At 33.0% G+C, this 139017-nt stretch overlaps 9 protein-coding genes across 10 annotated transcripts; 6 read left to right on the forward strand and 3 right to left on the reverse strand.

Annotated features, from left to right (window-relative positions):
* Positions 1–9562: 9562 nt before the first annotated feature.
* LOC139485847 (uncharacterized) lies at positions 9563–24778 on the forward strand. Its single transcript, XM_071270487.1, has 3 exons — positions 9563–10093; positions 22822–23040; positions 24117–24778. Exons 1-3 carry the CDS (start codon positions 9694–9696, stop codon positions 24728–24730), a joined length of 1233 nt encoding a protein of 410 aa, XP_071126588.1. The 5' UTR covers positions 9563–9693; the 3' UTR covers positions 24731–24778.
* A 3505-nt stretch (positions 24779–28283) lies between these two features.
* On the reverse strand, positions 28284–43136 carry LOC139485848 (leucine-rich repeat-containing protein 74B-like). Of its 2 annotated transcripts, XM_071270488.1 has the most exons (12): positions 43003–43136; positions 41415–41593; positions 40634–40741; positions 40307–40397; positions 39465–39514; positions 39032–39113; positions 38331–38416; positions 36934–37128; positions 35844–35939; positions 34554–34823; positions 30610–30695; positions 28284–28720 (listed from the first exon to the last, which is right to left on the reverse strand). In XM_071270488.1, exons 1-12 carry the CDS (start codon positions 43133–43135, stop codon positions 28504–28506), a joined length of 1593 nt encoding a protein of 530 aa, XP_071126589.1. In that variant the 5' UTR covers position 43136; the 3' UTR covers positions 28284–28503. The 2 variants fall into 2 exon arrangements, with proteins under 2 accessions (XP_071126589.1, XP_071126590.1); XM_071270489.1 differs by lacking the exon at positions 40634–40741 and having other exon boundaries at positions 28436–28720.
* A 13928-nt stretch (positions 43137–57064) lies between these two features.
* LOC139485849 (heat shock protein 70 B2-like) lies at positions 57065–59521 on the forward strand. Its single transcript, XM_071270490.1, has one exon. It carries the CDS (start codon positions 57448–57450, stop codon positions 59347–59349), a length of 1902 nt encoding a protein of 633 aa, XP_071126591.1. The 5' UTR covers positions 57065–57447; the 3' UTR covers positions 59350–59521.
* Positions 59522–66063: 6542 nt separating this feature from the next.
* Positions 66064–79509, forward strand: LOC139485850 (dynein axonemal assembly factor 6-like). Its single transcript, XM_071270491.1, has 7 exons — positions 66064–66178; positions 69359–69502; positions 70503–70578; positions 73074–73173; positions 74059–74155; positions 75225–75310; positions 78061–79509. Exons 2-7 carry the CDS (start codon positions 69404–69406, stop codon positions 78185–78187), a joined length of 585 nt encoding a protein of 194 aa, XP_071126592.1. The 5' UTR covers positions 66064–66178; positions 69359–69403; the 3' UTR covers positions 78188–79509.
* Positions 79510–82461: 2952 nt separating this feature from the next.
* On the forward strand, positions 82462–84463 carry LOC139487039 (uncharacterized protein PF3D7_1120000-like). Its single transcript, XM_071272056.1, has 2 exons — positions 82462–82536; positions 83548–84463. The coding sequence occupies exon 2, from the start codon at positions 83552–83554 to the stop codon at positions 84398–84400; it is 849 nt and encodes a 282-aa protein (XP_071128157.1). The 5' UTR covers positions 82462–82536; positions 83548–83551; the 3' UTR covers positions 84401–84463.
* A 1963-nt stretch (positions 84464–86426) lies between these two features.
* On the forward strand, positions 86427–93819 carry LOC139485852 (periostin-like). The gene is made up of 6 exons (XM_071270492.1): positions 86427–86604; positions 88553–88764; positions 89953–90148; positions 91792–91890; positions 92828–92941; positions 93692–93819. Exons 1-6 carry the CDS (start codon positions 86448–86450, stop codon positions 93790–93792), a joined length of 879 nt encoding a protein of 292 aa, XP_071126593.1. The 5' UTR covers positions 86427–86447; the 3' UTR covers positions 93793–93819.
* A 3287-nt stretch (positions 93820–97106) lies between these two features.
* Positions 97107–103837, reverse strand: LOC139485853 (transforming growth factor-beta-induced protein ig-h3-like). Its single transcript, XM_071270493.1, has 6 exons — positions 103644–103837; positions 101884–102101; positions 101497–101686; positions 100883–100978; positions 98350–98463; positions 97107–97266 (listed from the first exon to the last, which is right to left on the reverse strand). Exons 1-6 carry the CDS (start codon positions 103804–103806, stop codon positions 97136–97138), a joined length of 912 nt encoding a protein of 303 aa, XP_071126594.1. The 5' UTR covers positions 103807–103837; the 3' UTR covers positions 97107–97135.
* A 5056-nt stretch (positions 103838–108893) lies between these two features.
* On the reverse strand, positions 108894–115062 carry LOC139487040 (transforming growth factor-beta-induced protein ig-h3-like). Its single transcript, XM_071272057.1, has 6 exons — positions 114850–115062; positions 113658–113875; positions 111997–112186; positions 110953–111051; positions 110644–110757; positions 108894–109146 (listed from the first exon to the last, which is right to left on the reverse strand). The coding sequence occupies exons 1-6, from the start codon at positions 115034–115036 to the stop codon at positions 108971–108973; spliced, it is 984 nt and encodes a 327-aa protein (XP_071128158.1). The 5' UTR covers positions 115037–115062; the 3' UTR covers positions 108894–108970.
* A 6794-nt stretch (positions 115063–121856) lies between these two features.
* LOC139485854 (periostin-like) lies at positions 121857–129562 on the forward strand. Its single transcript, XM_071270494.1, has 6 exons — positions 121857–122099; positions 123502–123710; positions 125932–126127; positions 126535–126636; positions 127918–128031; positions 129405–129562. The coding sequence occupies exons 1-6, from the start codon at positions 121955–121957 to the stop codon at positions 129530–129532; spliced, it is 894 nt and encodes a 297-aa protein (XP_071126595.1). The 5' UTR covers positions 121857–121954; the 3' UTR covers positions 129533–129562.
* Positions 129563–139017: the final 9455 nt, after the last annotated feature.

The following is a 139017-nucleotide window of genomic DNA, read 5'->3' on the forward strand; positions in this document are numbered from 1 at the left end:
CATCTAAATTTGTGTATGAATGAGTTTGCATTCCGTTTCTGAGATTGAAAATAAAATGCAATTATAACGTTTTGTTTTATTCAATTGCCGTATCCTTGTTATTCAAAAAACAAAAAAACTTAAAAATAAACTTAAGTATATCTAGGGTTTTTAGATAAAGAACAAAATGTTATCCTTGTGTATTAAACTAACAGATGTAATTTGTTTTTCAATGAGACACAATCAACCAGAGATGAACACAACTAAAACAAACACTGTACATCCTTTGATAATTTGTAAACTAATATTATTTAGAGACCTTTCATATATTTAAGGATGACCTCAAATAAAGTAATGTATTTTTATTAAACTCTAAGATATGTATTTTTATTAAACTCTAAGAGATATGTAATATAAGGGTACCCATTGGTATTCTCTTCTGCTATATTTATATTGATTATCCCGGATTCTGACTGCCATCTGTGGTTATCTCCTTCCCTTTGACATAACGTGTATATCGATAAATAATATACATCTGAATTTTTTTTTAGTTTGTTCTTGTTTTAAATGAATTGTTTATCTGATTATCAGTTTGATTGTAATTTATATTTACCACAGGTCTTTAACTTTAGAAGGATCTCCTTTTTGGTTTCACTTTTGATTGATATCTCTCATATGACTAAGATTGATCTGCCTACCTTTTTGCAAATAACTCTTGATATCTGCAATTTGAAAACATTTGCAAGTGTAAAGGTACATTTTTATCACTAACATATCATATTATATATTATAAAATTTATATTAAAAAAAAGTTTGAATATGCAATAATTGATTCATGTTTATTAAGTAAAACACACAATAGTTACCTTGTTTATTTAAGAACATTTTACATTATTTTTAAAATAATGTGGGACAATCAGAACTTTTCATGCTGGACAATCAGAACTGTAAATTTTTAAAAGTGGGACAATCGGGAATTAACCAGTCCCGCACGTGGCAGGTTGGACTACAATTTGATTGACAATATAAAAAAGAAGATGTGGTATTATTGCCAATGAGACAACTATCCACAAAAGACCAATATGACACAAAATGACAAATGTTTGTCAGCTTTCCTCTTATTCCTTACGAAGGTCGTATTGAATCTCTGTGGGCATTCTGCCTTAAATAAATAACAAATTTTACAACAAAGGTTGCAGAGTCAGACGTATGATAATAGTACATAATGAGGATAAGTTACGATAATTTGTTCTACTAAAATGTCACCATTCATAACTAATAATATCTTTACAGATACTGCATCAATAAAATGTCTTAGACAACTTTTTTCCCATATCAAACGTATTTCGTAAATAAAACAAAACATACATATTATACTGCAAATGTCTGCACCTGCCCTAAGTCAGGAATCTAACGTACAGTAGTTGTCGTCTGTGTACGTGTGTAATTTATACGAGTTTCTCGTTTCACGTTTTTATATAGATAAGACCGGTGGATGTGAAGTTAGCAGCCGGTTCGTTATTGGATATTCAATATCCAACAGGCTGTTAGCAGTCGGTTGAATATTCAGATTAATTTTAAAATTATAAAAAAAAAAATATTTGATCAAATTAAAAGCATGATTTTTATAGTTGAAAGGAGCGAAAAGATACATAGGAAATCGTCTTATGATCCCATCAAGTCTTTAACTCTCGAAAATAGACCGTTATCAATGCTTAAGTAAGTAGCATATTTGTCTTTATGATACAACGGTTTTTATCAATAAAACGACGCCAAAAATATAATAATTCTTAAATCAAAAACAAAAACAAAAACAAAAACAAAAACCGATCATTCTAGAAACATATAGAACTATAAACAGAAATAAATATGTAAACAGAGTCTATCGTTTAGTTGAATTTTATGAACATTGACAAACCAGGGGGGTCTCACCCTCATTTAAGCGATCTCAGGTAGATTTTCACTATAAATTTTGAATATCAAACTGGCACTTTGGGCGCTCCGTATACATGGAAGTCAGGAAGTGTACCCAAACTCCTTTTAGTCACGTTTGTATCTACCTATTAAGTAAATGTCTGATTAATATTAGAAAGATTAGAGATCAGGGGGCTTTCACCATTGCCCTTTGTCCTTTGTTCTAAAATTTTCACAATTTTAAGCTAAAAAATGACAATCTAAGCCCTCCGTAGATATCGAAGATGACATTATTGTAGGAATCTTTTTGATACATCCTTTTATATATATACAGAGTCTATGATTAAGTTGAATTCTAGGACATTGAAAGACCAGGGGGGGTCTCATCCTCATTTAAGCGGTCTCAGGTAGGTTTTCACTATAAATTTTAAATATCAACATGGCATGTGGGCGCTCCATATACATGGAAGACAGGAAGTATACCCAAATACATTTTAGTCACGTTTGTATCTATCTATTAACTAAATGTCTGCATAATATTACAAAGATTGAGAGATCAGGGGGCTTACATACCGTTGCCCTGTGCCCTTTGTCCTAAAATTTTGACAATTGTAAGCTAAAAAGTGACAATCAAAGCCTTCCGTAAATATCGAAGATGACATTATTCTGAGAAATCGTTCTGTTGATACCTTTTATATATACAACGTCTATGATTTAGTTGAATTTTATGGACATTGAAAGACTAGGGGGCGTCTCATCCTCATTTAAGTGGTCTCAGGTAGAATTTCTCTCTAAATTTTGAATATCAACATTGCACTTTGGGCGCTCCGCATACATGGAAGACAGGAAGTGTACCCTAATTCATTTTAGTCACGTTTGTATCTATCTATTAAGTAAATGTCTGCATAATATTAGAAAGATTAAGACATTAGGGGGCTCACACCATTGCCCTGTGCCCTTTGTCCTAAAATTTTGACAATTTTAAGCTAAAAAGTGACAATCAAAGCCCTCCGTAGATATCGAAGATGACATTATTCTGAGAAATCGTTCTAATACAACCTTTATATATACAGAGTCTATGGTTAAGTTGAACTGTTATGGACATTTAAAGACCAGGGGGTCTTATCCACCGCTCAGTGGTCTCAGGTATATTTTCTCTCTAACTTTTTAATATCCACCTGGCACTTTGGGCGCTCCGTATACATGGAAGACAGGAATTCCGTATATATGTAAGACAGGAAGTGTACCCTAATTCCTTTTAGTAACGTGTGTATCTACCTATTACCCAAATGTCTGCATAATATTAGAAAGATTGAGAGATAAGGGGGCTCTCGCCATTGCCCTGTGCGCTTTGTTCTAAAATTTTGACAATTTTAAGCTTTAAAGCCCTTCGTAGATTTCTTAGATGACATTATTCTGGGAAATCCTTCTGATGCAACCTTTAAATATACAGGGTCTATGATTAAGTTGAATTTAATGGACATTAAAAGACCAGGGGGTCTCATCCTCATTTAAGCGGTTTCAGGTACATTTTCACTATAAATTTTGAATATCCAACTGGCACTTAGGGCGCTCCGTAAACATGGAAGACAGGAAGTGTACCCAAATTCATTTTTATAACGTTTGTATCTACCTATTAACTAAATGTCTGCATAATATTAGAAAGATTGCGAGATAAGGGTCTCTCTACATTGCCCTGTGCCCTTTGTCCTAAAGTTTTGACAATTTTAAGCTAAAAAGTGACAATCAAAGCCGTCCGTAGATATCGAAGATGACATTAATCTGGAAAATTCTTCTGATGAAACCTTTATATATACAGAGTCTATGATTTGGTTGAATTTATGAACATTGAAAGACAAGGGGGTCTCATTCTCATTTAAGGGGTACGGTTTCAGGTAGATTTTCTCTCTAAATTGTGAATATCCAACTAGCACTTTGGGCGTTCCGTATACATGGAAGACAGGAAGTGTATCCAAATTCCTTTTAGTAACGTTTGTATCTACCTATTAACTAAATGTCTGCATAAAATTAGAAAGATTGAGAGATAATGGTCTCTACCCATTGTCCTGTGCCCTTGTCCTAAAGTTTTGACAATTTTAAGCTAAAAAGTGACAATCTAAGCCCTCCGTAGATATCGAAGATGACATTATTCTGAGAAATCGTTCTAATACAACCTTTATATATACAGAGTCTATGATTAAGTTGAACTGTTATGGACATTTAAAGACCAGACGGTCTTATCCACCGCTCAGTGAATTAGATTATAGATTCTCTACTAAAGAAATATTTGAATCAGTATCTAAACTCAAAAGTGGTAAAGCCTCGATCAGGTCTGGATGGTATACCTAACGAGATGCTAAAGGCAGGAAGTTTAGTTCTAAATCCTTTAATTCAGAAACTGTTTAATCATGTTTTTTCATCTGGTATTTATCCAATGCAATGGTCATCGGTCTATTTATCTGCTGTTTTTAAGTCTGGTGATCCAAGTAAGCCAGATAATTATCGTGGCATTGCCATTAACTCTTGTGTAGTGGTAAATTGTTTAACTCTGTTTTGAATAACAGACTAGATAAATTTTTGGTAAAAGAATCAGTGATTAATCCATGTCAAATTGGATTTTCAAAAAAATGTAGACCATCTGATCATGTTTTTGTTTTAAAAACCATTATCGATAAATATATTTATAAGTAAAAAGGGTAAACTATTTGCCTGTTTTGTAGATTTTAAACAGGCTTTTGATAAAGTGATCCATGAGGGTATCAGATATAAGCTTTTAACAAACAATATTACTGGAAAGTTTTATTCTATCATTAAAGATATGTATAATAGAAGTGACCTCTGTGTTAAAATTGATAATGAAATGACTGACACTCCATGTTTTAAATCATTTATAGGGGTTAGACAAGGTGATGTTTTAAGCCCAAATATTTTTAAAATATTTATCAATGATCTACCTGACAAGGTTTTATCTTGTCCTGATCCAGTGAATATTAATAACCGTAGAGTAGATTGTCTTATGTATGCTGATGATGTAGTTATTTTTTAGAAACACAGGAAGGCTTGCAAAAGAGAATTAATATGTTACATGAATATTGTTTAGAATGGTGTTTTGATGTAAATTTAAAAAAGACAAAAAGTATAATTTTTAACAAGCCAGGAAAATTTTTAAAATGCTGTTTACATTTTGGAGGTAAAGAGATTGAAAGTGCAAAATTATATAGATATCTTGGAATCACATTTACTCCTAGTGGTATATTTAAGCAGTGTAAAGATGAATTATACAACAAATCTTTAAAAGCTTGTTTTAAGCTACAGAGATGCTTGTCATCATCTAACCCTAGTATTGCCACTTTTTTACATCTTTATGCATGATCATACAATTAAACCCATACTATTATATGGCAGTGAAATGTGGGTAATGTTTAGAACGGATTCAGCTGCTTGTAAAAAAGATAATGATTATATATTAGAAAAGTCTTTGGTCAGGATTCTTCTGAAAAAGCTCATACCAAATTTATGAAATATATTCTTGGTGTAAACAGAAAGTCAAGAAATATTGCTGTAATGTCAGAGCTTGGTAGATTTCCTATGTATTTTACTATAATTTTATCAATGTTAAAATATTGTCATAGACTGGAACAGTTGAAAGAAGGATTACTTTTTGATGCATTTATATGTTGTAAACAGTTACATAGCTCTAATGTAAATACATGGTATTCTAGTATAGATTATATTCACAGAGAGATTGAATTACCAAATTTTGACCAATCAATTGGTTCTTTATGTCAGTATGTTAAAAATAAACTATGTAAAAGTTATTTCACATTTTGGAATAAACTTAAGTATCAAAAAATTAACTCCCAAAAAGGGAAGCTTGGTACTTATTTTTCTATAAAAAATTGTTTTAAAAAAGAAAAATATTTAGAATTGCAGGACTTCAAAAAAAGACAGTCAATTTGTAAATTAAGAATAAGTGCTCACTCTTTAAAAATTGAGACAGACAGATATTCAAAAAAGCATATAGAAAGATCTCAGCGTCTTTGTTCTAATTGCTCACTTGGTAAAGTTGAAGATGAGCTTCATTTCTTATTAGAATGCCCTCTTTATGATATTCAAAGGGACGATTTTTTTAAAGACATTTCTAACAATTGTTGTAATTTTATAAATTTAAATAAATCTTCTAAATTTTTATGGCTCTTGACCCAAGAAAATGTTACTCTTATGGAAAAACTGGGCTGTTATATTTGTGACTGTTTTGAATTAAGGAGATCAGGTATGAACACTGACACTAAGTCAAGTAAATAATTTGAGAATAAATACATATACATGTATAATGACTTTAATGTAATTTTATTATTCTTTTATTCACAATATATACAATGTATGTGGTTTTTAGCTTGATTCTGACCAATGCTTATATTCCAAATATATATATGTATATGCCTCTATTGTTGTTGTTACCAATTATGTAAATCAATTGTATCTGATTTTATGCCCTTTATGGGCCCTGTAATTTGGGAAATAAAAATATTCTATTCTATTCTATTCTATTCTATTATCTTTAATCATAATTTGTGAAATCATTTCCGATTATAATATATTTATTTGGTTTTTCTTGCTCACTTATCTAGCTTATTGTTTATTGGCTATTGTCTATAGATACAAATACACTATTATTAGTCCATATAGTACTAGCAAGGATTTGTAGTAAAATCCTTGGTATTATCATTTTATCTTTTTATTATTTACAATTCATATTTTAACCTTTCCGGAAAGATTCATGTCAATAGAAACTTGGCTATCATCGCAATGAAATTTTCCTGGTGTAAAAATTCAAACAACATAATCTGTAATATTTTTTTGTCGTCTGGATAGAAATTTGCTTTACTTCTTCTTTTCTTCGTAAATTCCTCCGCAACGGAGCACCCGTGTCGCACGGTAGTAAAATATAGTTCTTATATTTTTATACTAAAAGAGGTGTAGGTAAGGGATATATTTACAGGCCATTATTTATCTTTTTAGTAAACTTTAAAACACTAAAAAAACAAAACATTTGCTATGTTACAGCTTTTACATTAATGCTAGCAAGACAAATCTTTGTTTGGCTTGCTTGCTTTGTTTGTATCAGTGTTTGCTCAAGCATGGTAATTAAGATAGGCGGGGCTTCATCTTGTATACATCATACTTAGATTTTATTGGACGTTATGTCCGAGGTTAAGGACACTTAATTTTAAAACATCACATGACAAATATTCTCACATGTTTTCTCACCTGTAAAAATACAATAATTTGTCAATGAAAGAAAAATATGAACTTTTTTCTTGTATATGAGGCTGAGAAACTGGCCTTCAACATTAATTGACCTAATATTGTTTTTATAACATATCAATCTATTAGTTCAGTCAGTTATTTCCATGTCTGTCCTTCGATTATGCAACTGGAGAAAATATTCCAAGAAATGGGAAACAATTGTATCGAAGAGAAAATCGAGTGCACCTTTTTTTATGTTAGGGTGTGTTTGAGATGAATATTTTGTCTTGAAAATAAAAAAAACAAGAGTATTTGATACATCATCTCGCTTCAGACTCTATCATTTTATATAGCAAAGCTACAAGTGACTTTATAACATAAAAAAATCACAGTACTAAAAGATGAAATATAGGGGTCCAGTGAAATACCTATCCAATGGATCACAAAATCAGAGTAGGTGTGTTCGAATAGCTATTTTACTAAAAGTGCTTGACGACAGTCTTTAAGTTGGATCTCTGAAAAAAAAATTGTCTTCCGTTTCTACGATTGTGAAAATGAACTGGCGAAATAGGAAGATAATTTCGACGAAGTAGAATCCTGTCTGTATTGTATATTTACAGGTAAGGAAACATGTGAGAATACGTGTCATGTGATGTTTTAAAATTTAGTGTCCTTAACCTCCAACATAACGTCCAATAAAATTTAAGAATGATGTATACAAGCTGAAGCCCCGCTTATCTTAATTACTATGCTTGAGCAAATATTGATACAAACAAAGCAAGCAAGCCAAACAAAGATTTGTCTTGCTAGCATTAATGTAAAAGCTGTAAAAAAGTTTTAAAAAGGATGTTGATAAAAAACAAGATTAAAATTAAGTACGATTGGTGCTCAAGAATTTACAGTGATAATGTTTACATCAGTTTAAATAATTGCATTAATTACATGTATATGGTAACTCATAAAATTTAAAAGTGATTTATTTGGCTAAATCCTTAAAAATTGTTACGAATGGTTGTAAAAGAAAATAAAAAAATAATGATAAAAGCTTCCACAGGTTTGTTCTTGATATATGTAACAGTGTCCTTAATCTGTGGTCCTTATCAAGCCTTATATGATCTGATTTAAAATTTTAATAATCAAATTCATTAAAATTTAAAATATCAAATTTTAGATAAAAAATTTACAACCATTAGAGTTTGTGTCCATTGGGTGATTATCACTTTATAAAGTCTTAATCCTTTTTTGTAGCAGTATTCTGTTTGTATGTAGTCCATAGCATAGATCTCTGCTAATATTTTCAATTTGCACAGTTGTCTCTGGGCTAAAGTCCATTTCTTTGGCTACTGTTGTGCAGTCTATAATTATTTGAATTATCAAGGACTGGTTCCCTTTGAAAGTAACATTCCATTTGTTATCTCCAACAGACTGTATGATGATTTTTTTTAAATCCTGGAAAATGTTTTGCCGTTTATCGTGCAGAGCTGGGCACTTGAGTAGGAAGTGTTCTAATGTTTCTGTTTCCAGCCGACACAGAGTACAATGTGCTTTTTCTTGTTCCCTTTTGAATTTTTGCATGTCACATTCTAAAAGGTATGTACCGGTTAGTAATCTGGCTTTGATTTGTGCCTTTTTTACCTCATATGTGACTGGTGGTAGAGAGTTCCATACTGGGTGAGTCTGGTGTATTTTGAGTTCTGTTGTATTGCAAAATTTCAAAGTGGATGTTACCTTCATTTCAGTTTGTAGCTACTTGTCCATTTATCGGCTATGGCTAACGTTATATTAATTTGTTTTTTCCATTGAAATTTTGTTGGAAGTCTTTCTTTCAGCTCATGAATTGGTGTTAAGCTGTAGTGTTGATAGATTTCTTGCACCCATGGAAAGAAACTTTCTGGGTTTTCTGAGTTGACAATCAGTTGTCTTTCCATTAGATTCCTTAGTTTGGTGTTTTCACTTGCTAGGATAGAATGTAGCAGGCTAAGTTGTCTCTTGTGAAGTTCTGCTTCAATTGGTATTGCGCCAATAACATATATACAGCAGCTGTTGAAGTTCTTATTGGAAGGGATTGGAAGCATCTGATAGTTTTGATGTGGAATTGCCTTAATTCTCCTATTTGTGTCAAATTCAGAGGCAGTAAGTCAAGTCCGTATAGCAGTCTTGGAAGTACGTAAGCTTGATAGATCTTGTAAGATGTTTTGGGGTTAAGACCTCGTTTTCCATTTAGTCCCACTGGAATTAGAGAATACAGAGTCTTTCTTGCAATACTTAAATGTTCTTGTATATTTATTCTTGATACACAACCACAAAAGGTACGATCCTAATTTTTGGGACGAGACAATCAGTTAGAGTAACCGGAAGTATATTGATGAATACCAAAACCAAACATCATTCGTTTCCCTCCCTTACTTACATTTCCCTGCCAAAAAATCCTCGAAAGCTGAACCTCGAGGATAATTTAGTGATCCCTCAACTAATGAACTTCAAGTTTATTTATAGCAGTTGCTGAATTAGCTGATATTTTTTTGTGACAGTTCGCTCAAACATTCAAAAATGTCGTCAGAAGGAGCGCACACGAGTGTAAAACGACAAAAGACATACGACTATGGGTCATTCTTCAAAGATTTTTTAAAAAAGGAAATTGAAAAAGATTTATTGGAAGAGGCATACATTTCGCTATGTCGTGGGTCGTCAGATATGGTATTGTGTACATTAGAAATACTGCAGACGAATGCCCTTCTGAGTGAGGAATTTTCGCGTGCATCTTGTGAGGTGCAAATGTATGAAAAACACAGGACATATGCAAAACCTCTTGCCCGCATATATGCAGCTGGGTCAATTTTTCAAAATGGAATTTTTATTTTGAAGAAATTCCTTGATCCGCACCCACAGGTCCCAGAAGATGAGAAACAAATAGAAGCTTTAAAAAAATTGCTCAATTATCTTCTCAAGGGTAAGGCTTATGTACAACTGAGACTACTATAACTGTGTTATAGTAGTCTCAGTGTACAATTAGTACATCTTGGAAGGCTATATTAAAGTTTTGCTTTGACACCTTCCTAGAAAAAATATATAGCCTTTCAAGAGTCATAACTATTTGGACTAGTACAATGATGTAAGAGGGTTGGTCCTAATTCAAAGAGTATGTTGCCTACTTTTGAAAGAAATGCTATATAGTTGTATAATAAAGTTATTCACATATTATCATGATTTTCATGTCAGATTTCATCTAAATGGTCAATATTAAAGAAGGCATGCCATTAAAGAAAACATATATTTTCGAAATTCATGAAGAATACATGGTACATGTACATGATGATGTGCATGTTTAAGGCCACACCAATTTAATTCCTTGTTCGACAGACCCACCTGCACCTATTTTTTTCAAAACAGAATTTTTTTATTGTTTTTATATTCCCGCTTTCCACATCAGGAAATGTAATCATGTCCATTTCCCGCACCGTTTTTTTGTAAATCTTATAAAAAGTTATTTATACTCGTTTTTATAATCACAGTCTAACCTATATATAATGATTTTAAACATATAAGCACCCCATTACACTGTAAATATCTGAAATAATATTTGATTTAGGATGTGATACACGTGTATCTGAAGACTTAAATGTTACAAGAGCGCAATTATTCGTAATGCATTTTCCATAGGGTACCACTAGTGTTCCATATTTTTTTTCTCGAAGCCAAAACAAACTAGGGAAAAACGGGTAGCAGTTCCTGTTACTAGAAATGCCAGTGTTGCATTACAACTAAAAAAATATATAGGGTCATGCGGCTCAAATTGACTTAAACATGTTAATGGTTAAAATGCAGTCAAAAAAATCGCCTACTTTTTTCGCTTAATGAAAAAGGCATATTTTTAATGGGTCTGACGTACAGAAATGGAAGATATTTTCTATACTTCATAAAATGTGAATATGATTTTCAGCAATTTTTAAACCTTATTGGATAAGCTTTCGATTAAATATAATTCCAATCATGTACCAACCAATCAGAAGCCGTATAGGATTCTATTCTGAGTACCATCTTGGGGTAAAAAACTTGCCGGTAAAATGTAAACAAATAATTGCGCTCTTGTACCCTTTGAAAAGTGGGAGTGCACCGATATAAATATATAACGGGAAAATACCAGTCAAAACAAAACGTTGGTTTCCTTCCCCTTACTTACATGTACATGTACATGTATATTCCCTTTCAAAAAATGTTCGTTGTAAGAAGAAACGTAATAAAACTGCGGAAACAAATGCCTTCAACTGCAAATTAATTGTATGCTGGCGATACGAAACTAATCCATACACGCTGCATGTGTAAACAGTATGCACATGTCTTGATTGATTCAAGGGCCTGTCGTTCAGCAGTTACAATGTAGATATCGTTTGTTGATGTTCATAAACAATATTTGGTATTGTCAGTCAGAGCTCAGAAATAAACAAGTCTGAATCTGCTTTTGACTCATAGAGGTCTACATTTGTAAGTTTTAGGATTTGTCTCCCTTTAATCCAAGGCAAAATACGACTTTAATAAGTCAAATATTGTTTAGCAAGAAAAAATTCACCAGAATCAAAAAGTTGCAAATATCGACTCCTACAAGTCAAATGAAGTTATCAAAATTGGTTAACTTCAAGACCCACGCAGGACCATAATTTGCTATTGGGCTCGTTTCCTATAACGATAGAAAAGTGATAAAAATGTGTATTACTGTAAGAAAAGTTGTAACTACATCTAAAGATGCCTTTATTTTTATCAACATACAAGTGTATATGCTACTCTTCCCTAGAAAAAAATTGAAATTAACAAATTTCAAAGATTGTACGACCGTATTTTTGTGTCGTTTCTCGCGTTACTTTTCGCTTCCGAAGTGCATAACGCTGACTGATTTATAGATAATCGTCACCAGCAAATTCGTAACTTTTGCTTTCAAATAATAAAGAACATCGACCAATAAGAATAGTCAGAAGAAAATGCCGAGAACTATAAGTATTTCTGTAGCAGGTGTAAGAACACTAGCGTTACTTTGGTTTCCTATTTCGTAACGCAAATTTTAGATGATGTAATCTGCTTTGTTGTAATAGAATTCTTTATAACAATATGCAAATATGAACTCTCGCGAGATGTTCAAACAGGTAAATCAGAGATGATTTACATTCTAGTTTTGTTCTTCGTAATAATTAAGTTAGAAAATGACGTTAGTCGTTATGCTTTACATTTCACACGAAACAGAAGTCCAGTTATTTCCTTTTTAGCTCACCTGGCCTAAAAGGCCATGTGAGCTTTTCTCATCACTTGGCGTCCGTCGTCGTCGTCGTCGTCGTCGTTAACAATTTTTCAAACATCTTCTCCTCTGAAACCATTGAATGGATTTGAATGAAACTTAAAATGATTGTTCCTTAGATTATCCTGCACAAAGTGTGTGCTTCGATTTTTGATCCGTCAAAAAACATGGCCGCCGTTACTTAAAATAGAACATAGAGGTCAAATGCAGTTTTTGGCTTATATCTCAAAAAGGAAGCATTTAGAGCAAATCTGACATGGGGGTAAAAATGTTCATTAGGTCAAGATCTATCAGCCCTGAAATTTTCAGACGAATCAAACAAACCATTGTTGGGTTGCTGCCACTTAATTGGTAATTTTAAGGAAATTTTGCAGTTTTTAGTCATTATCTTGAATATCATTATAGATAAAGATAAACTGTAAACAGCAAAAATGATCAGCAAAGTAAGATCTACAAATAGGTTAATATGACCAAAATTGTCAATTGACCCCTTAAGGGGTAAATGTCCTTTAATGACAATTTTTCACAATTTGTTCATCATATTTGCTAACTTTAAAAAATCTTCTCCTCTGAAACTACTGAATGGATTTGGATGAAACTTAGCATGATAGTTCCTTAGATTATCCTGCACAAAGTGTGTGCTTCGATTTTTGATCCGTCAAAAAACATGGCCGCCCTTACTTTAAATAGAACATAGGGGTCAAATGCAGTTTTTGGCTTATATCTCAAAAACTAAAGCATTTAGAGCAAATCTGACATGGGGTAAAAATGTTCATTAGGTCAAGATCTATCAGCCCTGAAATTTTCAGACGAATCAAACAAACCATTGTTGGGTTGCTGCCACTTAATTGGTAATTTTAAGGAAATTTTGCAGTTTTTGGTCATTATCTTGAATATCATTATAGATAAAGATAAACTGTAAACAGCAAAAATGATCAGCAAAGTAAGATCTACAAATAGGTTAATATGACCAAAATTGTCAATTGACCCCTTAAGGGGTTATTGTCCTTTAATGACAATTTTTTCACAATTTGTTCATCATATTTGCTAACTTTAAAAAATCTTCTCCTCTGAAACTACTGAATGGATTTGGATGAAACTTAGCATGATAGTTCCTTAGATTATCCTGCACAAAGTGTGTGCTTCGATTTTTGATCCGTCAAAAAACATGGCCGCCCTTACTTTAAATAGAACATAGGGGTAAGTTTTTGTGTTTTGGTCTGTTTTTCTTATACATGTACTATATGCAATAGGTCTACTAAAATTGGTGTATAGAATGATTGTAAGGTGTACATGTCTAGCTGACAGGTGTCATCTAACCTTGACCTCATTTTCATAATTCAGTGGTCAAAGTTAACTTTTTTAGTTTTGGTCTATTTTTTTAATACTTTATGCATTAGGTCAACTATATTTGGTGTATGAAAATATTTTATGATCTATATGTCGGTTACGCAGGTTTTATTTGAACTTGACCTCATTTTCACAGTCCATTGCTAAGTTTTAAGTGTTTGTGTTTTGGTCTCATTTTCTTTATTTATAAACAGTAAGTCATATATATTTGTAATATTGAAGAATTGTTAGCTGTACATGTTTGCCTGGCATGGTTCAATATGTTCAATAAGGCATTGTTTACCAGGTGAGCGATTCAGGCTCTTGAGAGCCTCTTGTTTTTATTAGCTCACCTGGCCTAAAAGGCCATGTGAGCTTTTCTCATCACTTGGCGTCCGTCGTCGTCGACGTCGTCTTCGTCGTCGTCGTCTGTCGTCGTTAACAATTTTTCAAACATCTTCTCCTCTGAAACTACTGAATGGATTTGAATGAAGCTTAACATGATTGTTCCTTAGTATATCCTGCACACAATGTGCGCTTCGATTTTTGATCCGTCAAAAAACATGGCCGCCATTACTTAAAATAGAACATAGGGGTCAAATGCAGTTTTTGGCTTATATCTCAAAAACGAAAGCATTTAGAGCAAATCTGACATGGGGTAAAAATGTTCATCAGGTCAAGATCTATCAGCCCTGAAATTTTCAGATGAATCAAACAAACCATTGTTGGGTTGCTGCCACTTAATTGGTAATTTTAAGGAAATTTTGCAGTTTTTGGTCATTATCTTGAATATTATTATAGATAAAGATAAACTGTAAACAGCAAAAAAGATCAGCAAAGTAAGATCTACAAATAAGTTAATATGACCAAAATTGTCAATTGACCCCTTGAGGGGTTATTGTCCTTTAATGACAATTTTTCACAATTTGTTCATCATATTTGCTAACTTTAAAAAATCTTCTCCTCTGAAACTACTTAATGGATTTGGTTAAAACTTAGCATGGTTGTTCCTTAGATTATCCTGCACAAAGTGTGTGCTTTGATTTTTGATCCGTCAAAAAACATGGCCGCCGTTACTTAAAATAGAACATAGGGGTCAAATGCAGTTTTTGGCTTATATCTCAAAAACGAAAGCATTAAGAGCAAATCTGACATGGAGTAAAAATGTTCATTAGGTCAATATCTATCAGCCCTGAAATTTTCAGATGAATCAAACATCCAATTGTTGGGTTGCTGCCACTTAATTGGTAATTTTAAGGAAATTTTGCAGTTTTTGGTCATTATCTTGAATATCATTATAGATAAAGATAAACTGTTAACAGCAAAAAAGATCAGCAAAGTAAGATCTACAAATAAGTTAATATGACCAAAATTGTCAATTGACCCCTTAAGGGGTTATTGTCCTTTAATGACAATTTTTCACAATTTGTTCATCATATTTGCTAACTTTAAAAAATCTTCTCCTCTGAAACTACTGAATGGATTTGGTTAAAACTTAGCAGGGTTGTTCCTTAGGTTATCTAGCACAAAGTGTGTGCTTTGATTTTTGATCCGTCAAAAAACATGGCCGCCGTTACTTGAAATAGAACATAGGGGTCAAATGCAGTTTTTGGCTTATATCTCAAAAACGAAAGCATTAAGAGCAAATCTGACATGGAGTAAAAATGTTCATTAGGTCAATATCTATCAGCCCTGAAATTTTCAGATGAATCAAACATCCAATTGTTGGGTTGCTGCCACTTAATTGGTAATTTTAAGGAAATTTTGCAGTTTTTGGTCATTATCTTGAATATTATTATAGGTAAAGATAAACTGTTAACAGCAAAAAAGATCAGCAAAGTAAGATCTACAAATAAGTTAATATGACCAAAATTGTCAATTGACCCCTTAAGGGGTTATTGTCCTTTAATGACAATTTTTCACAATTTGTTCATCATATTTGCTAACTTTAAAAAATCTTCTCCTCTGAAACTACTTAATGGATTTGGTTAAAACTTAGCATGGTTGTTCCTTAGATTATCCTGCACAAAGTGTGTGCTTTGATTTTTGATCCGTCAAAAAACATGGCCGCCGTTACTTAAAATAGAACATAGGGGTCAAATGCAGTTTTTGGCTTATATCTCAAAAACGAAAGCATTAAGAGCAAATCTGACATGGAGTAAAAATGTTCATTAGGTCAATATCTATCAGCCCTGAAATTTTCAGATGAATCAAACATCCAATTGTTGGGTTGCTGCCACTTAATTGGTAATTTTAAGGAAATTTTGCAGTTTTTGGTCATTATCTTGAATATTATTATAGATAAAGATAAACTGTAAACAGCAAATATGATCAGCAAAGTAAGATCTACAAATAAGTCAATATGACCAAAATTGTCAATTGACCTCTTTAGGAGTTATTGCCCTTTAAAGACTTTTTTCACAATTTGTTCATCATGTTGACTTACTTTAAAAAAATCTTCTCTTATGAAACTGCTGTATCAATTTCAGCCAAACTTAAGCTAAATGAGTTTCAGAGTTTCAGAGTATCTAGTATAAATTTTATATTTCATTTCCTTGTATGTCAAGAAACATAGCTCCTATGGCTAAAATAGAACATAGGAGAAAATGATTTTTTTTTGCTTTTGAAGAAAATAGGACGATTCAAAGAACATTTAAATAAATTGAAAAGCCAAAATAATCATTGATGAGAGATTAAACCAAAAAAATTCAGGTGAGCGATTCAGGCTCTTGAGAGCCTCTTGTTAAAATTGTTTTTGTGTGAAGTTCTAATCATTTCCGGTCATACGTGAAACATGTGATCACGCCCTTACGGCAGAATATATTAAATACTAGGTCTAAACATTGTTTTTGTTTCCAACGGGATGTTAGCAAACATGATCCATAGACTTGTTTCGTCTTGTTTAAAAAAGGAAAATACAATTTTCAAAGAGATTGCGCCGGGGGTCTATTATTTTTCCTATGTGCATAATGTTACATACGATCTTGTGTGAAAATAAATGCCCAATGACTTGAAAAAATCAATTTCAGATTTGACAGACGTTATAACACACTTCGTTTCCGGATAACGATGTAAAGGGTCCTTGGAAAATTCAATCGACATTACGTCTCTTATCATTGTGCCGATGCTTGTTGGATTTATTTTACTTCAGCAGTAAATATTACTGGATATTTTAGGTGAATAAAGATAATTTAATAATAAATACATGTTAAAATACTCTTACACTTGGAATGTACAAAGTTGGTATCTTTATAAGTGTCACAATTTTTAATTATTTTTTTTTTATTCATGTTCTGCAAACACTTTTCAGAAATGCAATAAACTTGTCGAAGGAGAAGTAAACTTTTACCATGCATGACTTGAAAGGAAGTACTTTATTGATTTAACCCACTAAAGTAGGTTAAAATGTGGAAACCATGTAGATGGTGTACAGGTCACAAATATCACATGGTGCCTATTTTAAAGATTTTAATTACAAGTTAAAAGTTTTTTTCTTTACTGGATTTAAAGAATTTTACATTGCCAATGATTTAGAATAAATTGTATATAACTGGAATTTCAAAACCAAATATAAATACATTGTTTTTGGCTAAAACATCAAGATACAACAATTATGGTATCCTGTATCAATGAAGAAAATATGGAAATTTCTGAATAAATTGTACTAATTGTTTTCAAAACAAGCACATATTTAGGAGTTTTATAATACTGTTACATTTAAGATGGATTTTAAGAAAAAGTATACTGTTTTTTAAGCAGATTTTGCAATAAAATAAAACTAAATAATTGCTTTCGGTTTCTTATGGTTTCCTGTCGCGTTTAAAAAAATCTTTAATTTAACATTGAAAATAGATTTTAAATATTAACATGAAGCAAGTAACACTAGTAATGGTGTTCATTTATGTCTTTTGAAATATATTGTGCAAAATAAAGAAAATAAAGATTGGTTTCCTGTTTGGTTTTCTGTCACGTAAGCGGTGAATCAAAATGTATTAATTTTTTCTTGAAAAATTTAATTGTTCCATTAATACTATTCCAACACCAACACAACCCACAGAATAAAAGTTAAAGTTTTAGAACTTATAAAAAAGGATACAAAAAGAAACCAAAGGCCGAATACCAAATTATGGTCCATATTTATGAAGAGGTCAGGCATCTAAATCAAACAATGACAACGTTAACATTGAAAGACAATGCTTTGTCTTCTAGAGAAAATTATGAATGAGAGTCTAAAAAATCGGAGATAATGTTAATTAACCTTACAATGCAACCACCTGGAACCACACTTAATGAGGTAAAAGAGGGGGGCAAGGGGTTTAACTGTTATGTTGTTATGGGACAATTTAATTCTTTGTTATCTGTTATTTTGAAAATATATTTGCTGTTAGCTGTTATTGTCTTATTCTTTGTTAGCTGTTATTGGGCTTTTAGTTTTTTTGTTATCTGTTATTGTGATAATGTATTTTCTGATTCTTTTCTGTTAACTGTTATTGAAAATTGGAATGTTAGCATTTTTTTTTTTGACAGTCAATATTCGGTATAAATTGAAGATCATTGGACATTGGGGTCTTCCACTACTAATATGTTTGTCTCGTATTCAGAGAAGGATTCCATTAACATATACCCATCACAGAAGTGAAGTCCAGGACAATTTAAGTATATCTTATGATTATCCTTTGTAATAAATTCCATTTTCTTATGAATGTGTATTTAGAATGATCTTAATTTTTTGTATGAGAATAATGTTCCTTGTTTCCCCTACGAACATATTAAATTAAAACAATTCTTAATATGACAAAAAGGAAAACATATGGCCAGGAATATCTGACAAGGATCTCAATTAAGGACTAGGTCCTAACAACCACTTAACCTTTTATATAACATGGTACATAAACTCAGCTCTGTGATTCTTTTCAAAGCAGAACCAAATGCATTGTACAATGAAAGTTCCAACCATGTACTTGCGTCCGAAGCTGCACATAACTCATTACAAACAAAGATTTATTTCGTTTCAAACCCTTGTTTCCCTACTAAACTATGTATTCTATTTACTAGTACACTTGGTACAATCAAAAACCTGATAAAAAATTATACAAATAAGGCCTTTGAAAAAGTGGAATAAATTGCTTTTGGAGTGTCAAAATTCGTTCGAAGTACTTGATAAATTGCATGCTTATAATTGGTGCTTTTGATTTTTCTACCCTATATACCACTTTGCCTCATAGTCTTATTAAGAAAAAATCATGCACCTCATTAGATGGTCATTTAGAAAAAGTCAGAATATTCAAACTCTTTTAGGTCATTTTTTTTTTATTAGCAACAAAGGGAGCTTCAGTCAATATATATAAACAGTACACCAACGTTTCATGAGAACTGCTGAAAGCATTTTTGAGTTATTTTTGAAAACCAGAAAATACCACCTTTTTCTAATGAATAAAATCCCTTAACTCAATAACATAAAATCTAAAATTAATAAAAATCGAAAGGGAGTTTACAACAATAGATATGAACATTTCAGCAAAGTTTCATGAGAACTGCTGAAAACATTTTTGTGTTAATGTCTGAAAACTGGAAAATCCCCCCTTTTTAATTAATAAAACCTGTTAACTCGGAAACGTAAAATCTAAAATTTATAAAAATTGAAAGTGACCTCATGTTAATAGATATAAACAACTCACCAAAATTTCTTGCTTTGTGAAAGCATTTTTAAAATATTATCAGAAAACTGAAAAAAAACACCAATTTTATTGAATAAAAACCCATTACCCAGAAACTTAAAATCTAAAACTTATAAAAAAAAAAAAGCAAAAAAGGGAGCTCACGTCAATAGATATAAACAATTTCCCAAAGTTTAATGCAAATTGGTTAAAGAGTTTTTGAGTTAATGTCCGACATGTTGACAACAGAGGGACAACTGTATACCATAATACGTTCCGTTAACGAGCGTATAAAAAATATTATAATATATTGAGTTGTAATTTAAACACATTCTAGATACATAAATTAATACTAAAAACATAGTCATAGAAAATGGAATGCATTACAAAGGATTATATCCGTAATAAGAAATACTGATTTGTCAAAGACCATATTATTTTAATATTTCATTTACTGTTATCTGTTTTTGTCCATTTTAATTCCTTGTTATCTGTTATGAGCCAAATCAATTTGCTGTTTTGTTGTTATTGGGACCCCCCCTTGCCCCCCCTCGTAAAACATCTGTGTTTAGTAAGCATGTTCAATTAGATAATTAAATATAGATAGCTCAAGTCCTTGTGAACATGGTGAACTCTCAGGCAGGTTTTTGCTGTCATAGGTGGTGTACTTTGGACACCAAGTAAAATTAAGTTTTTTCATCAACATAAATAGACCTAAACAAGTCTGTCATTTTCTGACTTAGATAAGTCTAAAATTGAAAACACATTTTTATAATAAACTTTATACATGTTTTGACTTCTTTAAGTCAAAAACAGAAACCGACTTGTTTATGTCTGAGCTCTGAATGATTGTCCTGTTTGTATATATAAATTAGATCGTTGGTTTTCCTGTTCGAATTGTGTACACTTATAATTTTGGGGTAACTTATATCTTGCTGTTTGGTCTGGGTCAAAGCCCTGTGTTAAAGGTACTATGACTTGTTTTTGGTATCATCAGGTTGGGAACAATCCTCCCTCAGACAGGGTACATATGGGATCATTATACTGTTGTAAAAAAAATACCAAGGATTTGTATAGTGCTTCTATACAAATCATTTGAAAATTCGAATTTATTACTTAAAAGAGGAGAAATACATCATATTTTAAACAACTAGAGGGGTCCACTTGTTTTAAATAATATTAAACAAAATGTGTTAATATGGCTAAGGTCCAGGAATATCACAAAATTCTTAGACATGTTTTTACCATTTATTACCAGATAGATATATAGTTCTTTGGGAAAATATGAGCCCTTTTGTACTACATTCTGGAGGTAACATTTGTAAAGTTTACCTGAAACTCATTGACATGTAAAGTCTAGTGTTCCTACCGTTTAAGGTAAAGCTGTACATGTACTTAAAAGTGTTATTTACCAAAAAATACATTATAACTTATATTGACCCCTCATAAAAGGACGGGGTACTTATAAAATTGTTCTTAACGTGATTATGACTTGGATGAAGAATTGTCTCATTAATTGGCACACATACATATATAGCAATTCTAATTATTCAATTATTTGTTGGTGAACAGGGGAAAATACTTCATATATTAAAGAAAAGTCAAAGTACAAGTGATATAAATCAAGTTTTAATATTGTCAAAACCTACTGTTTTATGTTTGCAAAAAAAATTATAATCGCTCGCCTTTACCTTTCAAGCTTCGCCTCAAAAATTTGCAAATTAAATATTTTTTTATTCAAATTTTCAAATCGCTCGCTCACCCCAATTTTTGGACAGTCCAAAAATCCATAGAACAAGAAATTAAATTGGTGTGGCCATGATCTTAAAAAGTTTATGGCTCGTTTTATTAAAGTAGTAAGTCGGCTTGGAATGAGTATAATTTATGAACACAACGATCATCATTATCATTACAATGTACAAACATTTGACAAACTCTTAAGTCTTATAAAAAGATTTTTTTTTCATAGCTGTCAGCTATGCGGTATGGGCTTTACTCATTGTTGAAGGCCGTACGGTGACCTATAGTTGTTAATGTCTGTGTCATTTTGGTCTTTTATGGATAGCTTTCTCATTGGCAATCATGGTATGATACATTGTACCATATTTTCTTTTTTATATAATCAATCTTCTTTGATCTTAAGTTCATTTTTAAAAATCTATATACATGTATAATAAACTATTTTATACATGTGCTCTTTAAATTAAAAGTTTTAAAACTTCTCATGCTTTTGGAAATACATGTAACAATGTGTAACTGGCATGACTGGTGTGTTATGTGAAGATCTAATTGTTTCTTGTGTGTGTCATGTGTGTGATGATTGTTTTTCTATTGTTTAAATTTATCAAACAAACTTATACATGTACATGTAATACTCTATTTAAATAGAAATCCTTAAAAATAAACTAAAACTCAGAGCGAATAGATCCATGAAAAACAGGTATAACATGTATTAGGGCGAACAAGTACTACGGCAAATGCAAATCAGGGTGAATGGGCCTGGATTTGTTCCAAACCTTCCCCTTAAACCTGGGACATTGCTGCACGTGTAATACAAGTTTTTATACCTACAAATGTATGCATTTTCAATGAATCTCATCGCAATGTTTGAAATAATACAATGTAGTATAAAAAAATCACTTTAAAAAATTATATGAATATACATTGTACATGTACATTCACACCTTTTACAAGTATGGTCTTGCGCATGTTGAGAAAGGATGATAGTCTGTCAGAAGGGGACGCTAAATGGCTGACCCATGTTAAGAGAGAGCCACATCTCTTGCACTTACAAAAAATTGTTTATTTCAAAAAAGAGAAGGCTAATGCTGCTACAAGGCAGCACTCGCAAGTGGAAAGGGACTACTATATAAGTCATTGTAAGTTGCAATAACTTGTTTCCCAATCCATTATAAATAAATGTGTATAAACCACATTTTTTTCTACGTGTTATATTTATGAACATGATGATCATGATGATATGGGGTACAAATGTATTTATTACATTGGTTGCAATGAATTACATTGATTTCCCAGTTAAATAAAAACCGATAATTTCACGTGTCATACAACAATAGGCATGGTCAAGACGTCAATAAACATGATAAAGGCAGATCAAAACAAATTTTGAATGCGTAGAAAAAAAAGATATAGTTCCTTTGATGTTTTACATTAATTTCTTAAAAAAAAAAGCCATTTGCAATGTAATAAAAAGAATAACTAATTAAAGAATTCAAATATCGAAAATATTCAACTCGTTACCGAACAAAACTGATAATTAACTCATGCGCTACGCACATTCGTGAATTAATGTGTTGTTCGGTCACTCGTTGAATATTTTTCTCTATTTGAATTCTTCGATTAGTTATTCTATAAATATTTTTACATTTGTGTGTAATTCTTTTACAGATCATGATATTGCATTAGAGGAAAGTGGAACTTGTGATGACGCAGAGTGGGCAGTTATTGTAGCACTGCATTTGTTATCACCTCTGACTGTAGATGGAAGCTACAAAATTGATGATTCCTATGATAATCTAAGATTCCAACCAAATTCATTAAGTTGTCCATGTAAAACAGGGGAACATGATGAAAGTGTAGATGGAGATTTTGATGATACATCATTTGGTAAGATATATATAATAAGGGGATGAAGTCCCCATAACAGTAGAAAAATCAATGAAAAAAAAATTTCATTGTATTAATGAACTCAAAATCGTTAACTTTTGTCACTTTTTTTAATTCCTGCATTTGCGCAGATATCTACTTCCTTCTTCCAGCCTTGTTTGTCATGAGACTGTGAGTGAAATGTATATTTTATTAGTCCAGTAAAATATAGGAAGGAACACAATAACAATTTCATTTTTAATTATTCTTTGGCATGAAAAAACATTACCTGATGGTAGCTTTTCTTTTTGTTTAAATTGAATATGACGTCATAACTAAAATAACCTCACAACTCAAATCCCTAACAACAGAACCACAATTAGAAACGTTACAGTATTTCGGTTTCTTTTTAAACAGATTTTGAAGTAAAAACATGTTTGAATTAAAAAAAAAAATTATACAGACTTCGTCCCCTTTCACAGGTAATGTCTGCCTCATATTAGTATTGGCTTTATCATATATATACATTGCATTGATACATACAGCTAAACCCTGTCCTACTTAGATTTATTTTTTAAATATATGGGGAAGAGGATCATTCTAAACATTTGCTGGATAAAATAGAATGCAGCTCATTTTCATTTTCAGCTAAAAAAAATATTTAAATGTAACAAACATCTAGGTAAAATTACATTAATGTATGTACATGTACATGATTTAATTATTAGAATGTGAATGTTACACAATTATAAACAGGAGTGTGTCCCTGGTATACAGATGCCCAATCCGCACTATCATTCTCTATGTTCAGTGGACCGTGAAAATGGGATAAAACTTCTAATTTGGCATTAAAATTGGTAAGATCATATTATAAAAAACATGTGTACTAAGTTTGAAGTTCATTGAACTTCAACATCATCAAAAACTACCAAGACCAAAAACTATAACCTGAAGAGGGACAGATGGACAAACAGACACCCAGACCAGAAAACATAATGCCCATAAATGGGGCATAAAAATAACATTTTGCAATGCATATCACCATTTTATAGATATATATATAAAAGATAATGCAAATTTTAAATTTTATTTTATAGGTTGGATTGATGGGTGGCATGGAAAATCTGATATATTGATAAACAATGTTTCCGTGCATTTGGCTAATGTTGAAGATGATAGTTTTAAAGTTGGTTCATCGGCTGTATCCTCATCAGAGTTCACTCCAGAAGCAAAGACATCTTATCATCAGGAACAGGTTTTAGCTCAATCAATTGTTTTCTCATTTCTCCAACGCAAGGAAAATAGAAATAATCTCAAACATTTGGTTCCTACTATTGGGATCTCAAAGAAGAAGATCGTCATTTATTTTTATGATAGCGAAGAGGATGTGCTCCTTGGAACAACTGAATTAGATTTGTTTGGATATAAGTCAACGATATGTTATGATACTATAGTAATTTTGTGGCTGACCTTGAATTATGATATCTTTTGTACGGGAATCACAGATTCAATGAAAAATTGTAAAGCAGAATTTTTTACCAGAGTTGGTAGTTTTCTAGAAAATTATCGAAATGATGTCACTAGAAATTTGCCAAAAGGAGAATATTTATATCAGGATGAAACTGGATGGACTAAAAGTGGCGCTGTTGAAGAGAAAATCTCTATCAATACAGATAATGAAGACTTTGGAATCAGAATGAAAAGTTTATAAATAGATTCAGATTTATCATGTTTATATATTTTCAGTTTAGAACATGATACTAAGGGACGACATCAAAAGATCAATGTAAGATAAAAAACTTAATTCAAATAGTTTGGGGGTGGGGGGTTGAACTGCTGCAAGATTTGGTTATCCAACATTGATTTTTACATATATCCATATGGGTCAATCAATTTTTCCTAAATTAAGTTAATAGGGGGGTAGGGGGGTCAGTGAAAAAACTATTTGAATTAAGTTTTTTATCCTTCATTGAACTTTTGATGTCGTCCCTAAGTTGCTCCAACAAAGGAAAACTTGAAGGCTGGATTTAATTTTTAGTAACCTAGAATAATACTGTTATTTTTGTTCAAAGTTCAAGGGATTGGAGGGGAGGTCCTATTTTTTTTATATTTTGGGTGGTCAGGTTAAAAAATTAATTGTCTCACTCCATATATTTGCTTTCCCTTCCGGAATAGCCCTTGCTGAATTTTGAATAGGTAAATGATGTTATATAATACATAAAACAGTCAGGAAAAATACTTGTACAACATCTTCAATTACTTTTTTTTCACAATGCCATCAAGCATGTCTAGTAAATTCCCTTTCATTATTAAATCCAAGGATTTGTATAGTAAGACAAATCCTTGTTAAATCTAAAAAATGTTGATTATCTGACAGCATGACCAGAGATTTGGATTATTTATTTTGGAATAGAAAAAAGAACAGAGTTGTCTCCCATTCTTGTATATCAATTTTTTTATACAGGTTTAGAAAACATAAGTTTTTAAATGAAAATGTCTTTGACAAAACTGATTTTTATTTGCAACTACAATTTATTTTTGACAAAAACCCACAATAACATGAACATCATGAACAATATGTTACTACAGATTCATTAAGATGTTTTATCTCATGTATCTATGTCATGAAGGTTCATATCTCATGTTTATTAAGTGTACATATATGCATGCATGTATTATCATGTCATGTTTGTATAATCAAAATGTATTAATTTACATTAAATTTGTTTAAAATATATATATCATTTATACTGTACATGTGCTTCATTTAAGGTTGATGTTGAAGACAGTCAACTTGAAGTTGAAATCCAATCAAGTTGAAACTAAGTACACATGTTCCCTATGACATGCTCTTTCTTATACCAATCCCATAATAAAGTGTTTACCCCAATTTCAAGGTTCAATGAACATAGAAAACAATTTCAAGGTCCAATGAGCATAGAAAATAATAGTTTGAGTGGGGCATCCATGTACTATGGACACATTCTTGTTGTTTTATATATCTCAAAAACTAAAGTTAACCAATAAGAGCAAACTTGACTGGGATACAAAGGGGGAGAATTACATGTATTAACTGGTGAAGGTTCTTCTCTTCAGTTGTTTTTTCTGAAAAATCAGTCAACACATTACCATTGAATATATAAATATAAGAATATGTGGTATGTTTGCCAATGAAACGATTATCCTCCAAAGTTCAAATGAAGTTGATGTATAAAGCAATTTTAGGCAACCCTACAGAAAGGGCTTGTCTTTTTGTTGTTAGGATGTACACATACCCATCCACGTCCACTTGTATTTTTGTCCATCTGATGAGTTAACATGGTTAAGCCTTTATCAACTGATTTTTATAGTTTGTTCTTACATTGTCTTATGTTGTACTGTTATACCACTGTCCCAGGTAAGTGGGAGGGTTGGGATCCTACTAACATGTTTAACCCTGCCACATTCTGTACATTTATGTATGTGCCTGTCCCAAGTCAGGAGCCTGTAATTTAGTGGTTGTCGTTTGTTTATATGTTTCATATTTGTTTTTCGTTCAATTTTTGTACATAAATTAGGCCGTTAGTTTTCTTGTTTGAATTGTTTTACATTGTCATTTCACGGCCTTTTATAGTTGACTATGCGGTATGGGCTTTGCTCATTGTTGAAAGTCGTACCGTGACCTATAGTTGTTAATTTCTGTGTTATTTTGGTCTCTTTATGAGAGTTGTCTCATTGACAATCATACCACATCCTTTTTTTTTATATTAAGTCAGTATATATCCTTTGTATGAGTTACTGTTATTGAGAGTAAATTTATTATGCTTTTTCTAGAAAATATTGCAAATAGAAACAAACTGTGAACAGCAAACTTGTTCAGTACTATTTACAAGATTTACATGTAAGTCAGTGTTGGAAATCATCAGTTGCTCCCTCGTAGTATTTTTTTGTAATTATTTTATATTTGATGATGAAACATGTGAAATTACATACTACAGTCATAGTAGTCATGGCAGTTATGTCCTTAAAACTTGTTTGTCTCACCTGTGATGAAAATTTACCAAAAGCAAAACATAGGACATGTAGGAAATAGCTTTTCTGGCGAACGCAGTGGCGTCAACTTGTACAATTGTTAAGTTTTCTGCTTAAGTTAATTTGTGAGTAACTACTTATGATAGATCATTGATACACATTTGCATTACAATCATTTCAAACCAGCTTGACAATTGTAATAATTTCAAATCAATTAAATTGTGGTCATAGTTATTTGAGTCTTGAAATGAGTTATTTCCCTTGGATGATGAATTTGTTATCTATAGAAAATAATTTTAAACAAATGTTGTAGAAACTATATTTTCAATAAGCCAATTACCCACTAGTGACCAAATAACTTAAATGTAAGCATACAACTTAGTATGGGTACGACCTGCACCAAATTAGCAAAACCCATTCTGTATGGTAAGCTTTATATAAGGGAGCTACCATTTGATTTTTATGGGGGGGGGGGGGGGGGCTAGGATGAAATTTGAAAAAATAGGCAGGACAGGAATTTTGATTTAAAAAAAAGGCAGGATGAGACACTTGCAAAAAAAAAAAAGTCAGGATGACAATTTAGGTAAAAAAAAAGTCAGGATAAACTAAAAAAAAAAAAAGGCAGGATAAACTAAAAAAAAAAAGGCAGGACAGAATAGAGTGAAAAATAAAAAGGCAGGACTAGAAAAAAATGCAGGACAAAATTTTTCATCCTAGCCCCCCCCCCCCATAAAAATCAAATGGTAGCTCCCTAAGTTTGGACATGGCAAAGATAATTAATTCAAACAAGAAAACCATTAACCTGATGTATGTACAAAACAATAAAACAATAGGATAGTCAACAACCAACCACTACCACTGATTTCATAACAAATAAACGATTTGACACTGGCACTTATAAAATGTGAAGGGATTCAATCATTAACCCAATAGTCCTGTTACAGCACAACAAAAGAATAACGTATAAGAATCAGGTCAAAAAAGCTTGATTCATCTGATCGACACAAACCACAAAAACAAAATAGTCAGGTTTTTTTTTAGCTATTAGACTTGTTTCTGATATATAATTTAGAAACTATGAAATATATTAAAGGTGTACCAGAAATCGCACTGAATTATTCATTCGATACCAGGTTAGCGATATATGCCCCTTCTAGCCGCTGATTGTATATTTATCCAAGAAATGTATTTGATTACATATTTGACGTCATATTTTACAAAAGTATAGTCAGACTACATAAAGAAAAGACGAGTTTAGTTTTTTTTTTTTTTTTTTTATATGTAAGTGTTGTTGACAGGGAAATTGTTAATCATCCTTTCTAAAATAATAGTCTTGCGGCATCCTAGATTTCTTTTTCAACACCTTATATAGGTTTCTTCCCACCTGCATACTAGTAGTAGAGTCGTGGTGATGCGTTGGTCTTATTATCTAGTATTTCAGACTGAGACACTTAAAGATTGGTTAGATGTATCTTAACGCATGACTGGAGAAATGGATGGCTCTCTTGACTGAATTGGCGGAAGTAGTTGTTTTGGTTCTTGTATCTTCAACTGAAATGTCATTGGATCGATGTGTGCTCTAGTGAACGACCTTGAGTATTTGTTGTATTCTCGTTTAATCTGTTGACGAGAAGAACGAGCGAAATCTCGGGACATTTTTCTTATTCTTCTGTCTCCTTCCAAAAATTCTCTGAAATAAGAACAAACGTACAACATGTTGTTTACAAATATATATATACTTAAAATACAAAACTCGATCCTAACTGAAGTAGAGACATGTGTATATATGTCTCTGACTGAAGCTAGTGTTGTTGTTTTTTGTGATAAATAAAATTAAAGGACAATGCAAATAATTAATCGAACAAAGACAGACAAGATGATATTTAAAAAAAACAGTGGACAAGACATTCAATATTACAAAACACACTTACACAAAAATCAAAAGATTTAATTTCACCAGGTTCATATATGCATTAAGCAGAGAAAATCCAGGTTTATCTGAAAATTTTGAGAAAAACCTGGATTTTCTAGAAAAGAAAAAAAATCCGAGATAATCCCGGTTTATCTGAGATTATGCAAAATAGTGAGATAATCCTATATACATTTGTAGCTACAGTGGCGGATCCAAAGGGGGGGGGGGGGGGGGGGTTCCGGGGGTGCGCACCCCCCCTTTATTTTTGCCGATCAATGCATTTGTATCGGGACATATGTTTTGCACCCCCCCTTTGTCCTGGGTTAGCACCCCCCCCCTTTCGAAAATTCCTGCATCCGCCCCTGAGCTAGTTTCCAGCTTAATGCATATATGTCTCTGATCTCACTTGGGATGTAACTAGTATGATGATTCATTTATGTAACTATGTACACGTTTTCACTTGTTTTTGTATTCTACCGTTAATTTGAACATTTATATGATTTAGTAGTCTTTCCATAAATTTTCCACCTCCATAGCATAGGGCCTGTGATGATTTGTTCTGCATGATTTGACATTTTACTGTTTTGATTCGAGCGTGATCGCCTAGTATTATATATAGGCGAAAAACACTATTCACATATATTAAATAGCATAATAAAATATAAGAGGAGATTTTTTTTGGTGAAATACATCTATTGAGATTGTATATTTTACAGATGATATCGGATATGTTCCTTATGTCGCAACTACAATACCCTCCCCTTTTCACGAATGTGACCTACCCTATTAGACTACTTACCGGATTTGTAATACCTTAAGCAACACGACGGGTGTCACATGTGGAGCAGTATCTGCTTACCCTTCCGGAGCACCTGAGATCACCCCCATTTTTTGAAGGGGTTCGTGTTGCTAAGTCCTTAGTTTTCTATGTTGTGTATTCTGTACTATCATTTGCCTGTATGTCTTTTTATTTTTAGCCATGGCGTTGTCAGTTTATTTTCAATCTACGAGTTTGACTATCCCTCTGATATCTTTCGCCCCTCGTTTATTTCCCAAAACATTCCGATGTCACCATTTAAACCTTTTTATAGCTGAATATGCCGTATGTGTTTTATTCATCGTTGAAGGCCTTAATGTGACCTATAGTTGTTAATTTCTGTGTCATTTTGGTCTCTTTTGTATAAGTGTCTTTTGCAATACCGCGTCTTCATATTTTTATACTTATAATCGAAAATTAACCTATGCATTTAAAAACTATAATATTAATTGAGTCTCTTATACATATTTACGAAAATCATGACCCTTTTTAATTTTGAGGGGGTGGTATTCTCAGGGTTGCCGCAAACTGTATTGGTATATTCACCTTTTTATGTCAAATCTAAAATAATAGATTTTGCAAATATATTATATTATCAAATCTAAAATGATCGTTAGACTTGCAAAACCGATCTCAAACAAAATTTTAGGTATACACTGAAAAGAAAGTTGATTTCTTTTTTGTATTTCGTATATCATTTGTCTTTAGCCTGACATCATGGCCTCTTCGCGTCAGTCGAGCAATGTGCTTGGATCCTGGTTTTCCATGTTTCAACTCGTTTATTTGAATATATAAACACGATTGGACTTTTTTTACCTGTGACATATTGGCTTCACATAATTTACATTACCCTAAATCAATGGCACCACTGTTATCTGTATCCATGAAGTCCATTATTTTCTCGACTACACTTCTGGTCACAGACACGCCCATATCCTGTAATATATATAATCTGCTCTAGAATACTGGACTGCATCGCACAAGTATACAGCGAGGATGGATTTTATAATTTTCATAAGCACGCATGATGTGAGCATTGCATTGAAGAATAGTTTATACCAGGTGATAATTTAGGAAGTGGAACGTAAAATTACAAAGAATACTGAACTCCGATGAAAGGTCAAAACTGAAAGTCCCTAATCAAATGGCAATATCAAAAGCTCAAACGCACCAAACGAATGGATAACAACTCATATTCCTGACTTTGTACAGGCATTTTCTTTTGTAGAAAATGGTGGATTGAACCTGATTTTATAGCTAGCTAAACCTCTCACTTGTATGACAGTCGCATCAAATTCCATTATATTGACAAGTTCAACGATGCGTGAACAAAACAAACAAGACTTAATTGGTTAAAATATCAAAATTACAGCAGTCAACATTGTGCTATTATCCTAATCACTAAAAAACATACAAACATGTAACAAAGAAGCACAAAATGGCATACAGACCAAGCATATTAGTAAAATAAAGACAAGAATACACAAATGTACCCTAGTACAATAACACAATGACGGGATGTATACATAAATAATTACATTAGATGTATGTTTCATTATAATATTTTATTCTGATTGGCTAACTGCACATCACGTGTTATTCCGTAAGCAGTTGCATTGCTCAATACAACTTTTCATTCATGATAACACGTTTTCCAACAATAAAGTGCACAGGTGAATTAAATAATAAAATATATAAAATTCGTGTTTTCATAATCATAGCTAAAAAATGTAATTATAAGTATTGAATGCTTCTTTTTGTATTTTTATAGGGTTGTAAAAGCGTTGACCATGCGTACATTTTTAGAATGAAGCGCTTCATACAAAATGTACTTCGGTCAACGCTTTTACACCCCAATAAATTTACAAAAAGAAGCATTCAATTCTTAAGAATAGACCCTCGTCATATATTAACGAATAGACATAAAAGGTATAAAGACAAAGCAAATAGCAAAAATGAAAGACGAGCAACAAACAAGTTTTAGAAGTAACACCAAAAGGCATATAGACTAAGCACATTAGCAAAATGAAAGACAAGAATATGAGAGATTAGTTCCTTCCTTAAATTTCAATAGTCCTTTTGGAATATTAGAAAAAAAACAAAGGATGGACCTTGCCCGTTTATGTTTATTGTCTCCCGTGCAATGCGTTGCGGGGATATATATAAGAAACACCCGGCGTCTGTCCGTCTGTGCGTCCATGGATGGATACGCCAGGGCTTGTTAGCGCTCTCACGTATGTGTACAATTCTTAACAGATTTTTATGAAACTTATATCATTATTGCTATCAGCGATGTCTTTAACAAGTTCGAAAATCAGTGCCGATCGTTTATTGAGTATTGCCCCTTAATAATATGGAAAATTGCATTGTTAGCGCTCTCTAATTTGTACAATTCTTTACAGCTTTTTATGAAAGTTATATCACAGGTATTGATCAGCAATGTATTTGACGAGTTTGAAAATCAGTTCTGATCAATTATTTTAAAAAGAGGTATACACCTTGGAAACATTGAATACATGGGAAGTAGCATTTCAGTACTCTCATGAGTACAATTCTTGCTAGATTTTTATGAAATTTTATTATAGGTTTATATCATCAATGGTTTTGGCGTTTAAAAATCAGTGCCAATTTATTAAGAGGTATGCCCCTCGAGAATATTGATTTTATTGAAATTGCCTTTTCAGCGTTCTCGTATGTACAATTATTGCCAGAATTTCATGAAACTTATATCATAGGTTTTTATCAGAATGTCTTTGACACTTAAAAATCAAGTGCTGATAAATTTTTATTACAGAGTTACTGTATGCCTCTTGGAAAAATTGCTTATAATAGAAATCATAGTGTATTAGCACTGAAGCCTTCATTTCTCTTAATATATTAATAAACTAGATGTGTCAAAGCGACACGAATGGCCCCGTCCCAAAAAATTGAAAAATCTGCAATTTCAATTACACATGTTGACACAAACATGATGGTTGTCTCACATATCAAAAATCAGCCCAATATCTGCAGGCGTTTATAAAAAAAAGTCTGTCTAACTGTGATTTTCAACAATTTCTCAAAGTCCAAAGCCCGAAATTTCGGCAAAAATTAGTGGCGCGGAACGAAACTTAAACTTGATTTTTAACTCATCATGGTTAACTCACATCCTAAAAATCAGCCCAATATCTGAAGGAGTTTAGAAAAAAAGTCCGTATAACTGTGATTTGCAACAATTTCTCAAAGTCCAAAGCCCGTAATTTCGGCAAAAATTGGTGGACCGGAACGAAACTTAAACTTGATCTGTAACTCATTATGGTTAACTCACATACCAAAAACCAGCCCAATATCTGAAGGAGTTTAGAAAAAAAACTCCGTATAATGGTTTGTTGCGGAATGACGGAATGATGGAATTTCGGAATTACGGAATTGCAGAATTGCAGAATTGCGGAATTTCGGAAAAGGGTAAAACTATATGGCACCGACAACTTCGTTGCGGGCCATAAAAAAGTTAAAGAACAAAAAAATGCTTTATTTAGTTATTTCCATTGTACCTTGAATAGAGAAAATATATGCAACTCGGGGTACATTGAAACTATAGTATATGTTCGTTTAATGTTCTCAACTTTTTGTTACAGGAATTAAACCTGTTTAAATAAAAAAATATTTCTTATATATTCTTTATAGAACACATAATGTTGCTATTGCTATGAGCTATTGTATATATAACTTAATTATTATTATTATTTTGAATAAACCAGTATTCTACATAAATTATGCGAGACACGAAACATCGCCCAACCCTCAGGACTCAACGTGTATGCACTGTTTAACCTGCAAAAACATTGTTTAATAAACAATTGTTGTTGTTTGTTACACTTAATCATATTTTTTTTTCGTTCATTGTTTTGTATAGTGTAATCTTGTTCCGTGGTGTTGCACCACTGTTCCCGGTTTGCTGTTAGGGTGAAGGTTTGGTGCCATGTTACTTGTTCAAAACCCACTGCATTTTATGCATCTGTACTAATTCGGGAGCCTACTATTCGGCGGTTGTCGTTTGTTGGTGTTTTTCAAAATATTTCTTTTACTCGTAATTTTATATCCATTACACCGTTGGTTTTACTGTTTGAATTGTTTTACAATAGTTATTTACATCCCTTTAGGTGTCAGACCACCAATTAAAAGTCCCTATCTGTTCAAACAAATTTTGCAATTTTCATAGCTTTCTAAATTTTTTATCTAAAGTTTAACCTCTTACAAACCAGGTATGTCCTGAATCGTACAGGTATCACCTTTCTTCATGCCAATTTTCAGCATACCTTTAAAACCATATAAGAAAGAAGAGACCTTCCGAATGGATGTACCACTAAAAATAACCCCTGGTTTTCTTGAAATCTTAAATCAGTATACTATGGAGCGCATTAATCCTCAATTTTTAATGTCAACTCATAGACAAGAAAATTTGGACTCAAAATAGTCTTAATATATTTCTCTTTCATCAAAAGTTTCATTTCTGCAAATTTGTTGGGTAGTTTAAGTAAACAATGACATCAAATGCACTATTTTTTGTTCGAGTAGGCCTACTTTCACATACGTTCTAAATTTGAGGGAGTAATTGGTGATGTGACACCTTTATAGCTTACTGTTCGCGGATCGATGTATTCCAATTCTTCATTTTAAGGCCGTACGTTGACATAAAATTGTTAGATTTTTATGCATTGTGACTAGGATGGAGAGTTGTCTCATTGGCACTCATGCAACATCTTCTTATTCATATATAGTTATCTATAAGTAAATAGTTATATCCAAACTCACTGTGAAAAGTGTCTGTATTTCGTCAATGGTCACTACATCATTATTGTCTTTGTTAATTTTATTGAAAAAATCTTGAGCTCGGTTCTTTTCCTTCAGCAAATATAATAACTTTAAAGGATCCATGTTAAACACTGCTGGTCCTTGTACCTCCATTCGGAGTTTTTCGGGTCTTATACGTAATGGCAAGGCTTTCTCAAATATAACTTTAAGTTCTTGATGTTCTTGTATCTTTTGCAATAATTCTGGAAAATCGTGGTCAACAACTATCTTCTACATAAAATATAAAGCTTTTAATATTTGTAACCAAATAGAACAATTTTTAAATATTTATTAGTGTAGAATTTACTGTTTTGTTTCAATGGTTTTATTTGTTTTTTTGAATCACAATGATAAATGTCGTATCGATGCCACTGCTGGTGGAGCATTAACTCCCCGAGGGTATCACCAGCCCAGTAGTCAGCACGTCTTTATGTTCTAAATGCATATTGGTACGCACTACTACAGCGGAAGAATTAAATAGAGTAAGACCTGACAAGACAAGTTTTCTCTTGGAAGATGTCCTCTATATAACTGGTTCGACTGTATGCCTGTTACTCGTTTGCTCGGAGTTGAGTATCATATCCATGTGTCAGTTCCAAGTCATGAACTTCTCCAATAGATACCCTTTGTTTTTCCGTTTTATTTTATAAATTAGAGCACTTGGTATAATATTGATGTAAGCTCAGTTTGGTTATGTTAAGGTGGTACCCAACACCTGAGCTAAACTGATTAATTTGGCTAGTTTAATTTTCTTTAAATTTTGACAAAGTATTTACTTTGACCCTCTGACAAAAATATAAAAATTTCAAAAAATTTGAACCAACCGTTTAATCAGAAAAATTACACTGGTTATATGGCAGTTTGACAAAAACTTATTTTGATCATTGAGAAGCTTTAAATCAACATTCCTTTAACAACACCACGTCATTAAAACATTCTGCTGATTTTACAGAGTTATCTTCCTGAAGTGTTAGGTACCACCTTAAACATATATACTAGAGTCGTGAAGATTCAGATCTGGAAACCCATATCTGTTCTGTATGTGTTCTTCGGTTTAGGTACCTCATACTCGTAAATTGTATATGCAGCACTAAACTCATTAACGGTTCGAATTTTACTGTAAGTTGTAAATAGTTTATTCATTCAACAAAATTTTTGATTGATTGATTTTGATTCAAATAGCCAAATTTAAAACCCTTTACTTACGCATGCGTTAGGCAAACATATTGAATTGTTTTATCTATACTGTACCTCCATTATTATTTCTGTTAGACCAGTAAAATTGGTATCAAATAAAGCTTGAAGGAAAATAGATGTGAATGGTGGCGTGATCGGATTATGGCTCAACTACAAGAGATATTCAACATTACTATGTCTTAAAAGGATTTTCTGAGATATTCCAGACCTGCAATTTAACTCAAGTCCCTATTTCTCGGATACTATAAGCAATAGGGCCACGGGCACCATATTTGTTTTTTGCAAAGATTGCAAGGTGTACATGTCTGACTGACAGGTTTCATTTGGGCATTGAACTCATTTTCATTATCACTGAACAAGACTGAGTATATATATTTATTTAGGGGCCAGCTGAAGGACGCATCCGGGTGCGGGAATTTCTAGCTGCATTAAAGACCTATTGGTGACCTTCTGCTGTTGTCTGTTCTATGGTCGGGTTGTTGTCTCTTTGATACACTCCCCATTTCCATTCTTAATTTTATTCATCTAGCCTTGATCTGGCCTTGACCTCATTTTCATGGTTCATTAATCAATATGGAGTGTTTTTGGATTGATATATTTCTCAGATAATATAAGTAATAGGGCCACTATATTTTGTACATTGAAAGATTGTAGAATGTACATGTCTGTCTGGCAGGTTTTATATGACCTTGACCTAGTTGATGATTCATTGTTCAATGTTGAATTTTCGTGCTTTTGTCAATTTATCATTTACTATAAAGATATGGGTCAATTATATTTGGTGTATGAAATAATTGTAAGGCGTACAAATATGTGTGACAGGATTCATATAACCTTGACCTCATTTTTATTATTCGTTTGTAAATGTTACGATTTTGTAGTTTGATCTGTTTCTCGTTTACTATATATGAGATATGGCACTAGTATATTTGGTGAATTGAACAATTGTAAGTTGTACAGGTCTTTCTGGCCTGGTTTCAACATAAATTAAATCGTGAGTAAAGTAGTTTTTTTTAAATTTTAGTGTTCTGTATTATGGTTTATGAACTGTTGTTTGTTAGTCTATTATGTTTTAGCCATTTTAATTTTCGTATTGTTATTGGCCCTTTTATAACTTCCCTCGATCATTGATATGCTTACATACATTGAGCTTTTGAAGCGTTGCATTTCTGCATAGTCCCTTCATTAACTCCAGTAAGGCAGGTGGATGAACTCTATTCCAACTTAAATCAAGTTGTTTTAGATTTTTGTTGTTCTCCAAAGCCTCTGACAGTGCAGAACATCCTTCAAAGGCAAAACCATTCCATGACACATTTAGAAATGTCAGTGAAATATTTTTCTAAAAAAACAATAGTGTCGCTTGTATGAATTACAATTTTTGTTTACCTCATTTCTACAATTTGCTTGTCACTTTTTTTCTATTTTTACTTTAAGAAAATCAACAAAGCTCATGCTCTCCCTTAAAAAGCCATCAACAACAAAAAGCGAAACAAATACAACAGAAAAACCAAAGTTTAAACATAGTTTAATGTTTATTTGATAATTATTTGATTTAGATACAACAATAATCTATTACAGTCGTACATAAACAGAACAATATATATTTTTCCGTTTTTAATTCACGTTGCAACATTGTAAAGTCGTTCATTAAACTGTTTCAAAGCTTAAAAACGAATCGGGCTTTACAATCGTATAGTTTGAATAAACGGAAAAGCAAAGAACACATTATTATGCTTATTTAACTGTTTAAGATACAGGCTAGAACCAGGGTCTAGTACGAAATCTATTTATACAGTCTAGAACAAGGTATACATTTTCTGAGAGTGTCTAGAACAGGGTATACATTTTCTGAGCATGTCTAGAACAGGGTATACATTTTCTGAGCGTGTTCAGAACAGGGTATGTTTTTCAATCTTTTCTGGTTAGAACAGAGTATGATTTGTCAAGTGCTGTCGGCACAGTTATACCCGACAGGATAGTCAGGATCCCATCCCCCCACCCCCCGGGTTTCCATGTCACCTTTCCCAAAGTATATAAGACAAATATGAATGCCATTTATATGTTGAACGGCACACAGTTTTGACCCAGGCATCTATATCGAGAGCCATAAATAAATCGCTAGACGCTTTGGTTTCCTTAAGAATTTACGTTTAATTAAGCGTTTCTTTTTAAGCGAATTGATTTATAAACAATATTTTATATTGTCGTCTGCTTTTGTGCTGCTGCACCACTGTCCCAGGCGAGAGGAAGGTTGAACAGCAATTATTCCGCTAGTTGTTTCTTTGTAATTGTTTTACAATTGTCATTTCGTTGCCTTTTATATAGCTTCCTAAATGCGGTATGCATGGTGTTTGTTCATTGTTGAAAGCAGTATTATGATATGTAGTTGCTTACTTCAATGTCATTTGATCTTTGGTGAAGTATTGTCTCATTGGCAATCATGCCACATCTTATTTTACAAACCTGTATTATAGATACTTTCGACACCCGGTTATATTATCAAAGACCTTCTAACCTTTTTGAGAAAAAAAAAATATTTACCTTGATTGCTCTAGATATATCAATCGCCCCGTGTCTTCTAATGTGGTTCCAACTTATATCAAGTTCCTGCAAATTTTTGTGATGGCCTAGATAATAAATATCAGTATGCTTGACTTCAATTATTTCACGGAATCACCAACTAAACCTCTATACGTAAATTTATTAATGAAATTCAGTAGATGCTTAGGACAAGGGTTAAGGGATATATTCCGTTTACAAAAGGGCCTGAGATACAGCATAATAGTTTGTTTAAAGCACACTCAGTATTAAGACCTTCTTTTATAAATACTAGTACGCGTTGTGTCTACGCTAAGTCAGGCTATATGTGGCTTCTTGACCTTATGTTTTTTTATGCTAATTTTAATTCCCGCCTATCAAAAATATAATTCCGTCGGGTGGTTTTTTAAATCAATTTTATTCTAAATGTGAAAAAAATTTCTTGTAACAAATATGACGGCCTTATGGGGGAATAAACAATCACAACATATGATGTTGCTTTTACATATTTTATCATTATGAATCTAGAAACTGTAAATTTTGATTTCACATAATACAGTAACTATATTATAAAGTTTTTAACGACCTTGACTGGCTATACAGCACTTGCACGGTCGGCTTTTATAAAGAATGAGTCTATAAAATATTAGAAAATATAAGAAATAATTGTGTCAGTTTTTTGTCTATTTTGTTTTAAAACTTACTTAGTTCTACTCCCAATTCCTGGCATCCATTTTCTTCAAGATTATTTGCCCTGAGTGAGAAACGTTTTAAATTCTTTGACTTCTAATGAATAGAAAATAAATTGCTACCATTAGAAACAACAAATAACACAAAAACCACATCAATTACATGAAAAATAAAACAAAACCTATTACAAACGTTCAAGAGCTGATGAAATCAAAAAAGGCCAAATTGAAAAGTAGAGCAAACCCGTATACAAAAAAACAAGTTATGTGTGAATGAGATAAATTCCTGCATTGATTTCAAAGGATTTTCAAAATTTAATAACAGCAAAGTATTTAGATAAATGGTTATGAAACAGTCTTGATTTTATAATCGATGATATTCAAAGAACAAATATTTCTGGTTATATATCTACATTTAAAAGAGAGGTACTATATAAGTTATCCTAACCTTGAGCATTAATGCTACTGTATAACAGTCATGTTCGCCAATGTTGTTTCCTAGAAAAACAACACAATGTTTAAGGTGCAGGTTTAAGACATGTTTTTTGTGCTTTTTTGGTGGTTTTTTTTTTTTGCTACTTCTGCTAATTACAGCATATTGGTATATCTTTTTTTTTTATTTAGATGTGTTAAAACTAACTTTTTAAAAGAGACACCAGGCCCTGACAAGGGAAGTAACTTAAGTATTAAGTAGATTTGTTTTTCTCTCATTTAAATATTAAGTTTAAAAGATAATAGAAAAGCACATAACTTCAAACTTCAAAATGTCTTTAATCTTATAAAAATTAATTAGAAAACTAAAAGATAAATATCTCTAATTATTAGGTGTACTTTTAGTAATGTAAAATAGACCCTCATCTAGTTGTGCAAGTTCAAATATTAGAGAAATAACCACAAACTCAAAAAATACAAGTTACACCTTTTCAAAAATATTACATCGCATTATAAGTATTTTTTATTATAACCTTATTTTTATTGAAAGGCTGTGGAAATTAAGTTTCTACTTGAAGCGTTTCCGCCAGTCAGGTTCCCGCCAAATGTTGCTGCAAGCTGATTTTAACACCGACCGACAAACTCTTCCCGATGTCGTAAAAGTGATAAGCCTATATAAGTAACTCTTATAACTCGCTACAACATTTTAAACTTATACAGCAATAAAGTGGTCAACTGGTCAGAGATTGCTCTGACGTCTCATCGCCTATGTATGACATGCTTGGATATCGAAGCAAGTCATAACAAGGCCGTCCGTCAAACGTCAGAGCAATTGACGGACAAACAGCCTACACATACCTGATAGTACAACGGTTTCCAACTGTTCAAACTGACCATTTCTAACTAAAACTTTCAACCGTTTTCCGCACATACCGGACTTGTTGAGGACCTGTTGAGAATAAATAAGTATAAGTAAACAAATTAACAAATGAAAAAACTGATTTGTTTGTGTTGGGGAGGTGTGTTTTTAGTATTTGTTTTTCTATGTTGTGTTTTGTGTACTATTGTTTGTCTGTTTGTCTTTTAGTCTTTTTTTTTCTTTTTTAGCCATGGAGTTGGCACTCAGTTTGAATTTCCCTCTGGAAACTTTCTCTCCTCTTTCATTGCACATATTTATATTCTTACCAAGGTTGTTATATTCTTGTTTGTGGTAAGTAACTCTGACAGCAGACGACTTCCTGTTGTATCAATCTTAGTATTTGACAAATCAAGCTGATGTACGTATTGGTCATCCTGAATCACAAGCAATCAACCATTATATGAGGAAAATTTGATATAGATATTCATATATGAAATAAGTATCCAGAAGATCTAAATACATGTATTGAATAATAAAATTATCTAAAAAGTTTTCGGATAAATACTGTTTTCCTCCAGGTTACAAGTAAAATTGCTGTCACGCATTTTTTTTCCTTTGTACTTCAGTTACTCGTGACAGTAATTGCTAATAAATTGAACCTGCAAGTTGTCTTAAAATATTTAAATCAAATAAACAACGGACAAGTCCACAAGCACTATTCAAAGAGGCCCTCTTCAAATAGTATTCCCGTTTTTGTATATATATAAAGATGCATATCTTATATTTTGCGTTGGTATGAATGTGAAAAATATGCAGGGGGTCTGGGACCGCTAAGGACCCAGCAAATCTATGATACTTGTTGTTGCCTTGTAATGATTCAATGGGGGAAATATACTTGAAACGATGTTGGCTCAATCCCTCTCCATTTCTCTTCTATTACTTCAGCCTATTCTTTGGGTTTTTGTGGCAGGGAACCTCGCCTTCATATAAAGTCGACCTTGGTATATATTTAATTTGTTCAAAATTTCTTTGCTTCAATTAATATTTGATAATCAAATTTCATAACAAAAAAAATACTCTACTAAAACAAGAAATTCCTGTCATCACCTTGAGTATTGCCAAGACGCTTTCCACATAATCCGGTAGCATGTGCAACTTAAACTTATCATTTCCAATCTGTGAAAACAAACAACTTAACGGTACGAGAGATTTCTGTTGAAGATTTCGTTGAAGAAAAGCAGTTTTTCTGATAATATGTTTCTTCTTTTCTAATATTTTTCTTTGTTCTGAAATAAATGACACATAGAGTTGTATTGATTGATTGATTGTTGGTGGCTTAACGTCCAGTGGCAAATATGTCATGCATATTCAGGACGAGAACAAGTTCACAATAAATACAATAGTCAGGTTGATACGATAGAGGCCATCTGGGATGATGGTCAGGGAAATTTGGACTGCCACTAGAAAATAAGGGTATTTTGGAAAGGGACAAAAATTTTGCCTTGCAACAGGCCACCTACGGACCCCTCAAAAGAGTTGTTGCAAGGGTTCTTAACGTGCAAAGAGCGTGGCACTCTCTTTACACGAGGCATCGGATTTAACATCCCCCTTCTGACCGGACGTGACTGCGAACTTGATACATCCCGCACAGCCAAACGGACGCCCCACTTCGGCAAGCGTTTTACTGCCGGTCGGGAGAAGACCAAGTGACCATATTTCTATACCCCAGTCACCCTTGGGTGACATAGAGTTGTATTATCAACGTATACACAGTATAGTTGTATAGAAGCGCGAAGATTCCGGTTTCGCGCCAATATTGCATCTGGACAGTTATGGTCAATACCGATTCACACATGTATGTATTTCTTTTTCCGTCTTTATATAAAACAGCCAAAAGTTATGTAATGCGTTGAATTTTGTATATATAAGGAATGATGCAGTATCTTTTTTATCCTTTTGATGAATACATGTAAGGCTATGCATAAGGGACGACATCAAAAGTTCAATGAAGAATAAAAAAAACTTAATTCACATAGTTTTTTCACTGACCCCTTCCTCCCCCCCCCCCACCCCCTCTTAACTTAATTTGGAAAAAAAATGATTGTCCTATATAGATATATGTAAAAATCAATGTCGGATAACCAAATCTTGCAGCAGTTCAACCCCCACCCCCAAACTATTTGAATTAAGTTTTTTTTTTATCTTACATTGATCTTTTGATGTCGTCCCTAAGGCCACTTGATTTTATTTAAACAAGACAAAACAAACTGGCAAAAAAAAATCGAACAAGAACAAAATCATTCAAAGTTTACTATAAAAATAACAAATATTGAGTTGTTGTTGTCTTTACACTTACATGTATAGGGACGGTACACTTTCAGCAGTGTTATTGACTTTTTAATAAATGAAACCATAATCTGCATATATGAGTGATATATGAATGACTATGGGATGACCATCGTTCATTTTAAGTTAAGTTTAAAAGCCTGCTGATTTTTGCAAAAGAGAGGCAAATGATACCAAAAGAATATCCAAAACCCATATGTCGGAAAAAAACTGACAATGCCTTAGCAATCAACAAAAACGATGAAAATAAAATAACAGTACACAATTAAGGGATAAGAACCAAGAATCCTACTTAAACCCGGCGGTCTTTCGTGTGCTCTTCACGGGTAAACAATTAAATAAAACATACCTTCTGTTAATTCGTGTTGCCTTGACTTTTGTTTTTCTCTGAAATGTTTCAAGAAAACCGTATCACTTCTCAAGTAGACTTTGCTGGGACACTTCTTGAAAACAGATATGTGTCGTTTCGTTCGATCATTCATTAATCTGTAAAATAGAATAATGATTGCCGCAAAACAAATACAAAGTACATGTAAAATTAAATTGGGAATGGAAATGGAGAATATGTCGAAGAGACAACAACCCGACCAAATAATAGACATCAGCTGAAGGACATCAATGGGTCTTTAATGCAGCGAGAAAATCCCGTACCCGGAAGTGGTACAAAATTGTGTACTAGTTCAGTAAAAATGGACATCACACTATAAAACTCCAAAACATATAAATGAACTAAAATTTAAAAAAAAACATACAAGACTAACAAAGGCCAAAGGCTCCTGACTTGTAACAGGCGCAAACATGCGGCGGGTTGAACATGTTTTGTGAGATCTCAATCCTCCCCCTATACCTCTAGTCAATGAAGTATAAAGAAACACATTGCAATACGCACCGTAAATGTAGTTGTAACATTGTTACATTTTTTATTGTTTTTCTGTTATAACTTACTCATATTACTCACTTTAACTGATCTTTTCATGTAATCGCTATTTTGTGTATTTTAACATGTATGGTGAATTGCAACTTTCGTTTTGCGGTAACGTTATTTCAAACTCCTTCGTATGTTTTGTTCCTTAATTCATGTATTAAAGACATTATATATAAAAAAAAAAAAAGAAGACGCGGTAGGATTTGCCAATGAGAAAACTTTCCACAAGAAACCAGGGGCCGTGTCAATGAAAGTATCCTAGGACATGTCCTAAGATAGGTCTTAGGACATTATTTAGGATGGTCTTAGGACGAGTCTGAGACATGTCTTAGGATGTAAAACAAAGCTGTCTTAGGACAATCCTAACTACGATGGTCCTAGGACCATCCTAACAAATTTATTTAATTGAAAATATATTTAGAGACTTGTATGACATAGATTGAATCGTATTTTAGAACATATGTAAAGAGAGGGAGGATGACTCTTATATAGAAAACAATTAACGCAAAATAAAAGTTAAAGTTCTTACGGAAACTTACTAATAAATACGTTATTAAATATGATAAAAGATATAAATGAATTTAATACGAAAATAAAAGTAAATGGTCACAAAACTTTGTGATATTCGTGTTGCAATTTTAGTACATAAACTAGTTTTGTCCTTAGGTCCACTCGATTTCATTACTTGTATCGAATCAGGAATTAAACTTTTTCCCATATTTGAACTATTTAAAATATGTTGCTTATAGTTCAAAAAAGGCAGCACGAAATAATTTAATATAATACAATTAAATCTTTAACAAACATTTAACAACATTTTTTTTAATTTATTTTATCTAATGATAGTTTAATATTGTATTAATCAGAAACGTCGCACGATACTGGTGTCACCTAACGTTACACACTCAAAGACGTAAGCCAAAATAAAAACGTTGGAATGTACGGAAGCCGATAAGGGCCATTCAAAAAAAAAAAATTATGTCGTAATTACGACATAGCATGTCGTAATTTCGACATAACATGTCGTTATTACGACATCGCGATGTCGTTATTTCGACATAACATGTCGTTATAACGACATCGCTTTGTCGTAATTTCGACATAACATGTCGTAATTTCGACATAACATGTCGTAATTTCGACATAACATGTCGTAATTTCGACATAACATGTCGTTATTACGACATCGCGATGTCGTTATTTCGACATAACATGTCGTTATAACGACATCGCTTTGTCGTAATTTCGACATAACATGTCGTAATAACGACATCACTATGTCGTAATAACGACATCACTATGTCGTAATAACGACATCGCCATATATATATATAAAAGAATATGTATTATGATTGCCAAGACACTAAATGACACAGAAATTAACAGCTATAGGTCATCATAATGCCCCCAATAATTAGAAAAGCCCCCGCATAGTCAGCTATAAAAGAGGGACGAAAGATACCAGAGGGAGAGTCCCCGAAATGCTGTGTGGCAGACAGTGTTATTTATAAATTATAAGCTCCCTTGGTAAAACTCCAAATTTCATATTTAATGTATTTCATTGTTAAATAATTTACATGAAGCTTAATAAGTATATATTTGTTAATTGCATAGCTTTTGCTATTTGAATCCATTGGTTAAAGATATTTATTTATATTGTAAAATTTAATATTTGCATCGTCGCAAAATCTTTGGTTACCTTCTTTGGTTTCCTTCTGTGAGAAACTTATATATTTTATAGAACCCATTAAAGTTCATTCAACTACCGACGTATCGTGAAAGGCTACATAGCCAGTCAAAGACATTAAAAACTTCAATTTATTGGAAGAACTATATGTGGACTGACATTCAGACCTACCAAGGCAAACTAAGCTTTCCACACCCCAATCAATAAGCGCAAACTACATGGCTTCTTGTAATAAGGATGAATTGAAGTATTGATTGCTCTATTTCTACTTTCAAACGTTGGGCACAGTGTTCCTACAACACCACATTACACTTAAAATGCGGCGTCGAAGAGGGTTTTTGACTTCGATTAATTTTTGCAAGTTTTATTGGGTTTTTTATATGTTGGTTGATTCTAGTTCTGTTCGTTTTGTGATGTCATTATATCATAAGTTACCTCAAGTTGTGGAAATGATTCGATTTAATAATGTTTATCCTTTAAGTTATTTCAACAAAAAATGCAGAACTGTCGCAAGTAATGTAGGAAGGAAAGATGGGAGGAAGTACATGTATACGGTTTTCAATAAAAAAAAATTCTTTTTAGATGTACAAAACTTTTTTCATAGGATGTTTAACTTTCAAGGTGCATATCATCTGTCATTGTAAAATTTCTATATCTTAATTCAACTCCAATTCAAATATATCTGACACTGCAAGTAAATCGGACATTTTTACCCTTGGTTAAATTTGAATAGAATTGTGTTTTCCCTGTCACACAAGTTGTTGAAATACACCCCTTCAATTACTTGAACCTTGGCTTGAGAATTATTTCCCAAGTCATCTATAGTGTTCAACTTCTGATATACATTTTAAAATATAGTAATATACTCCTGGATCGTCCGCGAAAACGGCTAATATAATCCCGGGTTTTTATTAATTCGATGAAACAGTTTTCGTCGCTGTTTGGGATTCGTCTTTCAATTACCTCCATTTCATGCACAAGTTTATATTGACGAAAATTTCCGGCTTCGATAGTACAGGAATTACTTTCATCACGACAGTTATAACATGAACAGGACAAATCGCGAATTAAAACATTCCGTGAACTGGTATTAAGTCTTTTATTATTGGTGATTGCACATTAATGAAGTGACGACTTTAAATTGTCTATTTCAGATTACTTTCGCAACATAAATTTCAATTCGCATTTTACATTTAGAGGACTGTCTTGGTGTCTCCAATTTGTCTTTGCAAAAAGTGGACGACGATCATGTGATTTTCCCCCATTTCCCCATTCTATTAAATAAATCGTTAAAAGCTATAAACGGTTAATAAAAATTGCAAAATTTAACCTGTGTCGAACCTATGTCCCCGGGCGGAGTCTATAGCAACATGCACTATTCTTTTTTTCTGCAGCAATCATCAACCTCTTTTTTCAAATTTCATAACACGATTTGTTGTTAATTATCATGATCATTTAATTGAAACTTTAGCACATGTAACGTCGGAAATTAGCGTCTTTCGGATTTTAGACGTTTTCCGACGTTTGGACAAATTGGCTACCGTTTTGTAATGTGTGGAATCATTTTATTCCTTGAAGACGCAAATATGTAGTTAATAAGAAAAGAATCTTGGCATTTTTTACTCGTCGTTCCAACTTTTGTTTTGATCAATTAAAAAAAAAAAAAAAATACGCGTTAACTGCTTTGAAAATGAAATATCAAATTGGACAAAATGGCTACCGTTAGAAAAACGACTGTGAAGAGAAGATTTTATTGAATCAGCAATATTTGAACTCAAGAACAATGAGGCAAATATTTGTACTTTTGTTAGATATTATTAGTGTCTTACTCTTTTTATTCATTTTCTGCTATATCTACTTATAAAATTCACTTTCAGTCGTTGAGTTAACAACATACGTCGTTGGACATTTTTCTTATTCCAGCTTAATATGCAGCCACCGAGTCAAATGAAATTTGGCAAAATAACGGCTTTAACGCCACAAAGAACCGACACATGTCGCTGTTCCTGCCAAGAATCAAAAAGATCAGAGAATAAGAAATAGGATCACTTTACATAAGATTAAAACAGTTTTTCATAAATGTAACGTTGGACATCCGTTTTTTCACATAGCTTTGTTATTTTAATCCTCAAATAAACTAGGTATTATTTACTAAATGATGAAGAGCTGTAAAAACATAATTTAAAACATATATTGATTTTGTTTTAATATTGGTTCGTGTTTTCTTACATTTTTATTTTGTTTTGCGGATGAAATTTTAAAGATTCTGTTTTAAATCCTAGGGCTTGTAGGAACATCGTGCCCAACGTTTGAAAGTAGATGTAGAGCAATCAATACTTCAGTTCACCCATATTATAAGAAGCCATGTAGTTTGCGCTTATTTATAGGGAGGTGGACAGCTTGGCTTGCCTTGGTAGGACTGAAACAAATATAAGTTTTTATTGACCTTGGCAGGCTATATAACCCTTTCACGATCGGAACTTTGTTTAACTTCAATTGGATCTATAAAATATATAAGTTTCTTACAGAAGGTAACCAAAGAAGGTACCAGAGATTTTGCGAGGATGCAAAAATTAAACTTTACAATATAAATAAATATCTTTATCCAATGAATTCAAATAGCAAAAGCTATGCAATTAATAAATATATACTTATTAAGCTTCATGTAAATTATTTAACAATGAAATACATTAAATATGAAATTTGGAGTTTTACCAAGGGAGCTAATAATTAATTAATAACACTGTCTGCCACACAGCATTTCGGGGACTCTCCCTCTGGTATCTTTCGACCGTCCCTCTTTTATAGCTGACTATGCGGGGGCTTTTCTAATTATGATGACCTATAGTTGTTAATTTCTGTGTCATTTAGTCTCTTGGCAATCATAATACATATTCTATTAAATATATAGCGATGTCGTTATTACGACATAGCTATGTCGTGTATGTCGTTATTACGACATGTTATGTCGAAACTACGACATAGCGATGTCGTTATAACGACATATTATGTCGTAATTACGACATAGCGATGTCGTAAAAACGACATGTTATGTCGAAATTACGACATGCTATGTCGTAATTACGACATAATTTTTTTTTTTTGAATGGCCCTTATCGGCTTCCGTAGGAATGCATGTTGTTCAGATGGCTTTTTACAATAAATTTTAAAGGATTAATTTTTTTTCCTAAGAAAGGATTAATTGTTTTTTCTTAAATAAAAGATGTTAAGCTTTAGTTTTGTTAACAAATTAAAAATAAAAAAGTAACTTGAATTGAAACCATTTGTTTTATATACATTTTAATTATAAAGGCAATCGATTACTTTTTTTATGGATAAACTATGCACTGCAAATGCACTCATCTTTGCACTCCAGAATGTCAAGGCGAAAGGACTACGGCATATCTAGCATGTTAGTTCTGCACAAATATATGCAAGGGAATTAGCGGGAACAATTATTATTGCTGGTTTTTTTTCTCTATTAATTTGTATTATAGCGGATCCGACTATTATAGTCCGGAAAACACTTCAGTTCCGCGAGAAAATCTCTCCCAACCCCTTCTTTATGAATCGGTAGAGCTTCCACATAAAACATTAATTTTAAAGTTTTCTTATTAAGCAACAAAATAAAATAGCCGTATTCCAAATCGTCTGTGAAAACCGCAATAATGACAATTAGACGGAACGTTAGAAGTATATTTTATTAAATAACGTCAAAATCGTATGTGGGGACATTGTATCGGACATTTTAGTTTTATCTGATATCTCGTATATTATATTTAATTTATGGGAATTTAATATCAAAATAGAGCTAATTTTTTGTACTTTTATCCATTCTAATTTGTTTTATGAAGCGAATGACACTGTATTAAATAAACATCATGAAAAAACAGAAAACGTAACCGTACGATTAATTTAGTTTGAAGGGGACAAAATGTCGGACATTGCTATTCAACTCGAATAATAAGAAATTATTTTAAAAAATCCTGATTATTGCATGAGGCGAAAGTGTGATCTTTGTACAAAATACTAGTATAAGAATTATTTACTTTCGACATGGGGATTACTCTGAAATTCCCTTTTTTGAGACAATTTAACAAAAATTACGGCAACCTTTCGTGCATGGGACAAATAATTTGTATCATCTTGATCCCTTTTTTTTATATTTCCGTCTTTTCGAGAGAAAAAAATCGACATTACGTCATCGCCCAATTATGAATTGCTTGTTCTAGACAAACTTTTATATCGTTTGGTAATAAAATTTATATGTTTTTTACGGTATTCAGAATTTCACAAAACTAAAAGTGTAACGCGGGACAAGGAAATCATATTGCAAAATCAAGGTTTTATTGAGTTTTAATTAATGAAAATGGTCTGTTACATATACAAAATTGCAATAATCTGAAAGAAGAATTTAAAAGCTTTAAAATGATATACAACACTTTATAATATCAATTTTTATGTTTAAAAATTAATAAGGTGAATGTGTCTTGTCCGTGATTTTACCAAAGTAACACCAGTAGCGTGCGACGTTTCATTAGTATTTTTAGTATTGAGTTTATGCCATATTTGTTGTTTTTATTACGTTTTAGGACGATGTAACCTTTAGGACTATCCTAAGACATCTAATTGTATGTCCTAACTTTAGGACCAAATTTAGGACATATCTTATTTTAGGAGACTTTCGTTAAGGTTCCATCATAACCTTTTGGCTAAAATGGCCGTATTTACACCCCAAATTTTACTCTGAGTACAGACTAACCTATACACCTGCAACAGTTTTAAGGGATGGCAGGAACTAGATTTATAAATTTTAAATGCATTTTATGTTTCAGAAAATTATAAACTTTTCTAGATTTTGCTATCCATTTTTTTTCGTTCCTGCAGAAGGTGCAAAAATTAACTAAGTAGTGAAAACGATTGAGAAGCTCCCCTCATATAATCAATGTTGTGAGTAGTATTGATTTAAATGGACAATAGATGGACAATAGACACCTGTAAACAATAGGTGATTTAACAGGTTAAAACTGTGTAACTGAGTGGGCTGTATCAAATGAAACTCGGGTGTTTGTTTATTTTGCTATCTTCTGCAGACTGGAAAAAAATGAACATCAAAATCCAGGTAAGTTTTTAATTTTCTGAAACGTAGACTTCATATAACTTTTATATATCTAGTTCCTGTCATGCCTTAAAACTTTCCTGGATGTACCAGTTTGTCTGTACTCATAGTAATTTTGGAGGTGTAAACACGGCCATATTTTTCAATTCCTTATGATGAACCTTAACCCGACTTAGGACTAAGACGTGTCCTAAGACCATCCTAAGACATGTCTTAGTCATAGGACAGCTTCGTTGACACGGCCCCAGAATGACATAGAAATTAACAACTAAAGGTCACCATACGGCCTTCAACAATGACCAAAGCCCATACCCACGGCCGACACTCGGCTAACCGAGAGATTGGTCGGTTAATCTATATTGAGTATGCGGCTATATGGGAGATTGGTCTGTTAATCGGGTTGGTTATACGTCTGTTAAGAGTAAAACGCACAATTTAATGTTAAACTGTATCAAATATACAGATTTTTGGCATATTTTAAGAACCAAATCAAAAAAAGAAAAGTGTCTGACAAAATGATATCTATCATAGAACATTTTCCACTTGTAAAAACATTTCATAGTCTACGCAGTTTTCAGTAAAATTAAAAGGCGTCGCGCAAGTATGTAGTATTTATGCTTATACGCATAGGAATTTTTTGATAAAAGTCGAAACAAACAATTTTAGATATCATTTAAAGGACACAAAATAGTACTTTGGGTCTAAAAAAATAAATTTGCATTGGTGAATATTTCATAATTGTAATATAACGTGAATATTACCACGTTTTAGTGAAAATTATGGGAATAAAGTCTGTTAATGGGTTGGACAATTGAAATTGTGTCAGTTAAGAGTTATTTAGCCACAGTTATTTTTGCTACCTTTATATTTTCCCATAGAAAAAGTTAAGAATGAGATGTTCCTAAGTAATAAAAAAAAATGATAATACGGTGCAACAGTATCCTACGGAAGCGAATTAGCGCCACACAGTTTTTTTTAAATTTTTCTTCCTATATTTGCGTTATAACGCAAACCGAAAAATATCTTGATTGCAATTGTTCATTAAGTTTTGTAAAAAATGTCCGTCTGTCATTCATTTCGGTTGTGATTTACTAGTAAGAGCATTTTTATTTTGACTTTCTTTGCATTTTATTGAAGGGTGTCACTTCAATATAGCGTGATATAAATTGGCCGCTGGAATATGCATGAATTTATTATTAATGTTTTCAATCAGCCTCAATTTTTGTGTCTGTTCAAAGTAGCACGTTCTCAAATCCGACTGAAAGTGTCTTTCTATTATACAACTAAGGGTACCGGTAAAATAAATATAAACTGTACATCTGTCCAGTGCATATAACGTGTTGTCATTCTCATGTGCACATGATATTTGTCACTGGACGAAAAACCCTAATTCGTAAGCATCCTCCAATTGGTTCTTTATTTCTATAACTTAATCATATGTTGTTTACAAAAAAAAAGTAAAATCACAAAAATACTGAACTTAGAGGAAAATCAATTCGGAAAGTCCATAATCACATGGCAAAATCAAATAACAAAACGTATCAAAAACGAATGGACAAGAACTGTCATATTCCTGACTTGGTACAGGCATTTTCAAATGTAGAAAATGGTGGATTAAACCTGGTCCTATAATGCTAACCCTCTCACTTTAATGACAGTCTCATAAAATTCCGTTATATTTACATTGATGGCGTTAAATAAACAGACACAATGAATAAAATAGTCAAAATATGGGTACATCAGTCATCATCGTATAACAATTTTAAAAGGAACAATTTAACAGAACACAAAAACATCTACTATCTACGAACACATTCATTGATTTGAGTGTCCAGATCTGACATCAGAAAATTTTATACGTCACATAAATTTGTCGTTCAATGTGCATACAAACGATTTTAAAATTTTACATAGGCAATGTTAGTCATTCTCAAGAACTAAATGTAAAGGAGCGAATGCAGCTACATTTGGTCATCTTAAGTTTTAATACATTTTATTCCGTTTAGTTCCTTTCTTCATAAGTGTAGAGGAGAACGGCAGTTGTCCGCATGTAAACTTCTAGCATTTGTCACCAATATGAGTACATCGCAATCCGTTACTGTTTCAACACCCAGGGGTGTTTCATGTGTGTATTCTTAAACAATTATTATTTTTTCTCTCTTTTTAAGCAATGCATCACTCTCTTCTGTCCTTATCTATTATTCTATATTCTGCTACTCCATCCAGATTATCGTGTATACCATGAGGGTTCGGATGGGGGTGTTGTTTATTTCTGTATTCTTTAAATTGTTATGTCACGTTTCTTCCGTGACGTTTTTTTCCTTTTACCTTTTATTTATCTTACTCATTATTCTTTCTCTATTCTTTATATTTTAGCATCCCAATATATTTTACTTACTGATGTTTAGTTACATTACGACGTTTATCTCTGATTTATATACTGGTTACCAATGTAGATGACAAGTTGGTGTCATGCATGACAATTAAACAGAATCCACATGACATATGCGACCATTCTTGGATGAAATTAACATTACTTTAATATTACACTTTTTGAAACCGTTTTTATCAATTTTCTATTTCCATTGTTTAAATTGTTCATTGTTCACAGTGGCGGATCCAGCCATTTTAAAAGGGGGGGGGGGTGGTCCCAACCCAGAGTAAAAAGGGGGGTTCCAACTATATGCTCCCATTCAAATGCATTGATCGGCAAAAAGGGGGGTTCCAACCCCCGGACCCCCCCCCCCCCCCCCCACCCTGGATCCCTCACTGGTTCATGTGTTGTTTCCGTATATTTTATGTTTCATTGCTCATGTGTTGTTTCCGTATATTTTAGTCGCTCGTCTTGAGCCTACCCATTTGATCCGATAACACCCCATATAGCAATAAAATTATACTTTTATTGCCATTCATAACTCTTAACAGACCAATTAACAGACCGGGTTTTATACATCCGACCCATTAACAGACAAGGTTTTAATTAAAGATTGATTTATGTCACCAAAATACAGATTTTCGTGAAGATTTTTCACACAATGATTTCAGTATGGTTAACAAACATAATGCCTGTCTTTTTTCGATGTTTAAAATATTGCATGCACGTAAATACAACCAACGTGTCATTTTGTGTACAGTTTGTGTGTGTAAAATGTGTATAAATTTATTGATGAGTAACCCGCCTTTTCATTTTATAGATCGTACATTGAAGCTAGAAAAATAATAATAACACCACTGGATTCAGTACATTGAATTGTTTTGTTAGACATGCATATTTTTTATGATAAACATATATTTAAAAAGTTATACAGTGAAACATGCTGAACTTTCAATGATTTTCTCGATAACACCTGATTAACAGACTTTAGCCAACCCGATTAACAGACCAACCGCCGATATAGCCGCATACTCAATATAGATTAACCGACCAAACTCTCGGTTAGCCGAGTGTCGGCCGTGATACCGCATTAGTCAGCTATAAAAGGTCCCGAAATGACAATGTAAAACAATTAAAACGAGAAAACTAACGGCCTAATTTATGTATAAAATGAACGAAAAACAATTATGTAACATAAAGACAAACGACAACCACTGTATTATAGGCTCCTGACTTGGGACAGACACATACATAGAGAATGTGACGAGATTTAAAATGTTAGCGGGATTAATGCTATTAATGTTACAAGCGTTAGCCTTTCAAAAAGGGCTATTCGACTCTTAGCTGATGAAAATGGAAAGTGCTCTCGCTTTGTAGATTAATTCATTTACTAGAATAGCCACGTGCATCAATGAACAAATTCTACCACACACGTGAGAGCCTGTCTCCACTTATGAAAATTTCTGGATCTGCCACTCACTTTCCGATTATGACAATAAACATTAACAAGTAAAACTAACTAATAATCCTGACAATATGTATTACATGAAATGTTTGCCATTAGAAATGAAAATATAAATATTCAATGTCACAAAAGCTTGATAACACGTGCAACCAAATATAAAGCACTATAAAAGGCTAATACTAATATGAAGCTCTCATTTTCAGGTCTCGGAGCAGATTCAGCCATTTTAAAAAAGGGGAGGTTCCAACCCAGGACAAAAGGGGGAGGGCTTCCAACTATATGCCCCATTTCAAATTCATTGATCGGCAGAAAAAAGGGGAACATCCAACCCGGACCCTCCCCCCTGAATCCGCCACTGGAACTTTAATTGTCAAGATTACAAATCACAAAGTGATAAAAAAACATATATGAAGTCAGGTGACAACATGTTGAAGAAAATTATTTGCAATTAACGTTTCATTCCAAATCCAATTACCATAAACACATCTTTTTCAAGTATTATTACATCTGAAAATTAGTAATAAAAACACTTAACTTGTACAGTCAAAACTAATTGCATTTTCTAAGACAAAAGTCAGATAAGATATCAATCACTTCTATACATGAAGATATAAGATGTAACATTCTCAAATTTGAAAGACCTTCTGTAGAAGTCCAAGTTGTAATCCTCAAAAGTACATGTATTTTATAATGCTTTTTTTTTGTCAAGTTGATTATAGACACAGTGTGCATTTTATTATAATAATGATCATTCCCAATTTCCATTCTCAATTATATTCAAAAAAAAAAAAAAACCCCTATAATACTTCTAAACCGTCAATATAATCAGCTAAAATACGGCAGGCTTTTTAGAAAAGCTATTACTTGTTGTTTACTCCAGAAGATTCGACTATTTATAGATAAAGGTTACCTGTGTAAAATCTAATTGCTAAAATAGAGAGGACAAATCCGATACTCTACGGGATTGAAGGACATTTACTTGGATTGTCCTAACCAATCAATAAATTTTGAGTATTCACGTCTCGTAATATCTTCCAATCAGGTAGCAAGAAAAATTCACGCCCTAACTGTCCATCGTTCAATTCTTAATCTCGACTCTCGAGTCGAGAACTAGGAGTCGAGAATCATGTGAGATCCATTCGCCATTTACGCTCGAAACATGATGTTGGAAGTCGTCGTGTGCAGTATCGAACCGTTAATCAGCATCAAAAATAGCAATATAAAGAATATAACTAGCTGACAAATACCTAATACTTAAACTATAAGAATAAACAATATATTGCTACCTCCAAAAGTAAAGTACCTTTAAAAAATGGCATTCCGGTACTATATTTCCATTTGGGTCAATGGTATGGGGGTGGGGGACTGTTTAAATCCTACATAGGAATCCAAAGAAATTAACTTGATGTCAAACAAAAACCCAATTATTTTAATGGTGAAGAGCATGCATGCAAGTAATTTGCACTTGACAGGATACATAATGAGTTAGTCTATAAAATGTCTGGAATGTGTTGGCACTCGCATATTATTTACTTATAGTTACTTATAATTAAAATCGATGCTATTTGTTGTCTATAAGTACACGTATAAATAATTCCAGTCGGTAATCCGTTATTGATGGTGCATTCTGCTAATCTTATCTTGTTCCACTGAATACTGACAACCACAAGCATTACACAGGCACATACAGATTGTGACTGGGTTAAACATTTCTGAGAGGGATATCGATAAATTAATATTATTCAGAAAATTTCGGCTGACATAGACTTTCTAGTCTCATTTCACCCAAAAAGTCACCCATAAACCCATATGTATATATCTATGGTTCTATGTGTATGACGTATGACCACATATGATTTTAAGACATTGATGCATAACCCTAACCCTAACGTGTTAGAGACCATAAACCAATCACTGCTGTAACAGAAACTCAATTTTGTTTTTTGACATTGTGGGTAGCTTTTGGAATTTTTCTTGTGAAAACTTATGAATGTGATAATTTGATGATTTGATGTTTTTCACCTACATCATGTCAACTTCGTTAATATTATAAAGTTGTTATTTTCCATTTGTTCTATTGCAATCTAATTAAAATTGAATCCTTTAATTGCTCCTGTTCTGATATGTCGCGCATCAAGGCTTAATGCGCGACATATCAGAACAGGAGCAATTAAAGGATTTAATTTTAATTAGATTGGTTCTATTGTGGTAAATGGCGATGAGTGTTTTTGACGTATTTTGCCATTTAACTGTTCATGTTTAATATGCATGCATATCGTGACAATATCGATATATTGACTACAGTAAGCAACAGGCCACAAGTACTTGGCCCCATGGGTGCCAAGATACAACAAAAAGAACTAAAATTGGCGTAAAACACCCAAAAAATATCTTTCAACCAATCAAATATATATCTATCAGTCAAGTTTGCGTTCATGTTGATACTACAGAAAATATGAAATATAATTTAATAAATGCATGTTTAAATATCTAAGTCGATGAAAACCGGTTTTCGAATCTGACTGAATGATTATATATAAACGTTTAATATGTAACATGTGCATCATAGTGTAATTGAATCCGGTATATAGCCTAATAAAGAAGTTTTAAAAATTCTGTAATTTTATTCGACCATGTAAAATATAGAGATCTTGATATAGATCTTAAACATCATTTAACTATCAATCGAACGTTCTAGTTATTTACAAAACATCATTAACATGTTATAAAATATTAAAATAGATATAAAAATGTGTTGGTCTTCGTATCATAATTGCGTTTCACAAATTATTGAAAATAGATAGCAATAATTAGAATTTTCTAGACGTGTACATGCATGATTATATATTTTGTATACACAAACACATACAGGTAAAATCTAGAAGTATCTATAGAAAAAACATCAAATGAATATTTATTAACTTAGTCAGTTTCACGAGGCGTAAATATACTACATATATCAACCTGTGTGAAGCTGCACTTATTTCACGTCTTACATTGTTTGTATTTTGGCAAGAAAATAGCTGACTTTATATTATTTGATTTGTCTCTGAGTTCGTATAGAACTTCCGTGTTTCGAGCTCGGATATAGTTAGACGTTTCTGGGACTAATAAGTGTAGAAACCGAAAGAGACTAATTTGTTTTAGTTAAGAACTAAAAACTTTATCTGTTGTATATAATCTTCTTCAAATTTGCTGGCTATTTCTGATAGATTAATTTGAAAATGACTGCAAAAGCGGTTGGAATCGATCTTGGAACAACTTATTCTTGTGTTGGAGCTTTCCAGAACGGTAAGGTTGAAATTATAGCCAATGACCAAGGGAACAGAACAACCCCGAGTTACGTGGCGTTTACGGAAACTGAACGTTTGATTGGAGATGCAGCTAAAAGCCAAGTTGCGATGAATGCCACCAACTCGGTATTTGACGCAAAACGTCTGATCGGTCGTAAATTTGATGACATTTCGGTGCAGAACGATATGAAACATTGGTCATTTAAAGTAGTAAATGTCAATAACAAACCAATGATTCAGGTGGAATTTAAAGGAGAAACGAAAAAATTCAGTGCCGAAGAAATCAGTTCAATGGTACTTACAAAAATGGCGGAGACGGCAAGTGCATATCTTGGAAAGAAAATAAAAGATGTCGTTGTAACGGTACCAGCTTATTTCAACGATTCTCAAAGGCAAGCAACTAAAGATTCTGGATCAATCGCTGGATTAAATGTTTTGAGGATTATCAATGAGCCAACCGCCGCGGCTCTAGCCTACGGTCTCGATAAAAATCTCAAAGGTGAAAAGAATGTTTTAATCTATGATCTTGGAGGCGGTACATTCGATGTATCGATTCTTACCATCGATGAAGGATCGATGTTCGAGGTGAGGTCCACGGCGGGAGATACTCACCTTGGTGGAGAGGATTTTGATATTAGAATGGTGGATTTTTTCATGCAGGAATTCAAACGGAAACACCACAAGGATATGAGCGGCAATAACAGAGCCGTGAGGAGACTGAGAACGGCATGCGAAAGGGCGAAGCGAACTTTGTCTAGCAGTGCCGAGGCAAGTATAGAAATTGATTCACTATTTGACGGTGTTGATTATTATACTAAAATATCACGTGCTAGATTCGAAGAGCTCAATGCAGATCTATTTAGGGGAACACTTGAACCGGTCGAACGTGCACTTCGAGATGCAAAACTTGATAAATCTAAAATCCATGACGTTGTCCTGGTCGGTGGATCTACTAGAATTCCCAAAATTCAAAAGCTATTACAAGAATTCATGGCAGGAAGAGAGCTTAATAAATCGATCAATCCCGATGAAGCTGTCGCCTATGGCGCTGCGATACAAGCCGCCGTTCTAACAGGCGACACCAGCGAAGCAATCAAAGATGTACTCTTAGTTGACGTTGCGCCATTGTCTTTGGGAATTGAAACAGCAGGTGGCGTTATGACAAATCTGATCGACCGGAACAGCAGAATACCTTGTAAAATGGCAAAAACATTTACAACTTATGCAGACAACCAACCTGGTGTTCATATACAGGTGTATGAAGGTGAGAGGGCTATGACCAAAGACAATAATCTGTTAGGAAATTTTGATTTAAATGGTATACCACCCGCACCACGTGGTGTGCCGCAAATTGAAGTGACATTTGACATTGACGCTAACGGAATCTTAAATGTTCATGCCGAGGATAAAAGTACGGGTAAATCGAATAAAATTACAATTACAAACGATAAAGGACGATTGAGCAAGGCCGAAATAGACCGAATGGTTAACGAAGCAGAGAAATACAAAGATGAAGATGATAAACAGCGCGAAAGAGTAACTGCGAAAAATCAGCTTGAGAATTATGCTTTTACCGTTCGGATGGCAATAAATGACGCTGGCGACAAGCTGTCACAAGATGAAAAAGACAAAGTGTTGAAAAAATGTGAAGAAACACTGAAATGGCTAGAAGCAAACACGTTAGCCGATAAAGATGAATACGACTATCACATGAAAGATTTACAACAGGTAGCTTCGCCTGTAATGACAAAATTACATGGAGGCGGTGCCAAATCCGGAGGCGAATCACACGGAGGCTCAACACAGGGACCAACAGTTGAGGAAGTAGATTAATGAATTGACAAAGAAATATATGACATGTATTCATATAATAAATCTGTATTTTTTTCATATTATGCTTAAGTGTTGAATAATCAGTTTGTTTTGCTGTTTGACGCTTAGCAATTTTCATTGCATATATAATATATCGCTTCATGTTTCAAAATAAAAATTTATTTTATTTTAATTTTGCTTTCAAATTGAACTGATACATATTGTTCATGAACAATTTATTTGTTCAGTTTCTAGTTTAAAAATACTTTAAATATTTCTTTGGAAGCGAATTTAAAAGTGGTACAGATTTGCTGCTAGTAAAAGAAATTTAAATACGAAGGTTGGATGAAGAAATCCAGGGGGGAAAAGGGGGGCATTGAAAATTGAAGAGGTATAAATTTGTTGAATGTTAAGACGGCGTGCACAAAGTTGACGGCAACTGTAAAATGCGCTTTTTCAATAGCTTTAAACATATAATATTTATATGTATTTTTAATATTTTTTGAAGAAGAATTTTTTTTTCATGATAAAATGATGAATGCATGCCATAAGAATCCACATTACTAGTAAGGTAAATTAATATTTAATCTATAAAGCATGAAACGGACATATAGAAAACGGCAAAAAATCGGTGTAACTTGTAACATTAAATTAGCATAAAATAGAGTTTTTGACCTAAAACTTATACAAATTTAACATTGTATCCCACATTTTCGTATAATAGAATTGTTCAGATTCGGACTCTGACATTATATGAAATTTACCGCCAAAAAATCAAAAACGACCATAGTAGATAAGTTTGGAATGATCTTCGTTATGTGTAAGAAGTAGTAATTTGGAAGGACTAATAATCAAAATGGAAGAATCGGTAAGAAAAAATATGTTATTGCTATCTTTTTATTTCCAAAAGAACTTGGTATTTGAAATGTGCAAACCCAGAGGTTTAATAAAATCTGCAACATATGAATGATTCGATAGTCCAGACTGAACACCTGAATTTTTTAAATGTCCAGCTATTATGTTACAATCTAAAGAAATGGCGTTTTGACGCTGTTTTCCGAAAAGGATCCACGACATCGTCGCTAATTATTTCCATTATACTGCTCGTAGCAAATATTTATTTATATTTTCAAAATGTGCATTTGCTGCACTTTTTTGTTCGAAAAAAAAAAGAAATATGTTGAACGTGAATGTCTAGGATTATGTGGTAAACTCAGTGTCCAGTGTTTTTGTTACGCTTACGTTTTTTGAGGGAAAATACCGACGTCGTAAATGGTTTTTGTAATTTGAAGACGTTACATTTGTAGACTCAGCTTTGTGCACGCCGTCTAAGCGTTAAGGTTATACATGTAATGATAAGGGGAATTGTCTTCATATTTCAGATTAGATAAAATAGAAAAATAGAGAATAACAAACAAAAACAAAAATGTTGACATACTTCTGCGTGTCACTTTTTCAATATACCCAGTTGAGGTACCAGCTCGGATTTAGCGTAGCCTTGCATATACAATAATGAGATGTGGTATGATTTCCTATGAAAAAAACAATCCAACAGCGACCAACCGACAGAGTGGTTTGCAACTATGAGTCTTTCTGAGGCCTTTATCTAAAGGTGCAGAAAAGCTGGATCTAACTACATACAAATAAATATAATCTATGACCGGATTTGATGATATGCAAGTTTTCATAAATTTAAAAAAAAATATTTTTACAAAGTTTTGCGTATGCAATCCTCTTCTAGTGATCCCCATTCATTTGACTCTCTTTCTGGATTTTCATATGCCTAATGGCACGATACGAATATGTCTTCGAGTTTATAGAAGACTGTGGTTATGTTTTATCTAATTGGCTGTATACGCATATGTTAAATGGTGAGGTAACGACATTTTCTTGAGATGTTCTCCTGATTATAAAACAAATCACACAACACGTAAATAAAAAGAACCTCCACAAATCTCCAATGGTTCTTATTAAGCATACACAAGCAAATGTAACGTGCTTTACAATTTACTGATGAATAGTGGACAGATTAATTTAATTACAATAGAAATTGTAATATACTAGTATTTAAACTCCTTTGTCTTGTTAAAACATGATTCTTATATAACGACTTCAAATAGCGAAGACTTCTTCAAGAATGATGAATTGCATTTCCAATTATTCGCAAAAAGAGATGGATTTCTAACTTCGGCACTATTTATTCATACAGTTTCAGATAAATCAGTAGAGTATTTTCAAAAGTGTGAGGTGGGTAATAGCGTGGTCATCGACTTAGTGAAAGCAAATACTCGAAAACGTACTTTTACTGCATCTAGGACACCACATGAGGCATTTAGGAAGAAATTTAGCTCGACATAAATCAGTAATCTTACGTTATTTTAAGGGGTCAAGGATGCAAACCGGTTAGGGAGGTATCAGCATAGTTCTCGTCAAATTTTCGAGGATAAAGGTAGATCAAGGGTAAAAGTGGATTCCAAAACTCCCACCCCACCCCCTTTTTTCCTGCATTCTTATCTCATTGGCATGTTCACATTCTAAGTATCCCTGTAATAGTTGCTGCTGGGCATTTTAAACAAAATGGAACAAAATGTAATCGAAACACGTATTACGTTTTTCAAACATTTCAAACATCATGCATTTACCATCAAGTTGTCAGCAATCAATATTCATTAGTTTATTTTTTGGCGAGAAGTACATTTCGTGCGAGTTAAATAATGTCGATTGCATTCCATTGTAGTGAATAGCATCTCTAAGTTGTAATTATTTGTAGTTTATACATTTAGGCATAACTCCAAAACGTGATACTGCGGAGGAGGATTGTAATTAACTATAATGCATATTACACTGCGATGAAAAATGCCATTTAAAATTTATTGTCTGATAATAGATGAACACTTGTAGTTGCACTTGAAGTATAAACATTTCCGGGTCGGGTTGGGAGATGGGCGTGCTATGGAAATATTCATTTCCAACTGTTGATTTAAGTCAGCTTATTTGTTTTGAGCAAAAATATTTTCTATTTTAGTTTCCTGCATTATGTGGGGTTGAATATTTTTCGTTCAATTTTGCGCTATATTCAACTATATTCATTTTGATTTTAGTTCATTTAATTTTATATTTCGGATTTTAGAATGACGTCGATTATCACTGAAGTAGAACACATTTTGTTTAGGGGCCAGCTAAAGCACGCCTCCGGTTACGAGATTGTCTCGCTTTGTTGAAGACGCATTGGAGGATTTCGGCTGTTTTCTACATTTTTGGTCGGTTTATTGTCTCATTGACACATTCCCCATTTCCATTCTAAAGCCAGGCAAGAATATTCGCCCCTTCCCTTTTCCATGTGAAAATACAGGAAATTGTTCTATGCCCTGGAATGTTCCTCTACTCGAGTTTCGTTTGTCCATCTTTTCTGCATATAAAAGAATATATATACTAGCAGGATTACAAAAATTAATGGACGGAATAATACAACAGGTTATCCACGATCAACTCTGCACTTAAAAGAGGGGGGCAAGGGGGTCCCAATAACAGCAAAACAGCAAATTGATTTGGCTTATAACAGATAACAAGGAATTAAAATGGACAAAAACAGTTAACAGTAAATGAAATATTAAAATAAGTCGGGTCCTTGACAAAATCCAGTATTTCTTATTACGGGTATAATCCTTTGTAATAAATTCCATTTTCTATGAATATGGTTTTTAGAATTATGTATCTAGATATGTATTTGGTATATTCTTGTCCGTCCGTCGTCAATATGTCGGACATTAACTCAAACACACTTTAACCAATTTACAAAAAACTTTGGGAAATTATTTACATCTATTGACATGAGCTCCCTTTTTTTTTTTTTTTTTTTTATAAATTTTAGATTTTAAGTTTCTGAGTAATGGGGTTTTATTCAATAAAAATGGTTTTTTTTTCAGTTTTCGGATATCTCAAAAATCCTTTCACAAATTTGCAAAGAATTTTGGTGAATTGTTTACTATATCTATTGACATGAGCTCCCTTTCGATTTTTATAAATTTTAGATTTTACGGTTCCGAGTTTAGGGGTTTTATTAATTAAAAAGGGGGGATTTTTTAGTTTTCGGACATTAACACAAAAACGTTTTCAGCAGTTCTCATGGAACTTTGCTAAATTGTTTATATCTATTGTTGTAAGCGCCCTTTCGATTTTTATTAATTTTCGATTTTATGTTATTCAGTTAAGGGGTTTATTCATTAAAAAAGATGGTATTCTTCAGTTTTCGGACAATAACTCAAAATTTTTTTCAGCAGTTCTCATGAAACTTTGATGTATTGTTTATAAACATAATATATATTGACTGATTTTTATAAATATCTGATATGGCATTGAGAAGTTATCGAATATTTCAAAAAGATGACGGGCGTATCATGCGCTCATGGCGTAGCTGTTAATTTGTTATAAAAGACTTTTTTCAGCATTTATTTTTGTACAGTTATTGAAACTCACACATGCTTGTAATTTAAATAGTGTGTAATAAAATTAAGAATGGAAATGAGGAATATGTCAAAGAGACAAAAATGATATCTAGTAAAAATTCAAGGGCAGTTATGGTATCAAAGTAGGCTGAATTGACATAGTTCTTGTGTTTGTTGCTACTTAAAATGACCTAAAAGAGTTTGAATATATATATTCACATTCTGACTTTTTTAATGCCCATTTAATGAGGTGTGTGATTTTTTCTGAATAAGACTATGAGGAAAAGTTGTCATGATGATATAGGGTAGAAACATCAAAAGCACCAATTATAAGCATGCAATTTGTCAAGTATCTCGAACCAATTTTGACACTCCAAAAGTAATTTATTTCACTATTTTCAAAGGCCTTATTTGAACAATTTTTTATCAGGTTTTCGATTGTACTGCTTTGAAAAGAGCTGAGTCTATGTAAAAGGTTAACTGGTTGTAAGGACCTAGCTAAAGTCCTTAATTGAAATCCTTGTCAGAAATTCATGGCCATATGTTTTCCTTTTTGTCATATTAAGAATTGTTCTAATTTGATATGTTCGTACGGATGATTCTAATAAATGCTAAAAAAAAAATGGAATATATAACAAAGGACAATCATAAGATATACTGGAATTTTTCTGGAACTCACTTCTGTGATGGGTATATGTTAATGGAATCCTTCTCCGGATACGGGACCAACATATTAGTAGTGGTAGACTCTAATGTCCAATGATCTTCAATTTCTACCGAATTTTGGCTGTCAAAAAATGCTAACATTCCAATTTTCAATAACAGTTAACAGCAAATACATTATCACAATAACAGATAACAAAAAAAACGAAAAGCCCAATAACAGCTAACAAAGAATAAGACAATAACAGCTAACAGCAAATATATTTTCAGAATAACAGATAACAAAGAACTAAAATGCCCCATAACAGCATAACAGCTAAACCCCTTGCCCCCTCTTAAAAATGACAAAGACACAATGGCATTACATTCATCATAGATACCAGGATTGAAATTTTGTACGCATCTGCGTCAGATGGGCGTTTCGTCTATATTGAAAAAAACTCATCAGTGACCACTCTAATCTAAAAGGTAAAAAGAACGATAAGTACCTATAAACTGAGACTACTATAACACTGTGTTATAGTAGTCTCAGCTATAAATGAATCAATCGTTTTATTACTCAACAAAATAATTATATAAGTTCATTGGCGGATCCAGAAATTTTCATAAGTGAGGGCCCATTGACTGCCTGAGAGGGGCTCCGCTCCGGTCATGCTTCAGTGATTCTCTATATAAGCAATTAATGTTTTCCCAGAAAGGAGGGGGCGGGCCCCTGGGCCCCCTCTAAATCCACCTCTGAAGTTACAACTTATTTAATTAAATTTAATTTTTTGTATCATGTGAAATTAAATATTAGATATTCGATGTTTGAATAGTAGTTATTGAACAAATAAAGTGTTGTGTTAAATTACAGGGTATATGCATGTGTAGGGCAAGGGAGCAATTGTCCCGACAAAATTGAAAAAAGATAATGAAAATGAAATTCTAGACCATTAATTATATAGAATAGAGAAGCTATTTTTATTATATTTGTTGCTAGTCACTTTCAGATGTTTCAAAGGTCACTGAATCACATCTTCACTTGTGTCTCTCTAAACGGACGTTCACTGACATGGCGCCAGTGGTCTGATTGGAGTTCGTTCATTATCCTCGACCAAAACACTTCATGTTTACGCGGACTTTACGGATCTTGACGTTTTTCCGCAGTGTTTTCAAGGCAGGACCAAGTTATGATAAACAAAAATGCAGGACAACATTCAAGTTTCATCCTAGGCCCCCCCTCTCTCCAATAAAAATCAAATTGTAGCTCCCTAATGAGAAGACACACATAATGACATTTGATTTCGGGGCGGGGATTCTTTTTTCTTTTCTGACGGAATATTTTTTTATTTTTATTATTTTTACAATATGAAAAGTGGGACTATATTTATCATTTATTATCAGATGCAAGCCTTGCTTTTCTGTTTTTAATATTATTAAAGGGCCTAGCTGCAAATACGTAGCTCTTAAGGTCCTTCTGATGATTTTGATATTTTCAGAAATTTCAAAAGCACCATAGAGCTACATTTTCGCCGCTATAAAGGATCGTAAAGATCTATAAAGATCTATAAATTGCCTAGTTTTTCGAAATAAGTTTTCAAGTTTTCCCGCCAAGTTTGACGAGGGGACATAACTCAAAAAGTACACCGGAAGTAAACAAACTCGGCATGCGAAAACCTGTTAAAAATTTAGTTGTTGCTATCTAATGCAATAGGTGTAGATCAAAGATAAAAAAGCTAGTCCAACATAGAATATACAATTTGGTAAGTACCTTCCTTAAATTGGTGAATGATATTGGGTGTAACCGTTAAAAACTACAAGTACTACGCCAAAAATATAATAGACTGTTCCACACACAGGCACTTGTTTCTATCAATTCAGACAATTGGAAGACCCACTATCAACGTATATTTACGAGCGTAACGTAAATATACGTTGATAGTGGGTCTTCCAATTGATAGAAACAAGTGCCTGTGGTTCCACATAATTTTTTAGTGTACCAAAGTGTTGCAGAGAAAACCGTGATTTTATACAGTCTTTGAAAAAAAAAATTTTTCAATTTTTACAGTCTAGTTAGCTGCGGAACCGTAGCTCTTAGGTCCTTGTGGTTTTTTTTTACTATTTGCGGGACCGCAAATTGTATGTTATTTTTTTACTATTTGCGGACCGCAAATAGTAAAAAAATAACATAAGGACCTAAGAGCTACAGTACTGCAGCTACAGTCTAGTCAGCTTTTGTTGTATGTTGTTGTTGGTTAATTATATAATGGCAATGATATGTTTCGTTTTAGTCCAAATAACTGTACATTCTAATATTGTTTAAAATCCCAATAATCATGATAATAGGATTGTTACTAAAGAAAAAAAACCATATAAATAACAAACTGAACGACCAAAAACAATCTCAAGAATATGAAATTCTATCAGTAAAATTCTATAAATAATAAAGTCAACTATCAGCATGATCAGTAGAACTTTTCTTAGAGTAAATTTAGTGCATTTCCCCCAAAAAGTATCCACATGTACATGTATATTAGCAACATTAACATGATTAAACAGCATTATGACTAAAATGTTTTTACATCATGTACATAAAAGGTTTAATTTTTTATCACCAAAAAAAAAAAGAAGAGAGAAACAAATAATGACAATCTAGAGCATGTTTAGTCATTGCTTGAATAGGTTATTTAATTAATGATTATACCTTAACCCTTACCATGCGACAGCGTTGATCGTCATATGACGGGCATACCCAAACCGCCGTTATTTAGCTCCAATGACGTTCCATACTTTTAGAAGTCCACTTTATGTTACTTATTTAAAAAGTTATCCATGTTCTGTCAAACTGAGGCTATCCATATTAATGTTTCTCGTCTATAAGTAGCATTTTGAGCACAAATCATGCAAATACAGACTTGGAAAATTGAATTGGCCAAAACTCGGTTTTCTGGAAGGTTGGAGTTCACATACATGTGTCTTACACAGGAAGTTCAGAGGCATAAGACTTGCAAAATTAGTGCAAACCCACAACCATATAACTACTGATCGTTATTATTATTATTTTTTTCGGGTCCATTTGAAGTAAAAAAGCAGAAAAAATCGTGAATTTCAGTATTTTTGGTCCAAATAACCTTCTGTAGACTGCTGAACCAAGATCAGATTCACTCCCACCTAACAACTATTGGAGTCAATTTGTTAACTAGGGTCCACTCTACATGCAGGCTACAGCTGGAAACCCTTATCAGCATTTCTGGGTCAAGAGAAAGGACGAAAAATCGTCAAAATTGACGCTTTTTGCACCTGATGACCAACTTTGGGGCAAATTTCCACCCACCTACCCTACACAGGCTTATATAGTAGTGGTCAGACAAAAAAGTCACTCAGCTGTGAAAAAGGCGTGCAGCCTTGACATAAAGTAAAGGTTCACTTATTAACCCTCGAACCCCTTTGACTTCATCATATAATGCACCTTATCCTTCACATCATAAATGATGCTTGGATAAGGTAACATTATTATCAACAAAAAAAAGTATTCATGAAATTGAAATAGACATGATTGAAAAGCAGAATTTAAAAAAAAAGAAGATGTACAGTCTGCACAGAAAACTTTTTCATCTACTAGTCCGGAAACTAAATATCAAAATTTGTCCCTTTATGACTATATAAAATTTTGAAAGTTTTTACTGGTCGAAATCAATAATTGCTAGTCTAGGGCATCGGACTAGTGGCTAACCGTGCAGACTGGATGTACAAAAATGTATAATTTTTGTTCTAAAATCAGTATAGTGCCTGTTTTGTGCTTCTGAACTTCCGAAAATCAGTGTGCACATATGATCATGATGATTACGCAATGTTGACCTTTTTCAATGCACACCAGGCCATGCTTTCATAAAAATGTTGATAAAACCTGTTTTGATCTCCCAAAACCTGGGAATTTACAGGGTTTTAGAAGAAAAAACTATGTGTTTAATAAGATTAATTGGAGAAAAATAAAATATAGAAAATAAAATAAAAATCTTACAAAACTTATACTTTCAAAAGTAAATACAAATAATTTATTTTAAAATATTACCTCTGACTGAAGGTAGAAAGCTCCTGTTTGTAATAATTCTGATAATGTTTTTAAAAACTGATTTCAAAATATTAATTTTAAGACTGTAAAGATGGACATGATGGATTTTTAACTTTAAAAAAAAAATCACTATTTGAAATTGTTTTAACTTACCAAAATTTGTTGTAACTCACTTCCTATTTGATTAGACAAAAGTACTCATTAAAAAACATGTTTATGCTATAAATTATTTATCAGTTTTGTTTTGATTCTTGAGTTTTGGGGAATTTATTGATTTCATTATTTATAGAATGACCAACACTTCTTCCAAGGCTAACAAGAATTCCTTAGAGCTTAATGATGAAGTTCAGGATTAGATGTAATGAAATAATTGAATGTAGTTGAGGATTATTGAATTCCTTAATGTTGATGGCATTGTTTTCTAAATGTCAAGAAAAACTTAACATGCTTAATGTCTAAAAGGAGTTGATTGTCCTGATAAGAATTTATTCTTGAATCATCCCTACATCAAACATGAAGTTAAGATTACTATTGGCCATTTAAGGGTGCTGCTTTTAACATTTGTAATGACAGTTTTTTCTCAATAAGCATGATAAGGATAATTTATAAAAAATATTAAGCCCTCCTGAAATACTGCAAACATGTATGCTTACATCAAAAGAGACCTGAAGCAGGTTTTAAACATTTTTTTTTTTAAATGATATTTTTTAAATATTTGTTTCTGTATTAACTACATATATATATATATTAGAATACATTGGGTAATTTCATGGTAGAAAATCATTTTTGACTGTCCCTTTGGTATCTTTCGTCCCTCTTTTAAACATGTTAAATATGAAACTTAAAACACATTTTTTTTTTATATTTTCAGAACCATAACTGTTTTACTTGAAGTTTTAAAACACACAGTAGTAGAATGGATGGTATTATGCCAAGAGATTCTTTGTTCCAGCTTCGTGATATGTTCGTGGCACCGGACCAAGGAGATGATTCTGACAGTGACATTGATGATTCAGTAAGAATGGAAAATAAAATATATAGTACAAAAAGTACATTTTATACAATAGTTCATTTATTATACCCCATGTAACGAAGTTGGGAAGAGTATAATGTTTTTGACCCATCCATCTGTCTGTCTGTCCGTCAGTCCTATTTCTTTTCAGTTCAACTCCTCTCATACCACACAACAGAATTTCATGAAACTTTTTTAGATAATAAGGACATACTTATATAATGTAGATGTGCACATGGAAAGGAAATAACGATTCAATTTTTTTCTAGGAGTCACAATTACCTAAGAATTATAATGAGTCTACAGTACTAAATTAAGTATTTACAGTTTTCATCAGACAGACATGTAAACCTCTCATATTAAAGGTTGTTATTTTAACCTTCTTCAGATGATGAATATAGTAATCAAATATAATCATGTGATAATTCAGAAAAGATTGCTTTCGTTTTTGTCATTTTCGGATTAAATGCAATTTTAATTTTTCGATATTGAGAAAAATCCTGTAAAATTCATATAAAATATTTCGAAATGCGAGTTTAAATTATTGCGTTTACAACTCTGTCGCATTTTACACAATATAAAAACCTCGCAATAATTTCTGAATTTAAAGTATGTAATAAATTTGAATTAGGAGCTATAGTTAATGTTTAAAAATCTGAAAACCACTTCAAAGTTCATGTTGGACAACAAATTGATTGACCTTCATGACCTTCCTGACTTTTTTGAGGGGTTAGGACTGCTTGTGTTTGAGAAAACTGCATATTTTATCATGACAGTCTTTCATGAGAAAATTCCTGCAATTATAAGATAATCTTTATTAACTGACATGCATTTATTTTTTATAAAGTATGTATAAAGTTTGCAGTTTTAAATTTAAATGCTAATTTTTAACCAGTAGGTGGAGTGAACAAATAATTATATGCTTGTATGAAGTCAATAAAAAGTTAAAAACATTATATCATGAAGTGAATGCCTATTAATAATTCATATCAATTTTTTTTAGCCAATTGGTGGAGTGAACAAATTAGGCCCAGGAGACCTTGGACCACAGAAGAAAGAAGCAGCACCAAAAGGAATAGGTACAAGTCATTAACTGAAATGTTTATTTTTATGCACCACCTATGATAGTAGAGGGGCATTATGTTTTCTTGTCCATCCGTCCCCTGGTCTGTTCTGTCCCGCTTCCGGTTAAGGTTTCGGTCAAGGTAGTTTTTTGATGAAGTTGAAGTCCAATCAACTTGAAACTTTGTACAGATGTTCCCTATAATATGATCTTTCTAATTGTAATGCCAAATTAGAGTTTTTATCCCAATTTCAGGGTCCACTGGACATAAAAAATGATAGTGCAAGATCCATGTACTAGGGACACATTCTTGTTAAGGTTTATAATAGACCTATGATGATCTCTTCAAAGTGTAATCAAGGTCACTAAGTGGAAATTAGAAAATAGCATAAGATATTGATAATAATTCGATGAATATTGCAAAATATCAAACTACAGTGAAACCTGTCCAAACTGAACACCCACGGGACTTTGCGTTTTGTTCGGTTTTCCCAGGTGTTCGGACACCAAAATAGTTTTGGCACTTACTGACAAGGGATAATAGGTGACACAACAGACGACAATTTATTTTTGTGTTGATTTAGATGTTAATGTAAGAAAATATAAGTAGATGAAGATAGGCGTATTGCTTCATTTTTGTTAATAAATCAAACGCCACTCCGTCAATCACGCTCGCCGTTGTGAGATGTCCGACATGGAGGGATTTTGCTTTTGATAATAATTTTCTCATCTATAATTCACTGACTAATTCAGACTCCCAGTCGCTGTCAAATGACGATTCCGTAGTTTAATCGAGATCATCATTGTACACATGAGTTCTCGGACTAAACTGGCTGATTGATACTTCACCACACGATAAGAGTGAAACAACAGCAGGGGTCCAGTTTATTCTTGGACTTTATCGTTGCTAAATAGCTAACAGAAGTCTTTGGAACATCCTATTCAAATGTATAGGGCATCTAAAGGGGAATCCGACAATAGAAAGCCATTGACCTTGTTGTGTTGCACACCTTCTTAATCCAGTGAAAAGCTTTAAAACTATTATTTAATTAAACAGTTTAGCTACAAAATGGCAGTTACGATTTTGTGGCCGTAATTATTTGAGTAACGTGCATTTAATTCTTTCCTTGTCATTATCGGCCATGGCGGTAGCTTACCAGTTAAACGTTTCTTTACAAAAAAATTACTTTAGACATGAACACAAACTTAATTTTTAAAGACAAATTTACTAGCAAGCCTTTAAAAAGCGTTCGGAATTCGATGTTGACAGGATTGGGTTTTATCAGGTTAGATTAACGTTAATTGATAGGGAAATATTTCGGGACTTTGAAAATTGTTCGGTTTAAACTGAAATTTGGTTTTCTCAGGGTTCGGTTTACCCAGGTTTCACTGTATAAGAATACTGTCCAAGGCAACGGTTTAATCTTGCCAAATCATACAAAATAACTGACCCCTAATTATTATTGTCATAACACTGTGAATAATAGGCACAAGTTTTTTTTTGTGAATCTCTGTTGATGGTGATTATTCGATTTGTATTTAGAATCTACAAATTTACAAAAAATTGTATTCTAAAATAATTTTGTAACATGTCAACATCGTTTAATCTTTTTTAAGCAGTGTTAAATTCCAAATTCTATAAAATAATGTTTTTTCACTAATATAGTATATAAAGTCTTAATAAATGATGAGTTGCATAATTTGGAATTGTTAACTATAATTGGTAACATGCATTTATCATTGTTTATATATATAAATATATATAGTTATGGATGTACTTAGGTGAAGTTTTGGAATTTGTTTCAGATGTTTGGACTCCTTGATGTTTTTCCATAAGATACAATATAAAGTATTGGGCCCCAAAACACCTATTTCTCTTTTAATATAAAATTGAGAATAGCTCATTTGACAAAATTTAAGCAAATTCTTTATTTTCTTTCGTTGGATTTGAGACCCAAATAATACCAATGCAAATATAAGGTAAAAGCCTTTTCCCGCCATATTTTATAAATTAAAATATCTCGAAAAGGAGCTCCATGACCTATCAATAATTTTAGGCTTATTTTATCCTCAACTAATACTCTTTCAGCTTAAAGTATCAATTTTAGATTCTTGATTTATTTAATTTCATCTAAGATCACCTAAGTATATCCTTAAGATTTCCAGGTCAGTTTGTTCTTTCATACTCTGTCTTCACTTATTTTTTTATAAGGCCAAATAAAAAAGTATTGGTGGTTCCAGTTACATCTGAAAAAAAGTTAGGGTAGGTAGGTAGAGATTTTTTTTTATTTTATGTTCTTTTTTTACATTGAGTCTATGGGAGCAACATTCTGACTTTAACAGTGCTTAATGAAAAATGACAATAAAATCTTTAGGGTAGGCTTTTTTTAAACCGAAAAAGTAGGGACGGTAGGGTTACTGGAACCACACATATATTTTTATTTGGCCTAACCAAAATAAATACGATGACTTTACTGCTGATGTTCTATTATTGTAAATTTTATATTCCAGAGAAGACACAGAAGAAGAAAACAAAAGATATTTGGGACGATGATGAAGTGGTGGAGGGATCAGAGTATGACACAATATATGACCCACGACCTCAACCAGAGTAAGGAATGAGAAATATACAATTGGAGATAACTTGCACAAAACACATTACTGTGGATTCATTTATTTTCGTGGGTATCAATTTTCTCGATTTGAAAAAAAACTTGCAGTTTCGTGGATATTTGATTTCGTGGTTTTGTCTCTGGATGCAGAACCTATAGAAAATTTGGACATCGTTGAATATTTGAATATTTGAATTCATGGTTAAACTGTAGCCACGAAACCCATGACAATTGGTATCCAAGAAATAATAATGAAACCACAGTATATAGATCTCATCATCATGTTATTATTTCATGTAACTTTTAACCAGCTTTTGGAATCCTACAATACATTTGGGTCAAATGTAAGAAAGCTAACTTTTAAAACATTTGCTGAGACTTTCACTCTGACAATAAACATGATAAATAAAATGAAATTTGAATAATCCAGACAATCACTTATTGTCCCAACATTGCAATAACAAATCACCTCACCCAATATGAATTTTATTGACCCGATTAATTCTCATATTAGGACAATTGCACACTGTGTGACTTATATAAGTAATTTAACTAAAGGAGATAACTATTGTGAAAATCAGTAATTGAACCCAGGGAGATAATTATTGTTAATATAAGTAATTTAACAAAGGGAGATAACTATTGTGAATATAAGTAATTTTACCAAGGGAGATAATTATTGTAAGTAATTCAGCCAAGGGAGAATATTTTTTGTAAATATTAGAAATTTAACCAAGGGTGATAATTTTTGTGAATATGAGCAATTTAACCAAGGGAGATAATTATTGTTATTATTAGTAATTTAACGAAGGGGGATAGTTATTGTTAATATTAGTAATTTTATCTAGGGAGATAATTCATTATCAAATTTTGTTTTTTTACAGTTATGATATTATTTACAAACAAGCAATAACCTCAGAAGACATGTTTCTACAGATGGGAAATAAAAACAATGCCACTGCTAGCTGTGAAGATATGGTTGTAAGTGTAAAAAAGAAATGCTTAAAACATTTATATTTTCATGAAATAAATTTAAAAAAAACTATGTCTTTAACCTACATTCCAGAAATGAGAGCTATGTTGCAATCACCTATGAGTTTGTCCAGCCATTGTCAAACAAACCATTTCTTGACAATTTTCTCAAACTACCATCTGAATTGGCAGGGTTAAATAATCGATTGTTTTGTTTTATTGTATGACATGTCAGACATCTTCTTCCTGTTTGCTTATTCTTTGAATATTTTAGTTAATCGCTATTCTACGAAGTTTTTCTTTGGTCTTGTTGACTGATAATTTCGTTTCTCAGTGGAGCCGAGTGATATGAAAAATTTATCGCTTAAAACTAAGGGAGCATGTGGCGTTGCTTATGAAATTGACATGAAATTGATGTCATAGGTAATGTAGCGTTAAACATATTATCATTGGTCATCTCAACTCGATCGCTTCTCTCACTTTTGCAGTACATTTTTTTGTACCGGCTCAAGCGAAAAAATCAATCTTGTTGAGAAGATCAATGATAATCTATAAATATTGATTGATCGATCTTGAGGTTTTTTGTCACACATTCTTCTGGTATGTACTAAACTTAAGATATTCATATTTGTTCATCAGCTTGACCTTGGTCAGTTATTATGTTTTGCATCTGTGGGACATTTAGTTTCTGTTGGAAGTTACTTTGAATTTTTCAATGTTGAATGGAGCATACATTTTTCATCAAACTTTTCTCTAAAACATCTCAATATAATAACTTCAATTTTCTATATGTTGAATGGATCAAACATTTTTAATCACTCTTTTCTCTAAAACTACTCAACAGAATACCTTCATATTTGATTAGCAGCTTGAAGATGATGGTTTGGAAGGAATGAGCAAAATACATTAATTCCTTCACAGATAAAGTATTTGAGTTATCTCCCATAGACTAAGAAAATCTTCTTTTTTTCCTTATCACTTTTTAAAATTTATTATTAATGTCTACTTTTATCATGTTAATTGTTCTAATCAAAAGCGTTCTTAATGACTTGTTATAATTAGACCTTTCTACTTTCAGGTGAAAATAGAACTACCAGGCACCAAAGGTTCTGATATAGAATTAGACGTCAAATCTAAATTTTTAGATTGTAGAACACCCAGAAGGTAAAGTTTGTAATTTTATTGTCGAGCCTGCAACTTTTGTTGCAGAAAGCTCGACATAGGGATAGTGATCCGGCTACGGTGACGGTGGCGTTAGCTTACTTCTTTAAAGCTTTATATTTTAGAAGGTAGAAGACCTGGATGCTTCATACTTTGTATATAGATGCCTCATGTTACGAACTTTCCGTCAGTCACATGTCCAATGTCCTTGACCTCATTTTCATGGTTCAGTGACTCCTTGAAAAAAAAGTTAATATTTTTTGTAACGTTAAATTCTCTCTTATTATAAGTAATTGGATAACTATATTTGGTATGTGCGTACCTTGCAAGGTCCTCATGCCCGTCAGACAGTTTTCACTTGACCTCGACCTCATTTCATGGATCAGTGAACGAGGTTAAGTTTTGGTGGTCAAGTCCATATCTCAGATACTATAAGCAATAGGTCTAGTATATTCGGTGTATGGAAGGACTGTTAGGTGTACATGTCCAACTGGCAGGTGTCATCTGACCTTGACCTCATTTTCATGGTTTAGTGGTTACAGTTAAGTTTTTATGTTTTGGTCTGTTTTTCTTATACTATATGCAATAGGTCTACTATATTTGGTGTATGGAATGATTGTAAGGTGTACATGTCTAGCTGACAGGTGTCATCTGACCTTGACCTCATTTTCATGGTTCAGTGGTCAAAGTTAAGTTTTTGAGTTTTGGTCTATTTTTCTAATACGTTATGCATTAGGTCAACTATATTTGGTGTATGGAAATATTTTATGATCTATATGTCTGTTACGCAGGTTTTATTTGACCTTGACCTCATTTTCACGGTCCATTGCTAAGTGTTAAGTGTTTGTGTTTTGGTCTGTTTTTCTTAATTTATAAGCAATAATTCAACTATATTTGTTGTATTGATGAATTGTTAGCTGTACATGTCTGCTCGGCATGGTTCATCTGACCTTGACCTCATTTCATGGTTCATTGATCCATGTTTCGTTTTCTTGGTTAATGTTGAGTTTATGTGACAGTTGTAATAAAGCTTTATATTTAGGTCTATCAACATAATATCAATGATTAGTAAAGAAGGCGAGACATTTCAGCGTGTGCACTCTTGTTTTAGACAGTTGGGCCTAATTTGTTTTGAAAGGTTCAATATCAAGTAAAAAGCATGAGATTTTAAGCAAACAGCAATCTAGTATTAAATTGAGAATTAAACCAAAATCTTGACAGTGCCACTTCACTAAACTGTGGAAATTTGTAAATAGTCAAAATCAAATGTATGGCAACTATGGATTCATTTTTTGCTCACCTGACCTGAAAGGTCAAGTGAGCTTTTCTCATCATTTGGCGTCTGTCGGCGTCTGGCATCTGTAAACTTTTACAAAATTCTTCTCCTCTGAAACTACTGGGCCAAATTTAACCAAACTTAGCCATAATCATCAGTGGTGTATCTAGTTTAAAAAATATGTCTGATGACCCTGCCTACCAACCATAAAAGCAATAATGTTCAGCCAAGTAAGATCTACAAATAAGTCAAATGACCAAAATTGTCAGTTGACCCCTTAAGGAGTTATTGCCTTTTATAGTCGATATTTAACAACTTTTCATCATTTTTTGTAATCTTGTACAAAAATCTTCTTCTCTGAAACTACTGGGCCAAATCTAACCAAACTTGGTCACAATCAATTCTAAACTATCTTGGTTAAAAATGTGTCCAGTGACCCTGTCTGCCAACCAAGATGGCTGATATTACTAAAAATAGAACAAAGGGGTAAAATGCAGTTTTTGGCGTATATCACTGAAACTAAAGCATTTAGAGCAAATCTTACATGGGTTAAAAATGTTCATCAGATTTCAGAAGAATCTGACAACATATTGTTTGGGTTGCTGCCCCTGAGTTAGTAATTTTACAAAAAAAATGCATTTTTTATGTCCCACCTAAGATAGTAGATGGACATTATGTTTTCTGGTCTCTGCGTCCGTTTGTTTGTTCTTACGTCCGTCTGTCCTTCTGTCTGTCCATTCGTCCCGCTTCAGGTTTAAGTTTTTGGTCAAGGTAGTTTTGGATGAAGTTGAAGTGCAATCAACTTGAAACTCAGCACACATGTGCCCTATGATATGATCTGTCTAATTTTAATGCCAAATTAGTGTTTTGACCCCAATTTGATGGTTCACTGAACATAAAAAATGATAGTGCAAATTTCAGGTAAGAGTTTTTGGTCAAGGTAGTTTTTGATGAAGTTGAAGTCTGATTAACTTGAAACTTAGTATACATGTTCCCTATGATATGATCCTTCTGATTTATATGCCAAATTAGAGTTTTAACCCCAATTTCACGGTCCACTAAACACAGAAAATGATAGTGCGAGTGGGGCATCTGTGTAGTATGGACACATTTTTGTTTGGTATTGTCTTAGATATCGTTACAATACCAAATAAAATCCAATATTTACTACTATTGATTATAATGTTAACCTTATTTTACATGAATTCCAAAGCATTAGTAAATCCAGGTGAGCGATGCAGGCTCTTTTCGTTTGTACAAATTATCACGGATATTTGAATTCATGGTTTTGCCAATGTCTGCATACAACCTGATAAAAATTTGTAATTCGTTGAATATTTAAATTCCACGAAAAATTTATAAACTAACAGTAACAGACAATGAATCAGATCTTTGCAAAATGGAGATAGATTCCTTAATTCCTTAATTTAAGATGGTTCCATAATAATAGGTTAATACTTCATTTATTTTTTTCCAGTAAACTAGGACTACATCTTCCACATCCGGTTGACCACAAGGCAGGGAAAGCACAATGGGATGCTGACAAACAAGTATTAACTGTCACATTACGGATGGTCAGAGATTATGATGATTTTAATTTTTGATCTTGTCAAAGTTTACAATGTTTTAACTTGTTACATGTAAATCAGAGGTTCAGTTTTTTCCTCTATTTAAAAAAGGGGGAAAGCCTGTATTTGACCAAATACTAAAGACTAAAATTCAATTTGTGTCAAGTTTTTGTTTTATCATAAAATCTTTGGTAAATGAATGGTCTTTTTCATTTAGAAATTCTTAGTTCTTAATAAATCATCTTGTTGATGCAATATTAAAATCGAATGATGACAATAAAAAGACTCCATCAATGAAATTTGATAAATGGCAGGTTTTATTTTTATTTTTATCAACTTTTTGTTAAATGAATTGACTATTTTAGATACTGTAGGTTTCTCAATCAATCATCCACCAGTAGTTAATGGAATATTTCAATAATGTTTATTGTTTAAGCTTGTTATTGTTAAAGCATGCATTATATTTTAAAGGCAATTTCATGTGTTTTTTCTGGTGCATTCAGTGGTGGATCTAGAAAATGCCTAAGAGGGGGTCCGATCCTGTCACGCTTCAGTGATTCCCTATATAACCAATCAAATTTTTTTTGAAAAAGGGGGGGGCCTGGGCTCCCTGGGCCCTCCCCCCCCCTAAATCCGCCTCGGGCATTTGTAATATATTTTTTTTAAATTGGAAATTCTTTGATTAGTTATTTCATAAGAATGATTAGAATTATCAAATTTTGATAATTGAAAATATTGCATATACATTTGTACATGTACACTAAATTGACTAATATAAGATTTAAATGGAAACTCTTAATTTTCTGAGTTTTTAACCAGTTATTGTGTTATGGGTCTTTTTTTTTCTAAAAAAATAATCAAATGTTTTATTTTTCTTAATAGAGTCTTTTTTTTCCAAATTAGAAGATTATTTGGATGAATCTTTAATATCTGTATATTAAACATTTAGTAGCTGGTGAACACTGAGGTGAATTCAATTCCCAACACATGTGTTTAACTGCAATCTTATTATAAACTGGCATTGCCAGTTTTCTTGTGGTTCTCAATGGGCATACTGGGGAAATCAACGAAAACTGACCACCTCGATAAAACCAAAAATGCTAAAAGTGGTGTCAAACACCAAAGATAAATCAATCCATCATTCAATCATTGAACATTTATACTTTTTTCATGAAAAAAGGAATTTACATAAATTCATTTTATAACATTTGATCATATTGAATAAATCATTCCATCAACAGAAAATGACATTCCGTCCAATCTATATGAAATTCCATCCAACCTATATGAAATGTATTTTTATATATTTATTTGTATTTTACATTTATTTATGTTTGAAAATAAATTTATTAATTTCATTTGTATTGTGTAGTTCAAATTTAAATTTATGCATGTAATCCAACACAAAACAAACTAGCTGTTACATGTGTTAGTGCAAAAGGTCATTTGTTTGATATAGTCTCAGAAAACACTGTAAAAATGGTACATAACTACTTCTTTACTCAAATAGTAGGTGGAACTTTAGGAGTTAACTTCATGAGGTCAAAATAATTATTTGGTTTGAATGGATTTGGTGAAATTTATTTATGCAGACTTTCATCTTGTAAGATATTAGGTGTTGTGCTCTACTCAAATCTTAATTGTCTACGCTATTTCATTTTCCTGCTGTAGGTCAGTGGTTATCTCTGGGTGCTCCTGCTTCCGCAACCTATAAAAGTTATTAATATTTTTGGGTTCTTAAAATCCATTTGATATTTGGGAATGGATGTTAAAACATCTATTTATAAATATCTTGTACAAATGTTTTAAGCATAAAAAGGGTAAAAAGGATTAACAAAAATATTGGACTGTACAAGTAACCATAAAAATAGCCAACACTTGACTGCTCCAAGAAAGACATACAATGGAGTCAAAAAGTAACAAACAATACAGGTACAGATTCATCATGTGGTAGGGTCTTACCAGTTTTTATGCCCATGCTTTGTCCATCTATAGACCAATTTAGTTTCATGGATTGTTTAGTTATAAGTCAGGCATATGCTTTTCTGCTTGTACTCTGGCAACTGAAAGTTGGGGGGCATATTGTCTTACCTATGTCCGTCCGTCTGTCCCATAAAGTGTATATAGTTATTTCACATAACTCCTCCTATTATACAGTTTGAATCCTATGAAGTTTTCACTTTGCTGTCTGTTTGTACATATATTATTGAAATTGTGCATGTGGTCAAGTTTTATATTTTTATCGATATTTGCTCTTTTGGGAGATAGTTGAATTTAGTCATTTTTTGGAGTACTTACTTGCATAAGAGGAGTGTTTCCAGATAACTTCCACAGTTCAATGCTATGAAGTTTTCACTTTGCTGGCTGTTTAAACATATATTGAAGGTGTGCATGTGGTCAGGGTTTTGCTTTTTATCAATATTTGAACTTTTGGGGTATAAGCAGTTAACTGTTATAGTTATTTTAGAATAAAACTTTGCATCTGCAGGAGCATCAATTGTGTCTCTCACATATAATAATATCAAAGAAAGTCCTACACTGACTTTGTTATAATACAGTTACTTCAGTGTGGAGTGCAGGGGCATCACTTTGTCTAGTTTGAATTGTTTTTCATTTTTTAATGGCAGATCTTCTATAGATGACTATACCGTGTTGGTTTTGGTCATTGTTGAAGACTACGTTTATCTATAGTTGTATGCATTTGCGTGATTTGGTCTTTGGCGAATAGTTGTCTTATTGACAACTAATATTATTACCAGATCACACGTTTATACATATGTTGATTAAAGGTAAACAGTCCAGCTAAATTGTAACTGTTGAACCGACTGATTAGAAAACATATATAAATATATATATTCATAGGTATGTCAGACACCCTGGAATCCTTCAAAAGTGGCATATCCACTCTAACATTTGAAGGATCCACAGCAACTTATTAAACTTTAAAGCCACTGTACATAATGTATATATGTTATTGATAACGATTTTTCTTGTCATATTATTTTTAAATTAAGTCCATATGTACATAGCACACAAGTTCCGGGAAGTTTTACACTCCTGAGGCCCCTCATGGGGGGGTCCTAGTAATCACATAATCACCATTTTTTTGCCAATATAATCACATAATCATTAAATATTTGCTTATCTTTAGTAATCAAATAATCATAAACTAAAAATACAGTCCTAGGTAATCAAATAATCATGAAATATTTGGCTTAATAATCAAATAATCATTAAAAAAACGGCCAAGTAATCACATAATCAAAAACCCCATGAGGGCCCTCACTCCTACCTAGGAGTCTACTCCCGTATTCGGAAGAAGAAGAAGAAGATATAACAAAATCATTTAAAGAATATAATTAATATTTTTTGCACAGACACATTGTTATATAAATTATTTATTTTCAAACGAGAATGATTCTGTTCCAGGTCAGTTTGAACTTTCCTTTGAGGTCGGTTTTTTTTTTTATTTTACCTCTTAAATGTTGATTTTTATAACGATCTTGGTTGAAAGACGGCCAACATTGGTGAACATTTTTCTTGCCGAGTACTCTTCATGGTATCAATATAAATGTATCCTTTTGAAAACGGCTGAATTCTAGTAAAAGTGAGCCCGGGAAAATCGCTCGTTTTCTAGTCTCTCTTTTATGGGAAGGAAAAAGGAGGGCTCTTATAATGTGTTACCTGTATTTAAAGAGATTTCTATCCATACACTTCAATGTATAAAATTATAAACAAATTTGATGTTTAGTCAAATATTGGTCTACAAATATTGGAAACATACTATATACTTCTGCAACTATTATTTAAATTCATTTTACACTAAATGTGCGTACAATTTGTACTTGTAAGTACTGCCTATTATTCTGCTTCTGTATTGTTCGAATACTGTTTGGGTACGTCCTCTTCCACATTCAATTTACCCTCTTTTTTTTTTACAAAAGTTAAGAATAAAAAATAAACTTAATTTAGCGCGAAGGATAAAGTGCAGTATAACAAATTGGGAACATTGAATGAAACATTATGATTAAATATGGACTCGCTACGTCTCGAAAAGAATAAATGCTCTTTTTTCTAACAATTTAATATAGCTGATATATACAAGTATATATTATATTTACGAATATATAATCAAACATCATGTGCAGACATACCCGACTGTAATATTACAATTTTCATTAATGTCCGAAATCTGCTGACCAGTAAGTGAAATACACGTCTCATGCCTTAAGGTATATGCACAATTTTTAATAACATTTTTGTTACAATATTATTTATGTAATTTGTTATGTAAATTTCTGCAACCAGGAATATCTATTTAATGATGGGCGACTGTAAGAAAAAATCACTTTTGTTTTGAAGTCGTTATCCACCAGTCCACAGTGGTAAGTTGAAAAATCTAGTTTTTAATTTTGATATTAAATATACGTAAGCAAGTTGGTGTAGGGGTATATAGATTTTAGAAAGATAGTACAATGTACGATATTTATCATAGTTTATGATAAAAAAATTGTTGTTGTAAATACTCAAATCATATTGTTTAAAATTCATATCTCACCTGTGACAAGTCAGAGACATATAATACAAGGTATCTGGTCTTAATAAGATACCACAACGAGTACATTGTCGGAAAATATAAAGAAAAAGTCCTTTTGAAACAGGACAAGAAACGAGGTTCTCCTTCGTAGCAATTTTGATTTAGATTACAATTAGAGTTTATACTACTAGTATTCATATTTCCAGGAAAGTAAATATACATGCTGCAATGCCTGTATACAATATTGGTTAAATTAAAAAAAAGAGTATACAATTTGTGTATGAGGCTGTCCAAAGCCAGGAGCTGTAGGTCAGTGCCGTTGTAAAATATTTGTTTGTTTGTTTGTTTGTTTGTTTGTTTGTTTGTTTGTATCACATCTTTCATATTTGTTTTGCATAAATTGTTTTATTATAAATTAGGCCGATAGTATTTTCAATTGAATTTTTTCATATCTTCCATGTCGGGTCTTTTTATAGACGACTATACGGTGTGGTTTTTTTTTTCTCATTGTTGATGTCCGTACGGTTGCATTGTTTTCATATTGCTAGTTTGTTTCCTGCCTTCTGGCTGAAAGATAGAAAAGTTTTTTAAATATCTTGAAAACATGCACATTGACCTATATATTTTTGCTCTTTTGAATTATGTATTAACCCCCTATCAATATAAACCAGTGCTAAGTCTGAACCTGAACCTTGGAGTAGCGAACTTCCTCAGATGTTGTTATAACCGAAAATATCTTTAAAATGTTTCATACATTTGTGTAACAGTCATTTAAATCTAAATTACACATGGAAGCAGGAAATACAACATCTGCATATTTTATTTTGCACTTATTTCTATATTTGTTGATTTATTTCAGAATCATGATGAAGATAGTTCTTTTCGGTCTTTTGGCTGTCGGAGCCATGGCTCAATTCCCTGGATTAATGGGAGGATTTGGTGGGCAGCTCCCAAGTGGTGCCATGGACATGCTCAAAGACCTTAAACCAGACGACATAAAAAACGCCATCAAACACATGTCACCAGAAATGAGAGACATGGCTAGAAGTATGGGAATCACCGAAGACCAAATAAAGAACGCCGTCAAAAATATGCCAGAGGATTTCGACGTGTCTTCCATGGTTTCCGGTCTGTCTGGTAAAATGGCCGACAACAAGGATGCAATGAAGGACATGATGATGAAAGAAATGGACGAAATGAAAGAACAGATGAGAGAGGAATCTGTAGCCGATTTCAAAAATGAGATGGACAACTTTGGATTTGATTTGAGTCAAGGTGCTTCCGGGCTCAGAGGTCAAATTTTACCAAAAATGACCGAAATGATGGGAGAGAATCTTAGATACGAAGGTATTGATACTAATGATCATGAAGCTCTCCGTAAAAACGTCCATGTCGAAATCAGAATGATGATTGGAGCTAAAAGTGATACCACTAACGATGAAGTCAGAAGAATGCTCAAAGAAAAAATCATGGAAGAAATGAAAGAAGATGGAGTTGAATTCAACAAAGAAAAGGCACAAGGTGAATTCAAGAAAGCAATGATGGAAGAATTGAAAGATATGGGAATGGAGGCCAAAGACGATATTGATACAAGCTCTTTGAAAGACATGTTGAAGACCGCCATGAAATCCGGTAAAATGGGAAATACTCAAGGTATGATGCAGCAGTTCCTCCCAATGATGATGAACCTCGATATCAAAATTGATGCTTGAACATTTTAATTGTTATTATCAATGACATTTCACAATAGTAAATTGTATAAAAGAATACTTGTTATTGTCAGTGTCTTTATGCATTAAATACTCGATTACATGACATAAGTTTAGTAACATAATTGTAGTTATCAAAGCCATCAAACAACATAACTCATGCAGTATCCGTATATCTGCAAACTTGAACACATATCTGGAAGTAAATCAATAGTAATAGCGATCGATATTTTTAATTTTTTGTTCAATTGATTGTTGGTTTCTTATCGTCCAGCGACAAATATTTCAAACATATTCAGGACAAGAACACATTAATAATAAATGCAATAGGTAGGTCCTGTAATAGAGGCTTCCCGGGGTAAAGGTCGGGTAAATTTGGACTGCCCCTTGAGAATTATGGTAAAGTGTATATCCAAATCATAAAACCATAGACATGCAATGAAAAAAAGCTGAAGAATTGATAGTTGGAAGGATAAACGGTAGGGCATTGAATGTTTAATATTTTGGGGATAATACGCATTCGTGACTAAATCATAAGAAACTTCCCGCATGTGTGACGAAATGAAAATCAATACATGTTACAATTGTTGAAAACCAAACTTTTTCAATGGTTTGAATACAAATTTAATGTTCTTCCCTTTAGGAATCACACTGAGCGACTCTTTAGAAATTTGTAAACACGCAAAGACATTTGGACACACAATCTCAAGATAATATTACCTTTAAAATAGACATGCCCACCTTATAAATGTTCCCACTGTCAATATCATGTTGTGTACCGAGAGTAACATGACATAACCTTGGCTAACTGAAATCCATGCTTAAAAATATACAAATATAGATTGAAAGTAGTACTTCCGGTTTAATTGTTTTTTAAAATACCAATACCAGTACGTATTTAAAAAATTTCAGAATACGTGTAGCAATGTGAGGAGTACTTAAATGTGTGTCAAATATGATATAAGAAATAGTTGAAAATATCTCATAAGAATTTTTATAAACTGAATATTTTATCAGTCAGTCTTTGGAAATATAAAATATTCAAGTAAAATGTGAATTTAATACGGAGAAATACTAGTTTCACATAAACTTTAAGGTTCCTTGTGCGATGTCCGTTCCAGGGAGAAATTTTGAGGGACTTAATTATCGACTCTAAGACTTCATTGACACCACTTTCGAGTATGGTCTTGAGAAACGATGCTAGTCCGTCGGAATGGGACGATAAATGGCTGACCTGTGTTAAGAGAGAACAATACAAGACACCCTTGTAGATTTCGAAATAGAACAGGTTAATGCATTACGAGGCAACACTTGCAAAGTGGAAAGGGATTTATATAAGTTGTAATAACTTTTTCCCAATCCACTATATATAAATATGTTTAAACAAAGACTATGGGGAGAGACAAAGTAAAAAGAATACCAGTTTTTGCTGGATTGCTGTTGCTGGGCTGAGTGGCTTATACTTCTGCTACCAATATATATACATGTATTAGTCTTAAGTCAACTTTACCTGCGATGAAGTTTTTTCCTTCTTTCATTTCTCAAAATCCTAAAACGAAGAGTCAAAATTTTGAAAATAAAAGTTTATAAAAATATTGTTTGAATGATATTGGTAAATAGAACTGATTCGATTGAGAACGATTATTTCGGTTCCCATTTTGCCCTTTTTGACCCTATATTTTCCGTTTATGTGTACTGGACTTCTAGTATTTTGCAGAAGACTGTATACATTACATGCAACCAAACTTGTTTCCAGCACAAAACAATCTACCCAACAATATTTTAACATCAGCTTGCTTATTCTGTTATTGTGCAACATTAACAAAAACAAACTGAGGAGCACAATATTGAGTTCTAAACAATAATTACAAATTCATAAATTCATAAATTTGGAAATTATTATTTGTTAAATATTAATAATCTAAAGTTTCATAACAATACGTGACTTGATATCTGTCAAAAGTCACGGACAGTCAGTAAAATAGACCTTATCTATTCAATGTCGTCTTATATCACCGATTTTTAGTCAGTACTCTCACATTTATTCACCATGAGGTCTTTGTATATGTGTGCCGTGTTTCTGTCTTGTTTGTCTTGTTCTTTTGGAGCAACTATTTTAGAATATTTACAGAGCAAACCAGCCAATTTTACATATGCCGTCCAAGCTATTAAAATTGCAAACTTGACGAGTGAACTTCAAACAGGAGGTATGATTATTTTTATATAAGTTTTTATGCCCCATTTATGGGCATTATGTTTTCTAGTCTATGTGTCCGTTTGTTCGTCCGTTCGTTCGTCCGTTCGTCCGTCTGTTCCGCTTCAGGTTCAAGTTTTTGGTCGAGGTAGTTTTTAATGAAGTTGAAGTCCAATGAACTTGAAACTCAGTAAACATGTTCCCTATGATATGATCTTTTTAATTTTAATACTAAATTAGAGATTTTATTCCATTTTCACGGGCCACTTAATCTAGAATATGATAGTGTGGATGGGGCATTCGTGTACTTGGGACACATTCTTGTTTATCATTCATTTACACATACGTACACGTTAACTTTGATCATTTCGTTTGCCCTTACTATTATAGCGTAGCAACATTGGTCCGTCCGTCCGTCTTATCTTGTTATAGTATTAGAATTGCAAACTTGACGAGTGAACTTTAGTCAGGAGGTATGGTATGATTATATTTCATTTAATTCTAAAAGTTTTATTATTCTTTTCCTACATGTACATGTTAATCTTGACCATTTCTAGATCTTTTGCCCTGACTATTATATCAAAGGAACATTGGTCCGTCCGTCCGTCCATCCGTAATCATCAGATAATCTTGAAGTTATGATCACATTCACATCGCATTTAATTTCGCCATTGGGTCCGACTCGAAGCTACTAGCTTACTGCACGTGTTTATTGTGAGGTAAATTTTATTTCAAATATATATATATAAATATATATACATTGTATATGCCAAATTACGATTGTGACCCGGAAATCACGGTTCAATAAATATAAATTAGTAGGATAGTGCGGGCGAGTATTAGTACGATGGAATTTTATTCTTAGTACAGTCGGTGTTATAACGCTTGTTAACATGTTTAACTGTCCCCATTCTGTTTGTGCTTATCCCAAGCGAGGAGGTTGATTTAACGGCCGTTGCTGTCTTATTAATTTTTTTGGTTTCTCGATATATCGCCTTATTGTTCGCTAGCTATAATTGTTCGCTATCTTCTGCCTGGTAGCGAGCAACCTGTAATTCAGTAGTTGTTTTTGGTTATTGAGTGCCATGACTTTTTCACTTTATTGATTTTAGCTCAAATCAAATAGTTTGGGACCTTTTACGGCAAACATTACGGCATAGATTAATTGCTCATTGCTGAAGGCCATATTGTGACTTGTTATTGTTTACATTCTTGTCCACTGGTCATTGTGGATAGTTGTTTCAATCCTTCCACATATCTTTATATGTATATTAAAGTTTGACTGATATATACTTTATTGGTGGGTATCTTATTGACTGTTGTGCATTAAGAGATAACGCTGTTTTAGAAGGAATTTTGTTGGAATACATTGTGATTTAAAATATAACTAAGTTAGAGGATATTTTGTCAAATAACAACGATGATATACATATCCTTGTATTTATATATATGGTTATAACTTGTATTCGTTGTATTGAAACCACTGTGACATCTCCTTTATAATATTGTACGTTGCAAGTCTTTTGTCTATTAACCCGTAGTCTTGGACCATTCTTTTTTTTATGCTGTAAACATTATTCACACCATCTTGGATATAGGGAGAGAAGATACTTGAAAGGAGCAAACCATATATAAGTTGATGAACACAGAAAATAACATGGCCAAAAGAAAAAAAGACTAAAAGACAAATACAATTGAGAATGGAAATGGGGAATGTGTCAAAGAGACAACAACCGGACCATAGAGCATTTCAAAACAAACAGTACGAAAACTACGAATAGAGCATGCAATGCAAACCATAGCAACCCCAAGGGAGCAAACTCGGAAAGATTTTCGTTTAATAACACTTTTGAATTTTCTAATTTGATTCTATATCTGTTTTAATTTACAATAGATATAATTATCATGATAATTTGAATTAAATAATCCAAAATGTACTGATGAATTTTTGTAATGTACAGGTCCATTTACGGCATTTATACCAACTGATGCTGCATTCCAGAAAATACCAGCACCCATTTTACAACAACTTTTAAATGATCAAACTGCCATCAGAAGTTTGTTGCTCAAACACGTGACAAATGGAGCACTCATTTCACCATTCATCAAAAGCGGAGACAATGAAGTATCCCTTGGTGGTACCAACTTAACTTTGACCAAAGATGGCGCTGGCGTAAGTAACTATATGAAAGTAGATATAACCTGTAATTTAAATTGGCGAAAAATATCAATAAGTTCCATTAAGTCTTGAGCCAATTTTATTCCAGTTTGCCTATTTCGTACATGTTATTATTACTTACATTTTTATTGTTCAGATATATTATTAAAAAATACTGAAATCCGATTGTGATACATCAATTAACATTAGGAGGTAGAAATAGATTAAGGGAAATAACTCCAAGGAAACAGTCTAGTGCTTATGAACTAGATTGTTCCTTAGTACTTGTTTCTTATTATCATATCAATAGATTATTGTTCTTTTAGGAGCTTGTGTATGTCTTTTGGAAAAAACTTTGATATTCCCGACATGTTTAAATAACTAAATATTTTGGGGTTAAAACATTCATTGTTATTGTCTAATTGACATGTACCCCAATGAAGGATGAAATTTGAAAAAAATATGCAGGACAGGAGTTTTGAGTAAAAAAAAAGGCAGGATGTGACACTTGCAAAAAAAAAAGTCAGGACGACAATTTAGGTAAAAAAAAGTCAGGATAAACTAAAAAAAAAAAAGACAGGACAAACTAAAAAAAAGAAGACAGGACCGATTAGAGTAAAAAATAAAAAGGCAGGACAAGATTACTGCTAAAAAAAAATGCAGGACAAAATTTTTCATCATAGCCCCCCCCCCCCCCCCTCCCCCCCCCCCCCCCCCCATAAAAATCAAATGGTAGCTCCCTTAGATTCAAACATTTTCAATATTGCAAACCGCACATTTCTATAAAAAGGTAAACACAGGAATTAAATAAACGTATATCTAACGTGATTTGCCTGCATTTCACATTGATTAAATTGGTTTTTATAATAAATTGATTTTATGTGCATTTGATTCCGGTCGATCATGAAATTGTAAGAACTATTGCATGCGATCAACCCTTAAGTTCCTTTGCCTTTGTTCTGAATATTAAACAGGTCGTCTCATATAAGGACGTTTTACAATTTTATTTGGACCCCGAACAAATGAATCAATTAACTATTAGTGCAGAGTTAGCGAGACCAACCATATATGGTGTCAGTAGAGTCGGTCTGAATTGATACGAAATAATCAATCGCGATCGTTTTATTACATCGACTCAAAATCATATTGAATCGATTATGATCGGCTTTCACGTTTTGTATGCTTTTGTGATTTATATTGTAGGCAGTAATGGTGAATGGTGTCAAAGTTATCCTTCCTGACGTCATAGTAACCAATGGTGTTGTACAAGGAATTGATTTCGTCTTCAATGTTCCCGCTGCAAGCGTCAATATGGTTGAGTATCTTTTGAAAAATTCAGACAAATTCAGTGATCTCACGGCAGCATTGACACTTGGTGGTTTACTGTCAGCACTAGAAGGTTAGTTTGTGTCAATACACTTGGTGGTTTACTGTCAGCACTAGAAGGTTAGTTTGTGTCAATACACTTGGTGGTTTACTGTCAGCACTAGAATGTTAGTTTGTGTCAATACACTTGGTGGTTTACTGTCAGCACTAGAAGGTTAGTTTGTGTCAATACAAAAGTGGTTTACTGTCAGCACTAGAAGGTTAGTTTGTGTCAATACAAAAGTGGTTTACTGTCAGCACTAGAAGGTTAGTTTGTGTCAATACAAAAGTGGTTTACTGTCAGGACTAGACGGTTAGTTTGTGTCAATACACTTGGTGGTTTACTGTCAGCACTAGAAGGTTAGTTTGTGTCAATACAAAAATGGTTTACTGTCAGCACTAGAAGGTTAGTTTGTGTCAATACAAAAGTGGTTTACTGTCAGGACTAGAAGGTTAGTTTGTGTCAATACACTTGGTGGTTTACTGTCAGCACTAGAAGGTTAGTTTGTGTCAATACAAAAGTGGTTTACTGTCAGCACTAGAAGGTTAGTTTGTGTCAATACACTTGGTGGTTTACTGTCAGCACTAGAAGGTTAGTTTGTGTCAATACACTTGGTGGTTTACTGTCAGTACTAGAAGGTTAGTTTGTGTCAATACAAAAGTGGTTTACTGTCAGCACTAGAAGGTTAGTTTGTGTCAATACAAAAGAGCATTCAACATGTGCGCCATGTCAAACAAAATTAAACGTTTTTCATTGCATGCGAACTGGTGTTTATTAGTTTGCCTAAATTCAATATGAATGCCTTCACATATATATACAATGGGTTTGAATCCCGGCTAGGGAAGATCAAATAATTTGCGAAAGCAAATTTGCAGATCTAACATTGTTGGGTAGATGTTTAGACGAGTTGTATTTTTATATATATCACACCGCTTTTGTTTGTCCTAGAATAAAGCACCACGAAATTATACTAGTAAACATTTGATAACGAAAAGACCCTAAGTAGAAATTTCATGCTTGGATCACACGACGCCTGACTCCCACAAGTATATCGCATTTTCAGTAACGGAAACCATACTACGAAAGTTACAAGAATTTGAATGAATGATGTTAAGTAAAAAAATCATGTTAAAAGAATTCTCATGAAAAAACAAATCTTATCGAAAAACCATGTGTTTTCCTGAGGACACGACCATTTAACTTCAAAAGGCGGAAAGGGGGGGGGGGGAGGGGAGCTTTACGTTTTTCTCTTAAAAAATATTCTGTTCCTAAGTTAATGAAAAAAACACTGTGGTCAAGCAGGTGACAAAAATATTCCCTCATACTTTTCAGTGTTAAATTTTGAAAACAATAATATGATTGATAGCGTCGAAAAATAACGTAAAAATAAGTTAAATGGTAACTGCCTTAAAAATGGTTCCTAGCACTGGGAACGGACATTTCTACATTTTTTTTAGTTTGGTTCCAAACAACTGGTTTACCCTAGCGGTCTTCTCTATTTGTGTATATTGTAATCGGATTATTTAAGAGCTCAACATTTGGTTTCGATGCATGTCTATCATTGAACTTGGATGCCCCTATGTCATTGACCTTGAATGACCCTTTATCATTGACCTCTAGTGTCACACTGACAGTTTCTCAACGTGCACCTTATTCTTATGATTTTTCTTTTGTAGGCCCAGGACCTTTCACGTTATTTGCACCAACAGATGCAGCATTCGCAACTTTGTCAACCTCACTACAAAGTCTAGCCTCAGATATGAATCTTTTTAAAAGTAAGATATTGCAGACATCTTCCAATCTTTTTGATGAGAAATCCATCATTATGATAGATAATTTTGTAAAAGTTATATACTTGCAACTTGAAACAGTACCGGACTCATTGGCACGTGTGAATTGCGAAAATCTAGAGAATTCCTAGAATTATTTGCGGCATGCTCCATATATCTATTTTTGTTTATGTCAAAAGTATTTTTTTCTTTCTTTCAAATTCCGCCGTGTGCTGTGCATGTACATTGTACAGTTATACCGAAAACCTATCATGAACACTTAAAATAAGAAGCTTACTGTTACAAATTCAGATCTGCGTCAGATAGAAATCGCCTAGATGCTTGTGCACGTGTGCATGTACTTGTATATAAGAGGGTCTGGATGGGGGGGGGGGGGTCTGTTATTCTGCAAAAATTTAATTTTCACCCCTTTTTTCTCTAATCTTTAAAAAATTAACCCCTTTTTTTCTCTAATCTTCAAAAAATTAACCCCTTTTTTTCTCTAATCTCCTTTTTTTTGCCCGTTATTTTCTAATCTTCATTTTTTGAGGGCATTATTCTTTAATCATTTAACCCCATCTAAACCCTCATATAACTTTGATATATTTTGAAACATTTAGATAAATACATGTCAAATGAAAGATGAATTCTGGTCTGTTTTGTAGGGTTCTTGTATCACCCCAATATCTAAAGCGTTACATAATTTGCGAATATAATTAGTAAACAGATTTCTTGCTATTCATTTTGCATACATTCGACGCACATAATGCAATACTGCCGCTTTCAACGTCGTGGTTCATTAATGTATCATTAAAACATAACCAAAACAAAGCGGGAAAACCAGCGAGTACAAAAACAATATAGTCTCGCCAGAATCTATTTGTCAAATCAATAGTATCATAATACAAAATGTATGTATCATATATCTTATCTTTTTATATAGATATTTTGAAATATCATGTGGTCAGTGGGTCTACATACGCTGCAGATCTTAAGGATGGACAAAAAGTATCAACTCTGGCCGGAAGTGCTTTTACAGTTACCAAAGCAGGCACAGGTGAGTATTAGGCATACGAACTAGTGGCATCAGCAGTGGTGGGTCCAAAGAGTGTGTTGGTGGTATGAGGTTGGAGTCCCCTTTCTTTGAACGAGCAATGTATTTGAATGGGACATATGGTTTAAACATTTCTCCTAGGTTGTGAGCCCTTTTAAAAATGACTGGATCCGTCCATGAGGAGAATAACAGAAGATTTTGATTTCATGCGAGTCAGATGGGTATCTTCTTTTTTTCATATTTTCTTTCTTTTTCTTTTTGTATAAATTTATAGGTCATTATTCTCTAATCTTTATATTTTAGCATCCCATTATTCTCTATTCTTTTTTTCTATATGTTTTCTCTAGTATGTAAACCCCTCTGGACCTTATACATGTATCTATGTTTCATGAAATGCATATGATAAAACCATAAAAAAAAGGTCCATGGAACCTTGTGCAATAGAATCATGGTAACAAAACACGTATAATATATTCAGGGGCGGATCCAGCCATTTCAAAAAGAGGATGGGGTTCAACTACATGTCCCCAATCAAATGCATTGATTGTCCCAAGAAAGGTGGGTTTCAACCCCCGGATTCCCCCTTCTGGATCCACCACTGAAATTGCTCGCAAGACTTTCGAATTCGTCCGAAATGACAACTTTATTTTATCTTTAATAGTTTGGTATTTAGTTTTAAAATTTTTAATATCTTTTCGTGATTAAAAAAACCCGCTGGATCTATTTATAGAAAAATGCTTTTATATTTTTCAGCCGTCAGTATTGACCACGCTCACGTTACACAGCCAGACATTCCAGTTCTCAATGGTGTTATACATGTTATTGATGGCGTACTTGTTCCCGCCACATTTTGATATTAAAATATGTTATAATATTTTTAACATTTTATTTGTTTGATTTTAATAGTTTTATACCAATTGTTGTATTATAATTATACAATAGAAAAACAAAGGATATGGGGTATCCAAACATGACACAAAATCAATACATGGACAGAAAAAAACCGGAAAAACACGAAAAGTCTAATATTAGGTCAGTTTTACAAAAAACAGTACAAAATATGGCAAACCGCCGTTATTCGACTTTGGTCAATACCTGAATGATTTAATGATTGAAGACCTGAAGAAACCTCGCTGTAGATGTCATATATGTTTAAAACTACTTCACGTTTTCCTGTAAATGTCCCAAATATCTAGCACTCGAGCGCTCTCCCACAAAAGTCCCATCTACTGGTAAATGCATTTCATTTTGAGATGATATAGTCTCTGATGATAATTTTATAAAAAATGAAAAACTTTTCCATACAACCAATGAGGGCCCTCATGGGGTTTTTGATTATGTGATTACTTGGCCGTTTTTTTAATGATTATTTGATTATTAAGCCAAATATTTCATGATTATTTGATTACCTAGGACTGTATTTTTAGTTTATGATTATTTGATTACTAAAGATAAGCAAATATTTAATGATTATGTGATTATATTGGCAAAAAAATTGTGATTATGTGATTACTAGGACCCCCCCCCCCCCCCCCCCCATGAGGGGCCTCACCAATACGAAACAGTTATACACAGTGGTGCATTAAATACATGTTAAACGTCTTTAACATATCCTATGTATCATTTTCTTGATGATTTAGATAATTATATAATTCGGTTGGCCCAACGATGTTTTACCTACAGCGTTCAATGGATGCGAACCCTTGCTTTTATAACTCATGGCATTCCGTGCGCATTATGCACCTACCATAGTCCTCGGCCACTATGTTAACTACGTTATACAACATATATCCATTGTCTATTGAGTAATGCCATTTCTCGTCGGCTTTATTGTGAGTTGTATCGCATAACTTACTCTTTTGTGATACGTAGATGGCACGTGTCGCAAAGAAAGTTCAGCTATTTTTGTCGCAAAGGAGGAAAATGTACTTACCATCATTCACAATAGTATCATGATGTAAAATACTAGTAGATTTAAATGTCACGAAACAACTTCACTCCAGACCTTCTCCTTCTGGTAAATATCAGAACCGGATTTAGAGGGGACCCAGGGATCCTGGCCCTTTCTTTTCTGGGAAAAATTTGGTTGATTATATAACGAACCACTGAAGTATGACCGAAGCGGGCCCTGTCTAAGTCAGTCAGTTTGCCCCCCCCCCCCCCCCCCCCCACACACACACACATTTTTTATATGATTATGATAGGTCGTTTGAAATGACGCTGAAAAATGTAAAACCTGTTGTTCTTCCATCTTTTTAAAACTCTTCAGACTTTAACAACTGTTAAAAAAAAACAAGACATGAAATGCATAAGCAAATTTGAAATTCTTAAGTTGAATACTAAGAAATAGAACCGGTCACGAATGTGTCGGAATAAAACATATACCCGTGTCAGCAAAACTCCAAAATTAGTGAGAACTGAAATTTTCGGAAAAACAAATACCACAAATCAAAGAGCAAGGTTAGGTGCACTTTAGGGGTTAATGTATTCTTATACTGCTCCACGTGTGCATCTCATTTAATAAGAGGTTTAGCTAGCTATAAAACCAGATTTAATCCACCATTTTCTATATAAGAAATATATATATACCTTGTCAGGAATATACCAATTGTTATCCAATCGTTTGATGTGTTCGAGCTTTTGATTTTGTTATTTGATTTCGGACTTTTCGTTTTGAATTTTCCTCGGAGTTCGGTATTTTTATCATTTACTTTCTGTTATTGTGATGCATTCAAACTCTTGAATCTAAATGAATGTATTTGATTGCGAAAACGTATTGAACAAACTAGAATACATTCGTCTAGACGTCTCGGAGACCTGCATTCTGCAACTTATATAAAAAAAAGAGCTTCTAAATTGTTATATCACAAGTGTCCATCTCTCATCATGGCGAGTTAATGATAATACCGCTTCAAAATTGTGTGCATTCTTGGTTCTTTTCTAGATTTATCGTCACATGAAACTGTCAAATCAAACACATTTTAAAACCAGAGAACTAGATATATCAATACTCGAAGATCTACATGACAAAAGAAATTCAAATGACAAGTCTAACACAGTGACTGTATGTTTTTGTTTACGAGGTAACATGGTTTAAAACCAACTTAAAACAGCATAGTGACTATGAATTATTCACATAATACGCAATACTATAAGTTTAATGGTTGCTCAAAAAGCAATCAGATTGAACTACAGATGACGTGTCTAAGTTTTTTCTTACAAGGATATGACAACACCCCAATCTGGTAATCATGATATCAGCCTATTATAAAATAACAGCTTTCAAATGTTTGAAGGTGTACATATCAATGCAAAAAAAAACAGAGAATCTCAAATTGTTTTTTAAAACAGAAAGTAGAATGGATCGTTAACAGATTTTGATGGGATAAGTCAATGAAAATCCATGTTCTGCAATACGACAAAACCGTGCAAAAAAATTGACAAAGGTCACCAGCCCGTCATCTTTCATCTAATACCTTTATTACTAAAACAAATTCTATATATGTATTATTGTATACATACTTTATATTTAATCCGATGCGTGAGAATTATTTTGTTTTACATAGGTGCTACTTTCCAGTGTCTTCTTACCCGTGCCCGATTAGCTGGTGTTACATTTTACAAAGTCTATCTAATTTATTTTATCAAAGAATACAACTCAAGAAAGTGCTAGGGGCCGTTTTAAACTTGCAATGAAGTGAGATTTGTTTTTGCTCCGTATTGAAGGCATCACTATGACTTTAATATTATCAGCATTTAAATCGCTGATCCTTTGCCTTTTGTATGTGTTTTGCTGTGCCTGTACTGATTCTGTGTCAAAAATGGAAACCCAATATCGTTTGTTTTTCTATTCACGTATTGCTACAACCTCAAAGTACTAGTGCTCTTTGGAGTGAAGCTGTGTTGCATTACATTTTATGAATTGTGAAATAAATTCAAGAATTACAGAGATCTTCCAAAGTTATCAGCGGCATTAAATGCTGTTTATCAGTCTGTAGTTATAGCCGTGTTGCGTTTAGTGTAATGTTGTTGGTATTTTTTTTTTGTCATTTTCGTTTATTTCCATGATATTGTCAGTTTGTTTTCGGCCTATCATTTTAATATTCCATTTGGTATCCTTTGCCTCTCGTCAGATATATAAATGTAGAAAAGGAAATTTGAAAAAATAGACAAATCCACATTTTATTTATTATGTATTTACAAATTCATGATTTGTGTTCTCAATGAGCTTGGGATGAGCACGTGGTTAATCATGTGGACGACTCCATTTGTTGCGCTGATATCTGGTTTGATGACGCTTGTTGTTCCATCAACATGGACAGTTGTTCCTAAAAAAAAGTAAACAATTGCTTATCATAGACTTTTGAGATATCTGCAACCGTGTTGTATAAGTATGAAAATTTCAGGGACTGAATTTTCGGCTCTCCCTTGACACCATTTGCGAGTATGGTCTTGGGGAAACGATAATAGTCCGTCGGAAGGGGACGATAAATGGCTGACCCGTGTTAAGAGCGAGCCATATCTCTTGCACGTTATAGACACTCTAAGGCTTGTAGATTTCGAAAAAGAGCAGGCTAATGCCGCTACAAGGCAGCACTCGCACCCGCAAAGTGGAAAGGGATTAATATAAGTTACAAAACTTGTTTCCCAATCCACTATAAATAAATATGTTTAAACTAAGTATTTGCGAGTCTAAGCTAACAGTTCTTTAAAATATTTGACATATCAACTTTACGAAGGTTCGAGATGAAGGCTGTAGCCAGTAAGGTCAAATCATCATCATACAAATGGAAGAGAAAAAGTCCCGCTAAGAAAGATTCCAAAATCATTCCTCATGGATGTTATTTTGGTGAGATATAATTAACAATGTGCAGATAGTCTTGAACCTCTTCTTAAAGGCATTAAATTTCTCCTATACATGTATATAGAACCCCTAAATGGAATATGCAAGAGGGGTCATAATAGCAGCTGAGGTCTCTATGTTCCATAGTTCGTATACATTTGTTTTTAACAAACATCATATCCAAACTACATCTTTGCCATAAATTGATCGACAAAGTCAATGCTACTATAAAAGAACTAGCACAAACATGGGACAAATCGAGATAAATGTTAAATTACTTGACAGGACTCTATGAATATGCAAGTAAATACGGATTTGTTTGAGAAACCGGCGGAAGATGTGCACAACCCAAGATATTTGTCAAAAGTAAAATCACAAAAATACTGAACTCCGTGGAAAATTCAAAACGGGAAGTCCCATCAAATGACAAAATCAAAACCTCAAACACAACAAACGAATATGTTACAACTGTCATAATTATCTAAAAGTACAACAAACAAACTGTAATAATATGAAAGTATACATAATTATGCCCGTTCTTGTCCAGGCTTCTATCTATAGTACTTACCAAAGAATGAAGCTGAAATTCGCTCACGATCTGCTTCTTCCAATGTGTGTAGAGATCCTGAGTGTAAACCGTCTTTGTAAATTGTTCCAGGTATAACATGATACAATAAGACCTCTAAAACGATAAAGTAAAAAGTCATACATCAAATGCGATTTGTAAATATTTAATCATTGAAAGTTTGTTGTTGCGTTTTTGTTTCTGACTGGTCATTTCTTCGTTAGTTCGTTTTTGAATTTTTGTATTAAAATATATTTTTTCTTTTGATTTATTTTTATTATTTTTTTAATATATACATAAAGTATGCCTTCAATCTAATTAAAATATTGATCTCTGATTACGTTATACTACATCATATGTAGTATAACGTAATCAGAGATCAATATTTTAATTAGATTGAGTATGCCTTTTATGTTTGAATAGTATATTAACTATTCATTACACAATGACAACGGATATGTTTCAATTGTTGTAACTTTAATCCAGTTTTTAGTGGGGTGTTGCTCAGTTTTTGGTTTTCTATGTTGTTTTGTGTACTGTGGTTTGTCGGTTTGTCTTTTTCTATTTAAAGTTGTCAGTTTTATTTCGACTTTTGAGTTTGAATGTCCCTTCGGTATCCTTCGCCTCTCTTTCGGGACTGACAGCTTTATACTAGTATCTTATACATGCAGGGTGTAGAAAACGAACTAATAAAACAAAAAGACGATTTAAAAGCATACTTTCACGGCTGGTAATCTACACACGCAGAACATTTGGTTCTGCAATGAAAACCGTGAGAGAATTTTCCGGTTGTGCTTGAGTGGAATAATTGTCACCGCTTCAAAAGGTATGTACATTTCTAAATCTCAATTTTCTTATTCAACTGATCAAAATATTGAAAATCGGAGAATGCTATGCTGTGATGAATACTTTAACGAAGAGATACATGTATCATTTACTGTTGTACGTAGAGTTGAACTCCTACAAAATCAGTTGTCCCACGAGAAATTGCCTAAAAAAGTGACATTTCAATTTTGAATGGTTCTATTTACAGACCTAAAAGTTCAAATTTAGTATTTTTTTCGGGCAATGGGTATGAATGTTGCTTTTGGCGGCGTGTGCGCTGTTCTGTGTTGATAGACGTCTTTATAATTCCAAAAACAACATTTTTCCATGAAGTCATGCGTGAGGGGATCGGTTCTGATTGAGGAAATCGTGAATGCGTGAGGGGAAGTACAAACAATTTTTTTAATCTTTGGCTTTGTGACTTTTGTTGACTCAATAAATGTGATCAAATCAATGCTGATTAAAAAGCACAGATTTATCCTTATACTTTAATAGATGTTAACTGATCACTGATTTAATGAAATCAAACTATTAATTGTTTGTTCAATTTCAGAAAATGCCATTGTTCAAACTTGAGGAAAAAGGAAAAGAGGACTGAAATTGACTCTCTACAAAAAACCATGGAGATACAAGTTATCCCCGCCCTCGAAGCGAACTAAACCCCCTGATAGTAGTCCTGTCGTCAAATATACGTCACAGAGATCACCACATATATCTAAGAAAATTATATCGCCGATGAAAACTTCGACACCTATTAGACGAAATCTGTTCGCCCAATATCACGAAATATTCGAAACAACACAAGCAGATATACAGATGATTCTAAAAACACAAAATTTGATATTGTTTAAATATTTTGATTTATACAATAAATCACAAAATATTCCTTATATGAATAAAGTCTAACTATTGAATTGCAAATCTGTCTCCATATTTGCAGATGTGGGCAAATAATCGATCTAGTTTTTACTTGTAGCAAGAAAACAAAATCGTTGACAACATTTTTTGTCTTTATTCTTCGTAAAACATATTATTACACCTAGGTTCCTACAATTATTTCAAAATCCAATCTCATAAATGTTTTAAAGCACACTCACAAATGTGTTTTTTCATGAACAATGTAGCCAAATTTAGGTAAGTTTCAACGACTCATAGCTTGAATATAAAGATATGAATTTTACCTCCCCTCACGCATTCACGATGTCCTCAATCAGAACCGATCCCCTCACGCATGACTTAATGAAAAAATGTAGTTTTTGGAATTACTAAGACGTCTATCGACACAGGACAGCACACACGCCGCCAAAAACAACATTCATACCCATTGCCCGAAAAAAAAACTAAATTTGAACTTGTAGGTCTGTAAATAGAACCATTTCAAAATTGAAATGTCACTTTTTTAGGCAATTTCTCGTGGGACAACTGATTTTGTAGGAGTTCAACTCTACGTACAACAGTAAATGATACATGTATCTCTTCGTTAAAGTATTCACCACAGCATAGCATTCTCCGATTTTCAATATTTTGATCAGTTGAATAAGAAAATTGAGATTTAGAAATGTACATACCTTTTGAAGCGGTGACAATTACTCCACTCAAGCACAACCGGAAAATCCTCTCACGGTTTTCATTGCAGAACCAAATGTTCTGCGTGTGTAGATTACCAGCCGTGACTTTATCATAGATACACTAGACCTATAACAAAACTTACTCTTTAGGAGATCTGGGTTAGCCAAAAGCTTGTCAACTTTGTCTCCTAGAGCTGCAAAGGCAGCATTTGATGGTGCCATCAAAGTGAAAGGACCTTCTGTAAAATAATTATTGATTTAGAGATAAATTTGTGTTTGTTACATTCTACGCCTTATTTTTTTTTTGAAATAAAAAAAAAATGTCCTTGTCAGATTGAATTATCTACCCCTTAACGATTGCACTTAGCAAACTTTACAGGTTATACAACAAACGGTTGTAAGTAAAACATTACATTTCTCACATGTTTTATACTTATTTACTTTTTCTTGACACCGACGTATTTGGCTTCTGGTAATATCTTGCGTGAAGACAAGCTGTTCTGTGAACATTTCGACTGAATACTAGTATATCCAGTACAGTATCCCACGATTTATACCTTTCGATGTTCTTTTTTATGTTACGGAAATATCTACGCATCTTTTAAATTTTCGTATTTAATTTCAAATTTATAGAGAATGAAATCTAGAACAAAAATTAACAGTGGTTAACATGCTTCTGAGTAGCTTGAGTTATTCATAAAACGGACGTAAATTAATTGAAACCCACCCACGAGCTACATATTTCGAAGTTACTAACCTTGAAGGGCCTCAACAAGACCAGCGGCCTTTGCTGCAGCTACAAGTGTAGAGAAGTTGCCATCAGCTGTCAAAACATCAACAATACTTCCGGCTGCTGGCATCATGACGTCATGGACAATATGGACGACACCATTACTGGCCATTATGTCTGATCGGATAATTCTAGAACCTTCAGCTGTTACATGTCTCTGAATTAAATAAATAATATATGTTATTTTACATGATTATGAGAGTTAAAGAATGTGTGACGGAAATGATTTTCCAAATCCTGCTTTTTGCAATTTTGATCTCATTTCTATTTTTCAATTTGTTATCTTTTTTACCCCACTTTATCCCATATTCCCACTTTTTTTACCTGATAATTTCAAATCTAAAATAAACTCACTCTTGCTGTGAAATAATAGTTGATTCTGATTTTGGTTCCTGCCAAACTGTCTAGCTGGAGTTCATTAACATGAAGATCTTTCAGTTTGTATATACCATTGACAACGTGGTATTTGAGGGTTTCAGCGAGTGTGTTTGGGTCCTTCTTAAGGGCCGTAAGAGTATCATTTCCAAGTCTCTCGAATGCATAGTTGTATGGTGCAAAAACTGTGAATGGACCTAAAAGGGAGATAGTAAGATATGTATTATTTTAGCTAATCTACAATCAATTCTGACTGCATACCTAACATATCAATGTACTGTGTTACAAATCTTAGATTCTACTGACGAAGATATGTTACCCGAGGCCACCGCCAGTTGAATTTTGAGTTAAGCCTAGGTTGCCAAGTTGTCTAGAGCGCTGGACACAGTGTAGGCGGTAATGTCTCGATATCCCAATAACATGAGTTGGAATCCCAGCGAAGAAAGAACACACATTTGCTTCCTCAAATTTGAAGATTAAACATTGTTGTGCTGATGTTAAGAGTACTTGTGAATATAATTTGAGTTTGAAGCCATGTATGACCTTCACTGGTCATTCAATGAATGGAGCTGTCGTAGAGTTTTCCCTCGTTTAGACGTACTTGTCTCCATTGATATATATAAAAGAAGCAATCCTGTGTTAGGATGCTAAAACGGCCCAACCACTGTTCTGCTGTTTGTATGTTAACCGCAGCCAGTTTGAAAATCAGGAAAGCACATATACACTTAACAGTTCTTATTCCTATCAAGTTTCAAAATATTGGACCAAATTTCATTTGTTTTGACAATTGTGTAATTTCCATGGAAACGGCGGCATATTTTTGGGAATTCCAAGTTAAAATACCATATCCATGTATTCAAGTTAATAATTCTATACAAAGTTGTATTTTGTTTGAAGCATTTAAACATTTTTTAGTTCCCCTATATTTTCGTCCATCCAACAATATTTTGTCCAGATTCCCAGTTTGTTTTTATTCTTAAAGGTTTTGATAGTGAACTCTTTTTTAATGGTACTCCTGGTACTCTGTCAAGTAAGAGCAAGTAAAAGAAATAATAAAGCTTACAATTGGTAAAATTTAGGGGGAAATTATCTGTTATTGTTTACCACATGCAGAACAAAATCATCGGAAATAGTATACCCCCTTTTTTCAAGGTCTTGCTGGTTGTGAAAATAAATACACATTTTGTATGATTTGTACAGGAAACATATCAATATGTCATAATAGAATGTAATTGTAAAATAAAATACGATAGAATAACTCTTAATCTAAGTTTTAAGCTAAACTCTTAGGCAGCAACCATTTGATTTTCTGGGGGGGGGGGGGGGGGGGCTATGTTTTTTTTTTGGAAAAAAAAGTTTGTTTCCAGTTTTTGGAGAAAAAAATAATTTGTTTTTGATTCTGAGAAAAAAAAATTGTTTGTTTCACCCTCAGCTGCCACTATATGTAGTGCTAAAATTGAAAGAAAAAAATTGTTTTCGACTTGTCGCGAAAAAAATAGATTGTTTTTCGCCGCAGGCGAAAAAAAAAATTTGTCTAGAAAAAAACCCATAGCCCCCCCCCCAGAAAATCAAATGGTTGCTGCCTTATTAGTTTGTTTGTTAAAATTGTTTTTTTGTATTTCTGCATCATATTTTTCGGATTTGATTGAACATCTGGGCCGATCATGTTCTGTTAATTTAAAACCCAAGATGACGAAAATACTACCCTAAGCGAAAATATTCTTATTTTACAAAATTACCTCCTTGGCTCAAAACATCTGCTAATCCAGCTGTCTTCACCAAATCTACTAAGATTGATTCTGAGCTACGTGCCGCAAGTACAGAAACAATATCATTGGTGGCAGGGGTCGTAGCCGCCAAACAAAGAGGGACGAAAACGGAGAGGAGTATCACTTTCAACATGGTTCAAGATCAGTAAAGATAGTAAAACCAAAATTATCACAAATTTGTAGATTTTAGTGATAAAGTACTTACGTTAGATTCGTGTCTATGTGTGGGAAAACCCATATGCTGGAATGCCTTTATCTTAGACTGTTTGCCGAATGTCAAATGTTAACCTTCAGATAAAGGACTATCGTTACATATGTAATTTGAATGACTTCTTAAACTTTTATTCACATTTCGGGTCTTACATAGAAATTTCTAAATGTTTCTGTTCTATTGTTGAATATCCGGCATGGCCATATATGCCTTCACATTTCAATTATTTAACTAAAATTAAAGTATAAAAATATCAAGGACTGATTCTTTTGAATCTTAAATGAAGGATATTCTGTTCGCTATAAATAAATAAAAAAGTGTTTTGGGTAAGTCTTGGATAACATTATCTATCTGTTAGTTGTTATTGGCTCGAAGTTGGTTTCTATAACTGCGATCGGTACTTTGTTTCTTGTGTCTTTAGAATTAAATATGCATAAACAAGAAGATGTGGTATGATTGCCAATGAGACAAATCTCCACAAGAGACCAAATGAAACAGATATTAAGACCTGTAGGTCACTGTACGGACTTCAACAATGAGCAAAGTCAATACCGCACAATTCATTTTTGTACTTCTCGATCTGATGAGTCAGTCATTTAGTTTTTACAGTTTGTTTCATATACTGTGCAGTGAAACTATTGTTTAAGTTTATGCGAAGGGTAGAATGCTCATAAACATGTTTAAACTGCATCATTTCAATGTGTGCATATTTCATGCCAGGAGCCTGTAGCTAACTGTTTGCTGCGGCGTGTTTAATTTGTGTTTTGTATATACTTTTATCACAAATTAGACCCTTTTGTTTATTCGTATTAATTGTTTCACATTTTGTCATGTTGGCGTCTTTTAATAGCTGAACCTACGGTATCCGTTTTGTTCATTCTTGAAGTTCGTACGGAGACCTCTATATAGTACTTTTTAAAAACAAGATTATATATTTAAACGATCGCTTACTTCTAACTATGCATGCAGGGACGGGTTTCACAGTTTAAATACAATGAATACAACTATAAAGTGCATGCGCAATCAAAAGGTTTTTGTCATCAATTTTAAGCACCGTCAAAGAATTAAATTTCACACAATAGATCCTGACAATGAATTTGACAATAATTTTTCATTTTTTATCCATTTTTCTGTAGAATAGGTGCATATGCCTGTAGATTTGACCCATTTATCACTATCCCTATTCTGTAAACGCCTTATAGACCCTCGCGAAGGCCTGTGGTAATACCGGATATTGAACAATAGAATTTCACTGTGAAAGCTTACGAAGTGGTATCGTTTTGTATATTTTTGTTTTTGTTTTTTATGTGTTCCTGTATTGCCTAGAATTTAAATAGCTACAAAAAGAATTTTATAAGATAATTTTTGTCGAGTAAGCGACGTTTTAGTCTTTTCTTAAAAGTTTGTGATACTTTCTACTGACTGTTTCAAAACAATGAGAAGTTATTGAAGTATAATTGTATAGTGAAAGGTTATTTTATAAATTGAATATCCAACTAAAGACTGGGTTATAAAATTTCGTAGAATGCAATTTCTCATTTCCCCATAATATTTATCTAATTTGAAAATCGTAATTCTAACTGTTCCTTTTCGGCGTTAACATTTAAAATTTAAACTTTATAACTTTTTTTCGATAATATCATCATTACAATTTGCAAAATTCAAAGTATCAGTAATTTTAACTGTTCCTTTTCGGCGTGAAAATTCAAAATTTAAACTTTATAACTTTTTTTTAATATCATCATTACAATTTTCAAAATTCAAAGTTTCAGTAAAACAATTATTAAAACGAAACCACTACAAGTATTTGGTGTAAGACTTGACCTGCACTTGTTAGCTTGAAACCCGACGATGGATGTTAGCCCGATCATGCCCTTTGGGTTTTAATGGACACCAATCGACAAATGCAACATATTTCAAGGACCTATGATCTTTAAAACCAAACATTGCATATTTATAATTGTTTAACTTTCGGCTTAAGCACTCAAGGTTAAGATTCGGGATTTTATGATAGGGGCGGTATGAGTTATTTAGAAAGAAATAAGTTTGTAAATTTGAAGACCTATTGGAAGGGTTTACACATGTTTGGGGTCATATTTGATGTGCGTGCATTAATAAGTGCTCTTGCAATTAATACTTTGTGTAATGTTTTGTAAACTATATTAATTGTTCGTGTATAATTTTCTTTTCTTTTTAAATTATTTGGTGTATTGTCCCTTACAATCTTCTTTATCTATAAGAACACATTGCATATACGATAATAACTCTCTCGCTCTCTTTGTATCACTTACTCGCACTGTGTCTCGCTCGCTCTTTAACACTCACATTCTCTCTCTCTCGCTCTTTCACTCAATCACATATTCTCTCTCTCTCGCTCACTGTCTCTTTCGCGCCCACTTTTTCCAAATTAGTGTTTCTCTCTACCTCTGGCTCGCACACTTTCACACACGGACTACCACTCTCTCATACGGACATTTTCACACACGGACTACCTGTCGCCTCTCCCAGTAAATTTTTAGATTACTTTAACTAAGTAACAGAGAATGTAAATGGCTACGCCGTCAGGCCTGTGGAAACCACAGTCTATCGGGGAGTACATTAGTGTTGGAGAGGTTGGTACACACACCTTCAGTAAACTTCATTAGATATGTGCACAAAGTTACGTCAATAAATTAATTAGTCAATTATATTACAATGTAAAGTACTCATATTGAGGTATTTTATTATTTTATATTTAGCAAATTAACTTGAAATATAAAACCAAAATTATTTTATTTTTATTTTTTCTTCGTTATGTTTAATGTTCTTTTCCTTTTTTGAGCAGTTATCTTTTTTGTATACTTAAAAAAATTTAATCGCGAGGAAATTAGGGGTGCTAACTGATTTCTTTTTATATTTCATTGTATTAATTAAACAATGTTACAACATACATGTCTATTGAGCGTATACACCAGTTGATTGGTATTCATGCAGTGAAGCGTTAAAACATGAACATAAACATTACCTTTTAAATATTCTAAGTCCTATCATGAGCCTTATGATAAGGATTGTGTGGTTTTTTTTTTTTTATAAAAGAAGGCAACGTCAAACAGGGAAAATTCCTTTAAATCTCATACTATTGATAGTATATCACCCTAGCTCTTTGCGAAAAATGTTCCGAATTTTTTTGTTGTTGTAAAAAAAAGGATAAGTTTAGTTTGTTCTTTTTACACATGTTTATATTATTTTTTTAATCACAACATGAAGGTATTGCATCTGCACAAAGAACCTACAACTAATTTTTTTAAAACAAACATCACAAAATACAACAAAAACAAGAAAGAATATAAACCGAGACTATGCATTGTACCGCTGGTTTCAGTCACAAAATATGAGACTTATAATACTAAATAATATTCTTTTTCCCATCTCACCACAGAGTCTCGTCCATATTGTCCTTCTCCATCGTCTTCTTTTTCTTTGGGTCAATATTGGCTTCAATATTGAAGAATAAAGTTCTACAGAATATGGCAAGAGGAAAATCTGTCGTATTTTTGCAACTGTTCCAAGTCAGGAGACTCTGTACTTTGTTAGTCTTGTATGTTTTTTTTTCCATTGATATGTTTTGGAGTTTAGTATGGCCTCCATTATTACTGAACTAATACAGATTTTAGTTTAGGGAACAGCTGAAGCACGCCTGAAAATGTGAATAACTGTGGCAGGTTTTGAAACATGGATGGTGCGTATTGTAATGCGTTTACTTTACTACATTGGTTAGAGGTATAGGGGGAGGGTTGAGATCTCACAAACATGTTTAACCCCGCCGCATTTTTGCGCCTGTCCCAAGTCAGGAGCCTCTGGCCTTTGTTAGTCTTGTATTATTTTAATTTTAGTTTCTTGTGTACAATTTGGAAATTAGTATGGCGTTCATTATCACTGGACTAGTATATATTTGTTTAGGGGCCAGCTGAAGGACGCCTCCGGGTGCGGGAATTTCTCGCTACATTGAAGACCTGTTGGTGACCCTCTGCTGTTGTTTTTTATTTGGTCGGGTTGTTGTCTCTTTGACACATTCCCCATTTCCATTCTCAATTTTATGGTACTTAGCAGCAATAAACTTTCCGTGGGTAAAGGATGGAAAGAAACTCATTATGGATACCAGGATCAAATTGTATGAGTCAGACGCGCGTTCAATACAAAAACGCATCAGTGACGCTTGAGGCAAACGTAAAAAGGCTTATTAAGTACGAAGTTGAAGAGTATGGATGGTCGAAGTGTGATCAGCGTGTTTTATTGAAGTTGTCGAAGTCGATGTCGGTGTTAGTTGGATGTTTTTTTGAAATTGATAACAGTCTCGAATTGTCCATGGCTGTGTTCGTATTCGAAGGTGTTAAATCGAGGTCGCATGACACGGACTGTGCGACTATGTAGCAATTTCTGCCAGGTGTGAACAGGATAGTGCAGTATACTGTGGAATTTAGTTGACTACTTGTCCAAATGTCACGACCTTTGAGAACTTTATTTTTCATTCATTCGTTCAAGAGTAGACAATTATGTACTATACAATTTATCAAACCATATTGCCTAGAGACTATGTACATTTTGTAAATATTGAGTTTAACATGGGCATAAATCTGACAAAAACAAGAGGTTTTCTAAAATAAAATCTGCAATAAACACCAACTTGGAAAATGATAATATCATTTTCCAAGTTGGTGTTTATTGCAGATTTTATAATACCTTTAGGTATATGAATTAAGGCAGATACTGACAATGCTGCATATTTCAGAAAGATGGGCTATTACTGTATTATGTTGTTAGGTTGATGCCTCATTGATTTATATCGTGCATATCTGTGTCTTAATGGTATAAGGCTTTATACTTCGATAACAACTATAAGCTCTAGGATTGTCTAATGTCTTAGTTTTTCCCTATTGGTTGTTTTATAAAAATTGTCTTTGTCTTTATTTTCCCTATTGGCTGTTTTATAAAAACGTATCGTACGTTTAATGAGAAAAATAAAATTGAAATGTCTCAGAATTACTTTTATTTCCAATGGAATACACAATATAATTAATACAGTTACAATCATTAACATCTCCACGAGCTAACCAACTATCTGTGAATAGTTGGTATTTTTGTTTGATCCATATGGCTCATTGAAATGTATAATATCAAACAAATCTGCAGGTGTCAGCAATTTGGTTAGTTTATGTACAACTCCATTCGTTGCATGTGTGTCCTTCACTTTTACAACCGCTCCATTAGCATAAATCTTGTCTCCTAAGAAAATAAAATTATCTAAATTTATTAATAGTTTAAGCAATAGAATAAGAAAGAAATAACGTAATAAGTGCATGATACCTTAGGATATATAGATAGGATTTATAAAAAGAGAAATATGAGCAAAAAAAATACCGAAAAGGGCCAACAAAAGAAAAAACAAATCCCTTATAATCAGTGCAAGAAATAAATAAAAAAAAAAAAAAAAAAAAAACCAACCAACCAACCCTTCTGCAAAGTATTTACTGCAAAGTATTTTCGGTTTCCGAAAACTAGTTCAAAATCAGTCTCAAACGGATAGAAAGATATAAAAGCGATTTCATAACTGATATACATGTATATATCTAGTATCAATAACCTTGGCACACATTGAAGTCCAAACATCATAAACAGTTCAAATATATTGGTATATCCTTGTATATGCAATTACTTTGCGATTGTTGGCATTGATTTCGAGTCATTGAAAAATTGATATGAGAAAAAAAAACACCTTATAATCAGTGCAATAAATAAATAAAATAAAATTAAATAAAATATAAAAAAAAAAAACAAAAAACAAAAAAAAAACACACACACACGCACATTTCAAATTTAATTTCCCCTGATATTTTATTTCACATTTCACACTATGGCTATTGCGGGTTAATATTGTTTGAATGTAAAATTCTTTACAGAGTCATCGGACAACCATACCCCCACCCCCACCCCCATAGAACCATAGTTTCAAAAGTGAACTTTAAGTTTTGAAAAAAATATTAATATAAAACAATGACTCGGAACTGCACTGAATCCGACAGATTCAGGTAATGTTTTTAATGTCCCACTGATATATTTCGTCCCTCTTTTAATATTCATGAAAATTATTATGATACCGGGTCTTAATAAATACGAAACTATGTGAGCAGTAGAGGCATATAATATATGTTTTTCGAATAAAAAATAATTCATTTTTGTTAAGGGCATCATAATTTTTGACTCTTTTTTTCACATTTTGTATTTTGTAGCCTACCATATTTGGGTATGGATTTTGCTCATTGTTGCAGGTCGAACTCTAACGCTCAGGATAAAATTCGAATATCACGGCCCACACCATGTGTAAATTTCCAACAACCTATGGCTTCGAAGAATTATTTCTTAATTGAACATATTGTCTGTCTTATTGTTTTATAAAATTGAGAATGGAAATGGGGAATATGCCAAAAAGACAACAACCCGACAATAGATCAGATAACAGCCGAAGACCACTTATGGGTCTTCAACGCAGCGATAAAATCCAGCACCCGCATGTGGTACTCAGCTGGCCCCTAAATAAAATTTTGTACTGGTTCAGTGAAAATGAACGCCACACTGAACTCCAAAACATAAAAGACTAACAAACTCCAGATTCTCCTGAATTGGGACAGGCGCAAAAAATCAGGAGGGTTGAACATGTTTTTTTTCCCCTCCCCTATACCTCTAGGCAATGAAGAAAAAAACAAATACACATAAAATACCTACCCATAATAGTTGAAGTTAACTTTAAAGGACTACGGCGATATAATGATGGATAACTTTGATCTTGTACTCCTACTGAGTATATTGTTCCTCGTATCACGTGATATTCCAACACTTCTGCAAAACAAAGAGACAAAGAACTCTTCATGCCCATTATATTTAAAGTACACAAACATAAAATGTAATTGCTTTTTGTCATCTTATATCTGTCTATACGTTCAAGGGTTAAAAAAATTAAACTAGTTAAAAATTATTTATAAGTGGCTTTAAAAACAATGTGCATGAGCGTTTTAATAAACTAATAATACTTACTTCGTAGATTTGTCACGTTTGTTTGAAGCTTTTGCCATTCATCGACTCCAAATCTAACAAATGCTGTATTTTCTGGTGAAAATACTGTAAATGGTCCCCCTGTAACATCAACTCAATTTTAGTTAACTGTTCGACGATTTATTCGGCTATTCACTATAAAGTGTGCCTTTTCTATCTTTCATTTATATGATTTTTTCCCTCACTTAAGGGGGTAGACCTTGGTTCAGGGAGATAACTCTTTAAATCAGTTATGCATTTGTAAAAGTCAAGTTCCGTCAATGAATCTTAAGCATTTACCTGAAACAGATTAAAAATAATCTATGTAACCTAAAAGCTTAGAATATGTTTTTGAAAATGGTTGACACAAACGTACTGATGATTTTAAGAGTTATTACCCTTAACCTAGGTCAAGTAGAAATATACAAAATATGAGAATTGTATTCGATTAAATTCGTTTTCTCAATTGCTAATCATTATACTGCAATGGAAATCGAAATGTTGTGATTTTGATCTTCAAAGATGACAGTTTTGGTCTTCTGCTTTGTTTCAGGTAGGTGTTTTCTAAATAGTCAGATTAATCGTAATTAATGGACTGGATATTTCACTATATAAATTGTTGTTTACGCTCCCTGCTTTCAAACAGACGTCAAAACCAAAGTTTCCAAATATACTCAATTTTGTTTTTCAAAATTAACAACCTCCGACCGGTGTACTAGAATTAGACGTATTTGTTAAATTTCTTGTTTGGGTTTAACATTTTAGTTTATTTGCGATTAAGCCCTCTATAAGGTCATTTTAGTTATGTTTGAAAATGGATGCTGCCTTTCAATGTTCTTACACTTGTTTTTCGGCCTATCATGGTTGACCATTTTCCCAAGTTATACAAGAACAGCAATACAACGGTATTTAATAATGCATACTACAGGGTGCAAGCCTCAAACATCTGAGAAGTGTCTATTTTTATATACAAATTATATTTGTTGGTTTCAAAATGGGCAATGATATTGAGATACATATTTTGAAACAATTTTAATAATTTCATACCATCTTGCATGCTTTTTATCATGCCTGTTATTTGTAATGCATGAATAAATGTAGTGTAGTCTGGGTCATTATATAGGACATCCATAATGTTTCCAATTGGCGGGAAAAAGGCATCATGAACAACATGAATAATGCCGTTCTTTGTTCGCATATTTTTAGCCATTATTCTTGATCCTTGTATAAGAAGAGTCTGCAATAGAAGAAATATAGATTCCTACACTGCAACAAGTGTATTACGATATTTCTCCACTCGAGACAGTTAAATTTTATTATTTAAAGCGCGAGGCTTGCCGAGCATTTTAAATAATTAAATTTAACTGTCGAGAGTGGAGAAATATCGTAATACACGAGTTATAGTGTGGGAATCTGTTTCTCTGATGACTTTAATCATTCTTTTTCACATGTTCAAAGATTTTCAGAATCTTGTGTTCTTTATATGCGACGTCATCAGGCAAGGTCGCCTTTTTTTCATGACGTCACAATAGAAAAATTGTGAAGAAAACAAAACATTTTGACGTCATAATTAAATTTCGACTAATCATTTGCCGAGAACAGATCTTTCACTAGTGAGGAGAAATATTTTTCTCACACCAGTCAGGAAATGTGAAAATAGCACAAAAATTAGAGAAACAGAAATATCTTTTGACATTTGTTTTATATCTGGGCGTCACTTGTAAGTCCTGTGGGGACAAGGCGCGTTTTTGGCGTATTGTATTTTAAACCTGATGTTTTTTGTTATCTATTAATCATGTTTTTCTTTGTCTAATATGTTCTCCTATTTATTTGTATTGTAGTCCTGTAATATTATGTTGTCATTTCAATGTTATATTTAACTTTGCCATTAAAGTGCGAGGTTTGGCATGCCACAAAACCAGGTTCAACCCACCACTTTTATTCCCCTTTAAAAGTGTCCTGTACCAAGTCAGGAAGATGGCCATTGTTATATTATTGTTCGTTTCTGTGTGTGTTGCATTTTAACGTTGAGTCGTTTGTGTTTTCTCTTATTTTTGAGATATTGAGATAAGACGTGGCACGGTACTTGTCTATCCCAAATTCTTGTATTTGGTTTTCATGTTATATTTGTTATTCTCGTGGTGTTTTGTCTGATGCTTGTTCCGTTTCTGTGTGTGTTACGTTTCGGTGTTATGTCGTTGTTCTCCTCTTATATTTAATGCGTTTCCCTCGGTTTTAGTTTGTTACCCCGATTTTGTTTTTTGTCCATGGATTTATGAGTTTTGAACAGCGGTATACTACTGTTGCCTTTATTTGTACACTGTAAGGAGTGTTGCAAAATCTTATTTCATGTTTATTTGGCGATATTTACCTTTGATCTAGTTTGGATGTTCCTTCGGTATCTCAAGTGTTTCGTATAGAGACCTGAATCTTTAGAAGGACGTATCTGTGGTCCATTTTAAATGTTTCGACAAATAACAGCAACCTACATTTCAACCCAATGTTCTGGATGACTTTGCATGGATTTATCTGAGACAGGCACTTAAGTATACAATTATGTTCTAAAATAATTAGGTTTATTCTCTATTTTCTAATTGATGTTTTAAGATGCATCCAGTCACAAACACGTGCACATCTTATATCTAAACATTGTTTAAAACATTTTATATATATTATACAAATACCAATATAAGAACGTAAAAACTCACATCTCCATTTCTGTAGTAGTTTAACCGGATTCGTTGTGGATGCAGCGTCCATAACGTCTTTTCATTAACATGAAGTTCGTCAAACGTGTATACGTGACGCACGGTGTGGAATTTGATAAAATCCGCCATTGCCTTGGTGTCATTTCGGAACTTTTTATTGAATGTATCACCGAGTCGTTCAAATGCTAATCTGTCTGGACTGAAGAAGGTAAATGGACCTGGAAATACACCGGAAGTGTATAAAAGATTAACATGGACAGTCGCATTTAGCTTTTAATTAATTTTTAATTTGATTTAAAATGATAGCTACGGCAAAGTTTCTAGAACTCACATTTAGATTTAATATTGTACTAAAAAATCAACTATAGAAGAATCATGCTTATCTGTTGTTGTTTTTTTTCATTGTCATGGAGTTGTTAACGTTGTCTTTTTTTCTGTTGGTCATGGAGTTTTTTTTTCTTTTGATCATGGACTTGTTTTTGTCTTTTTCACTTTTGTTCATGATGTTGTCTTTTGAGTACTATGTGAACTTAATGGTTGTTCTTTGACCAATTGCTGTCGACTCGGTATCCAATCTTGATGCGTCAGGGATATTTCGGGCTTTATCACGGATCTTAGTACACGTGTGACGTATCTCCTTATTTTTGTGTTATATAAGTTGATGTATATTATGTTTATTGACGTCACAAGGCAACATTATATTTAAAAATTTAATTTTGTTATCTAACAGTGTAATAAAATGTAATTCGCAATTTTGGGAATAATCATGTCTGAAAATCTATAATAGTGGTCGACACCTACATACATTTATGACATAATTTATATAAATGATAGTTAACCTTCAAAATCACACATTCCACTTTAAGACATGGGTTGCGTTGAATATCGTAGCAGTTACATAGAGCTACGTAGATAATTGACTACTGCAAACTTATTACTAGCCTAGTTGCTATATAGATCTATTTAGCAGCTAGGCTAGCTACACGTTCATAATTTAAAATTCTATGTAGCCCTATGCAGCTGCAATGATATTGAACACAACCATGCTATATGGCAGGGAACTTTTATATATATATCGGTAACCTTTAAGGATATAACGTTACACGAATGTTTAAATAATATAGCACACGAGGTTGCTTTATGGTAAATAATGGTAACAAAAAAAGAAAGCATAATTAGTACTGAAACATACCACCGACTTCAAGGATTTCAATAATTCCAGAATTCTTCAGGACGTCGAGAGTAGTCGCAGTATATTGGCTAACATTGAGTCCTTGTACTAAATTAGAGAAAACAAATCCTGCACCATCTTGAATTGTATCATCAGCAGCTAAAGTATCAAAAATTACCAAAAAAATTAACAGACCGCGAGCAGCCATTTTTACAAAATGAATTATAATAATTGTACGTTATTAAACTCTTGACAACACTAGTCGCCACACAAAACTGATAAGATATAAATACATGGAACTTTTATTTAACATTAACCATCTGTACTTCTAATAACAATATTCAACATCTGTAATTTTTCTTAAGGGATTTGTTATTGTAGGAATATTGATAAGCGAGCTGCCATTAAATTTGAAGGCCGTACATTTTCTAAATATTGCTTACATCCATGTTATTTGAACTTTGGTAGATAATTGTCTCATTGACAATAATACCACAAGTCTTTAAAATTACTATTATTTTGTTAGACAGGTGTTTTTGTTAAATAAAAATCTTTATTAAATAGATTGTATATCAAAATAGTTGAAACAGAAAAACGACCCAAAGAACATGAATAATTCAAGAATTTTGCACGTTATTGGTTTATTACCTAGTATAAGTTAATTGATTTGTGTTATATTTTGTGTAGTGTTTTGTTGTTACCATATATATGCATTATAACAACAAACTGTATTCTTGGATGATAACACGCTTGTTCTCAAGTTGTAAAATGCATTTCCCCGCCTGAATTGCTTATTTGGATAAACTTTTAGGAATTTTCGGTCCTCAATGCTCTTCAACTTTGAACTTCATTTGGCCTTTTTAACATTTTTTTATTCGAGCGTCACTGCTGAGTCTTTTGTACACGAAACGCGCGTCTGGCGCAAATTTAAAATTTCCATCCTGGTTTGTATGATGAGTTTAGGATAGAATAAAGAGTTTTTAAAAAATCCACGTTAATCGAACATTGGAGGGCATAATCTGTCTAAGTCATAATTCAAGTTTATTTTTTTTATTGGTTATTAACATTGAAATACAACAGATCATATTACATGATAAAATTACAAATAAACCCACAGGCACAAAAATGAAACTGGCAGCTAAACAGCAACTATAATACAAACATATAAATCAGCATGTACATGTATAAGAGCTTTTCTAAAGTGCTCAGTATACATGTAAAGTGTTCTTTTGTATACATGTATAAAATCTTTCAAACAATTAATAAGTGAATCCATATCGTACATTTTGATAGCAGGTGTTTTTTAACGTTTGAACTGCTGTTTCTAAAAGGAAAAGACAACTCAATTCTTATTAATATCATTATTGTTTCATTCGTCTAACACAAATAACAATTCTAAGCAACAATAAGTAACTGTTTGTTCTATAATAAAGATCAAAACCTCACACCACATACACGTAGCGAGCTATTAAATGCAATTCATGACAACATGTACAATAGTAATCGAGGAAAGCAACGGCCTCATTTATTTACATAACAAGAAACGAACAACGAGTACAACGACAACCACTAAATTGCAGGCTCTCGAGTTAAAACAGGGACATATTGAAGGTTTGAGAGTCTAACCCTACGTACTAAAACCTTGACACCACTATATAAGAACATACTGAATGTAAACAAGAGTTAAACGGGCCTATCTTAACAGTTATATAAATGTACAAAACACTCACACGCTTAAAAACACTCACAAAAAGACAACTAATGACACAAAACACTTGTCTGTGAATTCACTTGCAGTTACTGAAAGCAATGCCAAGGTAAATTACATCTTATAAAAAGAATCCTAGAGGGATACACAAATGAGTGTGCTCTTCTAAAGGTATTTAAAATGGTTAAAACAAGCATTGCACTTGGAGAATGCAGACTCGAAGTCAAGATGATATTATACATTACTTTGGAAGCGTATGGAATGGCTAAAATGCGACACGTCATTAACTGAGTACAGGCGTTTATCTAATAATTGAGAAGTGGGTGCGTAATAACAAGAACTGTTAAATATATTACCAAGTAGAGCAAGGCGAAATCGTCTTTGGACGATGTTATGCTAAAAATAGTGAATAACGCCCTCTACGACCTTTAATCCGCAACTGGATGCCATAAGTACTTGTAGCTCAAATATTACTTTTTAATTTACAACACTACATTTTTGAAAAAAAGACAAATATATTCAAGTCCCGTCAATTTTTGTAAGCTGGTCTTTTCGACAAAAAAGCGACTTGATTTCATTTCTGTAGACTTCGCCTGTCTTGTAATATATGATGAAATTGATGCAAGAATTTACCACTTGCGGAATGTAACCTACAGACATAGCAACTTCAAAAATGTTACTCGTGTATTTATAAGGCGTCATTCCGATGAAAATAATGATCATCAATATTCCAGTAGGCAGCTGACAGACGAAAAATGAAAATGTTAGAAACAAGAGCGTTCTCGTGACCTGCATCTCTTTCTGATTGGATGATACCTGCGAACTGGTTGTCATTTTGACTCGGCGCCTAGCGGATGTCACAACAACACCTCCGGTTATTGTACTGGATAGCATGACTCCAAAAACCGGAACAAACTTGAACAATATAGCCATTGTTACGTAGAAAGAGTCCGAAAACGCTTTATTCCTTCCAAGTTCCGTTGGTTGAATTATCGAAACAAAACTTTCTGTTTTATTAGAGTAAATTTCTTTTGTCCGATAAATAAAGAGTAATGGTATACACATTGTAAATGTAAAAATATAAACGAATGCAACAGCAATTATTCCATACTTCTTGGAAGAGTATTGCTTAATTTTCATTGGTTGAAGCACACAAAAGAGCCGCTCCAAGGAAATCAAAAGTGTGATTGTATTACCAATGCGCGCAGGGATAGCGTTGAAGTACGTATCAAAAAAGGGAATAATTTGTATTCTCTGCTGAATAGTAAACGGGATTTGATAGTACAACGACGCTGTAGAAAGTGAGTTCATGGCAGCAACAAGTAAAATTATATTATCAGTAACAGCCAATGAGAAGAGCAAGACAACGGTTGATGTTATCGTTTTAAGCTTGTAAAACATTATGCAACAGAGAGTATTTAAAACCAGTCCAACTAGCACTAACACTGGAATAATCCCACAAAATGTTAATATCTTAATCATCTGGACGGTGTCTTTTGGTATGACATAATATCCGTATCCTGTCTGCTCCGTTGTATTCGACATCTGAGTCATTTGAGTTTTTTGTACGCTTCCATTCATCGTAAACCTTATATTCAAAGTCGATTATAATTATTTTCTTTCCAACACCGAACGTCCAAAGATATAATTTAACATTATACTGATGATAACACAAGACTGTTTTTGTTAAATGTAAATGTTCTTGAATAAAATTATTATATCGAGAAAGAGCAAGAATCAAGCTTATTTCCGGTGACAGCAAATCATATCCACCCGTAACCGACCCACGCAATATTTATATCAAAAGCTAGTCACATGAAAAATTGCGTCATTAACATACTTAGCAAAATAATTGCATTTAGTATGGGATACATAAAGTACAAACTCTTTTCATATTATTATAATCACATGTATCATAGAAAGAAATTCCAATAAGAACTCGTTAGTTCTGGGTATACTACCAGATATTGTCTAGATGCCCTATAATTTTGACGCTAAATAACAAATAACAAAATTCTGAATTACTATTAATTTCAATGTTGATAAAGTTTGTAATGGTTTGCTTTTATGAAATAGTCTTCAATGATCTTTTGGCCGTTTGTAAATTTTGACACTAAGGTTACAATCTTTAATTTTCCTGATCTATGAAAGAAAGACAGAATTAAAATGTTTAGTGCGATTTTCTTCATCGTGAGCTTGCAAGCTTTAATTATAGCATACACAAAGTCTTGCTCTTATATAATGGGGTTCTTTTTACGCATGGTTTGCTTGATAAGGAAGTAATATATAATGGATTAAACAAACAGTTATTTAAAAAAAATTACATTAAAGAACGTTTCTTAAATAATAAAATATTGACTTAAAAAGATTCATAAGATATAACATTAAATAGCAATAAGAAGATGTGCTATGATTGCAAATGAGACAAATGGCAAATATAAACTAGATTGTGTGACGTGGATGAAAAGCTGTCTCATTGGCATTCATATCACAGCTTCTTATATCGATATAGAGATCAATAACTGCATGTAAAGGTCACCATATGACCTCCACCAATAAGCAAAGCAAACAGTGTGTAGTGGATTTTCAGCATCGGGTATCACCAGCTCAGAACTTCATTACTGACATATATATATAATTAATTAATGCATAACAATTCGTTCAAAAGTTGTCCGCTAATCAAATTTGAATTTTTACGAAACTAAGGTTTCAATTACTTCCAGCAAAGTTAACCATAGATGGATTTGGTCATCTTTGATGTTCCTTTTAAGTCATATAATTTTTAAACTGTTGCAGTTCTTACAACTTCTTGGTTTCAAATATTCAACTTTGGGCGTTGTTGATTGCGTTAAATCCAGAAAAGCGATTCGGACGTACATGTATGGTCTTTATAAAGTGTTGTTTTTTTATTTTTTTTTATGCCAGACAGCAACTGACTAAAATCAAAGAATAATAGGCTCCTGACTTAAGATAGTTGAGGCCCCTCATGGGGGGGGGGGGGGGGTCCTAGTAATCACATAATCACCATTTTTTTGCCAATATAATCACATAATCATTAAATATTTGCTTATCTTTAGTAATCAAATAATCATAAACTAAAAATACAGTCCTAGGTAATCAAATAATCATGAAATATTTGGCTTAATAATCAAATAATCATTAAAAAAATGGCCAAGTAATCACATAATCAAAAACCCCATGAGGGCCCTCATAGTTACAGAGGATATTTTGGCAGATATGAACATATAAAAAAGAAGATGTAGTATGATTGCCAATGAGACAACTATCCACAAAAGACCAAAATGACACAGACATTAACAACTATAGGTCACCGTACGGCCTTCAACAACGAGCAAAGCCCATACCGCATAGTCAGCTATAAAAGGCCCCGATAAGACAATGTAAAACAATTCAAACGAGAAAACTAACGGCCTTATTTATGTAAAAAAAAGAACGAAAAACAAATATGTAACACATAAACAAACGACAACCACTGAATATACAGGCTCCTGACTTGGGACAGGCACATACATAAATAATGTGGCGGGGTTAAACATACCTATATGATGGGTTAACCTCCTTCCTAACTGGAGAAAGTGGCTTAACGACACACCATCAGAAAAACACAATTAAAGTCAGTTTGGCATATGACTCATTATACTGGTTCTAATTAAACTGCAACAGTAACTTGCAGAACGACAAATTGTATGGAGTTTATATCTCCATTTATCAGTTAATAAGATATTTCTGTTTAAATATAAACTTATCGACATTTCCAGAGAAGGCTATTGAAACAGCAAGTTTAATTGTGACGTCACTCTGAAGATGTATGTATCTTATATAAGAAAAAGGCATGTGTGGTATGGTTGGCAATTAGACAACTCTCCACAAGAGACCAAATGATACAGACATTAACAATTGTGGGTCACCGTACGGTCTTCAACAATAAACATAGCCCATACCGCATAGTCAGCTATAAATGGTCCCGAAATGACAATGTAAAACAATTCAAACGAGAAAACTAACGTTCTGTTTTATTAATTTTTGATGGTTTAAATCGCGAAATAAATAGAACACTGTTTAAAATTCGCGTAAACGTCAACTTTACAACGCTTTGACAAAGGACTTGAAAATAAAATCATGCAATTGTTATGATACAGAATGAACACGGTTGAAATGCTTTTAGACAAGTCTTAGAGCATTGCTTTTGGAATTTGAAAATAACTTCTTGTACAATTCGTTTTTGTAGATATAACATATAACAAATTATTAAATAAAATATATTTACATTAAGGGTAATTGAAATGGAATAAACAGAAGAAAACCAGATCAGTCAACATTTAAAATGTAGAAAACTACTAGAAATTCAAAGACTTTCACGTACATCTGTAACCCATATTCATTTTTTTTTTCTTAAATCTTTGTGTAGGTTTTCTCATACCTACCACCAGTTAAAAATGCCCATTGGGGTTTATGTAAAAGATTGCTCTTGTAGTCCTCAAAGACCTTTAAAGGGGCTTTCAGATTCAATTCTAATGTTTATTTTGGTTCTTCTTTCTTAATTAATTCTATAGTCATGGCGAAATTGATTATTTTGTTTGAAATTGTGCCCAGTGGTCACATAGTTCTTTCCAAATTTCTATTTGCGAGCTATCATGGGAAAAATCCACGCAAAAAGTCACAGTCCGCAGAATTGTTTTCTGCGTATTAGTGGAAAGGGATAAATATAAGTTACAATTACCTGGTTTTCCAATCCATAAATAAATTATTTATGTTTAAACATAATTAATCATACGTATTTATTCGACATGACTCTCTTTTACCGATTTAAATAAATTCCTTCATTCATCAAGTTAAAGTAATTAACACACCTATGTAGAATGTTCTGGATGGGGTTTACAGAATAGAGAATAATGGGAAAATGGTACACAGTAATAAGCAAAACAATAAAGACTAAAGCAAATAGTCCGAACAAATTAAAGAATACAAAATGAAGGGGTGCTAAACTATAAAGAATAGATAATACTAGGCAGAATTTGCGATTAAAATACAGAGAAAAAAGATTCAAGGACGCGCCTACCGAATGCTCATGTATTCATTTTTCTTCGCTCTAATTTTCAATTACAAACTCTATGTGTAGATTAAAAGATAATCTGTTTGTCTTATTTCTATACATATAAGAAATCTTCTGAGAATTTAATACCCTACATGTTTATTGCAACGTGAATACTATTTCCTATCTATGATGTCAATTTCGTAAGAGAACGACACGAAATCAACATTGCTTAGGTAGTTAAGACAGGTTCTTATCTCTTGGGTTCATAACATATGGTCAAATCGAGGCTGGGTCAAAATTTGTTAAATTTGTAAAGATTATAATTTTCAGTTCACATAGCCCCACTTAGCCATTTTGGAACAATGAAGTGCTTATTAGCGTTGCTGCCCTTTATCTGCCTGGCTTCAGCCTCAGAAAATCTGGTTGATTGTGCAAATGCAGCCAATTTAACAACATTTACCAGTTTTGTCAATTCAGCTGGATTAACCGATGTTCTTCGGGAACAAGGTAATTAATATTTTCACATTTAGTTTAAAAATCATATTTTTATTAAAACATTTCTTTTGCTACAATGTATGTGTTATCGCTGATAAGAACAATACGTCAAAAAATATGACAATCGCAGTTCTCTACTAGATTTCGCGATTGTTAAAGGATAAGAAACTATACCAAAAAGTAGATGAATCTAAATAGATTTTCAATGTCTCGCCCGAAAAGCTCGGCTCTTCGTTAATTAAGATTCCAAAGATGAGAATTATATTTGCTGCTTTCTCGATTAAAACTCGTTAGTTTATCAATTCGACTTCACACGTAGCAATGTCTGTACAGAAATACGTAATATGCTTTAATTTCTCATGAACCCGAATAAAGAGTTAGAATATCAAATATTGACGATGTTAGTAGACTTGAGTCGATTAAAACTTGAAGTGAGTAACTGTTAAAGAGATCTATAGACATCTAGTTTGTAATGTGTTTAAATATTGAATGTGGACCTATAGAGATTTTACTTGGTTTGCTGGGCTAGATTGCTGTCTCACTGATATGAACCAAGATTTTCTTTTAGAATGAAATTCAAAACAGTGTGGCTGTGGCAATTGATTGACACATTAAATTCATCCATTGACTGGGACAATTTACATGAACGTTTGTCTGTAACGACCACTGTTCACGACGTACCTACGATAGACATTTAAACTGTGGGGTCACCAAAGGTTTCTTAACGCCTTTAATTATAAAATAATTCAAAAAATTAATCAGGAATAACCTTTATGTTTTGTATTATATAATTGATATAAATCAAAACATCGTGTTATTTCTGATTAGTTTTTCGAATTACTGAATTAATGTGTTGAGAACCTCTGGTGACCCCATAGTTTAAGTGTCTTTAAAAAGTACATAGTGAGCAGTGGTCGTTACATACAAACGTTCACCTAAATTGTCCCAGTCAATGGATGAATTTAATGTGTCAATCAATGGCCACAGCCACACTGTTTTGAATTTCATTCTATTCATACCATCTGCATCTTTTCGCCAGCCATATCAATTATCACGGTGACCATACATTTACATTTACTATGTTTACAGCAATATTTTAGGAAGGTAAAGCCACTGTTTCTGATCTTTACGATTCATTCTTGACAGATAATCAGACATAAATCTGATTTGTTTCGGAGGTTTAACACAATATGGGAATAAATTATATTCTCTCCAGGTCTGATAGAGTTCTACATTAAGGTTTTCTAAGTTACTAGTACATTGTACGTGCACATTTTGTTTTGTTTGTGTGTGTGTGGGTTATACGATTAATGGGCATATCCTTGATCTCCTAAATTGGAGGTTAAGAATACGTACACTCAGATACATGCTGCATATCATGAAAGAAAGATAAATCTCCTGTACTTTCTTATAGGTCCATTTACCCTAATCGTCCCAACCAATGAGGCATTCGCTAAGCTTCCACCAGCAACAGTTGCATCCTTACAGAAGGATTCCAGTGCCCTCGCAAACGTTCTCCAGTACCATGTAGTGAAAGGAAGTATCTACAGCTGGGACATGGTTTCCGGTGAAATTCTTAGCAGTTTAAATGGCCACTACATCCGAGTCTATTCACAAGGAAGTGTAAGTTTCAACATAAAATGAAAATCTCACAATATAAGAATTATATAAAAAATAGCGTTTTTCAAATTAGAATTAAAATAAACATAAACAAGTGGTGTTCATTTGGTAAATTGTATAACATTAAAACATACATACACTAATGAAAGAGTCCTTGTTTTTCTACCTTTTCCCCTTTTTTGCTTTTTTCTCTCAATTAATTTACCTGACATGTGACCAAAGATGTATTGAAACTTTGATTAAATTATAAGCCATGAATTTCCGTTGTACATCCTAAATATAAAAACTATTGTACTTGCATAATACATTTACTAACCACATATTGATTTAAACACTACTGATGGAAGAGGAAAAAATGTTTATTTTAGCAGTCTTTTGTTCAAAGATATTTGTTTCTCCTAAAGAAAAAAGGAGGCGAAAGATTCCATGGAAAGGGACATTCGAACTCATCAGTCGAAAATAAACTGACAACGCCATGGCTCAGATGAAAAAAATACATGCAACAGTACACAAATTACTACATTACAAATTAAAGACTGTGTAACACGAACCCACCAAAAACTGGGGCTGATCTACGGAAGGGCTGAACAGATCCTGTTATACATATTGCACCCGTCATGTTGCACATTTAAGTTAGAGTACGCTGATAAATCTAATTCGTTAGGGGAAAAGTGGAAAGGAATGTAGTTTCTGACAATTGCAAAGAACTAACTAGAGGATCTAAAGAGCCTGTGTCGCTCACCTTGGTCTACGGGAATATTAAACAAAGCAAAAGATGGATTCATGACAAAATTGTGTTTTGGTGATGGTGATGTGTTTGTAGATCTTACTTTACTAAACATTCTTGCTGCTTACAATTATCTCTATCTATGATAAACTTGGCCCAGTAGTTTCAGTGGAAAATGTTAGTGAAAATTTACAAATTTTATGAAAATTGACTATAAAGGGCAATAACTCCTTAGGGGGTCAATTGACCATTTTGGTCATGTTGCCTTATTTTTAGGTCTTACTTTGCTGTACATTACTGCTGTATACAGTTTATCTCTATCTATAATAATATTCAAGATAATAACAAAAAACGGCAAAATTTCCTTAAAATTACCAATTCAGGGACAGCAACCTAACAACCGGTTATCCAATTCATCTGAAAATGCCAGGGAAGATAGATCTTGACCTGATAAACAATTTCACCTCCTGTCAAATTTGCACTAAATGCTTTGGTTTTTGAGTTATAAGCCAACAACTGCATTTTACCCCTATGTTCTATTTTTAGCCATCATTAGATTATTTAGTTTAAAAGATGTGTCCGGTGACCCGGCCAACTAACCAAGATGGCCGGGTCACCGGACACATTTTTTTAAACTAAATACACTAATGATGATTGTGGCCCAGTTTGGTTTAATTTGGCCCAGTAGTTTCAGAGGAGAAGATTTTCTAAAAGATTACCAAGATTTACGATAAATGGTTAACAATTGACTATAAAGGGCAATAACTCCTAAATGAGTCAACTGATCATTTTGGTCATGTTGACTTATTTGTAAATCTTACTTTGCTGAACATTATTGCTATTTACAGTTTATATCTATCTATAATAATATTCAAGATAATAACAAAAAACGGCAAAATTTCCTTAAAATTACCAATTCAGGGGCAGCAACCTAACAACGGGTTGTCCGAGTCATCTGAAAATTTCAGGGCAGATATATCTTGACCTGATAAACAATTTTACCCCATGACAGATAGATCTTGACCTGATGAACAATTTTACCCCATGTCAGATTTGCTCTAAATGCTTTGGTTTTTGAGTTATAAGCCAAAAACTGCATTTTACCCCTATGTTCTATTTTAGTCATGGCGGCCATATTGGTTGGTTGGCCGGGTCACCGGACACATTTTTAAAACTAGAATACCCCAATAATGATTGTGGCCAAGTTTGATTAAATTTGGCCCAGTAGTTTCAGAGGAGAAGATTTTTGTAAAAGTTAAGGACGACGGACGACGGACGCCAAGTGATAAGAAAAGCTCACTTGACCCTTTGGGCCAGGTGAGCTAAAAAGGGATGACACCAGATCGATCGAAATCTTTCGCAATGAATTGTGTAAAAAGTGCGCTGTACATTTAAAAAAAATTGATACATTGCTTTTGGAAATCATTGTCTATATTTGAAAATGTAATTAAGGGTAATCTTTATATTAAATTTCCTATATGAGTATCTCTTTTGTAGTCTCTGTATTTTAACCAAGCTAAAGTAACAAAAGTAGATCTGCAATGCTCAAACGGAGTTATCTACCTTGTTGATGAAGTTCTAAATGTACCAGAAGGAACCATAGTTGACGTCATAAAGAACCCAGATTATAACATCAGTGGATTTATGGAATTTCTAGAGGCAGCAAAATTGACTGATGTCTTCAATAGAACAAGTATGAAAAACATTTTCCATTTATTAAGGGATCATAATCGATAGCTTTTCTTTAAACAAACACAATTACAAAAACTTGAAAAATATACTACCAAACAACACACGAAAAGAAATAAAATATTGTTCAATTACATTTTCGGTGTATCTAAATTTAAAATATAATTCATCGAGTCTACAAAAAAAAAAGAAAAAAACATCTTAATATTTGAGAAAATATTTTCGTCATATCATTGCATTTTTTTAGTACGACGATGACTAGTATATAGAGGTAATCAGGTATAGACTCAAATCGATCGATTCTTCTGCCATTTATATGCCCCTTTCTGCAGTGTATCAATTTTGTGTCTGAGGAGTCAGCTTATGATTATGATAATATAATAGTTGTACTTTCTGTCTTTTATCTTTAAGGTTCACAGAGATACACAATGTTTGTTCCAACTAATGCTGCTATCGCTAGTCTGGATGCTGATTATATCACAAAATTGAAAAGCAACTACATTTATGCTAGACGTAAGTGAACCAATAATTGTACTTATGTTACTTTAGGTGTCAGACCACCAATTACTCCCTCCAATTTAGAACGTATGTAAAAGTAGCCCTACTCTGACACAAAATAGTGCTTTTGATGTCATTAACTACTTACATTATAAAGTAACCAACGTAGAAATAAAACTTTTTGTGAAAAGGTAATGTTTTTAGACCATTTTGAGCCAATATTCACTTATGTCTATTAGTTTGCATTAAAAATTCAGGATTAATGCACTCCATAGTATACCCATAAAGATTTCCAGAAAACCAGGGGTTAATTTTGAATTACCTCTTAGAAGGTCAGTGTTTTTTCTTAGAAGACTATAAAGGATGTTGAAAATTGGCATGAAGAAAGCTGATACATGTACAAATCAGGATATACCTGTTTTTCATGAAGTTAAACTGAAACTTTAATATTTTAAAAGATGTGAAAATTGCAGAATTTGGTTGGAAAAGGTAGGGATTTTTGAATTTGTGGTCTGACACCTTTAGTTTCGAGATATTCCGTTTTACCGCGTCTGGTTTCTTTTTACACACAACTGAAATTCAAGTGATAACGTCAATTTTTTAAAGCACTGTTGAGATCAATACAACATCGTCTGCATAAAAACACAAACAAATGGACGAGCCGCTTTACGAGAAGTTTTCACCAAAGCAAGCAGTTCAATCAACAATAGATAGCATGCTCGACTATTTCAATGGCAAATTCCCAAACAAAATTTCCCTTATATTATGTATTTTTCCAAAGATCACTGAATTTAAGACAATCAGTCGATTTTTGCTGCTATCTTTGGCTGTGATATTTTTTACTATTAGGCTAACCATGTACAGTTTACCTGGTAATTTTTATTCCTAAAACAAGTCTAGCGAGAACTATACTCGCTTTTTCACGGCTATTAGAACATAAAATGTATCTGCAATCAACTATGCTGTAAATATGACCCTCTCCTTTCGGTTTGCACACAATGCCTTTTTTTTTTTAATTTTTACAAAACATTGGGATTTTCCAACCTGACGTGATAACTGAATTTGTTACGTTACTTATGTCTAGGAATAGCAAAAATTCCAAGCGATGATATAGATTAAAAGTCGGAAATATAGGGGTTGCTAGGCAAACATATTTAAACTAACTAAGAAAAAAACTAGAGGAGTTCTTATAGTAAGAGAGAAATGTAAAATCTGGGCAGGGTACTGTACCTTTTCAATTAACTTCGTTTATTTGCTGTATAATGTGGATTCAAATGACGTCTTTGTTTGTTTCAGATATCGTTGATTATCATGTTCACCCAGGAACAATCCACGAGAAGAGCTTAGACCATGCAGGAACACTGTCTACAATGTACAGGGGACATAGCATAAGTGTTACCGTTGATAGCAGTAAGATTTTGTTTTCTATAAATAGATCTGATGACAGATGTTCTAATTTTGATGATATTACCATAAGGCTTGTATCCGATGATACACTTGTAAAGGGTTGGTGACGGTGTTTTTATGAGTATAAATATAATGATTCAGACTTAAAAGTTTTGAATTTAGTAATTTTTGCAGTAACTACCTAAACCGTCAATCATGTCTGTATCGTGTGTACATCGAGCTTTAAACGTACGAGAAGCGTAAATAAACGTATATCGGGCGTTGAAGTAACGCATGTTTGCGTATGTATGGCGTTTGTCTGACGCAGTTGAAATACACGCTACACGCTACGAAGGAAAAGTGTTCCTTTTAACGTATTTGTGACGCGTCCCGGTCGTACCTGGGACAATTATCCATGCTTTCGGCGTGTCTTGGGACGTGTAATTACGGGGTTTTTACACATGGCATTGTAAATTCACGGACATACGGCACTACAAAAATCACAGCAAATTTCGTTCTATGTCAGAAACGTTTTTGATACGCTACGGTTGCGTTTTATACCTCCACAGAGCGCTAAAACTACGCCAGTCGTATGTTACAAACGCTCCCCGCAAACGTCCAAGTAAAAGAACCAAGTAAAAGTCGAACGATCTTATAGCGTATACAACGTGCCCTAAACGTGTCTCAAACGTATCTGTAGCTTTTTGCTACGCGCTTGTAAAATATATAGTACGTTCGTGTAGCGAAGTTATACGCTTGACAAACGCTACAGCTAGATGAAAATTTCATGCTGCATACAAATTTCCTGGAGTTATAGCGTTCACAAAGCGTATACCTCTGCATTTCAACGTACTTCAAACTTATGCAACGCGCGTGTTACGCTTGTTTGCGTTTCTGTTGCGTGCACCTAACGTATACGGACTTAGTCAATTTTCTTTGTACGTCTGGTGCATGTCGGTCTATACGCCAATGTGTGACGCCGGTATTACTGATGAGTGTTTTGTAGACTTAACGCGCGTCTGGCTTACACAAACATAACCCTAGTATCTTTTTTTTCCAAATTAGTTTTGTTATGTTAAAGGATGCTCTTTTAATACATTTGAAATCAAAATAAGGACAATTGATTCAAAATACACCAAACAATTGATAGAACCTTAATAGTTTTACATACTTTTAGGAAATGTCCCTTTTGTAAAAAAAAATCCAAATCCGATCTTTTCCAGTACTAGTGTTCTGTCGTTGCAGTTACTACATGCGCATCTGATAAAACGGGTGAAGGTCATTCCAAACATGTGCATCAACAGAGATAAATGTGGGCATTTTCCAATGATACGTTGTGTAATTATTTTCGCCATTTCATGATATCAATAACTTATGTTATCATTATTTACTTTTAGATAATAACCCTGTCTTGAACCATGCAGCTACTCTCCAGGTTACCGATATCGAGGCTGAAAATGGCGTTGTGCACATCATTTCACATGTTTTGATTCCAAGCACTCTTAATCCAGGAGTTGTTGGTTAAAATCATAATCAATAAAATATTTGTACTTGGGACTGTGGATTTTTTTTACAATGCTGCAAATGTTTGCACCTGTCCTAAGTCAGGAATCTGATGTACAGTAGTTGTCGTTTGTTTAGGTAATTTATACGTGTTGCTCGTTTCTTGTTTTTTTTTATATAGATTAGACCGTTGGTTTTCCCGGGTGAATGGTTTTACACTAGTAATTTTGGGGCCCTTTATAGCTTGTTATTCGGTGTGATCCAAGGCTCCGTGTTGAAGGCCGTACATTGACCTATAATGGTTTAACTTTTTTTAAAACTGTTATTTAGATGGAGAGTTGTCTCATTAGCACTCACACCACATCTTCCTTATCTATAAACATTAAATTTTCGAATTAAAACTGTATATTCAAGGGACATAAAATTTAAACAAGGATTCTGTTGCCCAATTGAGATTCATTAAAGATTATTTTTTTTTGTTCATAATATTTATACTCCAAGTCTTCGAGTACGGGATTTTTTGAACCACTCTGTCTGCGTGTGTGTTCGCTGTTGCGAGATCGTTGGCGAACTGCCCCCTTTTTTGAATAAGAAAAATAATTCATACTTTTTGCTTATAGGTGATAATTTGATTCAAAGTTTTAGTGGTATACGCATAAAAACCCCAGAGGTAAAGTAAGAACCAAGTAAAGGAAATGCGCGTGGGACAGAAATTCATTAATTCAAAATAAATTCCAGAACTTTAGAACAAAAAATTTCAATTAAACTATATCCGTATTTCATTCCAGTACGCATACCACTTGTCTGATGGTACCCCCGGGGACTTATCAATCATATCATAATTGTGTCTACCAGAAGAACTTAATGAATTTTATTTTCCTGTCAAACAATATATATTGTTCTAATAATCATTTGGATTTTTTACTATAAATTTCAATGGCTCAATCTCATCAGAATTCTATCTGTAATAATTATACCCAAAAGTCATGAAAAGAAACTACATCCGCGATGAAAATTATAATATGCCCAAACTCGTTTTCCTTCTATTGTAATTCACGAGTATCCTATTTCCTAGAATGGAAATGGGGAATATGTCAAAGAGACAACAACCTGACCAAAAAGTAGACATTAATGAGTTTACTGATACGTATCGTTCACTTTTGAATATAAAAAGTAATGCTTAGTTTAGCAGTTTTGTTTAAAATAATGTTGTGTTGAATATTGACAATTGACTTTTTCGACATTTACATGATTTATTCCAATCAGGATAAGTTCTGAATTACACAACTTTTTTTATGACGTCATAAACCAGTTGAAGCTTACTTAAACCCTGTTTAAACAATGAAACGTGCATATAACAGTTCAAAACGCACAAAACATACCATCGTAAAGCATCAAACAAAGAATTTCAATGACTCTTTATTGTCGCTAAAAGATTAGCTCATAAACTATATTGTAACATACTTCAAAATTTATCTTTCTCTCTCTCTTTCTCTCAGCTAATTACTGGTGAACTTTGTTTTGAAAACACTTGATCCGAGTACTGAGCAACGGAAAGTTTTCGGAGTAATTGTTGGTCTAGGCATGAAGATGAGAATCACTCTTGAAAGATATTGGATAAGAAAATTAAAATCATTGGTTCCAAATGGGATTAACGATCAAGCGTTACTGTAATTCTAATCGTCCATGCAGTGCTAACCAGATCAGTTGGATGTGTTATTTCATCGTGTATGCATGTTGGGAAAATCAGTATAAATGATAAATAAACTCATCATAGTTACCAGGATTACAATTTTGTATTTGCGCCAGACGCGCGTTTCGTCTATGTTTTGAACCATGCAGCTCCTCTCATAGTTACCGATATCGAGGCTGAAAATGGTGATGTGCATATCATTTTACAGATCTTGATTCGAAGCACTCTTCATCCAGGCGTTGCTGGTTAAGAATCATAACAATACAAATATTGTTATTTTGGTTGTGGATAATTATTATTTGTATGGAACACATGTCAAGACAAATATATTAAAACAAATTTTGTTTTTCTGTAATGCTAAAAATTCACGAGATTCTTTCATGGGAAATTCTTTTTTATTTTTTATAATATTGATATACTAATTCTTCAAGTGAGAGCTTTATTGCAACCAGTCAGTTTGTTTGTCCGTCTGTCAGCTAGTTGGATCTGTGTAACATAGAATAATTTGTTGCAAATAAAAAAATAGTTCATAGCATATAGTTTATGATATAATCGAAAATTTGCGTGTTGTAAACATCCATATTTCTGTTTATATAAGTTGAAATTCTATTTTTTTTATTATGACATAAACAATACATATTTACTATGTGATAACATTAACGACATCTGATGCGCAGTTCGACAATTAATGTTTCTTCTGTGGTGCTCGACGACATCAGAGTTTAAACTCCAAAATATATTACAAATATATATATTAAAGGGCTGTTAAACCCCCCTTCCCCTAAAAAAGACAAGAAGAAATGGGAAAAAGAATGTATGTATGAGGGAGATCCATTCCCTTATATGGAAGGATTTTAAAAAATTTCTAACAACACATTTTAATTAAATAATATTCTTATTTCATGTCAGTACATAATAACGTGGTTCAGGTCTGTAGGTATTTCCAGGGACTAATCGATAATATCATAATTGTGTCTATCGGAAGCGTTTGATGGTTTTCATTTTCCTAACACGCAAAAGATAATGGTCTAACTATCATTAAAATGTTGTATTTACTTACTATAAATGTTAATGGTTCAACATCAGTAAACAGAATTTTATATGTAATAATTATATTTACGGAGGTAATAAAATACTACCCGTGTAGACAATTATATTAGACCTAAACTCTTTATTCTTCTTCGGTGATTCCCGATAATTCTGATGATCATTTGTTTTGAATCAATTTTTACTGAGAGCATCTTTCACTTTTTAACAACAACAAAAATGGATGCTTAGATGAGCAGTTTTATTTTTTGAAGAATGTTGGTTAAACATTAACAATTCCTCATCGACATTTATCCCACTTCAGATAAGTTTTTGAAATTTCACAACTTTTCATGTCGTCACAAATTAGTAAGAGCTTACTGACGTCCTGTTACAATTAATGCATTATGGATACAATTTTCCTAACAGACAAACGATATCACTGTTATCATTTTAAATAAAGTATGTTCATGTCTCGTATTTGTCTTTTTTAAATTGCTCATAAACTAACATAGTTTCTAAACGTGCCCTGTTCTGAACTTTACTATCTGCTAATTAATGTGGACCTTTGTTTAAAAAAACCATTTGATTCGAGTACTGAGCAATGGAACGTTGTTTGAGTAAATATACTTCCTTCAGGTCAATATATCTTTGTATCGACCTCATACAAAGGCTATATTTGTATAATATTAGAATAGTTTCCGCAAATACAAATGTATATTTTCAATAAATTAACGGGAACAAAAAAACAACAACGGAAACAAGCTATTACGAACAAACGTGGGAAAACGTCAAATATAATGTGTATCCATTTTATACTTTATATACATTTTTTTTTTAAACCAAACAGAAAAAAGAAAAACATATGTAAATAGTGTTTTACCGTTAAAGTCGAGAGATTCAGGTTCTACAATTCAATTGAAATGTGTAAAAAAAGAACTTTGCTTATTGAAATAGACCTTGTTAATGAGAAATTTCGTGCTGAATATATCAAATATTTATGACAATTATATAAGGCAAATAGTGAATGACCATACTAAAACACATAACAGTTTACAAAAAAAACAGATCCGAAATCCGAGAACACGCACTTTTTTTAACGGTCAAATTTGTACCTTCTTATTCCTTAGTTGTACTGTTTCCACATTTTACAGAGAAGGGCTTTTTATACAGAATATCAAACCAATTTTAATATTGAAGATAATATCACTCTTTTTAGAAGCTTGAACTATCAGTATGTCTTCTCCAGTTAATTAACATAATAAAGACATCGTCACAAGTAGAGTAAGAAGCAGTGAAACCGATAAAAAAGACAATGGACTAATAAGGCATATCATTGCATCAAGAAATAAATATATTTTAAATACATGCAAGTGCAATCGGACGCTGTTCGTTCTATCTGAATTTTTTTTCTACTTTGATATTATCCATTGTTGTATATTTGAATACAAGTTATTCGCTTTTAAATTAGTATCTTATTGTATGTGAAGGCTAATTTTCGAAAGTCTGTCTTTTCGGCGGAAATTGGAGATGTAGGTGGCTTGAAAGGGTACTTTTATTTCCTTACAGATTTTCTTTTTGTCTTACAATGAAACTCATATTGACTTTTAAATAATGAATAAAAGTAGTATAACCAATGTTCCTTTGTTTTAATTTGTATGTGTCGTGAACCCAAACTCTCTAAAACAAACTTTTCCCGCTTAAAGTCGATGTCGATACAGGGTGAAGTTGACACAAAGTCATTAGAGAAAACTTAAGTGCGATTAACTTATAAACTATGTATAAAATTGAGAATGGAAATGGGGAATGTGTCAAAGAGACAACAACCCGACCATAGAAAAAACAACAGCAGAAGGTCACTAACAGGTCTTCAATGTAGCGAGACATACATTTTTTTTACCATTTTTCTGTTTAATTTTATATCGACGATAAACAGGTTATGCCTTTCCTGATACCGCATCTTATATAACATAATTTTAAAAGACCTCTTTATTTCTTTTTTTGTTTTTTTGTTATTAGGCTGTTGCCTAATATTTGTATTCTCAAACTCGTCTGGTTTATACTAATATGTTGTGTATCTTAATGGTATTTATTTTTTTGAGAATTAGGTGTTAATGACAGATCTTTGAGTTTAGGTTATTATCTACATAGCATGGTTTTTGGTTATACTTGATACCGTTTGATATTAGAGAATCTTAGATCAAATTACGTTGACTTCTAGATTTCTATTGATTTTTTTTTTTGCTGTCTCATTTACGTAAACCAAAATTCTTTCATTCATGCTTCCACTCATTAACAAGACCAAGAAAAAATTTGCAGGCATGTTTTATGTTAAATTTTCTATGTTACATTTTTTTCAGTGCAAAAAGTTTGTATAATGAGCAATTTATATAAACAAGATCGATGGACCCTATGGACATTAAACACAAATTCATCATCATAAGCATCATCAACGCCTTTTGCTATATTGATCATAAGATGTCTTTTTTTTCTTTCTGAATTTTGATAGCTTATTAATATGTATCGTCCATTAAGAAGACATTACTATATAACTAACATATAAAACAAAAGTACAAGTAAAAGGTTCCATAATGCAAAGACGTTGGTTTGTAAAAAAGGCCAGTTATGCGTTTAGTTTGAAAGTTTTTATTTTACTTGTTTTGAAATGGGATCGTAATAATTCATGAGAATTTTTAGTTCGTTTTCTCGACTCCATTTTCACATACTTTCCCCAATTCCCATTTGAACACCCCGATATTTATATATGATCTCTATTTTACCTATGACGACGTTGTTAATTTCATTGGCAACGGGAACGTGCGTCTTTACTACTAGCGATAACCTTTCATAAAACTCTCTTGTGCTGAGAAAGGATATTACCAGTCAGTAAGATCAAGGAAAAACTTCGTGAAATAGCGATAATCTATATGCTTTATTAGCTCTTTACTCATTCTTCTGTAAACCCCATAAAACCCTTATGAATAGGTGTCAGATGAGTACTATATGTTCCATGGAATCTTATTTCATAGCTTTAAAATATTTTCAGTATGCTAGTGTAGGCTGGCAACAACCACTGCTCTACGTGTAAATAACATTCCTTCAATATCAATGTGTATTCACGCAATTGCATCGTGTGACTACTTATCCGACATTCGGGATGCATTCTGGTACGAGTTACTATGCATAAATAAAGGCAACAGTAGTATACCGCTGTTCAAAACTCATAAATCCATGGACAAAAAACAAAATCGGGGTAACAAACCAAAACCGAGCGAAACGCATTAAATATAAGAGGAGAACAACGACACAACACCGAAACGCAACACACACAGAAACAGACCAATCATCAGACAAAACACCACGAGAATAACAAATGTAACATGAAAACCAAATACATGAATTTGGGATAGACAAGTACCGTGCCACGTCTTATCTCAATATCTCAAAAATAAGAGAAAACACAAACGACTCAACGTTAAAATGCAACACAAAGAGAAACGAACAATATTATAACAATGACCATCTTCCTGACTTGGTACAGGACACTTTTAAAGGGGAATAAAAGTGGTGGGTTGAACCTGGTTTTAAGGCATGCCAAACCTCGCACTTTAATGGCAAAGTTAGATACAACACCGAAACGACAACACAACACCACAGGACCACAACACAAACAAACAGGAGAACATATTAGACACAGAAAAACATGATTAATAGATAACAAAAAGCATCAGGTCCAAAATTCAATACGCCAAAAACGCGCCTTGCCCACACAAGACTCACCAGTGACGCCCAGATATAAAAGATCGAACGTGAAAAAAGTACAAAGTTGTACAGCACTGAAGATCAAAAGTTGAAAAGGTTTCGCAAAATACGGCATTGTTTTTATGCCCGGGATAAGAACATTCTTATTATATAGAACAATTCATGCTATTGCAAACAGTAAATTTATCAAATGAATATGAAAGAGATATACACAAAGAAACTAAAGTATTAACTAATTACAGAAAACTAAACCTGAATACATAACGCCTAGATATAAAAGATCGAACGTGAAAAAGGTACAAAGTTGTACAGCACTGAAGATTAAAAGTTGAAAAGGTTTTGACAAATACGGCATTGTTTTTATGCACGGGATAAGAACATCCTTATTATATAGAATACTTAATGCTATTGCAAACAGTAAATGTTAACAAATGAATATGAAAGAGATATATATAATGAAACTGAAATATTAACTAATTACAGAAAACTAAACCCAAGTTTATCACAAAATAGACACACATCCGAATCAGTCCAAGCGTCAACGTAATTAAAAAAATTGTGACGTCACATACGATGGCGAAAAGGCAGAAACGTTATGCCACATTTGAATTTATGAAATTTAGAAACAGCATGACGTCACATATGAAAAACTATCATTCAAAAATGAGATAGAATTAGGATTGATTTAGAACTAAATACTGATAATTCATTTAAACAAAATGCATATTGCAATACTTATTAATAGCAATTAACTGTAATATATATATGTCCAGTTTGTTATGAATCCAACTTCAAACGTAAATAATCGTACAAAATTTAATATAATTATTAAAGACGAGGTGGTTAATTTTTCTATACGTCATACCTAAATATATAATAAGAAGACGTCAACACATTTGACAAAATCTGATGAGAATTACAAATGTAACATTAAACATGTAAACTAAATACATGAATTTGGGATAAACAAGTACATAAACACGTCTTATAGTAATGCGAATTCACATTCAGCAAAACGGTCACAATCGGGAATAAGTCACGTTTGGTAATTAAAAGATTAGACGACATAATGACAAACCACAATCTACCATGTGGTAAAAATGTCCTTAGCTAGTTTGGTTAAAGAGACATTATATGGATCAACCAATTCGTGATGGTGTCCATAAAATTTACGGAGTGTCAATTTTAATCTGTCCTCCTCATAACTTTGTTGGAGCAGTTTCTGCGTAAGGAGCACACTCCTGTATATGAAGTCCGTATAGTGTGAGTTACTATGCATAAACCTAATAACTTTTAATGATTTTCGTGGTTCCTCAGCTGATTTAGGTGTCGGTTTTATTTTACTGGCATGCGAAACCGATTTGAGCTAGACAGTTAGCAGACAAAATGTGACAATTTTTATGCGTCACAAACGTTTACAAATTTTTCCAAACATTTTCTTATTCTTATTTAACAATGTGAACAGTAAAATCACAAAAATACTGAACTCAGAGGAAAATTCAAAAGGGAAAGTCCCTAATCAAGTGGTTCATATGATATAAGTTTAAATTAATAATTTTTTGTCATTATCTGTTCAATCTCTATTTATATTGTGTCTTGTATAAAATAATGTATTTGTATCAAAATCTCTCCTAAGGGAGGCTTATAAAGATATATCTATATATAAGATAATCCGCTTTTTGATTAGTACTTTTTCATAATTTTAATAGCTGTTGAGAACACAAAGTTCAAAATTTTATATGATGCTTTGAAGACTAGCATTTCAATAACGCAGAACGAGTCAAATTTTCCGCTTCATACGACTTTATAATTATTGCTACAGTTGGGTGCAGACCAAGCATTACATAAAGTAAACGCAAGTTAACGCGGCGTGCACATATTTCGTTAGTTAACTTTAAATTTCGCGTTTACTAGTAAACGCCCGTTTACTTCATTTACGTTAACGCGGTCAAAATGGAAATTTCTAATGTCTACTCGAGTAAACGCGCGTTTACTCTGTGTCCGTTTAGTCAGTAGTAAACGGCCGTTTACTTCAGATTTCACAAGTTTAATTTTACGTGCACGTAAAAGTAAACGGGCGTTTACTACAGATTTCTAAATTGTATTTTTACGTGCACTTGAAAGTAAACGCGCGTTTACTTTTCGCGTTAACTAATTGTGTATATTATAAAATAATCGTCGCGTGCATTTGTACTTTTATTTATGTTGTTAAAATGACTTAATATTTTATGTATTTGTGTTTTAAACCTTAACATTCAAAAACACTTTTTATTACAAATATAAACATTTATTAATTGCAAAAAAAAAATCAGTTCCAAAAACTTTCAACAGCGGCTTTTCTACTTTTTCCGTTCAAAATTTACATGTACAAATATCAACTCACAAACCGGCATATTTAAAAAAAATATGTTAATTTGATTATTGCAAAACTATGTGTACATGTAAATTATGTTGTTAAAGTAATTTTTCATTAAATGCAATCGTCAATATGTTGATCGAAAATGGACAGATGAATATTTTGATGTACCTTATCATGTGATATATTAGGTCAGTGTATCTAGGATACGAGGACAATCTGCGTTAACGCGCGTTTACTACAAACAGTAAACGGGCGTTTACTTTATTATACAAAATTGGAAGACACGCCTTTTTCGCGTTAACGCGAAGTAAACGCCCGTTTACTCTTTACAAAATTAGAAGACGCGCGGTTTTTGCGTTAACGCGGAGGTAAACGCGAAAGTAAACGTCCGTTTACTATTTATGTCTACTAAAATTTCGGAGTTAACGCAGAGTTAACGCGGCGTTTACATGAAGTGCACGCGAGTAAACGCCGCGTTAACTTTTAAGGCCCGTTTACATGTAATGCTTGGTCTGCACCCAACTGTATCATTTAAAATTTATACTTGTTCAAATATAGATACATAGATTGTTGGGTTTCATTCTTTACTAGTTACTTTATGAAAGTACTAAAAATGAAGAAAAAAAATATGATTTTCATGATTTTTACGCTCCTTCTATTGTGTTGT

This window comes from Mytilus edulis, chromosome 8 (genome assembly GCF_963676685.1).
Source record: "Mytilus edulis chromosome 8, xbMytEdul2.2, whole genome shotgun sequence".
Classification (NCBI taxonomy): Eukaryota; Metazoa; Mollusca; class Bivalvia; order Mytilida; family Mytilidae; genus Mytilus; species Mytilus edulis.

Coding starts and splice junctions, on each gene's coding strand:
- LOC139485848 (XM_071270488.1), bottom strand. CDS start 43,135: ATGAATGATCGAACGAAACGACACATATCTGTTTTCAAGAAGTGTCCC. Junction 41,594..43,002: donor GCAACACGAATTAACAGAAG/GTATGTTTTATT, acceptor CATTTATTTCAG/AACAAAGAAAAATATTAGAA. Junction 34,824..35,843: donor TAACAGAAATAATAATGGAG/GTACAGTATAGA, acceptor TATTTTATGTAG/AAGATAGTTGTTGACCACGA.
- LOC139485853 (XM_071270493.1), bottom strand. CDS start 103,806: ATGTTGAAAGTGATACTCCTCTCCGTTTTCGTCCCTCTTTGTTTGGCG. Junction 98,464..100,882: donor TAACCCAGATCTCCTAAAGA/GTAAGTTTTGTT, acceptor TTATCGTTTTAG/AGGTCTTATTGTATCATGTT. Junction 97,267..98,349: donor AATTTCAGCTTCATTCTTTG/GTAAGTACTATA, acceptor ACTTTTTTTTAG/GAACAACTGTCCATGTTGAT.
- LOC139487040 (XM_071272057.1), bottom strand. CDS start 115,036: ATGGCTGCTCGCGGTCTGTTAATTTTTTTGGTAATTTTTGATACTTTA. Junction 110,758..110,952: donor AAACGTGACAAATCTACGAA/GTAAGTATTATT, acceptor TTTGTTTTGCAG/AAGTGTTGGAATATCACGTG. Junction 109,147..110,643: donor GTTAACTTCAACTATTATGG/GTAGGTATTTTA, acceptor TTATTTTCTTAG/GAGACAAGATTTATGCTAAT.
- LOC139485850 (XM_071270491.1), top strand. CDS start 69,404: ATGGATGGTATTATGCCAAGAGATTCTTTGTTCCAGCTTCGTGATATG. Junction 69,503..70,502: donor ACAGTGACATTGATGATTCA/GTAAGAATGGAA, acceptor AATTTTTTTTAG/CCAATTGGTGGAGTGAACAA. Junction 75,311..78,060: donor GATTGTAGAACACCCAGAAG/GTAAAGTTTGTA, acceptor ATTTTTTTCCAG/TAAACTAGGACTACATCTTC.
- LOC139485847 (XM_071270487.1), top strand. CDS start 9,694: ATGTCGTCAGAAGGAGCGCACACGAGTGTAAAACGACAAAAGACATAC. Junction 10,094..22,821: donor GCTCAATTATCTTCTCAAGG/GTAAGGCTTATG, acceptor ATTCTTTTACAG/ATCATGATATTGCATTAGAG. Junction 23,041..24,116: donor TTTTGATGATACATCATTTG/GTAAGATATATA, acceptor TTTATTTTATAG/GTTGGATTGATGGGTGGCAT.
- LOC139485852 (XM_071270492.1), top strand. CDS start 86,448: ATGAGGTCTTTGTATATGTGTGCCGTGTTTCTGTCTTGTTTGTCTTGT. Junction 88,765..89,952: donor TGACCAAAGATGGCGCTGGC/GTAAGTAACTAT, acceptor TTTATATTGTAG/GCAGTAATGGTGAATGGTGT. Junction 91,891..92,827: donor AGATATGAATCTTTTTAAAA/GTAAGATATTGC, acceptor CTTTTTATATAG/ATATTTTGAAATATCATGTG.
- LOC139487039 (XM_071272056.1), top strand. CDS start 83,552: ATGATGAAGATAGTTCTTTTCGGTCTTTTGGCTGTCGGAGCCATGGCT.
- LOC139485854 (XM_071270494.1), top strand. CDS start 121,955: ATGAAGTGCTTATTAGCGTTGCTGCCCTTTATCTGCCTGGCTTCAGCC. Junction 126,128..126,534: donor TGATGTCTTCAATAGAACAA/GTATGAAAAACA, acceptor TTTATCTTTAAG/GTTCACAGAGATACACAATG. Junction 128,032..129,404: donor AAGTGTTACCGTTGATAGCA/GTAAGATTTTGT, acceptor ATTTACTTTTAG/ATAATAACCCTGTCTTGAAC.
- LOC139485849 (XM_071270490.1), top strand. CDS start 57,448: ATGACTGCAAAAGCGGTTGGAATCGATCTTGGAACAACTTATTCTTGT.